The sequence below is a fragment of the Panthera leo genome, chromosome A1 (genome assembly GCF_018350215.1).
Source record: "Panthera leo isolate Ple1 chromosome A1, P.leo_Ple1_pat1.1, whole genome shotgun sequence".
Taxonomy (NCBI): Eukaryota; Metazoa; Chordata; class Mammalia; order Carnivora; family Felidae; genus Panthera; species Panthera leo.
Genome location: NC_056679.1, coordinates 150628528 through 150772706, shown reverse-complemented (window position 1 = coordinate 150772706; position 144179 = coordinate 150628528). Strand labels below are relative to the sequence as shown.

Below are 144179 nucleotides of genomic sequence, written 5' to 3'. Positions count from 1 at the left end.
TATTGGGGGAGTGAGACCTCCAGAATGGCAGAGTTAAGGACCTCTGAAAATTCACTCCTCTCTAAGAGTAGTGAGAGCATAGGCAAAAATTATCAAAATCAACTTTTTTAGAACTTTGAAAGTTAATTTGAAAGAATCCAAGGAGTTTTTATTCGAGAAAAACTGCTGAAACTTGGTTAGAACAGTGTATTTTAACTTGCCCTATTCCCATCCTTATCTTGACAGCTCCACAGTATCCTTGAAAACCAGCAGCCTAGCAGACACTGAAGGGGGCTGACCAGGTTTGAAGCTCCTTAAAATGTTCCATTCCCCCAAAATTGTCACTATTTGACAAATCTGGAATTTGCTAGAAAAATCCTTACTCATAGGACTTGTCATTATTTGACTAGACTTTGAGCTTGTTCAAGCAATCACAGCCCTATTCTCAGGGTGCCTATCAAAAACCATCACAGTAAATTGTTTAACTTTGAAGCTACTTGAGGCAGGAATACCAGTTGAGGCAAACAAGATGATGGCCAAAAGACTTTAAAAGAATATCTGGGAAATGAGATGTTAATAGGGGAATTTGAAAAGCACCAACATATTTCTGGGAATCTAGAGGGCCATGCCTGTGCAGGATTATAGACATGTCCAGAAAAAAAAAACAAAACAAAAGTGAGAAAACCCTTCTTTCTCACCTCTGTGTAACCAAGAGGGCCTGTGCAATCAAGAAGTCAAGGCGAAGGCAGGATGGTAAACTGTCAGAGTCCCAATATACATATAGAAACCATAAACAAAAGATAGAAGACTTATTAGTTCAGGCACTCAAGGAAATCTGTGTCCAAACATTAGCTGACTACAAAGATAACCAAGGAAAGATATAAGTAGTAAAAACAGAACAAGTTATATAGACTTCACAGAATTAGTACACAGAAGTCATTAAAAACAACAAAAAAGAGCAACAAAACAAAACAAAACTTAGCAATCATAATAAGCCCTGGAGGGGGTAGGTATCTGACTTCCAGAATTGCCACATTATATATTTTTAAATGTCCACATTTCAATTAAAATTATGAGGCATTCAAAAAACCCACAGAAAACATGGCCTTATACATAGGGAGAAAAATAGTTAATAGAAACTGTCCTTGAAAAAGCCTAGATGCTGAACTACTAGAGAAGAACTTTAAATCACCTATTATAGGGACACCCAGGTGGCTCAGTTGGTTAAACGTCTGACTTTAGCTCAGGTCATGATCTTGCAGTCTGTGAGTTTGAGTCCTGCATCAGGCTCTGTGCTGACAGTTTAGAGCTTGGAACCTGCTTCGATTCTGTGTCTCCTTCTCTGGGTGCCCCTCCCCCACGCACGCGCTGTCTCTCTCTGTCTCTCAAAAATAAATAAACATGACAAAATTTAAAAAAATAATCACCTACTATAAATATGTTTAAAGAACTAAGGGAAATCATGTCTAAATTAATAGAGCCTAAGAGACCCATGAGACACCATCAGGCATCTAACATATGTTTCAGAAGAAGAGGAGGAAGATAAAGAAGCAGAGGGTAGATATGAAGAAGTAATGACCAGACACATCTTCAATTTGAAAAACAATAGTCTATACATCTAAGAAGCTCAACAGACTCCAAGTAGGATAAACTCAAATTGATGCACACATAGATATAACGTAGTCAAATTGTCAAAGAGACAAAATGAGAATCTTGAATTCAAGGAAAAAACTCATCATTTCAAGGGATCTTCAATAAGATATCTGATTTCTCACAGGAAATTATGGAAGCCAGAAGGATTACATATTTAAAGTGCTGAATAAAAAAGACTGTCATTTAAGAATTTTATATATAGCAATACTATCCTTCAAAAATGAAGACACAACTGACATTACCAGAAAAAAACTAGAAGTATCTGTGAATACAAGGACTAAACTACAAGAAATAATAAAAAGAGTATTCAAGGCTGAAATGAAAGGACACTAGACAGTAACTCAAGTTCACACAAAGAAACAAAGACTTATAAAGATAACTACATAAATAAATATGAAAAAAACAAATATATTTTTGTTTGTAGTCCTTTTTTCTGACTTAAAAGACAACTACTAAAAGCAATAAATGTATAAAAATGTAATTTATATAACAATAAAAGCACAAAGAAGGGAAGAAGGAACAGAGCTGTACGTCTAAGAAGGTGCAAAGCTGTACATCAACAAGGTGCAAAGTTTTTGTGTACTATTGAAATTAAATTGGTATTCAAGATGATGTAAAGAAATGGAAAGACATTCCATGCTCATGGTATGGAAGAACAAATATTGTTAAAATGTCTATACTACCCAAAGCAATCTACAGATTTAATGCAATCCCTATCAAAATGCCAACAGCATTTTCCACAGAAGTAGAACAATCCTAAAATTTGTATGGAACAATGAAAGACCCCAAATAGCCAAAGCCATATTGAAAAAGAGAAATAAAACTGGAGGTATTACAATTCCAGACTTCAAATTATATTACAAAGCTGTAGTAATCAAAACAGTATGGTACTGCTATAAAAATAGACACACAGAGCAACGGGATAGAATAAAAACCCAGAAATAAACCTGCAATTATATGGTCAATTAAAGGAGGAATGAATATATCATGAGAAATAGATAATGTCTTCAAAAAATGATATTGGAACGCTGGACAGCTACAAGCAAAAAAATGAAACTGGACCATTTTCTTTCACCATACACAAAAATGAACTCAAACTGGATTAAAGATCTAAATATGAGATGTGAAACCAAAAATATCCTAGAAGAGAGCATAGGCAGTAGTTTCTCTGACATTGGCCATAGCAACATTTTTCTAGATATGTCTCCTGAAGCAAGGGAAATAAAAGCAAAAATAAACTGTTGGGACTACATCAAAATAAAAAGCTTCTGCCAGTGAAGGAAATAATCAACAAAACTAAAGGACAGCCTACTAAACAGGAGAAGATATTTGCAACTGACATATCTGATAAAGGGTTAGTATTCAAAATTTATAAAGAACTTCTACAGCTCAACACCGAAAAAACAAATAACCCAATATTAAAATGGGCAGAGGACACGAACAGACGTTTTTCCAAAGAAGACGTCCAGATAGCCAACAGACACATGAAAAGATGCTCAATATCACTCATCAGGGAAGTGCAAATGAAAACCACAATGAGATATCACCTCACACCTATCAAGATGGCAAAAATAAAAGACACATGTAACAACAAATGTTGGTGAGGATGTGGAGAAAAAGGAACCCTGGTGCACTGTTGGTGGGAATAAAAACTGTTGCAGCCACTGTGGAAAACAGTATGGAGTTAAATATAGAACTACCCTATGATCCAGTGATCACACTACTACCAAAAAATACAAAAACGTTAATTTAAAAGGGTATATACACCCCTATGTTCATTGCAGCATTATTTACAATAGCTAAACTATGGAAGCAGCTCAAGTGTCCAAAAAAAGAGCAATGGATAAAGAAGATGTGTGTGTGTGTGTGTGTGTGTGTGTGTATTCATATACATATGAAATATTATTCAGCCATAAAGAATGTGATGTTGCCATTTGCAATAACATGGGTGGATCTAGATGATATAATACTGTGAAATAAATCAAAGGAAGACAAATCTATGATTTCACTCATATGTGGAATTTTAGAAACAAAACATATGAGCAAAGAAAAAAAGGGAGAGACAAACCAAGAAACATATTCTTAACTATAGGGAACAAATTGATGGTTACCAGAGGGAAGGTGGATGGAGGGTGGGTGAAATAGATGATGGGGATTAAAAATGCACTTATCATGATGAGCACTGACTAATGTTTAGAATTGTTGAATCACTATATTGTACACTTGAAACTAATAGAACACTATTTATTAACTATACTGGAATTAAAATTAAAAACTTAATTTAAAAAACTTAATAAAAACTTAAATTGATGTTAATCCAAATTAGATTAAGTTGTTTATTGGAATCCCAAGGGCAACCACTAATAAAACAACTCAAAATAAAATAAAATAAATGACAAGTGAATTAAAATGGTATACTAAAAAAATCTATTTAAAAAAAAATTTTTTTTAACATTTATTTATTTTTGAGACAGAGAAAGAGAGAGCATGAACAGGGGAGGGTCAGAGAAAGAGGGAGACACACAGAATCTGAAACAGGCTCCAGGCTCTGAGCTGTCAGCACAGAGCCGATGCAGGGCTCGAACCCATGGACCGTGAGATCATGACCTGAGCCAAAGTCGGACGCTTAACCGACTGAGCCACCCAGGCGCCCCCTAAAAAAATCTATTTAAAGATACAAATTAAAGGGAGTAGTGGAGGAATAAAGTAACAAAGAAGACATAAAAAACAAATATCAAAGTGGTAGACATAAATCCTACCTTATCAGTAATTACATTAAGTGTACATGTATTAAATTTTCTGATCAAAAGACAAAGATTGGCACAATGGTTCAAAAAATAACCATGTGCCATATAAAGAAACACACTTCACAAAGATACAAATACGTTGGAAGCAAAGTAATAGAAAACTGAGACACCACAGAAACAATAACTAAAAGCTTGAATTGCTATACAAATATAAGGGGTGCCTAGGTGGCTCAATCTGTTAAGTGTCTGACGCTTGATTTCAACTCAGGTCATGATCTCATGGTTTTGTGAGCACAGCCCCATGTTGGGTTCTGTGCTGACAGTGCAGAGCCTGTTTGGGATTCTCTCTCTTTCCCTCTCTCTCTGCCCCTCCCCTGCTCACCCTGTCTCTGTCACACTCAAAATGAATAAACTTAAAAAATTTTTTTGAAAACCCCACAAATATAACTTAAACATTATTCCCACCTGAGCCAGGAAGGGAAATCATGATTACTCTTCCTTTACTGCTTAACTCTTTTTTGTTAGTTAGAACTAATAATTGCCTTTTCTTATTTGCTTAATTTTCCATTTATTTATCAATGATTCCATGCAAACTTTTCACAAGTTATCTAAATCTCTCAAAATGCTCAAATCTATCAGATATTCCATCACTTTCATCTTCCCAATGGAGTTTCTTACAAAGCCTCTGCCATATTCCAGTATGGTTGGGTTATCCTCCCTACCTGTATTTTTCATCCTGAGATCTCCCTTTCTGAGCATCATGGTTATTAACTTCATCGCTCTGTTGGGCTGGAAATACTGTTTCGGTTTGGCAGTTCTTTCTTGGTTTACTCCCTCATTTTGGTAGAACTCAAACTTCAATAGCTTCCTGAGCAAAGGGAACATGGAAAATACATTTCTTAGAATGTGCCTGGCTGAAATTTATTTATCCTACCCCAAATCTTGATGAAAATTTTCTTGGTTTAGAATTTTAGCTTGGAAGTAATTTTTCTTCACAATTTTGAAGGTGAACCCCAATTGGCCTTGAATTTCCTCTCTTCTGTGAGAAGTGTGCAACTGTTTTGATTTTTGATTCTTATTATGTGGCCTAATTTTTTCTGTATAGAACACCATTTCCAGGGTACTAAAATTTTACAGTGATATGTCTTGGTATGAGTCTATTTCATCTATTTTATGAAGCACTCCCTGGACTCTTTTTTCCTCACTTTCCTAAGGATATAAGGTAAAGATTTGGGTTACATATAAAATTTAGTAATCAGTGAAAAGTACACAGGAATAAAATACAGTTAGCAAAAGCTAAGTAGCTCTTAATCCCTGAGTTAGAGACAGCATAGCATAGATAATTCTTGGTTAACTTAAGAAAGAGGTGTTTGAAGGAAATGAATGGAGTTTTTTTTTTTTAACAACCTTAATTTAGTGACTAAGGCAATGAAATAGAGAGACTGGTATAACGAAGTTTTTATGTATAATGGTCGTAGTTCTTGGTAATTGTAAGGAAAGGTTTCCTCTGATCAAAATATAACAGACATTTTAGCCTTAATCAAATGTGCTAATGTGAGATAGTCTTTCAGACAGAATGCCCTCTATTGTTCTTACGTTTACAACTTTACCGCTTTCACCTCAAACATATGTAAACATATTTTTGTGAGGTATGAATCCTTTGTAAAATTGTGTTAAATCTAATTAAGATTGGAATAAAATTTTAGGGAATGTGTTTTATTAACAAAATTCTTTCTTCAATTTTTACCTCTTTTTTTTTTTCCTAATGCTGAAATCAAAACATTCATCCTAAGGTATTCTACTATCAATACATAAAACATAATGACTTTTTAGGGGCACCTGGGTGGCTCAGTCGGTTAAGCGTCTGACTCTTGATTTTAGCTCAAGTCATGATCTCATGGATTGTGAGTTGGAGGCTCACATAAGGCTTTGTGCTGGCAGTGTGGAGCCTGCTTGGGATTCTCTCTTTCCCTCCCTCCTTCTGCCCCTCCCCCTATTGCTTGTGTGTGTGTGTGTGTGTGTGTGTGTGTGTGTGTACTTATTCTGTCTCTCTCTCAAATAATTAAACTTAAAAAAAAAAACCATAGTGGCTTTTTAGAGGATACACTGTAAAAGTAAAAGGGAGATGATGGAGGAGGGGAAGAGGATGTGTTTAACTGTTATGAGGTTGTAGCAAATATTTTGATTTGATTTTATTTTTTGCAGTATTTTATCTTTTTAAATCCTACAATACAAAGATAAATAAATTATTTGAGCAGTAAAGTAATATCAGCTTTTCCAGGGTCACCTGAGTGGCTCATCTGGTTGAGTGTCTGACTTTGGCTCAGGTTATGATCTCATGGTGTGTGAGTTCAGGCTTTCCATCAAGCTTGCTGCTGTCAGCCTATCAGTTCAGATTCTGCTTCAGATCTTCTGTCCACCTTTCTCTTTGCCCTTCCCCTGCTTATGCTCTTTCTCTCTCTCTCAAAAATAAATAAACATTTAAAAGTAAATAGATATAGGGGTGCCTGGGTGGCTCAGTCGGTTGAGCATCCCACTTGAGCTCAGGACATGATCTCACGGTCTGTGAGTTTGAACCCCACTTCAGGCTCTGTGCTGACAGCTCAGAGCCTGGAGCCTGCTTCGGATTCTGTGTCTCCCTCTCTCTCTTCCCCTCTCATGCTCACGCTCTGTCTCTCTCTTTCTCTGAAAAATGAATAAACTTTAAAAAAAACACTTAAAAATAAAATAAAAATAAATAGATATACAATGAATCCAGAAGCTTTCCTTCCATTTCTATTTTTTGGAACAGCTTGAGAAGGATGGGTATTAACTCTGCTTTAAATGTCTCTAGAATTCCCCTGGGAAGCCATCTGGCCCAGGACTCTTATTTGTTGGGAGATTTTTGATAACTGATTCAATTTCTTCGCTAGTTTTGGGTCGGTTCAAATTTTCTATTCCTTCCCATTTGAGTTGGTAGTGTGTGGGTGTCTAAGAATTTGTCCATTTCTTCCAGGTTGTCCAGTTTGTTGGCATATAATTTTTTATAGTATTCTCTGATAATTGTTTGTATTTCTCAGGGGTTGGTTGTGATATGTCCAATTGTATTTGTGATTTTATCTATTTGGGTCCTCTCTCTTTTCTTTCTTAGAAGTCTGGCTAAGGGTTTATCAATTTTGTTGATTTTTTTTTTCAAAAAACCACCTGTTAGTTTCATTGATCTGTTCTACTGGTTTTTTGTTTTTTGTTTTTTTTTTTTTGGATTCTATATTGTTTATTTCTGGCATTACCTTAATTCCCAAACCAGAAAGAGACCCCACAAAGAAGGAGAATTACAGGCCAATATCCCTGATGAACATGGATGCAAAAATTCTCAACAAGATACTAACAAATTGAATTCAACAGCATATAAAAAGAATTATTCACCATGATCAAGTGGGATTCATTCCTGGGCTGCAGGGCTGGTTCAGTATTCGCAAATCAATCAATGTGATACATCACATTAATAAAAGAAAGGATAAGAACCATATGATCCTGTCAATAGATGCAGAAAAAACATTTGACAAAACACAGCATCCTTTCTTAATAAAAGCCCTCAAGGAAGTCGGGATAGAAGGAACATACTTTAACATCATAAAAGCCATATATTAAAAGCCCGTAGCTAATATCATCCTCATTGGGGAAAAACTGAGAGCCTTCCCCCTGATATCAGGAACATGGTCTCACCACTATTGTTTAACATTGTGTTGGAAGTCGTAGTCTCAGCAATCAGACAACAAAAGGAAATAAAAGCATCCAAATTGGCAAAGAAGAAATCAAACTTCCCCTTTTCGCAGATTACATGGTACTTCACATGGAAAACCCGAAAGACTCCACTAAAAAGCTGCTATAACTGATACATGAATTCAGCAAAGTCGCAGGATACAAAATCAATGTACAGGAATTGGTTGAATGTCTATACACCAATAATGAAGCAACAGAAAGAGAAATAAAGAAATTGATCCCATTGCAATTGCACCAAGAACATAAAATAGCTAGGAACAAACCTAACCAAAGATGTAAAAGATCTGTTTGCTGAAAACTACAGAAAACTTATGAAAGAAATTGAAGAAGACACAAAGAAATGGAAAAACATTCCATGCTCATGGATTGGAAGAATAAATATTGTTAAAATGTCAATACTACCAAAAGCAATCTACACATTCAATGCAATGCCAATTAAAATTGCACTGACATTCTTCTCGAAGCTAGAACAAACAATCCTTAAATTTGTATAGAACCACAAAAGATCCCAAATAGCCAAAATAATGTTGAAAAAGAAAACCAAAGCAGGAGACATCACAATCGCAGACTTTAGCCTCTACTACAAAGCTGTAATCATCAACACAGTATGGTACTGGCACAAAAACAGACACATAGACCAATGGAACAGAATAGAGAACATAGAGTTGGACCCACAGATGTATAGCCAGTTAATCTTTGTCAAAGCAAGAAATATTATCCAATGGGAAAAAGACAGTCTCTTTAGCAAATGGTGCTGGGAGAACTGGACAGCAACATGCAGAAGAATGAAACTGGACCACTTTCTTACACCATATACAAAAATAAACTCAAAATGGATGAAAGACCTAAATGTGTGACAAGAAACCATCAAAACCCTAGAGGAGAAAACAGGCAACAACCTCTTTGACTTCAGCCACAGCAAGTTCTCCTTCAACATGTTTCCAAAGGCAAGGGAATTAAAAGCAAAAATGAACTATTGGGACCTCACCAGGACAAAAAGTTCTGCACTGTAAAGGAAACAATCAGCAAAACTAAAAGGCAATCAATGGAATGGGAAAAGATATTTGCAAATGGCAAATTGGATAAAGGGTTAGTATCCAAAATCTATAAAGAACTTACCAAACTCAACACCCAAAACCAAATAATCTAGTGAAGAAATGAGCAGAAGACATGAATAGACACTTTTCCAAAGACATCCAGATGGCCAGCAGACACATGAAAAGATGCTCAACATCACTCATCATCAGGAAATACAAATCAAAACCACCATGAGATACCACCTCACACTGGTCAGAGTGGCTAACATTAACAACTCAGGCAACAACAGATGCTGGCGAGGATGTGGAGAAACAGGAAAACTCTTGCACTGTTGGTGAGAATGCAAACTGGTGCAGCTGCTCTGGAAAACAGTATGGAGATTCCTCAAAAAATGAAAAATAGAACTACCCTACGACCCAACAATAGCACTACTAGGAATTTATCCAGAAGATACAGGAGTGTTGATTCATAGGGACACTTGTACCCCAATGTTTATAGCAGCACTTTCAACAATAACCAAATTATGGAAAAAGCCTGAATGTCTATCAACTGATGAATGGATAAAGAAGATATGGTTTATATATACAATGGAATACTACTTTGCAATGAGAAAGAATGAAATCCTGCCATTTGCAGCAACATGGGTGGAATTGGAGGGTATTAGGCTAAGTGAAATAAGTCATAAGTGAAACATATCATAAGTGATATCATATGTTTTCACTCATATGTGGAACTTGAGAAACTTAACAGAAGTCCATAGGGGAAGAGAAGGGGAAAAAAATAGTTACAAACAGAGAGGGAGGGAGGCAGACTTTAAGAGTGTCTTAAAAACTGAGAACAAACTGAGGGTTGTTGGCAGGGGGGAGGGCAGGGGAAAATGGGTGATGGGCATTGAGGAGGGCACTTGTTGGGATGAACACTGGGTGTTGTATGGAAGCGATGAATCACAGGAGTCTACCCCCAAAGCCAAGAGCACAATGTATAGACTGTATGCTAGCCAACTTGACAATAAATTATATTTTAAAAAATAATAAAATTAAAATTAATAAACATAAAACAAATAGTGGAAAAAATGTCAGCTTTTCCTAAGTACACTTTTCTCTTTTTCCAATCTGTGAAGATTGATAAAAGGCATTTAATAAAGGTTTTTTTTTTAATTTTCAAAAAATTATTATTGAGATAGAATTAACAAACAAGTTTCTTTCTTTTCTATTTTGGGAGAGGAACTTGGTAGACACACATATAGTTAACCATCCTATTCTCAAGTTACTTTAATTGTTAGGATAAAAAATGTTAATTCCTAGAAGCAGTAGTACTTTAACAGCTTATTGAACTTAACTAGAGGGAAAACACTTCTAAGGATATGGTTCATTGGGTCTGTGTTCTCAACCATTGAATTTAGACATTTATTTAGAAATTAGATAAATGGCACAGAGCAAAAAAACTTTAAAGTGGGAAATTTAACATGTCCATGATTAATTTTCATTTTCTTGGTGTTATTAGTAAAAGCCTAATAAATCCTGAATGAGCCTTGTAAACTAAATTTTTAAAATCATATAGTCTTTGAAAACTGATTTTTGGTTACAAGATTTAAGATGGCCATATTTCTCAATTCTCAAAAGATATTCTTGAACTCTCTTACTACCACTTAAAAATGTTAATTATATAATGAAGTTGTTTGGTTGACAGAAGAAGGAAAAGAAAAGCAAGGTGAAAAAAGGAAATGAAGTGGTAACTGCTAAAGAAATTTGAATAAAAGGGGGTGCCTGGGTGGCACAGTCAGTTAAGTGTCTCACTCTTGATCTCGGCTCAGGTCATGGTCTCATGGTTCATGAGTTCGAGCCCCACATCAGGCTTCTGCACCGATAGCATGGAGACTGCTTGGCCTTCTGTCTCTCCTTCTCTCTGCTCCTCCCCTGCTTGTGCTCTCTGTCTGTCTCTGTCTCTGTGTCTCAAAATAAATAAATAAACTTAAAAAATAAATTTGAGAAGAAGGAAAAAGTTATAAAATATTTGGGAGCTGGATTTTAACACCGACCAACTCAAGGAACAGATATGAGACTGGAAGTCCTCCTGAAAAATATTTATTTACCTAAATCACTAGTGGTAACAATGTGCCATTTTGAATTGAGAGAGCGCTCTTAAAATTCTGCTGTAGTTTTATCATTTATTCTCACATCTAAAAATAAAAAAGTCAAGTTGTTCTGATCTTTTGAATATAACATTTAAATCCTGAATTCCCACCAAAGGATATATGTTCTTCCAAGTAGGATAGTCCTAAAGGTTTACAATTTAATTTCTATCTAAAAGAGCTCTGGCATTTTTCTTCCTGCTTAATCCCTCTCCTCCATGACAGGGTAGTCTGCAATGATGTGCTGAGTGACAAATCATATACAACCTTAATTAACTGCATGAGCCTTTTTAATGTTGACTTTTAACTCACACTCTCATACAAGAGGATTATACCACCAGACTTCAAATAACCACATGAATAACTCACTGTATCAAAGTATATAAGTGGTTCGAATGGCCACATGCTCTCGAGGTTTGTATACCTTGTGAGCATAAATTAGTTAAAAATAAATCTCCAAGGTTCTAACAGGAAAGATCTTCCAAACTATCTCAAAACACACAATTTCTCCAGGTACTATCCACCATGAAAGTAGTTCTCATCATGACAAATGCCAAAGTTTACATATTCTAAGCAAAGAGAGCAGAATGAGAGAGTACTCAAACTTAGGTCATTCTCTCAATGTAAGTAGTTTTCTAAACTTTATTATGAAAATCTTCAAGCCATAGAAAAACTTAAAGAACAGCATATTTATATGTATGTTTATATTATATGTAGTTATATATATAAAATATATAATATACATATATGTATTTTTAAGTGTTTCATAATTATATTTTTATATTCTTTTAATCCAGTAATCATAGCATTTTATATATTCAAGTATTTGAGTATTTGTTTAAACTTGTTATTAATTTTACACTTTATTGCTTTATAATAAAAGAATAAGGTCTATTTAATTTTCACTTTTTAAAAAATTATTAGTGTTTTCTCTGTGGTCTAATATATGATCATTTTTTACAAAGTTCTGGGATTTAGCTTCTATTCATGGGGTACTAAGTTAAAGAGATATATAGTAAAACCTTGGTTTGCGAGCTTGCAGAAACATGCTTATAATCCAAAGCATTTCTATATAAAAACAAATTTCAAGAAACATTTGGCTTAGTTGTGAGCATGTGACATTTGGCGTCATGTACTATTTGTATTGCAAGACATTACTCATTTATGAAGCTAAAATTAGAAATGTTTGCTTGTCTTGCAGAACACTCGCAGAATAAATTACTCGCAATCCAAGGTTGGTTTATCTAACAATTAGGCCTTAAAAATTATGCTGTTCAGATACCATGTAAATTTTTTGATGTTTTGCCAACTTAATATTTCAAATACTAGTATAATTGTTACTGTTACTTTTATACTTTTGTTCTGTACATTTTTGGTGAGACATTATATACGTAATCATTTATGTTATAAAATTACCTTTACAAAATTAAAAAAAAAATCATCATCTTTGTCCTGCTTAGTGCTCTTTCCTTGCCTTGGGTTCTACTCTGACCAGCATTAGCATTAACAATATAATATGTGCTTTTTCCCTTTTGTCCTCTTTTATTTTTACTTTGCTTGAAATAGTTTAATTTAAAATATTCTTACTTTGTTTGGCAGTGTGTCTCTTTGTAAAGAACACATAATTGACTTCGTATTTTGACTTAGTCTGAGAATATTTATGTATTTTAATTGAAAATTTTAACCTGTTGATAGTTATTGTCGTAGCTCACAACTTAGCACATATTAACATGTGTCATTTTTATTTATTTATTTTTTATTTATTTATTTTTTTAATGTTTACTTACTTTTGAGACAGAGAGAGACACAGCATGAGCAGGGAAGGTGCAGAGAGAGAGAGGGAGACACAGAATGTGAAGCAGGCTCCAGGCTCTGAGCTGTCAGCCCAGAGCCCGACGCAGGGCTCGAACTCATGAACCGTGAGATCATGACCTGAGCCGAAGTCGGACACTTAACCGACTGAGCCACCCAGGCGCCCCTGTCATTTTTATTTTTATGCTTCCTGGATAATTCTATAGATTTCTAGTTTTGTTGTAAGAAAACTGAAATTTAACTACTTATTCTAGTGATGTGGTAATACCTGTTTTTATCATTCTATTAAAGATTACCATCATATTACATAAATAAATCCATGTTTCTTTAATGATTAATGTATCAAATAAAATAAAACAAAATATGTAATACAAAGAAATTAGCACCCTCTGCACCCAACATCCAGATTATTATTAAATGTTAAATGTTTTTCTATGGTCTTTTTAAAGTGATCTTTGCCTCATTTTGAAATCATTCAAAAAATATTTTTCTTAATTTAATTATACATTTCATTGTCTCCAATGTTTACAACTAATCCATTAATGAGTTTTCTATTTGCTTTGTTTCTCATTTACATAAAATAGGTGTTTACAGTGTATTTAAGAATACATAAGTGGTATGTGTTCTAAAACCTTCTATACCTGAGACGTATTTCTGCTGCCTTTACACATAAATGACACATTTGTTTTTGGTTGAAATTCTTGAGTCTCAATCTTTTTTCCCCTCAAAACTGTAGATGTTGCTCTATTTTCTTCTGTTTATTATGAGATACTTTTGTTTGTTATAAGTTGTCTAAGACAAGCTCAATTCTTATTCTAAGATAGAAACTCTGTTTTTTTTTTTTCTAATGCTTTGAGGATCTTTTCGTTCACTTGTAATTCCCTAAAGTCATGGGGGTGTATTTAAATAGGAGACTCTCTTCATAGTGATGTCTTTTCATTAATTTGCCACCTACAAGATGAGCCTCTTCCATCACTATAGACCCATCTTTCTTCAGACCAGAAACTTTGTTCTGTTCAGTCTAAAGTATCACTTAACTTTTATTTGTGGGCTCTCTGTTCTCTGCATTCTATTTCTATGATCTTCTTTTTCAAAATTTCCTTTTGTTCCTTTTTTAGATTATAATAGAGTTACCTAAATGTAGTATCCTCATTGCCAAAATATTTTTCTGTATCTTCAATTTATTACATATGGTAGTGTTTTCAGTTCTGCAGATGCATTTTTTTTTGTTTTTTTTCTTTCTGATCTTTCTTTGTATAATTGAGTGTATCTGGTTTTTAGCCAGCCCTCTTTTATCCAAGTCTTTTACCTCATCTTTTACTTCCTGATTCATAGAATCTAAATTTTCCTGGATTTGGGGGAATATACAGAAAAACTTTCTGAAGTTTCTTATGGTAAATGTTCTTTGAAACTGTGGTATTCATTCTCATAAAAAATAAATAGTTCAATTTGACACTGAAGAATATTTTCACAGGTTTCATATTTGTGGTTTTTTTCTATACAGTTAGGCTTTAAGAAAAATCTGTCTAGTTCAGTCTTCCCTGCATTGCCTATTTGGTTGTTGTTGGATCCATTGTCTTAGATATTAGGTTGGAGGGCTGGTTGAGATGTATTGTTTGTATCCAATTTTCTTGATTTTTTAAAACTGGAAGCAACCCAGGTGTCCTTCAGCAGGTTTATGATAAAACAAACTGGATACCCATATCATGGACTACTACTCAGCAATAAAAAGGAACAAACTAGGGGCACCTGGGTGGCTCGGTTGAGCGTCTGACTTCAGCTCGGGTCATGGTCTCACAGTTCATGAGTTCAAACCCCGTATCAGGCTCTGTGCTGACAGCTCAGAGCCTGGACCCTGCTTTGGATTCTGTGTCTCCCTCCCACTCATGCTCTGTCTTTCTCTCTCTCTCTCAAAAATAAATAAACATTAAAAAAAATTTTTTTAAAGGAACAAACTATTGATAGACACAATATCCTAGGGAGATATCACCAGAGAATTATGCTGAGTGAGAAAAGGCCAATGACAAAAGCTTACATATTATATGATCTTATTTACATAACATTCTTGAAATGAAAAAATTCTAAAAATAGAAATCAGATTAGTCATTACTAGGACTCTAGGAGCAGGGGAATGAGTGTGGATAAAGGCACTTGTAAAAGGGCAAAAGAGGGATCTTTGTGGTGATGGAAATGTTCTGTATCTTGACTATATCAATGTCAAAATTCTGGTGGTGATGCTGTAATATACTGTACTATATATTAAAAAAATTTTTTTTACATTTATTTATTTTTGAGAGACAGAGAGGGACAGAGTGTGAGCAAGGGAGGAGCAGAGAGAGAGGGAGACACAGAATCAGAGGCAGGCTCCAGACTCCAAGCTATCAGCACAGAGCCCAGCACGGGGCTTGAACCCACGAACCGTGAGATCGTGACCTGAGCTGAAGTTGGACGTTTAACCGACTGAGCCACCCAGGCACCCCAATATCATACTAAATTTTAACAGTACCATGTTACTATTGGGGGATATCCTGGGTAAAGTGTGCTCTATATTATTACTTATAACTACATGCCAATCTACAATTATGTCAAAGCAAAAAGTTAATTTTAAAAGGATTTTTTATTAAAAGGATATTTGGGCATTTACTAAGAAACCACAAAAGTGATAAAATGGAAAGATGATTTGACTGGAGTGGGGATAGAGCAACAAAAGATGGAGAAGTGAACCTTCCAAAGTAAATACCCTTGGGCAATCTTCATGCTTACACTGTACATAAATAAAGTACAGTTGCTGAGGTGAAATAAACTCACTCAGGTCCTCTACTATAACCTACTAAAAGATTTTGTCCAGAGAGAAGGAAGGATGGAAAGTGAATCTCAAATTGACAAGTATTCTTTCTCAATATGAGACCTTTGGAATAAGACCCCATGTGAATCTTCTAGGATTTTACTTGACTATAATGCCATCTGATTTGCACAGAGGTCATTTATTTTGTAGTTCTAAACATCTAAGCTGAAAATTGCTGTGATTTGGGAATCCTGCCCTTTTCACCTCTTATTTGGTTGGTGCTAAATAACTGTAACAAAGCGGAATTTTCTGCAATTATTCGTATAGCTTAATGGACAAATCGATGGCGTTTTCCCCTCTGGCCTCTGCTGCTGCCTGTCTATATTTCACGTTATTTAATGCCCACACTGTCACTAAATTGCTACAGTCCTAATATGATTGTTCTAATATGATAATAATGGATAATCCTCACTGAGTACTTACTACATGCCAGGCACATGCCAGGCACTATTTAAACAGTTTACATTTAAACTCATTTAATCTAAGTAACAATCCTATGGGTTGGCTTTTGTTATTATCACCATTTTACAGCAGAGGTACAGAGAGTTGAATTAATTCAGCCTGTACTTCAAATAGTGAAGCCAAGAAACAAATCAAGTGATATTAACTCTAGAGCTCATACTTTTAACCACTGTACTTTATTGTCTTGCATGAGACTGCACTATATAATGAAGTACAAGAAAGCCCTCTAAAACTGTGTGATACAAACATAAGGAATGACAGATTCTGACTAGTTGGACTTTACATTTTGATGCAGCTAGATGACTGAATTTTGGCTACTGATATGCGGGTAGTAGTCACGCATCACTTCTGGGACTGACCCCTAAAACCTCCTTGCCATGATTTTCCATCTGCTTTCTCCATCCTTTCATTGAACAGGATAGAATTTAAGAAATGGGAGGAATCTGAATTCCTGCACTGCTGCTGATAGAAGAGCTGGCTAATAGGAATCCATGTTGTGCTTTTGCAGGAGTAAGAAATAAACTTTTATTGTTTTAAACAACTTGAACTTGGTGTTGGTTATTGTTAGCCAATCTTGGGTGAATACAAGATGTTATCAATAGTATTGCTATGCACGTTCTCTTCTTTCACTGTTTTTCTTTTCTTTTTTTTTAATTTTATTTTTTTAATTTACATCCAAATTAGTTAGTATGTAGTGCAACAATGATTTCAGTAGTAGATGCCTTATGTCCCTTACCCATTTAGCCCATCAACCCTCCCACAACCCCTCCAGTAACCCTCTGTTTGTTCTCCATATTTCAGAGTCTCTTATGTTGTGTCCTTGTCCCTGTTTTTAAATTATTTTTGCTTCCCTTCCCTTATGTTCATCTCTTCTGTGTCTTAAAGTCCTCATATGAGTGAAGTCATAGGATATTTGTCTTTCTCTGACTGACTAATTTTGCTTAGCATAATACCCTCTAGTTCCATCCACATGGTTGCAAATGACAAGATTTCATTCTTTTTGATTGCTGAGTAATACTCCATTGTGTGTGTGTGTGTGTGTGTGTGTGTGTGTGTGTGTGTGTGTGTATACACAACATCTTCTTTATCCATTCATCCGTCAGTGGACATTTGGGCTCTTTCCATACTTTGGCTATTGTTGATAGTGCTACTACGAATATGGGGGTGCATGTGCCTCTTCGAAACAGCATACCTGTATCCCTTGGAAAAATATGTAGTAGTACTATTGCTGGGTCATGGGGTAGTTCTATTTTTAATTTTTTGAGGAACCTCCACACTGTTTTCCAGAGTGGCTGCACAAGCCTGCATTCCCACCAGCAGTGCCAAAGAGATCCTGTTTCTCCACATCCTTGCCAACATCTGTTGTTGCCTGAGTTGTTAATGTTAGCTACTCTGACCAGTGTGAGGTGATATCTTGTTGTGGTTTTGATTTGTATTTCCCGGATGATGAGTGATAGTGAGCATTTTTTCATGTGTCTGTTGGCCATCTGGATGTCTTCTTTGGAATGGAAGTGTCGATTCATGTCTTTTGCCCGTTTCTTCACTGGATGATTTGTTTTTTGGGTGTTGAGTTTGGCAAGTTCTTTATAGATTTTGGATACTAACCCTTTATCTGATATGTCGTTTACAAATATCTTCTCCCATTCCATGGGTTGCCTTTTAGTTTTGCTGATTGTTTCCTTCACCGTGCAGAAGTTTTTATTTTGATGAGGTCCCAATAGTTCATTTTTGCTTTTGTTTCCCTTGCCTCCAGAGACGTGTTGAGTAAGAAGTTGCTATGGCCAAGGTCAAAGAGGGTTTGCCTGCTTTCTCCTTGAGGATTTGGATGGCTTCCTGTCTTACGTTTAAGTCTTTCATCCATTTTGAGTTTATTTTTGTGTATGGTCTAAGGAAGTGATCCACGTTCATTCTTCTGCATGTCACCATCCAGTTTTCCCAGCACCACTTGCTGACGAGACTGTCCATTGGATAGTCTTTGGATATCCCATTGGATATTCTTTCCTGCTTTGTCAAAAATTCGTGGGCCATACATTTGTGGGTCCATTTCTGTGTTCTCTATTCTGTTCCATTGATCTGAGTGTCTGTTTTGGTGCCAGTACCATGCTGTCTTGATGATTACAGTTCTGTAATACCGCTTGAAGTCCAGGATTGTGATGCTTCCTGCTTTGATTTTCTTTTTCAAGGTTGCTTTTGCTATTCGGGGTCTTTTCTGGTTCCATACAAATTTTAGGATTGTTTGTTCTAACTGTGTGAAGAATGCTGGTATTATTTTGATAGGTATTGCATTGAATATGTAGATTGCTTTGGGTAGTATTGACATGTTAACAATATTTGTTCTTCCTATCCAGGAGCATGGAATATTTTTCCATTTTTTTGTGTCTTCTTCAATTTCTTTCCTAAGCTTTCTACAGTTTTCAGTGTATAAGTTTTTCACCTCTTTGGTTAGATTTATTCCTAAGTATGTTATGGTTTTGGTGCAGTTGTAAATGGGATAGATTCCTTGATTTCCCTTTCTGTTGCTTCATTATTGGTGTATAGGAATGCAACCGATTTCTGTGCATTGATTTATATCCTGTGACTTTGCTGACTTCGGGGATCAGTTCTAGCCATTTTTTGGTGGAATCTTTTGGGTTTTCCATATCGAGTATCATGTCATCTGCAAAGAGTGAAAGTGTGACCTTCTGGCTCATTTGGATGCCTTTTATTTCTTTGTGTTGTATGATTGCTGAGGCTAAGACTTCCAATTCTATGTTGAATAACAGTGGCGAGTGTGAACATCCCTGCCTTGTTCCTGACCTTAGGGGAAAAGCTCTCACTTTTCCCCATTGAAAATGTTGTTAACGTTGGGTCTTTCATATATGGCTTTTATGATCTCGAGGTATGATCCTTCTATCCCTACTTTCTTGAGGGTTTTTATCAAGAAAAAATGCTCCATTTTATCAAATGCTTTTTCTGCATCTATTGAGAGGATCATGTGGTTCTTGTCCTTTCTTTTATTGATGTGGAATCACATTGATTGTTTTGCAGATTTTGAACCACCCTGCATCCCAGGTATAAAATCCACTTGGTTGTAGTGAATGATATTTTTAATATATTGTTGGATCCGGTTGGCTGATATCTTGTTGAGGATTTTTGTATCCATGTTCATCAGGGAAATTGGTCTATAGTTCTCCTTTTTAGTGGGGTCTTTTTCTGGTTTTGGAATGAAGGTAATGCTGGCTTCATAGAAAGAGTTTGGAAGTTTTCCTTCCATTTCTATTTTTTGGAAGAGTATCAATAAATAGGTGTTAGAAATAGGTGTTAACTCTTCCTTAAATGTTTGGTAGAATTCCCCTAAAAGCCATCTGGCCCTGGACTCTTATTTTTTGGAAGGTTTTTGATTACTAATTAGATTTCTTTACTGCTTATGGGTCTGTTCAAATCTTCTGTTTCTTCCTGTTTCAGTTATGGTAGTTTATATGTTTCTAGGAATTTGTCTGTTTCTTCCAGATTGCCCATTTTATTGGCGTATAATTGCTCATAATATTCTCTTGTTATTGGCTTTATTTCTGCTTTGTTGGTTGTGATCTCTCCTCTTTCATTCTTGATTTTATTTATTTGGGTCATTTCCTTTTTTCTTTTTGATCAAACTGGCTAGTGCTTCATCAATTTTGTTAATTCTTTCAAAGAACCAGCTTCTGATTTCATTGATCTGTTCTACTGTTTTTTTGGTTTCGATAGCATTGATTTCTGCTCTTATGTTTATTATTTCCTATCTTCTGCTGGTTTGGGATTTCACTTGCGATTGTTTTTCCAGCTCTTTAAGGTGTAAGGTTCAGTTGTGTATCTGAGACCCTTCTTCCTTCTTTAGGAAGGCCTGAATTGCTATATACTTCCCTCTTATGACCACCTTTGCTGTGTCCCAGAGGTTTTGAGCTGTTTTGTTATCATTTTCATTGGCTTCCGTGTACTTTTTAATTTCCTCTTTAACTTCTTGGTTAGCCCATTCATTCTTTAATAGGATGAATCTTTAGTCTCAAAGTATTTGTTATCTTTCCACATTTTTTCTTGTGGTTGATTTCAAGTTTCATAGCGTTGTGGTCTGAAAATATGCACAGTATGGTCTCGATCTTTTTGTACTTGTTGAGAGCTGATTTGTGTCCTAGTATGTGATCTATTCTGGAGAATGTTCCATGTGCACTAGAAAAGAATATATATTCTGCTGTGTTAGGATGAAATGTTCTGAATATATCTGTTAAGTCCATCCGGTCCAGTGTGTCATTCAAAGCCATTGTTTCCTTGTTGATATTCTGATTAGATGATCTGTCCATTGTTGTAAGTGGGATGTTGAAGTCCCCTACTCTTATGGTATTATTATCACTGAGTTTCTTTTTGTTTGTGATTAATTGATTTATATATTTGGGCTTACCCATATTTGAAGCATAAATGTTTACAATTGTTAGGTCTTCTTCGTGGATAAAGCCCTTAATTATGATATAATGCCCTTCTTCATTTCTTGATATGGTCGTTATTTTGAAGTCTAGATTGTCTGATATAAGTATGGCTACTCCGTTTTTCTTTTGGTGACCATTAGCATGATAGATGGTTCTCTGTCCCTACTTTCAAACTGATGGTGTCTTTAGGTCTAAAGTGAGTCTCTTGTAAACAGCACATAGATGGATTTTGTTTTCTTATCCATTCTGTTATTCTGTGTCTTTTGATTGGAGCATTCAGTCCATTGATGTTTGAGTGAGAAATAAAAGGTATGAATTTAAGGGCGCCTGTGTGGCTCAGTTGGTTAAGCGCCTGACTTCTGCTCAGGTCATGATCTCACGGTCCATGAGTTCGAGCCCTGCATTGGGCTCTGTGCTAACAGCTCAGAGCCTGGAGTCTGCTTCAGATTCTGTGTCTCCCTCTCTCTCTGACTCTCCACTGTTCATTCTCTGTCTCTCTCTGTCTCAAAAATAAATAAACATTAAAAAAATAAAATAAAATAAAATAAAAGGTATGAATTTATTGCCATTATGTTTCTTGCAGAGTTGGAATGTCTGGTGGTATTCTCTGGTCCTTTCTAGTCTTTGTTACTTTTGTATTTATTTATTTATTTATTTATTTATTCTTTCTTCTTTCTTTCTTCTTTCTTTCTTTCTTTCTTTCTTTCTTTCTTTCATTCATCTTTTCTCTCCCTCAGAGATTTCCCCTTAATATTTCTTGCACAGCTGGTTTAGTGGTCATGAACTCCTTTAATTTTTGTTTGCCTGGGAAACATTTAAAAAAAATTTTTTTAATGTTTTTATTTATTTTTGAGACAGAGAGAGACAGAGCATGAGCAGGGGAGGGGCAGAGAGAGAGGGAGACACAGAATCTGAAGCAGGCTCCAGGCTCTGAGCTGTCACCACAGAGCCCGACGTGGGGCTCGAACTCACAGACTATGTGATCATGACCTGAGCTGAAGTCAGACGTCCAACTGACTGAGCTACCCAGGTACCCCTGTCAGGGAAACTTTTAAACTCTTCTTCTGTTTTGAATGACAGCCTTCTTGGACAAAGAATTCTTGGCTGCATATTTTTCTGATTCAGCACATTGAATATATCTTGCCACTCCTTTCTGGCCTGCCAAGTTTTTGTGGATAGGTCTGCTGCAAACCTCATCTGTCTTGTCTTCTAGGTTAAGAACTTTTTTACCCTTGTTGCTTTTCGTGATTCTCTCTTTGCCTGAGTATTTTGTGAATTTGACTATGATATGCCTTGTTGATGGTTGGTTTTTGTTGAATCTTAGGGGAGTTCTCTGTGCTTCTTGGATTTTGCTGTCTGTGTCTTTCCCAGGTTAGGAAAGTTTTCCGCTATGATTTGCTCACATAACCCTTCTACTCCTTTTTCTCTCTCTTCATCTTCTGGGTCCCCCTGTGATTCTGATGTTCCTTTTTATTGAGTCACTGATTTCTCTAATTCTTAAATCGTGCTCTTTTGCCTTACTCTCCCTCTTTCTTTCTGCTTCATTATTCTCCATAAGTTTGTTCTCTATATTGCTGATTCGCTGCCCTGCCTCATTCATTCTTGCCACCATGGCATCCACTCAAGATTGCAGTTCAGTTATAGCATTTTTTATTTCATCCTGACTAGCTTTTACTTCTTTTATCTCTGCAGAAAACGATTCTAATATATTTTAGACCCCAGCTAGTATTCTTATTATTGTGATTCTAAATTCTGGTTCACACATCTTGCTTGTATCTGTGTTGATTAAGTCCCTGGCTGTTTCTTCCTGCTCTTTCTTTTGGGGTGAATGCCTTCTTTTCATCATTTTGAAGAAGAAAAGGAATTAGTAAGGTTAAAAATATTAAAATTAAAATATTAGAAATAACACACACATACACACACAAATCAAATAAATGTTGCTAGATCCTAGGTGTATTTTGGTCTGGTTGTTGAAAGGAGCTTAATAGATTAGGGAAAAAAAGGAAAAAAAAAGGAAAACATTTAAAAATTTGAAAAAATGAATGCAATGAAATAGAATAAAATGAAATGATGGAAGTAAAATAGAATTTGGAAAATTTACACAAAAGTAAAGAACATAGTACAAAAATATTAAAGAAAAATATTTTTAATAAAAATTGAAAATAAAAATAAATATTTTCTCTTTTGGATTCAAGAAAAAGAAAAGAAACAAAAAAGAAAAAAGAAAAGAAAATTGAATAGACAGACCAGCAAAACGATTGAAATGATTGAAATTACATCATCTTCCCCCAGAAGTCAAACTCTGAAGCACTTTATAGTCCACAAATTAAGCAGGTGGAGAGATTTGTGGTGTTCCTGAAGAGTGAGATTGGCCCATTTGGGAAGGGCTTAGTGTAACGGCTCCATTCTCCCCTAGATGGCACTGCTTAGCTTACTGGGGTGGATTGTTGTGGCACTTGTAGGTGTGTATGCACAATAATGGCAGGAGTTAAAATGGCATCACCCAGCTACCCAATCTCTAGTATTGGAAGTCTGTTCTCCTCAGTCAGCAGTCACACACCTGTACTTTGTCTCCAGCTTCTGTCCACTCCCGGCTTTTATACTGTCTGTGACCAAGCCGTCAGGTTGCCAGGCAGCACCTCCCTCCTGAGTTTTATCTCAGGTAAATCTGTCTTTCCCGACCCCTCACTTCTGAGGGACTATGGCTTTGGCCTGCTTAGACCCTCTGGGGAGGGTCTCACTGAGCAATGGCCAGGTGCCAGCTGCATCTAGGAATGTTCATGGGACCATGCTGCTGCCGATGCGTGGAGACTGGCTGGGTGCCAGCCTGCCCCAGAAAAAGTTCACACGATCGTATAGCAGTAGTGTTTCAGGGATTATGGAAAATCACAACACACATCTGGCACCAGGCATCACCCTTAATGACCTTGTTCTAGCACCAGTGAATATGGTTGTTCTCTGGGGTCTTCTGGGACCAGGTTGCCACACAGCCTCTACCAAATGTCCTTCCAGCCGGGGAACCGCCTCTCCGCAGGTGGCCTGAGGATACCCGCACCTCACTCTGCTCCTGGAGATTCGTCCTTCCCACCAGAGCACCACCAGGTATTGAGCTGTGGAGTTTCAGACTCCACACTCCCCCCGTTTATAGAGTCTTAATGTAATTTAAACTTTCTCCTTTCTCCTTTCTCCCTTTTTAGTTCAGTCCCTGCAACTCTTTCCACTTTTCCACTTTCTCTCCAGCTGCTTTTCCGGGGGGTGCTTTTCCTGTACTCTCCCCCAGTCTCCATCCTCTCTCCACAAGCAAAAACAGTTCTCTGCTCTCCACAGTTTCTCTCTCCCCTGGTTCACCCCTCTATGCCACGTACCTGCTGAGTTCTGTGGTTCAGATCGTGCAGATTGTTGTGTTAATCCTCAAATCCGTTTTCTAGATGTGCAGGACGGTTTAGTGTTAATGTGGCTGTATATCATGGATGCAAGTCACAAAAAAATACTTCCATGCTGTTCTGCCATCTTGGCTCCTCCCTTGACACCCCTGCTTCTGTGCACCCAAACTGGAAACAAAATCTTTGACCTTCTCTATCCTCTCTCTTTCTCTTCATAGTTCAAGCAGTTGTCCTAGTATTCTCCCTGTTCCCTGGTCTTTCTATTCCATATCTACTATTGCTGCTCTTTTCTGGATTGCCTCTTTTGAACTTTGTAATGTCTTTCTAACTGGAATTTGGACTCAGATCTGCTTCATTCCAGTCTTTCTCCTTCTCTCATAATCAAAGATTTAATAAGATCATGCTAAAGTTGGACTCCTGGTCATTAAGCATCTAGCTTCAGATCAGGTCATGATCTTACAGTTTACTAGTTCGAATCCTGCATCAGGCGAACTTGAGCCTCACTTCAGGTGAGCCATGCTTCTCAATCTCCCTCTCTTCCTTTCTCTGCCCCTCTTGGGATCCTCTCTCTCTTCTCTCTCTCTGCCCCTCACACTTGCACACCTCCCTCTCAAAAAAAAAATCATGCTAAAGTCACCAATGGCTATTAACAGCTGTAATAATTTTAATTGTCACAATTTAATATTCATAGTCATTAACACAATAATAATAAAAAAATAAAAAATAATAAAAAGTTTTTAGTTTTATCACATTTCCCTACTTTATGTTCTAACTAAGTAGTATAGTTGTGAATCTAAATAGTCCCAGGCTTTCCAACTATATGTCTGGATCTTGCTGTTTCTACCGTCAATTCTTGGTTTGTCAAAATAGTGCTCTTTGGTCAAGGTCTGTCTTAAATGCCACTTTATTCATGAAGCCCTTTTTAAGAAGCACTTTTTATTATGAAAAAATTAAATGGACAAAAAAAAAGGACAAAATAATGTAATGAACCTTCATGTATCCATGATGAAGCTTCAATAGTTACCAATTTATGCCCAGGCTAGTTTTATCTGTACCCCAATGTACTACCCTCCCTTTTATCAAGTTTCAAGCTACATGTAATCACTTCCTCCTTTTTGCACCTGTCTTGTAGCACTAACAGTGCTGTGAGCATTTTATAACTTTTGTGACACATTTTATACTCTTTCCTAGATTTAAAGTCCCTTGAAGGTAAAATGTGTGTGTTGCTGCCCTTCAACACCTATCCAGCACAACCTAGTGCCCTAAATCTAATTGGAAAAACAATAAAAATTTTTAATTTGAATTGAAATACCTAATGTTATTTGAAAAGAAGTTATCTTCTCCAGAGTTAATAATTGTTCCTTTTAAAAAAATAATTGTATCTCTTGACAAAATTATTTCTGTACAAAGCCAACATGAGTACCAATCCTATTTTTATATTTTCTGAGAAGGAGATCCATGTGCTTCTTTAGTAATCCAATGTCCTGTTTAGATTGTCTTAATAATCACTCACTTCTATGCTGAACCTTAGCTCAGGGTGACATTGGATAAATCATTTGGAATTAGCATAGTGAATATATTCTCTTTGCCTGTTTCCTTATTAGCAAATTGCATCTTCCCATTCTAGCTCACAAGAGAATTAGAAGATTAAATAGGGTAGCCACCTATTTATTATACAAGTTATGAACCATTCAGAATTTCTTTTTTTGTGCTTTCTAGATCTGTTGTCCAATTTTGTGTTTTTATTATTCATTAGCTCTCCCTTAAAGGATGATGCAGAGGGAGAAAGAGGATTTTAGGCTTAAATTATTTAGCAGTGGGGTCAGTAAAAAATTTGGCAGGGTGGAAAATTAAAGCCATTAACTAAAATGAAGATCATCTGCCTTTCATTAACATGAATGATAAAGAATCATTTGTGAAGCATTTTGAATTCCTTAGAGAAAGTCTTTATGTTTGTTTATCTGATTGTGTGTGTTTTTATCATGGACAGCCTTAATTTCTTCAATTCTGATACTTCATCAATTCAAGAATGTCATCATGACTTAAGAGTATATAATAGAATTGAAACAGAAACCACACAAAATAATTCGCTATGTTTCTATAATAATTTCTAATGTTGAGAATGAGATTGTGGGTTGTATTTAGTTTCTGTTATGCTTATGCACACTTGGAGTGAAATACTAAATTCAACAGTAAACCAAAAAAATGGGATTATATAAAAGGCTATGTAAAAGGTTCTACCTGAAGTTACATCATTATGCAAGGTTGATATACAGAAACAAGTCATGTAGGTAACAAGTGAGCCTGAGAATTACCCAGCCTATCATTTTAGGACTTTCTGTAGTTTCCTATGTATTGTATGTGTGGTTACTCTGATAAAATTATGCCCTATTGAGGAAGGAGGGGATAATTATATACTTTAGTGGTATTAATTTGGAGATTGGCAAAAATCTAAGGATGCATCTTATTATAAAGGCCAGGCTGTTGTATCATTGATAAAGGAATGTAGAGGACCTGGGGAAGTAATCAGGTCCTCTTTACTTATTGGGTAGTGCCTTAAAGTTGTGCAGAGAAGTGTCCGGACCATGCTGAGATGTACTGAGTGTCATTATCTCCATGCCCGTCCCCACGTCAACCAGCTTTGTTTTCATTGGTCTTAATGAAGTGTTGTGTATTGTTGCTTCATTTTTATTTTCAAATTTAAGTGCTCACTATTAAAAATGTTTGAAAACCACTCATCAGATTTACCACCATCCCCACTCACCTCTACATAAGATTTTACTTGCACTTAGAGAATCTGACATATCCGTTAAGATCCCATTTTTGAAGTCCACTTAAACATTATATGATTAACAGTCTTTGCCTGAGTTAGACACTATCTTTTGAAATCTTCATTTCAATTACTTTAGTTATCAGATCTCTACATTAGGTAAATTATTGAGTTCTTTCCTTAAGAATTTATGTTCCTTTTTTTTTTTTAAGTTTATTTATTTATTTTGAGAGAGAGAAAGCATGAGTGGGGGAGGTGCAGAGAGAAAGAAGAGAGTGAAAATCCTAAGCAGGCTCCACATTGCCAGTGCTGAGCCCAACACGGGGCTTGAACCCACAAATGGTGAGATCATGACCTAAGCCGAACTCAGATGCTTAACTGACTGAGCTACCCAGGTGCCCGAAGTATTTATGTTTTTAAATCTAACCTTCCTCTCCCCCTTACCTCTTAATCTCCAGCTGTTCTTTACTGTTTACCAAATTATGGGCAATCTCAGTATGCTGGCATTTGTAGTCCTCAATCACAGGGCATTGGAACTCTCTCCCACTGCACACCTCCATGTGCCTTGAAATACAGTAGAGCTGAGGGGCCAGAGTGAGGTCCCACACATGCTGGGTTGAATTCAGTCTCATAGCAACAATATCAAGCAACCAAATTTCTGCTGTTTTCTGTTCTGCTTCTCATTGTTAGCCCAAAGTAACTAACTTTTTAAAAACTCTAAGGAAGAAAAATATTTTATTTTTCTTCTCTCTCTATGGAGACTGCTGCTTAAACTTTATGGCAAGTGAACATGCATTTTTCTTAATTCTGTGTTTCCTCTGTCTTTCAAGAGCCTATTTCCTCCTCGTTTCGAAAAATATTTTTTAGTACACACGAGCAATATATTTAATAGTCTGAGTCATGGTTATAAGGTTAATAAATGCTTAATAAAACCACCAGTTTGCTTACTTTCTGAAATGACATAAGAAAAGAAAAATATGATAACTTTTTGTGTGTGTGTAAATTCAGTACTTCTGAAAGATGCCAAATGAAAGATTGAAATCCTTCATTTATGGCACAAATAAAGTAATAAAACACAAAGCTCTATCACGGTTATTTATTAAGTATTCTTTTTATTTTAGGAATACTTTAGAGGAGGAATTCTTCATATTTAAAACCAAGAAATTAGAAATCAATAGTTTAAAAACTACGTGGTACATTTTAATTTAACATGGACTACAGCTATGGAGAAACAATTAGACTTAATTGTTTTCTGTTTACTTCTATTCCTGGAAGATTCCTAATATAGTCTTAGTGACCAATTTTCTACACATTGTTTGCAGCTTGTCAGTTTGCTTCCATTCATTAATCATTAGGGTATTTGGATGCATTAAATAGAAATATGATATATGACAGATTTGAATAATGCATATAACTTACCTTAAATACTTTGTGTGATTGCCTAGTAACTATATTTATGTATATTACATCTATATTTGTATATGTTGTATATAAATACATATACAGACATTAGAAACTACATTATAGATAGAGTGTTACATGTCTTCAGATGTAGTATATGCTTTTCTTTTTTCTTAAATGGCTCTTTTCAGTTCATTCTATGAACTAGCTATACTAATCGCAGTTAAAAACTGCCATCGCTTTTACATTGCTTATTAAGATTGGATTGGAGGAAGTGGCAGAAGGGAGGAAGGTGCAGAGGTTTGGGAAGCATTGAGGATGGTGAGGAAGTTCAGTGGCTGGGTCCAGTAGTTTCTTTACAAATTGTAATCCAATGCAGTTGTTAGCTTTGTATTTGCGATTAATTTCAGGTTATGAAAATATTTTCATTTGTTTAACATAGTAACTTGCCTTTCCCATGCTCACATTTTTATGTGAAGATGTTGAGATTTTATATATATATATATATATATATATATGTACACACATACATACATATGTGTGTGTGTGTGTGTGTGTATGTATAGAATTGATGGATATAGATACATACATATACATACAGCTAAAATTTGCTGTTGCTGCTTTCCCTGGGGTATATACCTAGAGTTGCCTATGTGATTGTAAATCAGCTGCCACATGGAGTCTCTGCCCCTTAGAATCCATTGTCTATTTACTGCCTCTATTGCATCTTGTTGCCTGTGGCATGCCTCTCCCAGATGAGTAGTCACATGGGCTCCTTATTGTGCCTTAGTTTCAGCTGCCCTGGGGGATTATTGAGTTTTCAAATCTTTAGTTTCTGTCATAGTATCCCAAACATAACCTCAAATTTAGTGAATATCAGTCCTGAACTTTTCACATAATGTGATAACAGACAAATAGAATACATTCTAACAGCATGTCTTCCACAACAGTCCTAAAGGTATATGATAGAAGAAAAGACAGTAGACATGTTTTATTTCAACATTAGCACACTTAACTGCTGTGTTATTTGTCACAAAATGGAAATATTTTATTTATGTTATTTCATTTACTTTATTCCTTAATACAACTCCATGAGGCAGGTTTCTTATTATTCCCATTTTACATGCGAATAAACTGAAGCTTAGGGAGGTTAATAATTTGCTCAAGGACACACAGATAAGAAAGAATAGGAATCTCACCAGCTCTATCAACCTCCAGAGTTTAAGCTTTTAAGCAGTGAGTGATATTTATCCAGCCCTTGAGTTACTGAAAATCTAATTAAGAGATAAACAAAAAATGAGAGAACATAGAACAGTTAGTGAGCAATTATACCCCATTGCATAAAACTGTTGCATGGTAATAACTAGCTTTCTAGTTTATAATCCAGACTATTATTTTTTAAAATTATATATATCAGAGAAGTAGAGCCCATCTAACTACACTTCTAGGAGAAGAAAAGTAATTGCAGCCTCAAAATGTGGGTGTGCTCTATAACTGAAAGGCTGAATGTTACCTAAAGATCATTTTTAAACATTATTGATGAGTTGACTCCCCTTTGTCCATTGTTTCTTATTCTCTCTGTCCTGCAGGAGATTGTCTTTCTCCTCCTAGCCTCAACACTCTGAGGACCCTCATCCCCACCCCTCACACCTCAGCACCTGGTATCTTTCAGTTCTGCAGGTAGCTTATCCATTCAGCACTCCTACTGTGCAGATGATCTTACTGTTAGACTCAGTGTGACTGTCTGTCTTCAAGAGGGAACAAGAGTTCTTTCTTAAATCAGATATTGAAATTATTACTCTTTCCTGTATTTCAGAGTTTTTCTTCTCTTTCTGTTTCATCTTAAACTAACCCTTGCTAAATACTGTCTCACTGAACTTTGATATTCTATACCTTAGAGAAGGCTTATCTGGAGAGAATCTGAGCCCAGTGCAAGACTCCATAACCTACACTTTTAGATCTGACATAGTCCACTTTCCCTGATTCCATTCAGCCAGTTCCTGAACTTGACTTGGAATGCTGTTCCTTGACCATTCTTCAGATTATCACACCAGACTGCTGCTAGGAGGCCATTAAGTTCTGTGCCATCTATCTTTCTTCAGTTTATCAGTATAGTCTTCCTGTGTACATCTGTATTATTTGCCTAGTTACCTTTTAAGTCAAATAAAGAGCCATGTCCCATTTCACTTATGTTCAGAACTTTGCGCTGTGTTGCAGATAGTTGTATCGACTTCTAGCTAATGAGACTCTCCCTGGGAAATTACAGTCTCCCAACAGAAATTCTTCTCAATTGTGGCATCAGTTTCATAGTTTTGTGTAGGTTTAACCACTGAAGAGAAAAGGATAGAGGTATTTTGAACCAGTGATCCCATTTTTTACAAGACAATTTATTTTAGAATTTCCTGCGTGGGCAAAGTTACTTAAGTAAAGTTAAGAACTGAAGACTAGATACCAAGTATTCTGCTTTTCTTTTGCTTTCAGGAAAATACCCCTAACCCTGGATTCATTGTGATATCACATCTGTGGAATAAATATTTATTGTACATACTGAACACGAAGTAGTGTCTATGATTAAAACAGGCTTTTTTTTTTACCTCAAACTGTACAGTTTGCAGCAAAAGTAATGGGAAAGAAAACATTTATAGGTATTAGAGTCCAGCTGTGCTGCTCTCTCTCTCTCTCTCTCTCTCTATATATATATATATATATATATGTATATATATATATACGTATATATATATACGTATATATATATATACATATATATATATATACATATAGATATAGATATGCTCAAAATTGCTATTCTAAGAAAGACCAATTAAAGTAAGATACAATCAAAAGTGAAAAGATAGTAGGACCTCCCTTTTAAGTGAAAAAAAAGTCCCTGGTCCAAGTAGGGAGTGCTGACTTGGAAAAATTGGTAGTTTGACACTGTGAAAGAAATAAAATTGTCATGAACAAAGGTGAAAAGGGATTATATTTGTCAAGAAGGAACTCCTACTGGATGAACTGTCTGAGGGCTGTGGCATGTCACATCTTGTCTTGGAGAGTTAATGACTGGTAATGTTGAAGGAATAGGTCTTTTGTCAGATCATTACAGCAGTCCCAGTTACATCTGCCTCAAGAGGTAATGACTGGTTCAGATAAGGGGCCCAAATACTTCACGTGAAACATGACTCAATCCAATCACCTCATCCCTGATTAGGAGAGGGAAGCCAAGGCAGTCTTATCTAGAAAGCACTGAGGGTAAGCCCTAGGGTGAGAACACAAAAGCTGCTTATGGTCCTTAGGAACTGAGGGCTGAAGAGTTTGCATGGCCTCCAATTCTGTGCATGTAGTAGATTATACTTTGCTCAGCCTTTCTCTACTATAGAATATACTCTTCGTAAGCATTCTGAAAAAGTAAAAATTGAAAATTAAAACTGGTGAATTAAGCGGGGCTAGATAAAAGATGGCATTGCTCCTTAGAAGAAAGGATAAGACCCTACACAGTTTAGGTACCTCAAGAATATCAGGAAAACAATGAGGGAAATTGTCTCTTTCTAAGAGTGCCAGAGGTCAAATTTAATGCATGGGTATAATGAAGGAACATTGGTATTTCTCAACTCTTACTACATCCCAGATATTGATGTGTTTCTAGAATTCATCTACTAATCTTAACATGAGGAGGACACAGAAAGACTCCTAATGAGAAAAACACCAAAGCACATCATTAGCATGGAAAATAAATATTCCTCTAAACTGCACCTTAACAGTTAATTTAAAAGATATTTTCTTATGGTTTTAAAAAAATGATAAAAGTTTAAAATGGAACAGTGCCTAGTTCACTACACAACTCATGGTAGGTGATCAGCAGATGTTAGTGTCATCTTACTCCCTTAATCAAAAAGAATTAATAACCTTCATCCCAATTATAAAGTAGGTCAATTATAGAAATTTGGAAAGTTCTAAAAAGCATGAAAGAGAAAAAAAATCACCTTAATTCCACTATTCAAAGGTAAATACTTGAGATAGTGCTTATTCATTTTCTTACCAACATTCTAAATACTTCACACACACACACAAATCATTGAGCAAACTTCTTTTTGTGATTCCTCCAATAGTTAGATTTCAGGGCTAACAGTGATCCTTTAAAGAAACATAGTGAGATTCATCACACTGTATAAGTGAAGGGGATTGTAACAGAGGTGATAAGAGCTTTAAAAATTAGGTTCCACAAGACAGGGATGTCCACTCTCGCCACTGTTATTCAACATAGTATTGGAAGTCTTAGCCTCAGCAATCATACAACACAAAGAAATAAAAGGCATCCAAATCGGCCAGGAGAAGATCACACTTTCACTCTTTGCAGATGATATGATACTCTATATGGAAAACCCAAAAGATTCCACCAAAAAATGGCTAGAACTGATCCCCGAAGTCAGCAAAGTCACAGGATATAAATCAATGCACAGAAATCGGTTGCATTCCTATACACCAATAATGAAGCAACAGAAAGGGAAATCAAGGAATCTATCCCATTTACAACTGCACCAAAACCATAACATACTTAGGAATAAATCTAACCAAAGAGGTGAAAAACTTATACACTGAAAACTGTAGAAAGCTTAGGAAAGAAATTGAAGAAGACACAAAAAAATGGAAAAATATTCCATGCTCCTGGATAGGAAGAACAAATATTGTTAACATGTCAATACTACCCAAAGCAATCTACATATTCAATGCAATACCTATCAAAATAATACCAGCATTCTTCACACAGTTAGAACAAACAATCCTAAAATTTGTATGGAACCAGAAAAGACCCCGAATAGCAAAAGCAACCTTGAAAAAGAAAATCAAAGCAGGAAGCATCACAATCCTGGACTTCAAGCGGTATTACAGAACTGTAATCATCAAGACAGCATGGTACTGGCACCAAAACAGACACTCAGATCAATGGAACAGAATAGAGAACACAGAAATGGACCCACAAATGTATGGCCCACGAATTTTTGACAAAGCAGGAAAGAATATCCAATGGGATATCCAAAGACTATCCAATGGACAGTCTCGTCAGCAAGTGGTGCTGGGAAAACTGGATGGTGACATGCAGAAGAATGAACGTGGATCACTTCCTTAGACCATACACAAAAATAAACTCAAAATGGATGAAAGACTTAAACGTAAGACAGGAAGCCATCCAAATCCTCAAGGAGAAAGCAGGCAAACCCTCTTTGACCTTGGCCATAGCAACTTCTTACTCAACACGTCTCTGGAGGCAAGGGAAACAAAAGCAAAAATGAACTATTGGGACCTCATCAAAATAAAAACTTCTGCACGGTGAAGGAAACAATCAGCAAAACTAAAAGGCAACCCATGGAATGGGAGAAGATATTTGTAAACGACATATCAGATAAAGGGTTAGTATCCAAAATCTATAAAGAACTTGCCAAACTCAACACCCAAAAAACAAATCATCCAGTGAAGAAACGGGCAAAAGACATGAATCGACACTTCCATTCCAAAGAAGACATCCAGATGGCCAACAGACACATGAAAAAATGCTCACTATCACTCATCATCCGGGAAATACAAATCAAAACCACAACAAGATATCACCTCACACTGGTCAGAGTAGCTAACATTAACAACTCAGGCAACAACAGATGTTGGCAAGGATGTGGAGAAACAGGATCTCTTTGGCACTGCTGGTGGGAATGCAGGCTTGTGCAGCCACTCTGGAAAACAGTGTGGAGGTTCCTCAAAAAATTAAAAATAGAACTACCCCATGACCCAGCAATAGTACTACTACATATTTTTCCAAGGGATACAGGTATGCTGTTTCGAAGAGGCACATGCACCCCCATATTCGTAGTAGCACTATCAACAATAGCCAAAGTATGGAAAGAGCCCAAATGTCCACTGACGGATGAATGGATAAAGAAGATGTTGTGTATACACACACACACACACACACACACACACACACACACACAATGGAGTATTACTCAGCAATCAAAAAGAATGAAATCTTGTCATTTGCAACCATGTGGATGGAACTAGAGGGTATTATGCTAAGCAAAATTAGTCAGTCAGAGAAAGACAAATATCCTATGACTTCACTCATATGAGGACTTTAAGACACAGAAGAGATGAACATAAGGGAAGGGAAGCAAAAATAATTTAAAAACAGGGACAAGGACACAACATAAGAGACTCTGAAATATGGAGAACAAACAGAGGGTTACTGGAGGGGTTGTGGGAGGGTTGATGGGCTAAATGGGTAAGGGACATAAGGCATCTACTCCTGAAATCATTGTTGCACTACATGCTAACTAATTTGGATGCAAATTAAAAAATAAGTAAATTATTTTTAAAAATTAGTTTCCATCCTTGGCAAAGGGAGAAGAGCTCCTATTTATCCCAACTGTTCCACAGATAACAAAAATACATATGGAGAAAATATGAAAAACAATTATCTGAAGACATGGGAATATGACCAAAAGCAATAAAAACTGGAAGGGACAGGAAAAAATTAATTGATAGAGTTAATGACACTAAGTAAGCTTCCTATTTTTGTGGTATTTTTGGCCAGCTGGTGTCATACTTGGTAACTAAAAACTAGATAGAAACCTGCTGTCTTACTGCCTTAAATAACTAATATTCAATTAGGCTAAAAATTTTGAGTAAGTAGACACAGAGGAACAAAAAAAAAAAAAAAAAAACTGATGAAAAAAAACCAAATAGAAAACAAGTAATAAAGTCATAAAATTAAATACCACCAGATAATAGTTATATTAAGTATAAATTGGTCCAGCTAAAAAGCAGCAAACAAAAAACCAAAAAAAACTCTTTGAAAGGATTAACAAAAGTGATAAACAGCTAGCTGAATGATCAAGAGAAAATAAAGAGAAAACACAAGTTTTCAGTGTCAAGAATAAAGGGTATATCACTACAGATTTTAAAGACAGTAAATGGATACTAAAGAAATATGTAAATATCTTTATGCCAATAAACATAACAATTTAAATGACAGAGACAAATTTTTTTAAATATTACTTTCTTTAAAGGGATGCCTGGGTGGCTCAGTCAGCTAAGCATCCTACTTTGGCTCAGGTCATGATCTCAAGGTTCATGGCTTTGAGCCCCATGTTGGGTTCTGTGCTCACAGCTCAAGAGCCTGGAGCCTGCTTTGGATTCTGTGTCTGCATCTCTCTCTGCCCTTCCCCTGCTTGCTCTTTCTCTCTCTCAAAAATAAACATTAAAATTTTTTTAATAATAAAATATAACTTACTCTAAAGACAAAAAAATGAAAAAGAAAATCTGAATAGCCCTTCAACTGAAGAAACTGATTTTTTTTTTGTGAAAAACCTTCCCATAAAGAAAGCTCTAGGCTTAGATAATTTCATTGGTGAATCCTATTAAACATTTAAAGAAGAAATAACACCTGCCATATATAAACTCTTTTAGGAAAGGTAGCAGGAGGGAGCACTTCTCAAATAAGTAAAATGTAGCTATTTTAAAAGCAGTGCAATATAATTTTAACAGAGAAAACATTAGACATTTGAGCCTTTAACAAAGTAAGAAAGTTAACTTTCTTAGTTCATTCGGGCTGCTATAACAAAGTACCACAGAATGAGTAACATAAACAGAAATTCCTTACCGTTCTAGGGGCTTGGGGAGTCCAAGATCAAGGCACCAGGATGGTTGCATTCTGATGAAGGTACCTTCCTGATTCAGAGCCCGTGCCTTCTTCCTGTGCCCTCACAAGGTAGAAGGGGCAAGGGATTGCTGTGGGATTTTTTATAAGAACACTAATTTCATTCATAAGGACTCCATGTGACCTAAGCACCTCCCCAAAACCCCATCTCCTAATGCCATTATCTTTGGAGGTTAGGGTTTGAACGTATGAATTTGGAGAGGAAACAAAAAATTCGGATCATAGCACTATCGTTTCTAGTATATAAACAACAGCAAAAGGGATACGAAGAGTTCTCTACATGGTTTAATAGTTCACATTTTCCTTTTGTATTTTAAAAGGTAGCTTTATTATTGTTTCTTTGCTCATAAGTTGAATAAGTTATAAATATACAGAGTAAAGAAAACAAACAAAATAATAATACAAGCTTTAACAGTTACAAGAATGTAGACAATGAAAGGGAAAATCTCCTTCACTTGCCATCCTCTAGTCTCCATTTCCTTTCCCCAGAGGCAACCAGTCTTTTAATTTCTTTTTAGTTTTTATGTTGATATCCTCTGCATGCATAAGTATATATGTATGTATTTATATATATCTATATCTATATCTATATATTTATATATATATATCTATATATATCTATATCTATATATATATCTATCATTTTTAAGAGACTTCCTTAAAATATAAAATAGTGGAGGGGTGCCTGGATGGCTCAGTCGGCTAAGCGTCCGACTTCAGCTCAGGTCACGATCTCGCAGTTCGTGGGTTTGAGCCCCGCGACAGGTGCTGTGCTGACAGCTCAGAACCTGGAGCCTATTTCAGATTCTGTGTCTCCCTCTCTCTCTGACCTTTCCCCGTTCATGCTCTATCTCTCTCTGTCTCAAAAATAAATAAACATTAAAAAAAATTAAATAAAAAAATATAAAATAGTGGAACATTTTAAAATTATTTAAGTAATCATTTGACCACTTTATTTTCTCTCTGTATTCTCTGTTATACTTCTCAAGACAGGGGGAATTGGATAGTCATGGGTACTTTTGGGAACTGGTGAGGGGGCAATTGAATTGAGGAAATCATTTAATTTGTATTTAGGGGAATATATTTGGGTGGTTCATAGTCAATTTGTGAAGTTAACTTTTCTTACCAACACTCCCTCATGTAGGAAAAGACTTAGGAATTCTCCTTCTCACTGTGCTGACTCATCCAGGAAAACTGTGGAGCCTGGAGTTGTGATGTGAGTGTCTCATCTACCTAGCGCTAGAGGTTATATAGATAGCATGAGGTGGTGGAAGATGAATAAGGTTGATATATACACAGCTAGAAGACAGTTTGTAGATTAGTCTTCCAATAATCAGAAATTGAAAATTATAGGGATGCTTGGGTGGCTCGGTCGATTAAGCATCCGACTCTTGATTTTGGCTCAGGTCATGGTCTCAAGGTTCATGGGTTAGATAGAGCTTTGCATCCGGCTCTGCACTTACAGTTTGAAGCCTGTTTGGGATTCTGTCTCCCTCTCGGCCCTTCCCCCGCTTGCTCTCTATCTCTCGCTCAAAATCAAAATAATAATAATAAAAAAAGAAATGCAAAATTTTAAAGAAAGTAAATGAAGAGTAAAAAGTACTATAGAAATTCCAGGCAAATGGGGCACCTGGGTGGTTCAGTTGGTTAAGCATCCAGCTTCCACTCACGTCATGATCTCAGGGTTCATGGGTTCAGCCTGACTCGGTGTCAGGCTCTGTGCTGCCAGCTCAGGGCCTGGAGCCTGCTTTGGCTTCTGTGCCTCCCTCTCTCTCTGCCCCTCCTCCACTTGTGCATGCTCTCTCTTTCTCTCTCTGTCTCAAAAGTAAATAAATAAACATTTAAAAAAAGAGAAATTCCAAACAATTAATAAAAATAATATATTATTTTTTCTGAATTATTTTACATTTGTGAACCTATCTTTATTTAAGATTTATAAACTTGTGGGGTGCCTGGCTGTCTAAGTCTGTAGAGCAGGTGACTTTTGATCTCAGGGTTGTGAGTTTGAGCCCCACATTGAGTATAGAGATCTCCTTAAAAAAAAAAAAAAGTTTAAAGATGTATAAATTTGTAAAATTTTACAATTTGTTCTGATTTCTTTTTCTCATTCTAAATATTCACTTTTTATCCAACTTTTAATTTTTGAATTTCAAATTGTTTTAAAGAGAAACCCCAAAGTTGTATAAGCTTCAGACTGTACAAAAATTAGATCTTCCCTGTTTAAGTTGTAGGAGAAACTAGGGAAGAAAGACGTGAAATTGATCAAGGGCAGGATACAGATGCCCCTTAATTCTATACTTTAAGCGAAAAAGAAGAAATATATATATATATATATATATATATATATATATATATATATACACACATACATATACATATATATTTATAATGGAAGTTAAAATTTAAATGTCTAAAAGCAGAATACAGTAAGATACATAATTTCTAAGCCACTAAAACAAGAATGCAAGCTTGACTAATTCCACAGAAGGTAAGAAAGAAAAAAAAAGTAAATAATATAAAATAAAATGGCAGGAAGAAATATAATCACAATAAATATAAATAAGTTAAATCCTCCTTATTAAATAAAACCCACGTCTCTTGGGCTTTCAAAAATCTAGCTGTATACTTTTGAAAAGAGTAAGGAAAATGGGCTTTGAATTATATTGGAATACACTTCTATCAGAATCACCTAGGAACTTAATTCTAGAATCACATAGGAAAGTCATTACATTAGAATCAGGGGGTAGACTTTGGGATAAAAGGATTTCCTTTTTCAGGACTGTAGAAATTAAGTAGATATGTTTGGTATATCTGGCACTGACACTATGACTGCTTCTGGAGAACGAAATGGGGTACTGATGAACAGGGTAGAAGGTCCATTTACTTCCACTCTTCACCATATGCTTTTTGGGGCCCTTTTGAACTTAGTCTCATCTTTTTTTTAATTTGTTTTTTTTTTTACCAGTTGAAAAATTGTTTACCAATTGAATAATTGTAATGCTTACTCAAATAATTAATAGGTTAAATAGAATATTTGGGAGAGGTCATCACCCATATGCAATTATGTGATTTATGACAAAGGTTCAAGTCAGGGGAGGAGAGGGTGATTTTTTAATTAAATGATTCTGGATCAAAAGGAGTTCTATATGAAAAAAAGAACCCTGACCCCTTCCTCACACTATATATAAAATTAACTTAAAATGGATAAAGATCTAATGTGAAGAGTAAAACAAAGAAACTTCTAAAAGAAAACGTAAGAGAATAGCTTCATACCTTTAAGGTAGCCAATGTTTTCTTAAATGCAAAAAGCACTAACTATGGAGGAAGAGACTAATAAAATAGACTTCATTAAAATTAAGCTCTTTTGGTAAATAAACCTATCTTAATAAAAGGGTAGGGAGATTGCTGCCCTGGAAGGTCCGTAGTTCTGGCATTTGCAGAGGCCCTACCTATAAGAACTACTAAGTGTAATTTGTGGTCCTTTTGGAAAGGACGTGGCTTTGGGGAAAAAATCTCTTTAAAAGACAATTGGGACAATTATGGGTGTTTGAGTATAGATGAACTATTAAAGAATGTACTTAGTTTTAGAGATACATGCTGAAGTTTTAAGGAGTGAACTATATCTAATTAATTTTAAAATGTTTCAGTAAATATAAGATAAAGCAAGCATGGCAAAATGTGAAATTTGTCCAATATAGACAATGGCATGTGGGTCCTCACTTTTCTTTATTATTCTGTGATTGAAAATAGGAACTTCAATAAAAGAAGGGAAAAAATTAAGATCTTTTGTTTATCAAAAGACACCTTTAATAGCATCAGAAAACAATCCACTGAGTGGAAGAAAAACCTAAAACAACTATTGACAAAGGACTTACATCCAAAATGTATAAATCACTATTAAAAATTAAAAAAAAAGACAACTCAATGTTTTAAAAAATGGGTAAGACTTGAATAGCCACTTCAAAAATGTAGATATCTAAATGGTCAACAAGCAGATGAAGAAGGATTCAATATCATTCTTTATGAGGGAAATACAAATTAAAACCATAATCAGTTACCAGTATATATGAAAGCTTTCAAAATCAGATTTCAAAAATCGGATACCACAACTCTTGTACATTGCTGGTAAGGTGTAAATCCATGTGACTCCTCTGCTCCTATCATTTCTATTTCCCCTACTCTCACTAGCAAGTTCTTATCATGCCACAAAATCCCTTTACTCATCATAAGGTGATAACTTTTCCTTTGTAGTTCAACCACCAATATCGAGCACATAATAATAGTTAAGTGTATAAATCTGTATTCCCTCCTTTCTTATTTATTCGTCCTACCTTTACTTTCTGTATGCTCCTTAGTTCCTTATTATAAATCAAAGGGGCCTGTGTTTCCTCACTTATTAATGAAGGGATTCTCAATCTATCATATTCAGCTTAACAGGTAAATGGTTTTGCATTGATGTTACTAGCAGAGACATCATTTGGATAGCTCCTTAAAGACAGAAAACTTAACGTTTTGTATTACCCTTCAGGGGCTCTGTATGTACTAATCACTCTATAAGGAAGTTATAAATTTAACATGATTATGGTCAGAAAAAAATGACCAAGATATTATGGAAGTGAAGTTGCTCTCATAGTCTTGGCATGACAGGGGAATGACCGTCCTATTTTGTCTTGGTGTCACTTTCATTCTTTTTTTTTTTTTAATTTAACATGTATTTATTTTTGAGAGAGAGAGAGAGAGAGACAGAGTGTGAGCAGCGGAGGGCAGAGAGAGAGGGAGACACAGAATCCGAAGCAGTCACTAATGGGGCTCCTCATACGGGATACACTAACTTATGGTGGGAATTACTAAATGCTCATTAGCAAAGCATTTCTGCAGTGGGGTATATAATAAAAAGCACTTATGTTGATTTTTATTTTCAAAGATTAATCATTTAAATCTGTATTATAGAGTCATTTTGAGAATTATGTGAGTTAATAATTTCAAACACTTAGGACAAGTGCCTGGCACATGGTAAAGCTGTCAGTAAATGTCATGGTGATGATGATGATGATGATGAATATCATCATCATCTAAAAATTTCAGATAGATTCATTCTTCTATGATTATCATGTCCTGGACACTGAGGCAGATTCCACTGATACCAGATTCCTCTTCAGAGCTAAAGATCTTGTTTCTCCAACTGCTGGGAATGCTGTTGGCTCACAGCTCTGAAGGTGTGAGCTTTATGCAGGAACTGCCTGTCCAAGGTCACATGCACTCGCTGGGGGCAGTCTTTATCTAATGACTGGTTATTGATGAGTATAAATATGCCCGGCTCCCTACCTCAACTTGGAATACCTCTGAAGGGCCACCCTGGCTTCAGAGCCATCCAGAAGGTTGGCTTAGGCTTTGTTATAACTCTATCACAGCCCAAATTCTCTCTCTACCCAATCCGGCATTTTACCTGCATTAAAATTCCCTAATAAGTTTTCCTGAAATGCAAATCTCTGTCTCAGGTTCTGCTTTCCAGGGCACATAACTAGAAACATCAATTGTTACTTAGTGGATTAAAAGACTCCATTAACAAATGTATCCTTTTTTATTCACTGCTAATTATTAACACAAGGTTCAACTTTGATGTATATATATATATATATATATATATATATATATATATATATATAATTAAAAGATTAGACATTTGAGATCTTAAGTTGGTGGCAGAGACTAACAGAATAAATTATTAAATGAAATGTTTATCGTATTAAATATATCTATTTTTAAGTTTATTTATTTTGAGAGAGAGAGCATGAGAGAGCATGATTGGGGGAGAGGCAGAGAAAGAGGGAGAGAGAGAATCCCAAGTTGGTGGGGAAGAGGTGCTCGATCCCACCAACCCTGAGATCATGACCTGAACTGAAACCAAAAGTTGGATGCTTAACCAGGTGCTGCCTAAATATATTCTTATTGGAAAAGCTGGCAACATATTCAGCTATTTATCTGGTGAATAGAAAGCATGAAAGGACATGTAAAGTTTTTGTTTTGCTTTTTGAAAACTTTTATTTAAAAAATTTTTTTCAATACTTTTTAAAAAGTTTCTATATGTATTTTGAGAGAGAGAGAGCGTGCACCGGAGGGGCAGAGAGAGGGAGAGAGAGAATCCCAAGCAGCTCTGAGCTGTCAGCACAGAGCCTGGTGCGGAACTCCATCCCACCAACTGTGCTTAACCAACTGAGCCAGCCAGGCGCCCCTGTTTTTTGAAAACCTTGAACACAGGCAAAGTTAGTATACAGATTCTATTTGTCATGACAGGTTAGGTGATGCTGCAGTAATAAGCTGTAACAAAATCTTAGAGTCTTACACATAAAAGTTCTTATTCAGGCAAATCTACTAAAAGTCCAGGAACTTCTCCAGGGCAGCCCTTCATGTGGTGTCTCAACACTCAAGACCCACTTTGTTTTTTTGGTATCTCCATTTCATCGTGCTGCTTCAGGATTCTTTGTTCCAGGAAGGACAGCATGGTGAATAGTGCACTGGAAGTGACACAATGCCTCTGGCCATTGTCTATCTTTAGACCTAGTAACAGGACCCCATCTAATTTGTAGAACTAAGAAATGCATATAACCATTTACATATCCAGGAAAAGGAAGAGAATTGAAAATATTGGTAAACGTTGGTAATGTCAGTCACAAGGACAGTCTCAGACACTAAGAGAGGCTAATATTTTAGTATCCATAAGGGTCATCTTATAAGACATTTCACTCTTGAAACAAACTCTCTGTATAGATCTTATGCTAGCACTGGAATTAATTTTAAGCTCTTGTGTTTATCATGAAATTTGAACAATAGTAAGTTTAGTTAACTATAAACAAAGACAATCAACAGCTAAAGTAGAACCTGACAAGACATGGGTAGTCTCTTCAGTCATAAGATAAATAGTAAAAAACAGATCACAATTGAGTGAGCTGTGAAAATTTATGTAAAAATCTCTTCCAGAGGCTTCCTTGAAAATGTGATGTAAAATTTAAAAACAAGAACAAAATATAAATAAAAATGCGATGTGCCTGAATTTATTTCACATTTGACCATTTACACCTCTAAAGAAAAGGAGTAAAATTACCATCAAGTAAGTATACCTCACACCCTTCTTTCTATACCATTCTTCAACAAGAAAAAATGTTTCATATGAGAAACATTTCACATTATTGATTACAAGACAGTTCAGAGCTAAACATAAAAAAAGTCAATGAAAACAAAAATTGAATATAGATACATATTTCCTTGCTTTCCAGAAACTCGAAGAAAAACATAAATTTCTGTGTGTTTGTTTAGTTCTATAAAATTTACCACATATCAGAGATTAATGTAGTGTTCATTACAATTAGGATATAAAACTATTCCATTACTCCGAAGTAACTCCCTCCTGCTACCCCTTTATAGTCACACCTTCCCTCTAACTCTAACCACTGGCCCAACTGATGTGTTCTCCATCACTATAATTTTGCTATTTTGAGGCTGTTATAGAAATGGAATTGTATCATATGTAACTTTTTGATACTGGCTTTTTTTCAGTCAGTATAATGGCCTTGAGACCCATATAAGTTTTTGTGTGTATGTTAATAGTTTGTTCCTTTTTTATTGCTGAGTAGTATTCCATGATATGAATGTACCACAGTTTACTCATTCACCCATTGGGTGGTCTCCAGTTGGCTGTCATAAAGATTTAATGAAAATCTATACACAGTGGCACCTAGATGGCTCATTCAGACCTCCAACTCTTGATCTCAGCTCAGGTCATGGTCTCACAGTTCATGATATTGAGCCCCAGGTGGGGCTCTATGCTAACAGCATGGGGCCTGCTTAGGATTCTCTCCCTCTCTCTCTGCCCCTCTCCAGCTTGCATTCTCTTCCTCTCTCTCAAAATAAATAAACTGTAAAAAAATCTGGACACAGATTTTTGTACAAATTTAAATGTTCATTTCTCTAGAGTAAATATCCAGTAGTTGGATTGCTGGGTATTATGGTAAGTTTATGTTTAACTTCAGAAGAAACTGCCAAACTGTTTTCTAGAGTAGCTATATCATTTAACATTCCCACCAACAAAGAACGAGAGATACAGTTGCTCCATATCTTGGCAGTACTTGGTATCATAAATATTTTTAATGTTAGTTAGCCATTCTAACAAGTGTGTGGTGGTATGTCATTGTGGGGTTAATTTGCATTTTCCTAACGGCCAATGATGTTGGACTGTAATGCTTTACACTTACATAGTGTTTTGCAATTTTACAAATATTCAATTAATTCTCACAAGTATAGCTATGTATTTCAAGTGATAAAAGGCTGATATTATGTAAATCTGGAAAAGACAGACAAATGTAATTACACCAATGCAGAATCAAAACAATTTAAAACTCAAAAGGAACTGGAGGTAATTTAGTCAAACTTCTCCATTTTACAGAGAATAGAGTCTCAGAGAGGTTAAATGATTTCTCACACAGCAGGAATCATACAAAAACCACACTTCTGTTGCTCGAATCTCTTCTATAATGTCCAGTCAAGTAGGTGACAATTTATGCTTGAATCCTTCAAGTGACTGGGAATTCACTCTTTTTTTTTTTTTTTACCCAGTTCTGTTACGAAGTGTTTCTTGACATTGGGCTGAAATGGCCTATAAACAAGTGAACAAGTCTGTAAGTGTTTTGACATTGAGCTAAAATGGCTTACTACAGCTCCTGCCAATGGATCTGGTTTCATCCTCTGAGACTTTCCTGAAGAAATGTGGTCCCTTTCCACATGACAGTACTTCACATATTTGAAGACAGCCATCATGCTCTCTAGGCTAAACATTTACATTTTCCTCTAACCATGTCTTAGATGAGCTCCTTTATCATTCTTCTTGCTTGTATTAAAACGGGTTCTAGATTTCTTACAGAGCAAAATACTGTACAAAATATTTCTAGTAACACAGCCAGAGTGTATACATTTTCCAATTATACATATTCACTGTAGGAGATAATGAAATTTCCTTGCCTTTCACATAGTGTGACTATTTTAAAAATTTAAGCTGAATACTTTATTTTTAAAATTGCATTTTTGGGGGATGTTTTATATGCACATGGCACAAATTCAAAACATCCAAGATGGTTTACAGTGAGAAGTCATGATCGTTAGCCTTCTAGTTATATTAGCCTTCTAATATAATATAATATAATATAATATAATATAATATAATATAATAAATATATTGCACACATCCTATTTTTAAGACACATAATATTGATTATGATTATGACATCCCATCATATAGGCTATACATATCTTTTAAATCATTTAATCTTAAATTTTTTGCTGATATAAATAATCTGTTATGGACTTCCTTATGTGTACTTTATGGATATATTTTAGATTATTTCTTAAAGCAGTTTCCTAGAAAAAAATAGCTACATAGTATAGTGTGACTTATATATAATGACTTTCCAGGGGTACCTGGGTGGCTCAGTCGGTTGGGCATCCAACTTCAGCTCAGGTCATGAACTCACAGTTCATAGGTTGGAGCCCTGTATCGGGTTCTGTGCTGACAGCTCAGAGCCTGGAGCCTGCTTCGGATTCTGTGTCTCATTCTCTCTCTGCCCCTCCCCCACTTGTGCTCTGTCTTTCTCTGTCTCTCAAAAATAAATAAATGTAAAAAAAAAATTAATTAAAAAAATAACTTTCAAAAAAATTACCATTTCATGTTTATTCCAATGGTATTCCATTTCACCACATCTCTGCATACATGGAATACTATTATTTATTGATTTTCTTTAAATTTGTTGTCTTGATTGGCTTGTAATTGAGAATGAATGCATTTTTAAAACATGTTTTTATATCTTTATTGGCGATTTGTATTCCCCCCTTAGGGTGTTTAAGACCTTGTTAAGTTTTAGAAAATCAATTTGTGTGAGCTAGAATAAGAATATCAGCCCATGATCATATTCTTGAAAACTATTTTCTTTCCAGTTTATTAAACTCCTAAAGGTGTTTTACACACACATTAGGGTCTGTCCATCCCGCTACTATATGTAGTTAATTTTTAAAGAATTTTTACCAAATATAAGGCTTTACAATGAACACTTATGTTATAATACAGTTTATCTCTTTATAAGTCTGTTTCAGTCAACAGATTTTAAACTGCTGCAATCCAAGGGCAATACTTTAATCATCTTTCGAAAGCCTAATATAGAGTTTTATACAAAGTAAATGTTCCGTAAATTTGTGACATCTAAATGAGGGAATAAACTTAAAAATCCCTACTAGTTTGTTAGATTCTGCATGCATGGTTACAGACTTCCCAAATTTTATAAATTCTAATCATGACTATCTAGAATTTAGCCCAGAGTCAACATTAAGCTGTTCAAAGGCTTGCAAAATATTCTACCCTTTCCAACTTTAAACTGGGTAAAAACTTGATAAATATGTGTTCTGTATTCTCTCTCAAGTCAATGAAATGCAGTGTTGACCCAGATAGGGTTTGCGATTCTATACTAAAAAACCTCTGGAGATGCTGACTGCCATCTAGAATTCAGTACCCTTCGGGTGTTAAGTCATTCCCTGAAGGTACTATCATGTAGCTCCTCCCACCCCCCTACCCCTGGCCCCAGTTACTCATAAGTATAGACAAAAAATGTCAGTAATGCCTGTTGGGCACAGATAAATATTGTCTACTGTATATTTTATTGGTGTACTAGTCTAGTAACCCTCAGAAAAAAATACAATTAGACAAATGAATTCTGATTTGTAAACCCACACTATATTTGGTTGATTACTGCTTTCTTTTATAGATATTTACAGAGCATTTTTGTAGCAAAACCTTTTAGATTCTTCCCTAGGTCAGTGTGGTCCTGGCAGATAATTAGAGATGTGAGGGACTCTAAGTTGAATGAATAAAGTCCGGGTCAAGACAAGATTGAAGGAAATGTTTCCAAGTGATTGGATCTCCATTATTTATCACTGGAAACTATTTACTTGTCCATAATCCTTTCTATTTATGAAAGTTTGTGACTTCCAGGTAATATCTAAAAAATACTTTTTCCTAGGGAAGTTTAGACAGGATTGAGTAAAATATTGGCATAAGGACAGCTATTACTACAGCGATTACTACTGCAAGAGGTGGGGTAGTAAAAAAAAACATTTGTCAATCAAACAGAAGCTCTCTCAGATGACATGAAATACTCTTTGGGGAAACGCTGAATATTGGCTTGGCTTCCTGGTTCTGGCAATGCATGGGGTAACCCTGTCAGGTCTCTGAATTTCTGACAATCTCTGTCCAAGCAGAGACTGTATGGTCAGTATTTTGCTAACTCCAGTGTGGTTCACATATTACCTCCACAGAGTCCCTCAGACTTTCTCCACACTCCACTATCCATTTCACAACCACCTCCCCAGCCCCACCCATTCCTTCCACCCCAGCAAAACCTAATCTACTAGGGACATTACTAGATTCTCTTTAAACTCTGTGCAGTAGCTTTGTAGGGCTGCCATAACAAACTGCCACAGACTGGTGACTTAAAACAACCGAAATTTATTATTTTATAGTTCCGAGGCCAGAAGTCTGAAGTCAAGATGTTAGCAGGGCTGTACTTCTACTGAAGGATCTAGGATAAAACCTGGTTTTTGCTTCTTCTAGCTTCTGCTGGCTGTCACCATTCCTTCACTTGTGGCCACATTACTCCAACCTTAGCCTCCGTGGTCACATGGCCACCTCTTCTCTGTGTCTTCTCCTCTGTCTGTCACATAAGGATACTTGTCATTGAACTTATGGCCGGGCAGATAATCCAGGGTGATTTACCTCCTCATCTCAAGATCTTTAACTTAGTTATGTCTGCAAAAGTCCCTTTTCCCAAAGAAGGTAACATTCACAGCTTCCACAGATGTACGACGTGGACATCTTTTTGGGTGCCACCATTCAACCTACTATATCTTGCTTAAGGATACATTTTTTTCCCCTTTGTCTTTCAACCTGTACCTCTTGAAGCTTTGAAGAAATTCAAGAGGCCTGGTTTTTTTTTTTTTTTTTTTTTTTTTTTTTATCACCTTAGCTTTTAAGACTTATGTCTTCACTTTAAGCACTTCTTTGGAAAATTCAATCTATTCCTTTGTTTCAGTTGCTTTCTTTTGGGATTCCCCCTTCCCTGGGCACTAATGGGAGGGAGTATCACCAAGTCAAAAAGCAAATCATTCGAGGTTTTAGACTTCTACTTCTTACCCTAAAGGCAGATATTTGTCCATGTTTCAAATAGGTGAATAATATTAATAAGTTGCTATTTATTGTCACTGCTCTAAGCCTAGCTTAGTTGTGTTTTGAATGTGTTACTTCCATTATTCAGAATAATGCTATGAAAAAGATATGGTTGTCTCCATTTTACAGAAAATGGAGGGGAAAAGGGGGAAAAGGAGACCCAGGGTCACATAACTACAAAGTGTTGAAACAGAGAATTAAACTCAGATTTGTCTGACCCCACAAACACACATAATTCTTTCTACTATGTCCACCTACTTCTCATGTTTCCTTTGCAAAGAATGAAACAAAATATTAGGGAGTTCTGCTTTCTGTCAGCTGTAACCTTACACCAGAAGCTGCAAGTGGGCTTTTTCCTTCCTTGATCATCTTTTGGCTCTGAACAGAATTTTAAAAAGCCCATTCTTTGTCCTTTCTTAGCATTTTTTTGCAAGTCTCACCTCATTTGGGGGCTTCAGTTTCCTTGACACTATTCTTTTGGGCCCATGTTACCTTCTTATAATTATCCTTGGTATGTGGTTGCTTTCTCCCAAGGTTTCTGTCACTTCCAATTAGCCAGGCAATTCCTCCTTGTTGGTCAGAATTAGGTTCCCCAGTTGCTCTGCTGGGACATCAAATCATGAGAAAGGCAAATCAAAAACTTGTCAGATGTTTTGCTTTTAGCTCAATGAAACTTTTAAAAGGTATCCAGTTATTTAAACTTTCTTTTTTGATTGGTGCACTGCTACAGGTATTGACAAATAGTATACTGTAGGGCACTGAGGTATCAGTAATGAATTCTTTTATAAATAATTACATGTGGCAGTACATATTTGGAACCAGTTTTAAACCTCTGAAATAAAACATTCTAAAGCAGTTCCAAGCTCCCCATATACACCTGATTATTCTAACACATTCCTGTTTCTAATCCCCCGCTCAAGTTCACCACATGGAGAAATGTATACATATATACTGTTATTTCTAATAAACTAATACTTTGTGTATCTCATTTTTCATGTAATCCCAAACCAGAAAGTGGGAGGTGGGGTGAAGAATATGAACTTTCTGCAGTAAAATATATGTCAGGAAGTCTATGAACTAAAGTCATAACACAGAGGACTGTGAATTTCAATGAAAAAATAGTATACCTTAAGTTTTGCTAACCTTTAAGTGAAATTTAGAATTTCTTCCAATTGTAACATAGGCAATAAACCATAGTGTTATTAGAAGCAATGGTGGCTTTTTCACCAATAAAATCACAGATATTTTCCTATCATGTTACTATAGTCAGATAGGATAGTTATAGTTGCATACTGTAGTAGAAATCTCAAGATACTATTGGTGTTTCCTATTTTTATTATTACTATTATTATTATTATTTTTTTTTTGGTGTTCACTTCTTTTAAATTACAGACATTATTAGACCCTCTGCTAGGATTTGTTCTTAGGTGCATTAATAAAGAAGTACATGTACAGTACACTTTTGTTGAATATCTTGATTAGTGTATTTTTGTATAATTTATTTCATTAATGATTGTATGCATATATTATGTTTAAAAAAATTTTTTTTAACATTTATTTATTTTTGAGACAGAGACAGAGCATGAACAGGGGAGGGGCAGAGAGAGAGGGAGACACAGAATCTGAAACAGGATCCAGGCTCCGAGCTGTCAGCACAGAGCCTGACATGGGGCTCGAACTCACAGACCGTGAGATCATGACCTGAGCCGAAGTCAGACGCTTAACCGACCGAGCTACCCAGGCACCCCATATATGATATGTTTAAAAACATGATTCTAAAAAGGGCTTTATAGGCTTCACCAGACTGCCAAAGGGATCCATGGCACAAAAAAGGTTAAGAATATCTGTTATGGACTCTGGCATTGTGGTTAAGAGCGTGTAGTTTGGTATCAAATTGCTTGGGTTCAAATTTTGCTGTGACTTACAGTATAAATTTGGCTAAGTTAGATATACTTTTTTTTTTTTTTGCCTCAGACTCTTCATGTGTAAGATAGAGGTAATACTTACCTAAAAATCTTGTTATGAAAATGAAGTAATATCTACAAAGCCCTTAACATGATGCCAGGCACACAGTATGTTCTTTATCTCCATATCCATCCAGATAATAAGGTTTCATTCAAATCCTATTTATATTTATCCTGTATGCAGGTATTGTTGGTTTTTTTTTTACTGTATTGTCACTGGCTAAAATTTAAAATTATATTATTAAATATTGACAAGTTTCAAATGAATATTTATAAAATACATGTATGACATTAGGAAGAAGGATATAATGAGGATCCATATGCCCTCCATCCAGATTAAAGGGGAAAAAGTTGCTTTAGAAAGGATGAATATATAATTTATGATCTAAACCAGAACACATTTGAGAGTAAGAGTGCTATTAATTATAACACCAAGAAAATAGGTAAACCAGGTCTGTTCTGGCTAAACCAAAATGTAAAATCAAACTATTCTTGTATGCCCCTTCCTTATCCCAATCCCTCCTTCTGCAGCTAGAAAAAAAATCACTATTTTGATTTTGTGGTTATCATTCACTTTATTTATAGATTTATGTCATGTGTTTGTACTCTTAAACAATATATTGTTTACTTTTATTGGTTCTTTAATTTATAGAAATGGAATCCTACTTTAATATTGTTTTGTGAATTGCTTTTTTGCTCAACACTGTTAGAGATTCTTCCATGTCTATGGATTTGTAATGCATTTTTTTCCCACTGTTATATTCTACTGAATGAATCTACACAATGTATTTAACCATTCTATTGTTGATGGACAGGTGGACTGTTTCCAGTTTTTACTTTATAAATAATACTGTTAAGAATTTTCTTGCTCATATATCCTAGAACACCTCTCCTGGACCACAAAAGATACACATCTTCAAGTTTACTAGTTAATGCCCAATTGTTTTCCAAATTGATTATATCAACTTATACTCCAGCCAGCAATGTATAAGTGTTCTGGGATATTGTCAGACTTTAAAATTTTTGCTTATGTGGCAGGTGTGAAATTGTATTTCCTTGTGTCTGAGCATCTCTTCAGGTTTCCTGTTCTATGAATTGCCTATTTGGGGCGGTGGGGTGTGGTGTACAGTATTATTTTTTAACTAAGTTGTGTTGGTTCTTCATACAATCTGAATAGTAATCCTTTTGTTAGTAATATGGGTTGTACAGATTTTCTCCCAGTTTATGGCTTGTCTTCTGCTCTCCTTCTGATGTCTGTTTTTTTGTTTTTTGTTTTTTGGCTTATTATAGAAAATGTTAAAACATATAGGAGTATGCAGAATAGAATAATAAGCTTCCATTTACCTATTATCCAGCTTCAACTATTATCAACTCATAACAAATCTTGCTTCATTCATACCACTGTCCACTTTCCCCATTTCTCGTTATTTTGAAGCATATCCCACACATTATATCATTATATCTCTAAATATTATATCTCTAAATATGTATCTCTAAAAGATAAAATGTCTTTAAAAATACTACTAGAACATACCAAATTCTTTTTAATTCCATAATATCATAAAATATTCAGTAAGCATTCAAATTTCTAATTACCACAAAAATTTTTTTAAGTTTGTTTGAATCATGATCCAGGCAAAGTTCTGTGGTAGGTAGACTCCAAAATAACATGCAATGACTCCCATTCCCTGGTGTGCACACCCTTGCATAATTCCCTCTCACACTGTATCTTGGTTTTATGTGGGAACAACCTGTTGGTCACATATCTGTATGATGGTATGTCACTTTTGAGGCTAGCTCAAAAGAGACATTAAAGCCATGGTAGTCTCTGCCTCTCTGTCTTGAATTACTTGCTTTAGGGGAAACCAGACAGCTCTTTGGTGTGGTGAGGCACAAGCAATAATAAGCAAAAGAACTGAGGCAATTTGTCAAAAGCCACAAGAGTAAGCCATCTTGGAAGTGAATTCTCTAGCACCAGGTAAACCATCAGATGATTGTAGCCCCTGCTGACAGCTTGATTGCTGCTTCACAAGACACCCTGAGCTAGAACCATTCTGCTAAGTTGCTTCTGGATTTCTGACCCTCAGATACTACATGAGATAAGAAATATTTGTTGCTTTAATTATTATGTTTTGAGGTAGTTTTTTTTATGAAGCAATGAAAATTAATAAAGATTTTTGTACCTGGAAATGAGGTACTGACATAACAAATACCTAAAACAGAAGAGTGACGTTGGAAGCGGTGGTGGGCAGGACGTGGAAGAACTTGGAGGAGAGTGTCAGTGAAAGTTTGAAAAGTCTCGAAGAAATTTATTTATAGATGCTTGGTAACTTTGAGGAGGTGGCAGATGAGGTCTTAACAGATTAGAAAAGTCTTATTAAAATTGGAGTAAAGTGGCAGAAAGTTCAGCAAGTTTGCCGGCTACAGTTATATGCAAAGTAAAAAATATGCCTAATGAACTGGAGATTTCCAGCCAGAATGTTAAAGATGTCACCTGGTTTCCTTTTGTTTACTGTAAAATGAGAGACGGGGGAGGTAAGTGAGAGGAAGGACAGAACTTGCAGATTTGAGGATTCTCAGCCTCTCCAGGTGATGAGTGATGTTAAAAGTAGAAAATGGCTGTGAACAAAGAACAATTCCAGGGACTAACAGGAAAATATGAAGTTGAGGGTGTAGAGGGTAAAGCCAGAAAGTCAGAAAGATATTAATGTGGTACCTCAGAGTAATTTCATACAGACCCAAAGGATGTGCCTCACAGAACTTCTCAATCAAATTACAGGGCTTCTAAGTTTAAGGGTGTGGTATATCAAAAACCCAAGGTAGAGAAGGGTTTATATAGAGTTATGGGTGTCACTTTGTCTAATGGCATGAACTCAACTAAAATTCACAGGATGCCCACAGAGTTTATAGGAGAATTATTAGCAAAATATACTTTTATAAAGAGACTTAAAAAATATCTATTTATTTTGAGGGGGGAGGGGCAGAGAGAGAGAGAGACAGAGACAGAGACAGAGAGAGAGAGTCCCAAGCAGGCTCCATGCTGTCAGCCAGGGACCTGAATGCAGGGCTTGAACTCATAAGCCGAAAGATCATGACCTGAGCCTAAATCAAGAGTCAGAGGCTTAACCAACTGAGCCCCCCAGGCATCCCTACAAGAGACTTTTCAGGGGGAATTATATTACCAGGCTATTTGCCAGCCTGGACTAAAAGGAAGAGCATACTAAATGAAAAGAGGTTTTTGGACATCCAACTTTTTACAGGCAGAAAGCAAGCAGACAACTACTATAGAGCTAGAAACATGGGAAAGGAAGGATAACTTAGCAAGTGGATCCAAGAGATCAGAAGGCAGAGTGAAGATCCACAGAAAAATTACTCTCAGGCTGTGAATCTTAATCAAGAAACTGCCGACCTGTTCCCAGGTGGATTTTAGGATTTCTGTCAACCTGTATGCTCATTTCCCCCCTTTTAAATACACACATCTATAATGGTTATCCTATCTATTTTACATTAGGTTGTGGAGGCAGACACTGTATGTGTCTCTAGTTTACAGGTCCTCAGATCAAGAGGAACTCCACTTAAGGAGTTGTGCTTGAGGAAGTATACCTGAAAAGCCTCATCCACACCTGAACTTGATTTATATTTGTAAGATTTGAGCGAATGCTGTAAAAGGATGAAAGTTTTCAGGAGTTTTGGGAGAGGATGAGTGTATTTTGAATATTGGAAGAATGAATCTTCGGAGCCCAAATTATGTTAGTTCCCTCCAACACTGCATCAGGGATCGTCACCTATAGAATATAGGAGAAATAATGATATATCATTTGGATTTGGATCACATGCTCTGGGAAAAGCCAGGTGCCATGTTGTGAGGACACTCAGGCAGCCCTGTGAGTGAGCCATCTTGGAAGTGGGTCTTCTATCACCAGTCAAGGCTTCAGAAGACGACAGTTCATGGGTGTCTGGGGGGGCTCAGTCAGTTAACCATCCAACTTCGGCTCAGGTCATGCAAGTCCCACAATGAGCTCCACACTGACAGTTTGGAGCCTGTTTGGGATTCTCGGTCTCTCCCTCTCTCTCTGCCCCTCCCCTTCTTGTGCTCTCTCTCCCTCTCTCTCTCTTACACAATGAATAAATAAAAACTTTAAATAAAAGGAACCTCAAAATGGCAATTTTCTAATTCTATCATTCTTCATTCATTAATATATGTATATAGAGAAACTTCACCTCACTTACTATTTGGTTACCTGTGGTACAATCCACATAGAAAAGGCAGGACAGATCCTTGATTAATTTTATACACACGCTTTTTTTTTTTTTAACTGGTTTTCAGAACAATGAATTGATTTGAGAGCATCCTCCAATGTTGACGAAGTGGATGTTTTTTTGTTAGTTTAGCTATCATCATGAACTTGTGAATTTAAAGACGTTTGATAATTTGCTGTTCCAGTCGATTGCATTTGATATGTTCCAACCTGTGCTCAGGGGCATTTCAGAATTTCTGTAATCCTATGTGTCCTTATTGACAGTCAAATTGTCCATCTTTGGCCAGTGGGATGCTTTTTAGTTATCTCCTGAATCCATTTGACATGATTCTAGGAGAGCTTACTTGCTATCTTGCAAAACAAAATATTCCAGGCTCATCTTCTACATTTCCTGTGCCTAACTAAAATCACCTGCTACTCCAAGAGCTTATAGTGTCTTTTAAACAGAGGTGTTTTTTTTTTAATGCATTTGAATATAACTTTTTTCTTTGAGTCTGCATTTCCCTACCATAAGATCATAAAGATAATCTTGCTATCTTATATTCTGAAGGTTTAATGGTTTTCCTTTCACATTTAAATTTTAATTCACCTTGAACTGATTTTTCTGTTTGGTGTTAAATAAGGAGTTCCGATTTCATTTTCCTCCATATAGATATCCAGCACCATTCACTGAATTGATCTTGCTTTTCCTGCTGGCCCACAATGCCATCTGTCTTAAATCCAGATTCCTTATAAGAGTGCATGTATTTCTAGACTTGTGTTCCAATATAAATCATTATTTCCATCCCTAAGGAAGTATCACACTGTCCTAATTACTATAACTTTAACAGATTTATTGAGATATAATTCACATACCATACAATTCACCCATTTAAAGTAGAAGATGGGATGCTTTTTAGGATATTCACAGATGTGTGCAACTATCACCATAGTCAATTTTAGAACATTTTCATTACCTCAAAAAGAAACCCCATTTCCTTTAGCTCTTACTACCTTGTGCTCCCATCTCCCTAAACCTCACCATGCCTAAGCAACTACTAATCTACTGTCTGTATAGATTTCCTATTGCAGAATGTAATATGAATAGAATCATATAATGTGGTCTCTTGTGACTGGCTTCTTTCACTTAACATATTTGCAATGTTCATCCTTGTTATAGCAGGTATCACTACTTCATTTCCTTTTATAGCCAAATAATATTACGCTGTATGGATATACCACATTTTGTTTATCCTTTGGTCAGCTGATAGACATTTGTGTTGTTTCTACCTTTTGGCTTTTATGAACACCTAATTGGTATAATCTTACAATTCTGTCCGACAAGTTAACTCTCTCCATCTTAAATCTTTTGCTCCTGGAGTATCTTGAAATTCATGATCCCTTGCTCTTTCACAGAAACTTCAGAATTAGCTTGTCAAGTTTCTGGAAAAACTAAGCTGGGATTTTTATTGCAATTGCTTTTTTGCAGGGGAGATTTGCCATCTTAACTCTAGGCTCTAAATACTTGAACATGTAATTTTTTTTGTTATCAGACATTCTTTAATGTCTTCCAGTAATCTTTTGTGATTTTTTTTCTCTTAAAGGAAAAATAATTTTAATTTACTCCTATATAACTTGTATTTTCAAAATGATATGGTAAATGGTATTTTTAAAAATAATTTCTAACAGTTTATGTCTGCTAGATAGAAATGCAGTTCACTTTTGTATATTAATATTATATACAGAATCATTGTAAAACTCTTAAAGTTTATCTGTAAATTGTTTCTTCAATCTTTTATTTTTTATTTGTTTTAACTGTCTTACAATGCTAGCTGGGATCTCTAATATGGTACTTATTCCTGACTTTAAGGGACTATTTAAAAATTTTCATTGTTAAATATATATGTTGTAGGTTTTATTGACTTAAGGAAGTTCTGGGGTGCCTGAGTGGCTCAGTTGGTTAAGTGTCTGACTTCATCTCAGGTCATGATCTCATGGCTCATGAATTCGAGCCCCACGTTGGGCTCTAGGCTCTGTGCTGACAGCTCAGAGCCTGAAGTCTTCTTTGGATTCTAAAAAATTAAAAAATTCTGCAAAACTCCAACTTGGCAAAAAGTTTTATCCATGTCTGTGTTAATTTTTTCAAAGGCTTTTTCTGGGCAACATGTTTTCTTTTTTGAAAAATTTCTACTGATTCAATCTCTTACATAGTAATCAGAGCATTCATATTTTCTATTTCTTCTTGAATAACTTTTGAGAAGTTAATTTTTCTAGAAAATATCTACTTCACTTATATCTTCCCACTTGTTATAATAAATTGTTCATGATATCTCCTCAATCTCTATAGCATAATGTCCTCATTTTTGTTTCTAATATTCTTTGTGTCTGCTTTCTTTCTTAGGTAATCTTGTCAAAGATTTGTCAATATTATTATTAAAAGGTGAAACTTCTGACTTTGTTGCCTCTCTATATTGAGTATTTGCTTTTTGTTTAATTCATTAGTTTTATTTCCATTATTCTTTCCCTAATCTCTCAGGTTTAGGACAGATTATTAGATCTCTAATTTTCAGTTTTACTTTAATATTTAAAATTACCAATTTCCTTGTAAGTACTGTTTTAGCTGCATTCTGTAAGTGTTGATATGCAGTATTCTTGTCATTGTTCAGTTCTGAATATGTATTTTCTATTTTACATTTCATTTTCTATTGTTTGTTCTTTATTTGAATGATTCATCTTACATGGAAATGAATTTATTTTCCAAATATGTTTCCTAAATTTCTATTAATTTCTATAAAACTAATTATACTGTGATTAGAAACTGTTATCTAATAATACCAATTCTTTGAAAATTTAAAAGACTTTTTATGATTACATTTTGTAAATTGTTCATGTGTACTTAAAGTATTTTTTATTTCTATTTTTCTGCAATGATGGACTTGGTAGTTTAGAATAGCCCTTCTTGTGAAAATAACTAGAAAAGCTGGACAAAATAGAAAACAAACACCTGAAGTCATTAGAGAAGTAATGGAAAAATCCAGTGGAAAATTCAGAAGAAAAAAGAGTTGTTGAATCAAGCATTAATGACAGCTTTTCCCCTGGGATATCTGCTGATCCCAGAGAAGATGGCTAAGAAGCTCGAACAGAACTTCTGACTAAATTATGGAGTTAAAAAGACAAAAATTGGAGTTCATGGCCTGCTCTGGTAAACTCTACAGGCTTCAAGTTGAGACATCAAAGGTCTATACCCTGGGGAAAAGTATGAACTAGAAGGAGATATGCTCAGAGTCCAATCATCTCAATCACTGACTCAAGTGATTTTAGCTTACTAGTGCTCAAAACCCCTGCCAGGAGACATAAATCCTTTCTGCAAAAAATATCATTTCAGGGCTAAAAGTATAATTTCTTCACACAGTAATTCTGGAATTCAATCCAAAAATAACAACATAACTTAACAAAATATTATAAATAAAAATAAACACAAATAAAAAAATAGCTTAAGTAATATAAAATAAAAAAAATGTAAGAGATGGGTGCCTGGCTGGCTCAATTGGAAGAGCATGAGACTCTTGTTCTTGAGTTTTGAGTTCAAGCCCCAGGTTAGGGGTACAGGTTACTTAAGTAAATAAATAGTTAAACTTAAAAAAAAAAAATGTAAGAGACCTATAGGTAAATAAGATAATTTGGTAAACAACCACAAGAAAAAACAAAGGAGCTTCAGATAATAGCAGACCCCAAAATTACTAGACACAGGTTTTAAAATGATTTATGCTTAATGTGTTTGAGAAAATAAAAGATCCGATTGAGGTAGATAACTAGACATATAACTAGAAACCATAAAACAGAAAGAAACAGAAATGACCAAAATGACAACCAAAAAAGTAACAACTGAAATAAATGCTTCAACAGGTATGTTTGACAGGAGATTAGAGACTTCAAAAGAAAACCATGAACTCAAAGAAAGGTAAGAATTATCTAGAATGAACCATCAGAGACAAATGAATGGATACATAAAGGATAATATAAAATGATCTATTATACATTTGAGTGCCAGAAGGAGAGAAGGGGGACAGGATGGGGGAGAAGCAGTATCTGATAAAAGCTGAGAATTTTCCGAGAGAGAATAAGAACATCATATCCCAGATTCAAGAAGCATTACAAACTTCAAAAAGAAAACCAACAAAACCTAAAACATTTAGTTACATCGTAATCAAACTGCTTCAAATTTAAGACAAACATCTTAAAAGCAGCCAGAGAAAAAAGATTACTTTTAAAGTGACAAAAATAAAACTGACATTATTTCTCAAAAAAAATTATGGGAGCCATAAGCAATGGAATATATCTTCAAAATGATAAAATAGCTGTTAATTCAGTGAAAATATTCTTTGAAAATGAAGGTGAAATAAATGGTTTAAGGATACAAAAATTGAATTTATCACCAGCAGACATTTACAAAAGGAAATACTAAAGCATGTTCTTCAGGAGGAAGAAATATGATCCCAGACAGAAGCTCAGAAATTCAAGGAGTCATAAAGCACATAGACAAAGTAAATGTTTGAGTAAATATAAATGCACAGTAACTGTATAAAAATGTTGTCTTGAGGAATTTAGGACATTAAGTATACACAATGTATATAACATGAAGTGGGGTGGTAAGTAAAGCTGATGTGTTCTCAGGTCCTTGTATCATCCAGGAAGAGGTATAATACAACCTAATAAAAGAATATATAACTCTCAAGTTCATGGGGCAGGAGAAACAGAATAATTAAAAAATAATCAGAAAGAATGCAAAAAAAGGCAAAACCAACATAGGATAGGACAAATAAAGAATAGTATCATAATAGATTCAAATCAAGCATATTAGTAACTATGTTACACATAAATGGATTAAACACTTCAATTAACAAAATATTATCAAAATAGATTTAAAAAATCTATTCTTTCATACCACTCCTCAGAGTAAAATGCCTTTCCCATCATACTCAGAATAAAATCCAAACCCTTTCCTGGCTTTCAATGCTAATACAATTTAACCCTTTTATACCCCCCAAACTTATTCTTTTCTTAGTCACTATACTCCAAAAAGGTAGACTTCTTTGATTCCTGAAACATTCCAAATTAGTTCCTGCCTTAAGGTTTAGCGTTATTGCCCTAGCTGCAAGCATGGTTTCCTCAATTTTTGCAAAACTGGATTTTCCCGTCAAATAGGAGCTTAAGTGGCATTTTCTTAGAAGCTTTCCTTCCTTCCTCACGTGATCTAAAATAGTCATCTATTTTAATTTCCTGACTACCACTGTTAACTACCTTATATTCTTACTTATGGTCAATTATCACTAAAATGTAAATTATTTTATAGTAGGGACTATGAGAGAGAGAAAGAGAGTGTGAGTGGGGCAAGGGCAGAGAGAGAGGGAGACACAAAATCTGAAGCAGACTCCAGGCTCTGAACTGTCAGCACACAGCCCAACTCGGGGCTCGAACTCATGAAACACGAGATCATGGCCTAAGCCGAAGTCAGATGCTTAACTGACTGAGCCACCCAGGTGCCCTGCAGTATACTTCTGAAGAGCATGTTGTTTTGTTTTTCCCAAATTAGGAAGATGAGAATTACATGGAGGTTACCAAGCATACTTTTGAGAAAGAAATAAGCCCCTTTCATCCATTCTTAAATAAAAGAAAGTAAAATTTTAAAAATTACCCCCTTACAGAAAGGTTTTAAGGGCAATTCCAGGAATGGTGATTGATATAGTTTGGTTACTTTTTTACTCTTTGTTCTATGTTTAGGATTTTCTTTTTCACATCAAAGAATCTTACTGGTCATAATTTTGCAGCCTGCTTTTAACTTGGGAAAGAAACACTTCCCATTAGAAAGACTAGTCTAGGGGACCCTGGGTGGCTCAGTTGGTTAAGCCTCCGACTTTGGCTCACATCATGATCTCCCAGTTTGTGAGGTAGAGCCCTGCGTTGGGCTCTATGCTGACAGCTCAGTGCCTGGCGCCTGCTTCAGATTCTGTGTCTGGCTCTGCCCCTCCCCCACTCACACTTGCTCTCTCTCTTTCTCTAAAAAAAAAAAAAAAAAAAAAAAAAAGATTAAATAAACATTAGAAAGACTAATCTACTTTTAAAAAATAGCTATATTTCACTAAGTATACATGATAGCATTTGACTCATCTCTAATTGCTAACTACTGTTTCTAATTTTTTACCATTATAAGTATTGCTACCACGAATACTTTTGTTCATAAAGCATTTTAAGAGTAATGTAACTAAAGTGATTTTTGTCCACAACATTCATTTAAATGGTATTTCTTAAGGGGAAGGAGGTGATCAACACAAAAAGGTCTCAGCTTTCTAGGTATTTATGTCTAATTAGGAAGACAATATACTATAGTAATTTGGGGGGAAATTACAAAGGCACCTTGTAAGAAAGGACATAATAATCCTATTTATTAAAGCAAAGAAAAAGCAATTTTAATTTCTCAGAAGAGGAGCTAATCAGGAAAACATTTTGTGAACAATATGGAGCTGGTCTTTGAAACAGTGATAGGTCTTAATGGTTGAAAATGTTCCAGGTCATTGTGGGTGTTGAAGGAGGAAGTAACTTTTCTGCTGTTCTTAAGTTATTTGAGAACAGTTCTCACTCAGGACATTGCAACTTTTAATAAAACAAACAAACAAATAAGCCTTAACAATAAGCAACCAAGACTTGGATCAAAGATTAGACTAATTCCCTTGCCAAGAGTACTGAATTTCTTCCTAATCTCCCTTATCCACGTCTTTTATTTCCTTTCAAAATTTTCCCCTTCCTTTTTATCTGTCAAAGACTCTCATCTATTTTAAAGAATGGAAATAGGTAAATCCCTCTACTTCAACACATGTAACCAATACAAAACACTGTAATTATTTGTGGGATAAAAAAGACAGGGAGATGCTGCCTTTAAACATATATGGTATGCATTTTAATCTTTAGAAAACATTACGTATAACAGATTTTTCACACTGTAAAAGAAATTAGAATATTAAAGGATATTAATCAAGGGTTATTTATCAAATTGTCAAATACCAAATAAGGAACATAGAACTCCATGATCTATTAAAAATGATAAGCAGATAACGAATACTGACTGTGATTTCCTCTCGTGGTTTTACTCTGGCAGGAATAGATTCCATCCTGATAATAATTCCAGTCTTACTGTCACATAGGAGGAGATGCTCTGTGAACCTCAATGAGGCTGCCAGGTTTAGGACGGATGTAAGAACCAAAGTGTCAGAAATGAAAGAGTAAGACTTCACAGGATGTGTTGTTACTGACAGACTGATAGCCAGTTTCCTTCTCCACCTTTTCTTCCTCAAGGATAGCAGCTGCTTCCCACAGATACACAAGCAGAACGACTCCAATCCTTCTCTACCACACTTATCATCTGCAGATGCCCTGGGGCTTGTCTATTTACAACCTTGTCCCTATAGAGCAGAGGTGGAACCCTCAGGGAAGTTCTGGATCCGTTAGCAGCCGGTCTGTTTCACAAACTATTTCTCAGCCCCACCCCACCTCCAGCTACTTCCAATGTTGGTACTTAAAATTCCCGTATCTTTATCACATTATTCATCCCCCTTCCCCCCCCCACCAAAAAAAGAAAATTTAAAGTAAAAACAACTCATACACTCTGTCTCTAGGCCCCTTTTTCATATAAAGCAGGCTTCTTTTGGGTGGCTCAGAAGTGGTTCCCATGGTCTTTCGACCATTTATAGCTTGGGTATCATGCTCTCCAGGTACATGTATAGCCACTCCTGCCTGCCCAACCTTCTTAAATTTCTTGTTACGCTTCCTAGTTTACCTCCCAAGACCAGCTTTACAACAAAACTAGATACTGGCAAAAAGAGATCCTGTAAGTGAAATTGTAGATACAGTCACGTCTTAAACAAGGATCCCAAGTTGTGAGATTAATTTCTGGCTTAAAGGTGCTCTGTATATCCACTTCAAGCCTGCCTCCAGTACCGTGGCTTACAGCCAAATAAAAAAGGCACAGAGTTGCTGGGTACAGATTTTGGAAAAAAACACAAATTAAGAGGTACACGGGAGTTTCACTTTTCCCCCAGCTGATGATCTATATTTTTTAAAATAAAAGGAGACCGTCCACATTGGAATGTATTAAATAGGCAGAATTCTCCTCCTGGTTTCTCTGCTCTTGTAGATGTTCCTCTGGCTTCAACTGGTATATATGAATAGTGAAGAAACATCTGAGGATCAAATTCCACTGCCCCGAGGAAGAGGAGCGCTGCTGGACGCACTAAAGCAGGTAGAAGAGATGACGGAGGGACAAACAGGTCTGTGGAGATCCGGAAAGTCTCCAGGAAGGGGCAGCCTGGAAAAGGAGAAGGTAAAAGAAAGCGCGTGGCTGAGTTCAGGCAATTACTGTTGTCTCAGCACGACCACGGCCTGTGATTTTTCTCCCTCACTAAATCCTCTGGGGTCAGTCCCCACCCCGTTCATCAACCTGCGCCTCCATCGCCTCCCCGGGCGAGGATGCGCTCCGGCCCAAACCACCCAACGTACCTCCGAAGCTCACGATCGCAGCAACACCCCCCGCCCGCCCACCTACCTGTGCTGCGCCTGCGCCTCCCCCCCGCGCACTCTCAAGGTCAGCACCGCCCCCAGCCTCTAACCTAGCACCCACGGAAGTGGCATTAGAGGACGTCCTGCGTATGCTCACCTCTGCGTGGCGTGGGGTCGCAGGCGTTCAAGGAAGGGAGGGACTTCCTGTCCCGCGCGGGCAGAACTTCCGCCAGAGCCGGAAAACTCTCTCCTTCGCGTTGTTTAAGAGGCTCCCGTCTGCAGGGTGGGGAGGGAAGGTCCAGGACGGTCCCGGGGATTCCAGGGCGTCCGGTCTACGACCTGTCCTTGGCGCCATGGTGAGTCCTGGTTTGAAGACTGGAGTAACAACAGTGGGAAGGAAGGGGCCATGAGGTCAGTCCTGTGAAGGTAGCCAGTCGGGTTCCCGGCTGAGGATGGAGCAGGCGAGAGTAGTGGGATGATTCGTGGGGGCAGGACCCCGCACCTGTCCCGGAGTGCTGAAGCTCCTGGGCCCCTGAGGAGGAGCATCCGCCCTGCCCAAAGGCGAGGTTTGTCCAAGAGTACCTAGTAGGTAGCCAGAATGTTCGTGGTCCATTCACTTTGTATGGCGTGTGGCGCCAGGTGGTCCCTAGAGCTGACCTTGCCGGGTTGATCTTTTCCGCCCCTCCCTCCTCCTCTGCTGCTTGGCAGTGGCCAAGAACTTAAGATCTTAGAAATTCCTTTAGCTTTTCCAAGTTGACACAAAGGAACCCTTTCTTGTAGAGGATCAACACTTGTCACCTAAGATAAAAGGCAAAGTCAGCTTATCTTTCAGACTCAGCCTATTTGAAATTGGGAAGGGTGTCATAAAAAATTCAGACTCGGTAAGGAGGGATTTTATTCGAAAGGAATATTGCAAAGGTCTGGGGAATGGGACTATTGCATAGGGAGAATGTTCTAACCATAAGATTGGCAAGAGTCTCAAAGGTTAAGCAAAAAGGTTTTTCTTTTATAGGGAGGAGTAAAATAATGGTAGGAAGAACCATATGTGGGGAGGTGAGATGAAAGCATAGTACATTGAACAGTTAATCAGAATGTTTTACTCTCAGGCCAGTCTGTTCTGAGGAAGAGCTGTTAAAAAGGAGTTGTATGCTGCTTCAGACTGAACCGGGGGAAAGAGGATCTTAACCAGAATTTCAGTAACAAATGTTTTGTTTCAGTTGATGTGTGGGCACATGCAGTTCAGCCAATCACTTGTGAAACAAAGAATGGGAATTTGTGGGCTCTGTCTCTGAGCTTGTTAGGTAAATACGTGGGGCATCTGTGAGCCTTACCTAAGTCATGTGGGTATCAGTGGTTCATTGCAGTAAGCCCTTTACAAAACACAAAAGGGTGTAGGGGGTATTTCTGAACCTTTGCTCTTTTCCAAGATCACAGGGATCTGGTAAAGTTCAGCATTGTCAATTATTTGACTATATAAAAGATTTCAAATTCTCATCTGGAAGGGAGTGTGTCTTGGCATTTAGTTTCAGTGTACCGTGTTTATCCAGGACCAAATGTCGACCTTGTTCAGCTGTTGTGTACGATGTTGGACTTTCAAATGACTTAGAAACTTCAGTGAATGTGAAAGAAAAGAACTTGAAAGTAATGTGGTTTCTGGTGTACTCTACCAGCTAATGTAACATATGATTCTTTTTGGTACTCTGTGTGTTTTTAACTTCAGTGAATAATACAGTTTTTGTTCATTAAGAGTTTTTTTTCTTTTCTTCTCTTTTATATCAGTGAAATTAAGACAAAGATAGGGTATAGTAGAATGAGAAGGAGCCAAAGACAATAATTAGCCTAACCACCTCCACTCCACTCTCTCCCTAATTTGACATAAGGAAGAGTCTGAGGTCTGGAAATAAGCACTGGTTTCCCTAAGATAACACTAGTTTGGCATAGTCAGACTACTACTGACTTAAAAACTCAGTAAAAAATCTCCACTTCTAAATTTAAGCTCAGTTTTTGCTTATTGGTCTGAAAAGCAGAGGGTGAAAATACAATAAAAATCCTTAAATTTACAATAGTCACAAAGAAGCTGAATGTGAACTTACGCCCAGTATTCTGTAATACTAGAAGGAGAACTCCTCCTGCCATCTCAAAAAATATAGTTTTATTTTAGGTTGAGGTAAACTCATGCTGTTTCTCAAAATGTCACTTAAGAGAATGTCACCTGGAGAAGGTCACCAGGGGCCAACTAATTGACTCTCCATTCTGGTATTGCTTATATTTTTGTGTTAACTTACTTAACTCCACTTAAGTGTTCCCAGTCATGAAGTTGATAACGTCTGTATATGCAAGTTTAGGCAATATATGGAATCCTTCAAAAGAAAAGGTTTAGACATTAAATGAAGTGAGGGGTTGAATTTATTTTGAATACAGCTTGGTTAAATTGAGAACTTTTTCACAGCTTGGGCCTAATGCTATGCAAAACAGGCTGTACTTGAACTCAGAAGACCCAGATTCTGCCCATTATTAGTTCCATGAATTTGGAAAAAGGAGTCAAGTTAGGTAAGGGTTCCAGTTTCCTCCTAGATAAGAGAAGTGGGGCTTGATGGAGATTAAAACATCTTTTTTTTTTTTAAGTTTACTTATTTTGAGAGAGAGAGAGAGAGAGAACGAGCAAGCTAAGGAGGGGTGGAGAGAGAGAGAATCCCAAGAATCTGCACCTTTGCAGAGCCTGATGTGTGGCTCAAACTCACGAACTGTGATATCTTGACCTCAGCCTAAACCAAGAGTTCTTAACTGACTGAGCCACCCAGGCACCCCAAGATTAAAATACTTTCTAATTCTCACATTTCTGATTCTTTAACTTTCAGGACTTTTTTCAGAAGAGGTACATGTTTCTCATTCAAAAAATTTTAGTCTTGGGGCTCCTGAGTGGCTCGGTCGGTTGAGCGTCCCACTTCAGCTCAGATCATGATCTCATGGTTCGTGAGTTCGAGTGGGTTCGAGCCTCGCGTTGGGCTCTGTGCTGACAGCTCGGAGCCTGGAGCCTGCTTCAGATTCTGTGTCTCCTTCTCTCTCATCCCCTCCCCTGCTCATGCTGTCTCTGTCTCTCAAAAATAAATAAATGCAAAAAAAAAAAAAATTTAGTCTGACTTCCACTTTTTTCCTTACCCACTTTTTTCCTTACCCTTTTGATTTTTCAAGTTTGATTTTTTGTTTTTTTTCATTCTCCTTGTGTTTTTTTTATACATCATGTAGGTAATACTTGGAATCTTTGTACATATGTTTGGCCAGGTATTTCACTATTGTCCTAAATACTATTACAGAATGGAAAGCAAAGCGTTGGGACACCTTGATTTTACTTGTTTTAATTGATAAAAATTCACTCTGTTCTTTTATTCCCTGTACATTAAGTAGACCCAAACTCAGTAAATGCCTGTGCATGTAATAAGGTTCTTCTATTGTGAGCAGATGAGAGTAGGATTATGGTCCAGACTAAAAATACTTAGTATTCACTCTTAAGTTTTTCTTCCATGTTGTAAAAATTGTTAGTCTATAGACAATTTACTAAAGGAATGATGAAACTATTTCTTTTCTTATACTTTTCTTTTTGAAAATTACAAATCAGCTGTAATCAAATAGATCTTTTTACCATTTAAGCTTATTTGCAGGACAAAGTATGTAGAATAGAGCTAGTTCCTGGAATTGGAGGTATCTCATGGCTTGTTTTATTTATGTAGCATTCTGTGGTAATTTTTATTGCTGGGATTGAGCTATGTTGTCTGTTGGCAAAAAAAGGGCTGTCAACTTCTGCCTTACTCATTTAGAGTTAATGAGAAAGATTAGGGGGCCGAAAGGGGTATTGAGAAGAGAATGGTAAATGTTATAAGAGGTATGTATAACGTGCTCAAAGAATAGAAGAAAGAAATTCTAACAGTAGGTGTCATGTAGTAGGTGACTTAACTGAGGACACTAGTTCTTAAATTTGAGTTTGTGTAGAATTCACCTGTGATGTTTGATAAAAATGCTTATCTGGGCCCCATTAATGGGAGGTAGAGTTTCAGAATCTTACTTTTAATTAAGAGTTTTACAGTTAAATCTGAAATTGGCAGTCCTTAAACCATACTTTGAGAGAACTCTAATGCAGACTTTAGTGGAGGTATTGGAGAGATTTGTGCTGGATGATGATCAAACATCTGCAGTTTATTGATATGGTGGATTCTTTTAATTGATTTTTGAATATTGCACTAGCCTTGCATCCCTGGAATAAATTCCGTTTGGCTGGGATATATAATTCTTTTCATATGTTGCTGGGTTTGATTTGCCAAAAGTTTAGGATTTTTGCATTTATATTTATAAGAGATAAAGATGATCTGTAGTTTTCTGGGCTGAGTGCTTTCTGTTAAGGAAGGTTATTAATTGTTGATTCAGTTTCTTTAATAGATACAGGCCTGTTCAGATTGTCCATTTCTTATGTCGGTTTTGGCAAATTGTATCTTTCAAGGAATCAGTCCATTTCATCTAGGTTATAAAATCTGTGGGCATGGAGTTGTTCGTAGTGCTTCTTTATTATTTTAATGTCCGTGGAGTCTGTAGTGATGTCACCTGTTTTGTTTCTGGTATTAGTAATTTGTGTCCTCCTTTTTCTTAGCCTGACTAGGCTTATTGATTTTATTGATCTTTTCAGAGAACCAGTTTTTGGTTTCATTGATTTTTCTCTATTGATTTCTTCTTTCCAGTTTTACTGATTTCTGCTCTAATTATTATTATATATTTTCCTTCTGCTTAGTTTGGACTTAATCTGCTCTTTTTTTAGTTTCCTAAGGTGGAATTTTAGGTGTTTGATTTTAGATCTTTTCTAGTATTTACATTCAATGCTATAGATTTCTGTTTAAGCACTGCTTTTGCTACATACCATAATTTTGATAAGTTATGTTTTAATTTAATTAAAAATATCTTGAGTTTGTCTTGGTTTTTCCTTTTTGACCCATGTGTTATTTAAAAATGTATTGTTTAGTCTTGACATATTCTGGGATTTTCCACTTTTCTTTCTGTTTACTGATTTCTAGTTTAATTCCATTGCAGTCTGAGGGCAGGCATTGTATGATTTCTGTTTTTTTTAAGTTTAAGGTGTGTTTTATGACCCAGAATGTGGTCTTTCTTGGTGAATGGACATGTGTAGCTTCACGGATGAATTCTCAGGTTTTATCAGTTAGCCATATAGTGGCAGAGATTTGGGTTTCTTCCCACATCTCTGATTTTTCCTGTGACTTCTCTCCTTCACTACTTTCCTAAAGAGGCTTAGTTTAAATAATAGTAGAGACTGTTCTCGTGGGTAGCATTTGGTTTATTTAAGATTGATTCTTAAGACTAGCTTATACTCTGGTTTTGGTCCACTTTTTAAATTTAGTTCTTTTGTTTGCTCTGGAGTAAAAGCGTAAAGCAAATTTGGTTGATTTTAGAAAATCAGAAGATAATTGAAAGTGTTCGTTTCTAAGAGAGAACTTATTTTCTTAATGTTGTACTGTGGTTTTGCCCATGTTACTAAGTTGAGCGAACACAACTTGCCCCAAAGAAACTTTGAAGAAACTTGTCTATAAAGTGTCTCTTTACTCTTTATCTACCACCTACAAAAAAAAATCTTTGAAGGTCTGGTAGAACATTCGCTTGGTTTTGATTGAAATAATTATACCTTTTCCTTCCCCAAACATTTAAAAATCATGGTCTCTTCTCACAAGTACTGTTTAATCGATTATTCACTATTTATTAAGCACCATCTGTATGTCAGGTATATCTGTATTCTTGGCCATAGGGATATAACTTTATTAAACAGGGATAATACTGCCTTTGTGGAGCTTATGTTTTACTGGGAGATTCTGATGATAATGAAATGAGACATAATATGTGTTGGTTGTGATAAATGCAACTAAGAAAGATAAAAACAGGGTGAAGGATAGAAAATGATTAGGGTGGTTGTTTTATTAGTTAAGTTATTCAGAGAAAACCTAAATGAGGTGACAGTGGAACAAGTATGATTTAATATACATATGTATATATCTTCAACATACATGCCTGTTATCTGTGAGTACATATTTGGGAGCTATACCCTAAACAATTACTATAATGTCATGCACAAAGCTCATATTGTCTGTAGCTATATAATTCTTTCAATAAAGTTAAACATTATCATTTTTCCAAACAGTGAACAGGTAAATAATTTAAGTATTTTTTTTTTTTAGTTTTTTATTTTTTTCAAGTTTCTTTATTTATTTTGAAAGAGAAAGAGAATGAGGGAAGGGGCAGAGAGAGAGGGAGAAAGAGGGAGAGAAATTCCTAAGCAGGGCTCCACACCAGCAGCATGGAGCCCAACGTGGGGCGTGAACTCACAAACCAGGAGATCATGACCAGAGCCAAAACCAAGGTTCAGACATCCAAACTACGGAACCACCCAGGCGCCCCTTAAGTATATTTTGTGTTTTTTTCCTTAAAGAAACCTCTATAATAGTAAGTGATGTTTTATTTAATAGATTGGTTTGTGCCACATATTTTTAGTCTTTTAGTATATTTTTTGAGAGAATATAACTCATTAACTCACAATATACTGATTTTACATTCATATCTTTCAGTTACATAAAACAGACTTAGTTATTCCATTGTTAAAGTAGACTAAAATATCTTTGTGATTTGCCCATAATCAAAAGATTTAGAAAAACCTGGTATCATTTCAGCTTTTGATTCTTTGATGTTGAGACTCAGGGTCTTAATATCTGATTATAAGGTTGTATTTATTTTAAAAAAATCTTTAGGTAGTATGAAAAGCCAATCTGCTCATACATGCTCATAAGGATGATTTTGGGGAAAGTACAATAAATATATGGCATGGAAAGTATGCTTGAACTAGAACTAGATGACCTCTGGGGTTTGACTCAAGTTTTTGTGATTCTGAATTTGTGAAACTGAATATCACTGATATTCACTGATGCACATTTAGTTGAATGTATATTGAAGTGACAGCGGAGGGAATATTCAATTTGTCTTTCAAGAAGAGTTTCACAGAGGATTGATTGGACTAGGTCTTTTAAGGGTAAGTAGAAGTATGTTAGGTGGGTAAGAAATTGAATTTTACTTTTCCTCATTTTATTTAAGTAAAAGTATTTATGTACCCTACTTACATTAACTCATTTAAATCTTCATGAAGTATTTAATCTTGGATTTTTTTTTTCCACCTCCACTTTTTTACCTGCTTTTTTTTTTTTTTTTACCTCTATTCCACAGATGTAAAAATGGAGACACAGCAAGATTAGAGTAACTCTTCCAAAATGAAACAGTTATTGGTGGTGGAATTTGACTTGAACGCAGGCAGTTTGGCCATTGTATTGTTGTGCCAGTCTTACTGTTTACATTTGATAGGTTTCAACTTATGAGAGGAGTCATTTCCAGAACATTTTCCTATAGAAACAACATTAGGGTGTTATATTTCTAGAAAGTCTTTCCCAATCTAGTTAATAACTTCTATTACATCTCATATACTATTAAAGAAATCAATCATTACTGTCATTCATAGCACTAATGATTAGCCTAATTCAAGTGCCAAACAGGTCTGACATTGCTGCATTCACTCAAAATAAGAATTCAGTCCTTCATATTCTCTTCACCTTAATTGCATCCAGTTAAGGCACTCCTTCTGTACAGTGTTAATTTCCATTGCGTCTCTAGTATAGACTTGTAGTAACATTGATGAGGTGAGGAGCAATTAGAGAACTGGAGATGAATTGGAATTTCTTGTCATTGTTAAGTATCTAGTGTGCTAAAAGCCTGTCTCAGCCCATTTCTTTTCCTGAGGGCTTCTAAGGATTGGCTTGCTCATATTCTTTCACTTGGACTACCTGTTGCTTATAGCTAGAACTTAGTTTTCTCCCTGAGTTGCAAATAACATAGTATCATAGGGTACCTTGCATTCCCTACCATATGGTCAACGCACATGATAAAGGTTATTACTACCAGTAAATTTTTTTAAACGTCACCTTGCCATGTTACTTACTTCCAGCTGACCATAACTGTTTACTTATCATAAAGGTCTTTTAGGGAAAAAAGTTGAAGCTCTGGATGATATTGATGAGTCTTTGCAATACATTCTTGGAAGTAGAGAGGTTTGGATTGTGAAGAAGAGATGAGATGGAAAATAATAAGGGACACTAGAGAGAGAAAGGGAGACCTTTCTCCTCCAGAAGTTAATTATGAAGAAAGAACTTAAACAAGCTGTTCTTCTCTGTATTATAAATATATGAGTATGGATTGCCATCCTATGATGTCACAGATAAGGCACTATAAGGCTATGGTAGGCTATGGGTTTTTTTTTTTTTTTAAATAAACATGATACTTTTTTTGATAAGTAGTAGACGCCTTTTGAAATACTAATCTGATTGCTTATTTTTTTTATGTAGTTATCTGTGTCTGCCCTTTACACAGTGCTTAGCTGATTTTTGTTATCTTTCACCATTTGATTGCCACTGTTTGCCCAAATACAATGATTTACCTAGCAAAGCAATGCCACACTTTCCTGCTTTTTTTTTTCCTAAAAGAAAAAGTCATATTGGAGGATTCTGCTCCATCATGACTTCATTAAGTTCATTATGTTTGTTAAGTATTTTTATCATTTCAGAAGATTTTAGTCATTTTTATGATCAGTATAAATGATTGATTAAAAATGTTTCCAATTCTTTGTGATTTATGGGCATATGTATTCAAATATGAATGTTTATGTCTTTTGTTTCTGAATATAGTCTTGCTCAAAAGAGAAGCCATGACTTTTTTTCCTGAAAAGTTTTACATTATTAATAGTTACATTCATTAGTAGAATTTTCTTAACTTTAAATTCTTGCTTATTGTCTTTTCCCTTCCCTGTATTAGGTTAATTAATATTAGGACAGTGAAGCTTCACTTTATCATTTATTACCAGACAGCTTTGTTGGTTGGGTGGGTCAGATGCTAACTAGAATTAGAATTAATTGTAAACTAAGTCTGTTTTCTAATCAGGAGGGACAGATAAGAAAGCTTTGGTAACATTCATTGTAATGTTAAATCATAACTAACTGAAACATTAGTTGGTTAAGACTAACACTATTTTTGGGGCACCTCAGTGTCTCAGTTGGTTAAGTATCTGACTCTTGATTTCAGCTCAGGTCGTGATCTAATGGCTTGTGAGATCGAGTCCTTCATTGGGCTCTGAACTGGCAGCATGGAGCCTGCTTGGGATTCTCTCTCTCTCTCTCTCTCTCTCTCTCTCTCTCTCTCTCTCCGCCCTCCCCCCCCCCCGGTCGGTCTCTCTCTCTCTCTCTCTGTAAATAAATTAAGTAAATAAATAAACTTTAAACAACTGTTTTCTAACTTGATTCCGTTATTCATTGAGTACTTTTGATTTTGATAGAGAGCTTCTCAATCATATTAGAAGTATTGAAGGTCATCATAGTTCTTTCTCTTGATAGTCACTGAAAAAGAACATTTCAGATCATCAAGAAAAGGAATCCTTTAGTAGGTAGAATTGGCCAAGTATCTGAGATAAACTTAAAATAACAAAACAAAATAATATTGTAAAACTCTTGGTATTCACAAGTTTCCTGAGAGAAATTCCTGCAAACCACTAACTGAGGGAAGAATGCTGGGCAGTGGGCTAGGTATACTCCTTTACATCAGAGCTTGGAGCTCTGATTTACTTTCAGGTCTCCTATAAATGTTAGCTCATTTAATCCTTATGAAGAAGGGATAATTGTTCCTATCAGCAGTAACTACACTTCACAGGCTTTGACGATGCTTTAGAAATGGTAGGTGTGTGAATGCCAGTAATCCATCGTGTTTTTAATTAAAATAACTGCAATCATCAACAATAAGATCTTTTAAGAACTTGGAGATCATTTGCCAACTCATATCTTTTGTAGATAAGAGTGAGTCCCAGAGAGAGCTAGCTCGTCTGTTATTAGTGACAGCGAAGTTCTTTGATTCTAGTATGGTTAATTATTCAGTACATTAAAATATTTACAGTAAGTGCATCTTTCCAACAGTTACCATTAGGAGTGCACCTTAAATTTTCTTGGCTTTTGTGTGTGGCTTAAAATTTAGAGTTAAGCTAAAATTTTTATTTTAAATTTGTTTTGATGACGTTTTATTAGTGTACTTACCAAAGTTGTCGTTCTTAGTTTGTTTAAAAGAAAGTATTTGTAACGCAGACTTAAATTGCATTAAATTGAGAGTATTGTCTTATAGAAACAGACTACTTTCTCTGAGATACAGTGTATTGTCTTTTGATCTTAAAGTGAATAATTTTCTTTTTTATGCTAAAGTTTAGTGCTTGGCACATAGGAATTGAATGTAGTGAAGGACAGTAGGCAAATTTATGCTTTATCCTTTTATCTCATCTAAAAGGTAGTATTCAATATATATTGAAAACCTGCCGTGTTAGGCACTTTCCGGGGAGTTGGGTTAGGGCTCAAGAAATGAGATGAGTAGTTTCATTGGAGGAGAGATCCGTAAATTGTTGGTCACAGTTGAGCGTGATAAAGTCTGTTTTGGAGTGATGTATATGCTTTTTTTTTTTTTTTTTTAACAAGGAAGGTTTTATAAGGGAAGTGAATATTGAGGGATGGGTAGGAATTGGTTTGAAGTTGATGATCCATAAATGCTAAATACAAATTTATTAGTTGTAATTAATAGCTTCTTTGGATATAGATCTATAGGGGTATTTTCTGTAATGTCAGAAAATACAGTTAAGGAAGAGTACTACATTTAAGAATGCCGTCTTCCATTGAACCTTTTATTTGTTACTTATTAGTACTATAATGGAACATTTATGAATGTCTTAGAAAAAGGTGAAGTGGCTTGTTACCATCTTTAAAAATATTGCATTCTTCACCAACATTTTTTTAAAGATTTTTTAAAAATAAGTGTTTATTCCACACTGTATGTTAGCCAATTTGACAATAAATTATACTTTAGAAAATTAAATAAATGTTTATTCATTTTTGAGAGAGCATGAGCATGAGAGAGGTAGGGGCAGAGAGAGAGGGGGCCAGACAATCCGAGGCTGGCTCTGCACTGATAGTAGCGAGCCCAATGTGGGGTTGGAACTCACGAACCATGAGATGATGGATGACCTGAGCAAAAGTCAGACACTGAGTCACCCAGGCATCCCTAAAGAGAATTTTTTATTTTTATTTACTTATCTTTTATTTATTTATTTTTATTTATTTTATTTTTATTTATTTATTGAGAGAGAGAGAGAGAGAGAGAGTGCACACAAGTGGGGGAGAGGGACTGAGGGAGAGAGAGAATCTTAATCAGGCTCCATGCTCAGTGTGGAGCCCAACACCAGGCTCAATCCCACGACCCTTGGATCATGACCTGAGCTGAAATCAAGAGTTGGACACTCAACCTCAACCAACTGAGCCACCCAGGGACCCCTCTTCATCAACTTTTTAATGACTAAACAGTTATTGCTTTATATAAGATCTTGCATAATTCATTCAAAGTAACTGGAAAACTATCTTTTAAAATAAACAGCTGTTAATTTCAACACTAATGTTGAGATAGTTAATGAATTGTATTTAATTAGAATGCCCTCTGTTCTTTTGAAAATGTCTATTTTTGCCCTATGTTGGTTGGTCTTCCACTTTGCCTTACTAATTTATGTCAAGAAACATGTCTTCTCAAGTTTATTTATAAATTTAATGAAATTCCAAGGAATGGTTTTATATCGTCATCTTAAGCAAGAAGTCTGGAGTTGTTTTTGAATATAGTTATATCAAATTCATGCATGCTCCTATGTTGTATGTGTTATTAAGATATTAAGTATGTACTAAGGTATTTTATTGAGAATTTTTGATTTTTGGCCTTAAAGTACATTAAATTTCTTACTCTCAGTTGGAAAATAGCAAACATTTCTGCTCATACTTTTTACTTTAAAGAATTAAAAGCACATTTTGTGCTGTGAAGCACGATGCTGGCAAATCAAACAAATTCTGTAAGCAATTGAATTCGAAAACCCATTTAAATTCAAATCAGAGCAGTTGGTAATTATGTTTTACAGTTTTCTTTCTCTGATTTTACCTTCTTATTTATATAATTCTATTGGTAGTATTATTTTGAGGTGTATGAAGTTGCTGTTTGGTAGGTCAGAACAGTTAAGTATCTGTGATTTCATTAGATTCGTTTAACAAATCTATATTAAATCAGTAGGTGACCTTATTCTTTCGCTGGTTTTCTATCAAACCCTTTGATTATTTTCATTTTGTTTATTCAGCAAAGTTTTCCTTTTCTTATTTTCAGACCTGTTTAACTGTCTGTAAGGGCTGGGGCTAAGTAAGGACCAGGGTACTCACATAATGAACCCTAAGATTCTAGAAATAGTCTATTGGCAAGAATTCTCCTTGCTTGTTAATGATTGTTTAAGGCTGCTTTTACCTGCTTTGGCATTATATGGAAGAGTTTCTCATCTTGATTAAATCTACACAGCCCTTAAACCTATTAGAAGTAATCTTTATTATTATTATTTTTTTAACCAGCTTGAGTCTGTCAGTCATCCACATGTATATCACACCTTTCTTCCTGAGTTTCTAGACCTCTTCTCAGTCACATTGCCAAGATCCTGAGCTTGGTTTGTTTATTCTTCAAAGTCTCTCAAACTTTGTCCATTCAGGTTTTAAATTTAATACATCTCTACACTACTTGTACTTCTCTTCAGTAGGACACGTCTCATAAAGTTTTTTTCAGCTTGCACCTTTGGTCTCATCTATTTCTGAATCTTAAGTGATTAAATTCCCACAAACCCGTCTCTAGAACATTCAGCACCCATCCAACATTGGTTCCTTCCCTTTTGCCTTAAGCATGTTTATTTTCCTCCTTATGAGGGTATATTTTAAATGTATTTTCTTTGTCAACCATTCTAGTATCCATCAGATTTTCCTGTTATTGCTCAGTTTCTTCAAAGAATAATTTTTTCCATTATTTCCATCTAATCTTTACATAATTGCTTAAGTTTTATTCTTATCTGCTGATACTTCCCTTACAGGGATAATTAATAATTTTATGCCTAATTCCCTTTTTTCTCTAAAAATTTTAATTTTTTGGTTTTTCTCTTCTTTCTTTCTTTCTTTCTTTCTTTCTTTCTTTCTTTCTTTCTTTCTTTCTTTCTTTCTGTCTATCTTTCTTGTAAGCTCTGTGCCCAGTGGGGGACTGAACTCACAACTCTGAGATCTGGAGTTGTACACTCCACTGACTGAGCCAGCCAGGTGCTCCTGGTTTTGCTTTTGTTTTTGAAGCTGTCTTAGTTCAGGCTTTTTGGTGTTCATTGGATTATTTCAGAGGGCTTCTAATTTACCTCTTTGCTTCCAATTACTTTTCACTTTAATTTTCTACTTGGTGGCATAGTTATCTTTCCAAAATATATATATCTTTCCAAAATATATATAATGGATTTGGTTCATTCCAGTCTTAAGATCCTGAACTTATTTCCGAGTACCTGAAGAAAAGTCCATTATGTGCAACCCCTATCAAAGTCTAAAGCATGTGGAATTGCTCATTGTTTTGGATCTTGCCATTTACTCTCTGTACAGGTTGGTGTATCTGTCTAAACTTTTTTCTTTTTCTGTGTGAGAGTGGGATACTTCTTTAACCTTTTAACACTAATTCACATGTCACCTCTGTGAACCAGTCTTTCCCAGCTCTCCCACTTGGATTTAATCACTGCCTTTCTTGGGGTGCTCCCATAACACTGGCACTGACCTCTACCATACCACTTATCACATATTATTTGTAGGTGGCAGTCAGGAGTGGTTAACACTGTAAGAGTTTGATACAAACACCTGATGCAAGATATGAGTTATTCTCTAACCTTGAACTTAGATATGGATTGGTTCCAAGACCTAAGATAGACTAGATTGTAGCCAAAGCAGTGGTATTTACATATTGAAAGATAGAATAGTTTTTATCTAGGTTTTTGTCTTTGGAAAGAGTATATCAATTGGAATGCAGTTTTATCAGTTGAAAGTCTAGAAGTTTAGCCAGATTTAAACATATTTATCCATATCTATTTAGGGTTGAGAGTATTTTACCCCCTAGCTATTCTGTATATTCAAACTTCAGCACTGAATGAATGAGCTATCCCTCAGTGCTGCCTTTTGGTCTCAATCACTACTCACCAAGCAGCCTACTTATTATTTGACCTCCATAGGATCATTAAGACAGTGATTGAATGGAACACTTAGTGTACTTTAACATCTGATCTACTTGATAGTTTATGTTTCACTGTAAATTAGTTGATAAAATTCTTACAACCTGATTATTGCCAGTCTGTTTCATGTAGATTGGTTGTACCAGTGAAGCGTTTTTTGTGTGTGTTCTGAAAAGCTGAGAATGTAGCTAAGTTGCTGTCCTTGGGAGGCCTGCCTGAGGCTTGATGTTCCTGCAGTTTTCATGCACATTGTCTCTAGGATTCTACAATCACCCAAACCAAAATATCCTGAAAATATCTTTGAGATTGTCTTCATTTTTATTCTACAGTTGTTTTCCTTCATGTTCATTCACAAAGTTTGATTGGTTTTCTTCTGACATACTTTATCTTTTTTTTTTTCTTAGTTTGAACTGCTTCTACGTTAGTCTTAGGTTTTCTTTTTAATTAATATATTTCTATGTCTCATTTTTCTTATATGTTACTGGCATTATTTCATCTTCCTATCCTGTTTGCTTAAAAGTCTTCCAAGGTGATCTTATGTGTCCTCTTGGTTTTGAAGACTCAACAATGTTAGATTCTGTCTTCATTTTATTTCCTCCAGTTCTTTGCCCTATAATACAAAAAGCCTGCTTTGGTTGAGCTAAGATTTTCACTGTTGCATGGTTACTCTCTGTTCACATTTTCGTTTAGCCTCGAATTCCCTCTTACTCTTTATCTCTGTGATATTAGTTTCCATGTTAGGTTTCACTCTATGAAACTTTTCTTTCTTCTTCTTCATTTTTTTTTTTTTTGTTGTTGCTGTTTTATTATTTTTGAGAGAGACAGAGTGTGAGTGGGGGGAGGGCCAGAGAGAGAGAGGGAGACGCAGAATCTGAAGCAGGCTCCAGGCCCTGAGCTCTCAGCACAGAGTTCATTGTGGGGCTCGAATCCACAAACCATGAGATCATGACCTGAGCTGAAGTCGGGGGCTTAACCGACTGAGCCACCCAGGTACCCCATCTATGAAACTTTCATATGCAGTTTGTTCAGTTTCTCTAGCTTTTGTTCATAGTACTGTCCAATTTTGTCCTGCAATACTGTCTTAATTTGTTGGTACCTAGTATGATAATCTTGGATTTTAAGTTCTGTTAAGACATATTCTTTTGCAGTGTTGCCATTCATTTAGTTGTTCAACAAATATCAAATGCCCTATTGTATGCCTTGAACTATTCTAAATGTCATTGTGCTAAGTATTTGGGATTTAAGTCTGTGAAACACAAAGTTCCTTTGCCAACTTCTTGATAACAGCCAGCAAGATATTGGATATATGTTAGGCAGATAGCCTGTACTTGTAAATTAAATTTTTATTTGCTTTTCCTATTTATAGATATAAATAATTTCTACAGTGATATAATTTGGATTTGTATCATTTTTCACATTGTTTGACCGAGACCCTAACTAATTCGTCACATAATATATGGTGATATACAGTTCTTATCACCAAAGTAAGAGAGATTATACCTGCAGTACTGCTACTGACTTTAGCACAGTTCTTCCTGTCATACCTGAGCTTAGCTATCTTAGTGCTGCGGGGTTAGCAATTTTTGTTGAATACTGATCTGATCCTACTACTTCTCATGGGTTTCCTGTTGCCTTTAGGTTACATTCTAAACCCTTTAGTTTTGAAGCAGATACCACTGATGGCTCATTCACTCAAGCTGAGCTCATTGGATTTTGACTCAGACTTTAACATCCAAAATGCCCTTTCATAGGTTTTTACCCTTAATAATTTCTTTCTCTCTCTCATTTTACTGTGTTCTCAGAATCTTCTGCCTATCCTCTCATCACTTTGTATCGTAATGGTCCCTTTACTCTCCTAGTTCCCTGGCTGCTCATTGGTGACTGGGACTCTGCTATTTCTCCCTATTGCATTTGAGTGATCTAATGTTCAGCACAAGTACTTTGTTGCTCATTAAATGTTCATCGAATGGGCTGAATTGATTTAGTGGAAAAAGCTTTAGGTTGGAAATTAAGGGTCTGGGTTTTGGATAAGTCTAACTTTGATCTTTGTTGTTTGAACCCTGATTTCCTCATTTATAAATTGCTCAGAGGTAGTTTAAGTGCTCAAAGTGTGAATTCGAAGTTTTATGTAAATCTAGGTTGAAATAACAAAATGTATACCTTTAAATTATTTGAGCATCTCTTAAGTCTATCTCAACATGTCTAGCTATCAGTAAAAGATATAAACAGTCAAGAGACAAAAATTAGGAAGGTTATTGGGTAACGTTGGGTGCTCTGATCAGATGAGGGGCCACCAAATGTGGGGTGTCCCAATTGGATGGGGACCGGTGGCAAGGCAGTGAAGAATTCATCCAAGGCATAAGGAGATAGAAGTTTACTGAATACACTCAAGGGAGTGGCTGGCAGGACAATAGAGCAGAGGCTGCCACAGGCATTGGTGAGGGGCCACATTATAGGGTGGAGTGAGGGAATGTGGGGACTTTGGAATTTCCCCTTTTTTGGTAATCTTAGGAATTGTGCCTGGTTGTAATTGGTCAGTTAGGGCCTATACTTATTTTGAGGTGGGTTGCTTAATGAGCTTGTTTGCAATCAGCTGGGTGGTCTGTCGTTGCTATGGGCCCTTTTGCTTTACTCAGGTTAGCTTTGCTCAAGCCTATTGCCTAAAAACAGCCTCTATAGGTAATATCCTCTTTCCTTTTTCTCCCTTCTAATTTATTCAGGGAGATTATACTTGAAATCGTTTGGGGGTGTCTGAGTCCCAAGTGTATATGCAAATATGCCTTCTAATGTTAAACAGCATGTGCTTTGTTTCAGTTGGTTAGCAGGAGAGCTAGTTTAATGAAACAAAACAAAATGTCAACTCTACTAAGTCTGACACAGTATTCTGAGTTTTATTTTCCGTATTGACAAGCAAGATAAAATGTTGATGTTTGATATATTTTATTTCTTGGAGAGTTGTTTAATTTTCCTTGGTAAGAACTTTTTAAACCTACCCAGAAATGATTACTGACAAAACTTGAAATGATTATTCTTCTAGAGACTAAAGGCAAATAACTTTGTCTTGCTCTTCATGGCTTCAGGTTAATAGATAATAGAAAGTTATCTTAAGTTGAAACCTAAGTTGCCGTAGTATTTCACCCATCTTGGGTCATATGAGCTATTTCACGAACATGTTTTCCCACTTTTAGTTATCAAGAGAATCAGGGCCTACTGGCAATGAATCTAGACAGAAACCATTACTTTGGTTAAATTTTGATGCATTAATAAAAGCATTAGGGCTACTTGAGTCATTGATCCATGTGGTTGTGTTTGAGACTTGAGCCATGATGGACTTTGTAGCCTCACTATATCTCTCCCCAGTTTAACAGTTTTCTCTTGTGAAATATTTGATTGTTTATGGCTAAATGTATTTAATCATTGTCTTTAATTAAAAATGAGAAATATTCAGGGAATTTTATTTTTTAAGTTAAACAGTTCAGTAATCCTGCTTTTGTATAAACTTAGGCATACATAGGCACACCTGAGTGGCTTAGTCGGTTGAGCGTCCAACTTTGGCTCAGGTCAGGATCTCATGGTTCATGAATTGGAGCCTGGAGCCTACTTTGGATTCTGTCTCCCTCTTTCTCTCTCTCTCTCTCTCTCTCTCTCTCTTTCTCTCTCTTTGCCCCTTCCCCGCTTGTGCTCTGTCTGGCTCTCTTTCAAAAATAAACAAACATTAAAAGAAAAAACTTAGGCATACATAGATACTAAGTTGGGCAGTGAAGGCAGGTTATTGGAATGATTTTTATTTATTTATTTTTAGAATGGTTTGTTTCTAAATTTCAAATTGTTGTGTCCCTTAGTTAATGAGTTGAATATTTTTATACTTTAACACATTAATCCCTAGAATGTACACTATAATTGTTAATTTCATAGTAATGTCTCAAAAGTTTATTTAAGTTTAGTATTAATCTATTAAATTGATAATATATAACTGGTAACATACAATATAATAATTTTGGTGAAATAATTTCCACATAATCTTACCTCTCTAAAAATTAGATAACATTCCAGGAAAGATTCATTGACTTCTATTAGAAAGTCAGAAGAAGACTGACTTATATAATAATACATTTAGGACAGTATATAGATGAGCTTTGGGGAAAATATTTCTAGCTTTGTTTAAAAAGGTAGAAGTGGCAGGGTGCTTTGGTGGCTCCCTGAGCCACTGGACACTGTTAAGTGTCCCGACTCTTGATTTCAGCTCAGGTCATGAACTCACGGTTCATGAGATCGAACCCCACATTGGGCTCTGCACTTGACCGTGGGGAGCCTGCTTGAGGTTCTCTCTCTCTCTGCCCCTATTCCACGTGTGCACCCTCTCTGTCCCAAAATAAATAAGTAAATTTAAAAAAGAAATCTATTTGAAAGAAAAAGTGGACGTGGCATAATGAATAGTGTTCAGGTTACATTTTTGCCTTGAACATTTTTTAGTCAAACATTAGCTACTACATTGAGAATGATGTTTGCCCTTCTTGGTGTTCTCTTTAATTCTTCCTTTGCCTCTATATTTGATAAACTTTTGAATTCTGCACAAAGATATCAGAATGCATTTCTCTTCTCAGTACCAGAGATACCACTGTAATTTAAAGCTTCATTATTTCTGGTCTGGGCCATTGTAGAAACCCAGTTCATATTTCTAATTATCCTCAATCCGGTTTGCTGATACTTGTTTTTGCCTTTGCATGGTTTACATCTTCACTTCTGCATCTGTCAGCAATATCATGCTTAGTGATTTGAAGCAAAAGGAGAGAGTTGAGCAAAATACCTCTCTTTCACTGTTCATCACATTCCATCATATATATTTCCATATCAGTCTTCCTGAAATGCCATTTAATACCTGTAACACTTACTAGATATGACTAAAATATGATTTCTGCTATTAAGGAGTTTACACTCTAATAAATTGGTATATGTATATTTGTGAGAGATTGTACTAGATGACCTTGAAGATTCTGTGATACTATCACTTATTTCTTTAAAGACTAGATTGAGGTTCGCTTGGTCCACAAAACTTTTCCTGACTAAAAACTTATCTTCTGCTTTTAAGTCTATAATCTCAAGTAGACCAACCTTCTGACATACTTGCTAATATATTTCTTGGCCTTGTTCTGCCTGAAAGAGTTCTTTGTAATGGCATTCATTGTATGGAGATTGCAGAACTTCTATCACAAACTACACAGAAAATAGGGTAGTAAATTCAAGTGATAGGAAATGTGAAAGTAGAAAGGTAAAAATGTAACCTTTGATGTTAGGTGAATATAAAAGTGGTCTGAACCTTAACCCAGTTGGTAAAATTTAAGGCAGTAAAATATCCACAGTAAAACGAGAGTTGAGGCAGGTTTCAAAAGCATTTTAAAAGCCGTCCTGTTTAAGAACCACTTTTACTTCCTTTTTTTAGAGAACTGTCTGTACATATTTTTCCTCTTTTTTTTTTTTTTTTTTTTTTTTTAATTAGGCATTTGGTCTGTTAGTACAGTAGTTATTCCTCCTCATCCCCACCATCCACTGTTTCACTTCCCATGATTTCAGTTACCCAAGGTCAATTATGGTCGGGAAGCAGATGATCCTCCTTCTGAGATACGGTCAGGTCAGTAGGAACCAAATGCTATGTCACAGTGCCTGCGACATTTGCCTCACTTCATCTAATCACGTAGGCATTTTATCATTTCACATCATTACAGGAAGGAGGGTGACTGTAGTACAGTAAGATATTTTGAGAGAGAGAGACCACATTCAGGTACCTTTTATTACAGTATATTGTTGTAATTGTTCTGTTTTGTTATTAACTATTGTTAATCTCTTACTGTGCCTAATTTATAAATTAAACTTATTGTAGGTATGTACGTACAGAAAAAACATTGTGGATATAGGATTCGATACTATCCAAGGTTTTGGGCATTTACAGGGGGGTCTTGGAACATACCTCCCACTGATTTGGTGGGGGGACTACTGTAGTTGATTTGTAAGAACTCCGTTTATAATATCTAATAAGGAAATGATCCCTCTGTCATGTGAATTACAGATGTCTTTTCCCGGTCATTTGACATTGTTTATATCATTCTCTATTGCAGAAATTTGATTTTTCTTAATTCATAAAGTTTACTTTTTAGAGTAGTTTTAGGTTCACAGCAAAATTAATTGAAATGTATAGAGTTCCTGTGTACCCTTTGCTTGCACATGTTCACCCTCCCCCTCTATCACCGTTCCACCCCACAGTACTACATTTCTTACAGTGATGAACTGTTGGTGGCACAGTTTGTTATAATAAATGAAATTTGATTTTTTTCAACTTAGTTTTTAGTTTTTTTTTTTCAATCAGGAGACTTGTCAGTTTAAAAAAATTTTTTTTTAATGTTTATTTATTTTTGAGAGAGACAGAGATCATAAGAGGCAGAGGGGCAGAGAGAGAAGGAGACACAGAATTTGAAGCAGGCCCCAGGCTCTGAGCTGTCAGTACAGAGCCTGACGTGGGGCTCAAACTCATGGAGTGCAAGATCATGACCTGAGCCAAAGTCAGAGGCTTAACCCACTGAGCCACCCAGGGGTCCCGAGACTTGTCATTTCTTGAAAGCCTTCTCTCTTCTTGAAATTTAAAAAGTTTTCTTACAGAATTAAAATAAAAACTTGAAAAGAGTTATAATAGAGGTAATAACAATGACAATAACAACAAATAGTATTCATACATATGGAACTTTCTCTGTATCAGTCATAATTTATAACCACAGCTTGATTAGGTAGGTTAAGTGAATAGCTTTATTTTATAGGAGAGATAATAAAGGTACATAATGTTTAAATGACCTTTGCAAAGTCATGCAACTAGTAGTTAGTTGGCTGATTTTATCCCAGGCAGGTTGGGTCTAGAATCCATGCTCTTAAACCTGTACACTATATTGCTTCTTTTAAACATTTTTATATTTTTATGTACTTATTTGGTGTATTATGTTTGAGGTAGGAATTCAACCTTATTTTTGGACTGCTTGGATAGAGGGAGGAGCTAGCAAAGAGGAGTATGAAGAATTGATTGTCATGGTGTGAGTAAAGGAAGGCATGTGGTAGGCCTTGTGGGATACTGCTGAGATTTAAAATAAGGAAAGATAATTTGTTAAGATGAGGTGATATTGATGGTAGATCTTTCAATGGAATGGGCTGAAGCAGAACGTCAAATGGGAACTGTGTGGGGATGTAAGAACATAGAAGCAACTGGAAATAAGTCTTTTGTCAAGTAGCTATGAATATTAGGGAGGAGGGCTGTGTAATGAGGGAAAATCATTGTTATGTTTCAGAAAGATGAAAGAGACTTACAGACGTTACAATGCGGGTAGGAAGGATTCAGATACAGAAGAGATTTTAGAAGATATAGTAAGTAAACTATTCAGAGGTTGACGTTCCTGAAAATCAAAAGGAGGATGGGCTCTTAAGCACATTTGCAGGGATTTGTGTAGAAGATGCTCATTATTTCCAGAGGGTAGAGGAAAAGATGGGTGCAGATACAAATGATTATGAGCTTCTTGGTGAAAAGGGAGGGTTTTCATTTAATGGTGTTTATTTTCTTTGTGAGTACAAGATGAGGGAGGTTGGAAGTGTGGAGATGGGGAAGGTTTTGAATTCGTTATAGTAGAGAATAGGGAGGGACTGATGAGAGTAAACTAAGGAGGCTTTTGGACATTATTGAAGGCCCACCCACTGGAAGTTGGTGATGACAGCACGAGTTAATTTTTTTTCTAGTAGTGACTTTTAGGCCAGTTCTGTCATCACACTTAATATGGTTAATGCTCTTTAATCATTCACTTAATCATTTAATTGTTCACTACCACCTTAGAAGTAAAAGGTAGGCATACTCCTTTTAAAGCTTGCCAAGCTCATGTTTTAAGTGTATTGAATAGAGTAAGTTTGGAGAAAGATGGAAAAAACAACTACTTTTTACTTCATTTGGATACCCTTAAATAATGGAGAACGTTTCTTGGGAATTGATTTTAAATGTGCATGCTAACCCATTTAACTTTTATTAACATGGATGTTACCCTTGGGGAATTTTGTAGAGGATTATGAGATGAGATTAAATGTTTTAAGCTTAAACATGTGGTCTTGAATGCTTAAATGTCAGAATAATAATGTATTTTAATTGTAAACTCATCTTTTTTAAAGTCTAATTTTTGGAATGTATACAAAGTTTTCCACCAGTGTCCTCAAATCTAAATTTATTCATTGTTAAACTTGTTTGTTTGTTTGTTTGTTTTTTTATACAGGGTGTGATAGGTATACAGCTGGTCGTTACCATGGTGATGGCCAGTGTCATGCAGAAGATTATACCTCACTATTCTCTTGCTCGATGGCTACTCTGTAATGGCAGGTAAGGCAAGGTTAGGCTGTCTCTGGTACTTTGAAATCTCTCTTTAGTTCAAGTCTCAGACTGATGGACTTACCAGAAGTTAAGCGTGAATTCCTGTTTTCTAAAAACATGACAAAGGGAAGTTATGAGAAAAATCTAGCTTCCTTATTTTTCTTACTTTAGATATTAGTAGTTTATTTTTTTTAGTACAAAGGTAATGGGATCATGGTGAAGAATTCAGTCCTCCCCCTTTCATGTCCCCTTTTGTCCATTGCCATTGAAAATAGCACATCACTTTTCCCATAGTTACCTCCTTAAACAGTTGGTCAACACGGGGAGGCGACTATAAATTGAAGTGATTAAATGTTTTTACCATTGTTGGGAAAATGACTGAGAGCATATATTTGATTATTGATGACTCATTTGAGAGTTTATTATGAGAATTAGGGATTCTTTGTTTTACTGCAAAGAATTTTAAACTTTAACTTAACAAGGAGAGGGCAAAGTTATTTTGCTGGTTTTAATTTTGTCTACTGTGCTGTAAGCTTACTACTATTCCCAATCCTTCCACAAAAGAGCTCAGTTGCCTTGCTGATACGTGTACAATAAAATAATGTCACAAGTAAGGAAGTTGAATATAGGGGATATGAGACAATTGCAGGAAAATGCCCTATAGAAATACATGCCAAAATCCTGTGTAATTATGAAAGGTAAGTTATAGATATGGTACCACAACTATAGTTTTATTCTAACTGTTCATCTCCAGTAAATAACTGCATTCTCTTAATTTGTAGGTCTAGTTTCTTTTGTTTAGACCTTTTGGAATTAGAAAACAATGGATAGATCCTATTCTCCTAATGATTTCATACACTGCAAGACAAATAATAAGCTTTATGATTAGATCAAGGTCATTCTATCCACAAAGCTTAAATCTCCTTTATTGAATTTATTTTCTATGCTTCTTTTCATATCATTTAAATACAGAAAAATATTATTCAGACCGCTTAAAATTTTTTTTGACCGCTGGCGCATGCATGTGTGCACACCCACACAGAATGTGTGAGAGAACGGCTATTTAAAAACATATGTTTTATTAGCAAAGTAAATAATAAAGTTTTAGTAAACTTTAAAACCTCTGTCAGGGTTATTTATAAGAGAAAAGTCAGTCATCTGTAGCTAGTTTTTAAATGTGTAGTCTTGTTTACTTTTTTGCGTATCAAAACCCTTTTCCATAGATCATGAAAGGATAAACATCAACTGGGCAAATTACCATTCATTCTAAATAAATGGAATCTGATTTAATGAACTAGATAAAAGTATGTTAAAGTAGCTTGTTTCTACTGAGAATTCATATTTATAGATTCTGTTTATGATGAATCTCCAGTGAGACTCCAGATCTCTTTGGCTCCAAAGATCTTGGCAGTCTTGTCTCATTTTAGAGTATAGGCAATTTCCTGTTCTTACATAATCTGCTTTCCATTTGTTTTTGTGAAACTTACATTTACTAGTAAAAACTAAAACTTCAGAGATTGAAAACCAAATTCTTTTCTCTTAATATTGGAATTATGTATTATAATTAAAATGGGGTTTTTTTTTGACAAATATTAGCATGGATGTAAATATACATACTAGATGTTTTGTAAATACACATACTACAGATTTGAGGGAGAGTTCAGCATTTAAAAATAAATATGAAGTTGATAATTTTTTGTAATCTTGATTTGCTTTTGTAAACCGATTAACTGTAGTGTTAACATTGTCTCTAATTCTAAATCAGGTTCCAACTATAGCAATCAGAATTTTCTAGAAATAGTTACTTACTCCTTGTTTCATTTCCTCCGTTGTTTTTTTTTTTTTTTATTTTAATGTGTGTGTGTTTAAGATTTATCTTTTTTTAATGTTAATCCTGGAATTTTTAGGTCATGAAGTTAAATCGCTTAATGTTGTTGCCTAACTGTGTTCAATAAGATCATTGATTTTATCCTTTTGGGATAATTAGTGTTTCACCAACCTTTAATGATATGAAATTATGCTGTTTTAATATTGATAAAATGTAAAATCCCTTGTGAATTGCTTATGTAGAAATATTGATCAGAAATGACAGTTTGCATTTTAAACCATATGATGCTGTTGAGTTAAAGAGAAAGATCTGAGGGCATTCTTTATCATCTGTAACATGCTTAAAAGAATTTGAGGGGAAAGGCTCATGAAGACTTAAAATTATGAATAGTGTAGGAAGGCTTGGGAGTGACTGTACTGAATGGAACAACTGAATAGAACTATTCAAATGTATAGCTGTGTAGATACCATGAAAGGTTAATCGTGAGTTTGACAGAAGAGAGTTGTTTTTAGGTTCTGTATATATCGTTCTAATATTTGTCCCACTAGTATTGTATCTTCATATTGTAAATAAATATTCATATTTGCCTTAAAAGTTATGGCCTGTCTTTTTGTATCATATAACTTAATTTATGTCCATCTCTCATCAATCTGTGTCTTTTTGGAATGGAGGGTTTAAAGTGCCATTGGATTTTATTATGTTGATTTAAAGAGTAAGTCTACCACTTACTTAAAGAAGTCAATACCTTGAAGCAATAAACAATTTTTACTTTATAAATTACTGGCTTGTTGATTTTTAATATTAGAAAAACACTAATTTTCTAGCTCTTGTTAAATAACGTATATTGCTGTTAGTATTGTAGATCTCTAGTTTTTAAAAAAATAACTGCATAGTCTTTAGCCTTGTTTAATGCCATTAAATTACCTTTACAATGTTATAAAACTTAATACTGATCAAAAGTTTTATTTCTCTTATGCTGTTTGGATCTGTACACTGTGAATTAGGAGAGGAGATGCACTGGGGTATGTTATGACCTCAGAATCTCAATGTCTGAACCTAATGAAAGTTTCTGATTCTGTTTCCTCAGGCAGGAATCAGGGTCTGATGGGAGAGTTAGAAAGGGTTTGTTGGGCAGCTCTTAAGGTAGATTCTTGACAAAATGGTATTTTAAAGATTCAGCTGTCTTTCCAGTGGTGACTTAGGGACTCTAGGCTTCTTCTGTCTTGTGGCTCTTGTATTCCTCCTGATACCTTGGAATCTTCTGTTAGATGTTGTATCTGTTGGCAAATAAAGGGAATAGGCTATGGATCTTTCAGGAGATGCAAGGGGTCACACTTCGAAGTTGATATATCATTTCTGTCCACATTCCATAGGCTGGGGCCCTGTGACTAATTAAGGCCAAAGGGCAAGTGTGTCTGGGAATGTAGTTTTAATTGTACCTAGGAAGTAAAAGCAAGATTGGTGAGGGTCTAGTCCTTCTCTGCAGTAGGTGATAATGTGTTTACGAATGAGAAAACTCATTTAACTACTCACAGTCACATACTGAAAAATGAAACAGATCTAAGCTTCTTATCCTGAAGTTCAGTTCACAGTATAGTCTTTATTTGATTTATGGAGCTCATCAACTCCAGACCTTGTCCTGGAACTGACATACTTGAACAGAGTTTGGAATTTGGTGGAGGTGAACTTTTCTACAATTATTGTGACTTCTTTTGGCAGTTTACAGAGTAATTTTTTAAGATTTTTTTTCTACCTTTTGTTCCTAGTGATACTTAGCCTTTTATAAGCTAATCCTACAGGTTATATATAGTTAGTGTATGGTTTCTCTTCACTTACTGTATTCTTCTGGCTTTTCTGTGACTGCATAGCCACCTTTTGTTCTAAATTAAAAGGTATCTCAACATTGATTTTGATTACCACAGACATGCTAAGTACAAAGTAGAGTTTAAGAAATATCATCTGTTCAAATTATACTTCTCACCTCATTATTTGAAATTAAATTTGTCCCACATTACTAAATTATAAATATTTTGTATTCCATTCTTCCAGGGTTTTTTAATAGAAAAAATATTTTTCTTCTGAGAAATGTTTTTCTCCTTTTTTTTACATGCCTTTTTATATGACTATCAGATTTTGTTGAAGGGATTCTGCTTTAACAAGAACTTAAGTAATAAAATCTCTTCTGCCTGTAACCTGTGAGCATGTATTATTAACTTTGAAAACCCGACGGTGAAGAGTCTAGTGCTCTCAGACTGCTCTATTACCCCCTCTCTTCACAAAGGGAGGAAAAATCATCGGAAGTTGGTTTGTCTGAGCTGCTTTTCCCTAACATAAGGAACACTTTGAACCATCGTTCAGATCATCTGAGGATGTTCTTTATCGTGTCCAGCATACCACTGTATTGTAGCCATAGTATTCTCTACTTTCTATTGTAATTAAAGTTCCTTTCTGTTTTGAAGTTTGCTTGGTCCTTCTTTTCTTGGAGAGGTAAGTGATAGGTTACATTCTTTGTACATTTGAATAGTGGGTTTTGCATGAGGAAGTAGGATTTTGCTTTTTTTTTTTTTTTTTTTTTTCCTGCAATAGCTTCCTTGCTGGATGTGCTTTCCATTTCCCTGATTGTTTAGCTCAAACCTTATGCATTCTTCTACCCCTTTATCTCCGGAGGCTCTCGCTTTGGTTTGCTACTTCCTGTCATGTGTCCCTCATTGAAAATACATTATAGTTGGATTACTCTGATTTTGTCTGATCCTGTATTGGGTAAAGAGCACAGTGTACCAACACCTTCATATTCAGTTGCTCTAATTCTTTTTGCCTGTTCTCTTTTGCATGTTACCTGATCCAAGAATCTGCAAGTTCCCTTTGGTGAGAGAAACCTACTATTCAAATGCACAGTAGGTGGGACCTATGACCTAAGGGAAAGGTGTAAACAGTCAGCTACTACCCCTGTGGAATGCCTGAGCCCTTGCTCTCTCCTTGCCTTAGTCATCTTAACTTCCAGTTCCAGAATGCCATGCTGTCCTATTAAAATTTCCAGTAAATAACAAGATAATGTGTGTGTGTGTGTGTGTGTGTGTGTGTGTGTGTGTGTGTGTATATATATATATATATGACAAACGATATTTTAGCTACTTGTGCTGAAAGGTCTTCTGGGTTTTAAGCGGTATTTGTTTTCTCTTAAGTTTGTTTTTTCTCACTTGTCGAAATTATTGGGATTTAGAATGAAGACTGAAAGTGTCTATATGACCTGTGTTTTGAAATAGAGTTTTGTATTGATTATGTATTAAAACTTTTTTAGCTTGCTCTCAGTACTAAGTTTTTCTGTATTCTTGTTTAGATTTTCATTTCAAATTTCTGAAATTTTTACTTCTAAAAAATTTTGAAGTGGTTTGCTTTAAATTACATTGCTGTTTAAAATTTTTAAGGCATCTACATCAATATATTTTATACATATATAAATGTATGTATGCATACATTTTCTGATACGTATTTTTTCAGTGCTGTTGAACTTCAGTAAGAAAGATAATGACCTATTAGTATGTTATGTAAGAGATTTACAAGAAAATTATTAAAAAAATATTTCAGTGATTGAGTGGAGTGTAACCCTAGGTTGGCTTTAATTTCTGAGACACTACTGAGAATTTGAATGACACGCAAATTTGTGAAGTGAACGTAAGTGGAAAAAAAAGCCACTCAGTAGCCAAGGTAAATGTCATAAAATACTGTGAGATTAATATATTTAACTTAAATGCAAGAAGTTCAGTTTTTAGTGAGATCCTCTTAATACCTTTTATTTTTTAAAGTTTTTCCCCGTCTTTCAAACACAGTAATGCGTGTGATATAGAAAAAGGTAATAAATTGATAAAAAGGGAAAATAAGAGGTAATGGACTGTATTCTCATCAGCTAAAGACATCACTGTGTACATTTTGTTGTATTTCCTTCTAATCTTTTCTATTCATATTTTCCTCTCATGGTTGTGATTATATTGTATGTGCAATTTTAGAACATTAACGCAAAGCATTTTTCTCTAATTGTATTTTTGTAACCATTCTTATTAACTGCTACATAGAATCTAAAGCTAATTAGCTTTTATATCTGTCTTCCAAGCCCATATTAGAAAGGCATGGTGCAGCAGTTACAAGCAGATTGCGAGTCATTTTGCTGAGATAGACATACCAACTAATAGCAAAAGACAAGACTAAAAACTGAGACCAGTGCTAAAGTATAGTACAAGGGAACCATATGGTATGGAATCCAACTGTGTACGAAGCACTGACTGTTGAGGAAAACTGTGCAGCTGTACTTCTAGATTTTACTTGGAATTTTCAGATCTTAGGTGGCTACTCCATGCTGCCTGGCTGTCTTTGTATGCTCCACTTCTCTGACAGCTTTTCAACCCAAACCCTTACTCCTCAAATAGTATGCATGCCTGCCTCAGCCTCAGCTCTTGAAGCCAGAGCTCTGCACTCATTTTCTCACCACCAAACCCACAACCCTAGTTACCTGTGCAGCCCCTCTATATTTGTAAAGAATGTTTGTATATTTTAATTTTGGCCCATGGAAGAGGTGTCCTGTCTGTCAGGCCCCAATTCCTACATTTGTGCTCTGTACCCCTTTCCCTCTTTTACCTAGACTGCTCCTTTGGCCATTTCCTTTCTTCCCTGTCATAAATTGCTTCACTTCCATTGGGAATTATTCCTGTTAGCACACACACCCATACACATGCTTCTTTTTTTTTTTCTTTTTTTTTTTTTTAAAGATCTCTTATTCAAAGTAACAGCAACTACAAATAAAGAAGAGTTACAGCCCTGCCTCCCTCTTCTGTCTTAAAAAACAAAGCCTCTCCCGTGTCCATTTCTTAGTTTTGGCCTATTTCCCTGTTTTCTGTTATAGCCAAATTTGTTACATGCATTGTCTTCATGAACTCTACTTCTCACTTCCTTAATAACTGTTTAGTTTTCTGCCATGTGTTATCTTCCCCTTAGGTGATATTATTGATTCCATAAATACCACAATTGTGTAATGACCCCAGGTTATCTCTGAGCTCTAGATTCGAAAATACAGTTTTCCTCTTGATGTTTTCACTTGATATTTCATAGGTACTTAAAAACTCAAGCATGTTCAGATTCATAATTCTTCCTGTTCTACTCCATCTGAGAAAATGTACCACCATCTTCCTTAAATCAGAAAGGTAGATATCCTTCATTGTTTTTTTTCCACTTCCTACTTTTAGTCTATCACTGTTGATTCAGTGTCCAAAATATATTTCCTTCTCTCCTTGCCTCCATATAATTCACAGAGCAGCAAAAAAGATCTTAAAATGTAAATGAAGTTATTTCTCTATCCTGTTTTGAGACTATTATTTTAGCATAAAATCTAAACTCCATACTGTGGCCCAGGAGGATGTGCATGATCTGATCCCTTTTTATCTCTTCTGCCTCCCTCATATGTTTCTCCTTGCATATGGTGCAGCCGTCTCTTTGGCCTTTTGGTTACTGCAGCCTTCTGTGTTCTTTCATGCCTTTGTGCTTTTGGACATGCTCTTCTCTTCCTCAATGCCGTTCTCCTCCATTCTTCTCATCCTTTAGGTTGCTGGGTAAATGTCATCTCAGAGAGATCTTTGTAACCTACAACCTAAGGCTTTTCTCTCTCATTCTCACCATTTGTTAGGTTCTTTTATATAGTATCCGACTTGTGGCGGGTTTTTTTTTTTGGTCATTTTTTACTTGGTTAAATTCTGCCCCAACTGGAATACAAGCACCAAGAAAGCAGGGACTTTATTGTATGTGATTACATCTCCATTGCTCAGCGGAGTACTTGACCATAGGGGACTCCATAACTGTCTGATGAATGGATGGATGGATGGATGGATGGATACATACATGATTAACAGACTAGAAGTGGCCCTAAGAGCACCCAGCAGCCTAAGGTTCCAGCTTTGAACAATAATTTTTACTGATGAAGATGACCCATTTGTCCAGTAAGAAGTATAATAAATGCAATCTATTCTAGAAAAATGGGTTCACAAAATGAGATTAAACAAGCTCGAGTATATTTAAAAAGAAAATGAGTCCTAGAAAATGTTAAGGATCTTAAAATATTTCATTATTATAGCATTCTAAAAGTAATTTAAGTTTTCCTATACTAAGAGTTCTTTTACAGATTAGTAATAATTAGCAATTATTCCTCAGTGCCAAACAACTAATTTCAGTCTTTATAAATGAGTTATTGCATAAGTGATCTTCTCAATGTTATGCACTCAATCTTTATCATTCATGGATTGTGTATTTGTTATTTGCTTACTTGCTGAAGTTCATTTGTAACCCCCCAAATTCATACTGGTGGTGCTTTCAAGATCATTCATAGACATATCCAGATTGGCAAAATATTTGAGTGGCCCAATGCCCACATTCCCAGCTGAGGCCTTGTTTCACTTTTCATATTATAAACAAGTGTGCTTTTTGTGGTCTGTTTAGTACCATGTTGTTCACATTTTAGCTTTAGCTTTTTGTTGATTTCACTATTTAAAATGGCCTCCAAACATGGTGTTGAGGGGTTGTCTAGTGTTTCGAGGCATAAGAGGGCTATGATGGGCCTTATGGAGAAAATGCATTAGAAATATTCACAGAACTCAGGAAAATACTATACTTATGATTATAGTTATTAAATAAGCTTTGTTCAGGTGTGAATTACAGTGCTATTGGCTGTGAATTTAATGTTAATGAATCAACAGTATATATTAAATAAGGTGTCTTTAAACTTAAACACACATAAAACAAGGTTTTGTATTTATTGGTTGATGAAAATGTTGTGACCAGAGGCTCGCAGGAACCTAACCCTGTATTTCCCCTAGGAGCAATGTTCAGTGTTCGCGGCGACTTTATAGAACATAACTACCGCGAATAACGAGAATCGACTGTAAGTTAAAATTCTGGACTTAAATCGAAATTTCAGGAAGTGCCTCCTCACCCATGTTAATTAGAGTTTAGTGACTTTTTGGTTGGGATATATTTTATTTTAAAACCTTTAAGGGGAGAACTGAATTAATTTTGGTTCAGTGATCCTTTTTGAGCACTTACTATATGCCAGTAACTGTACTAGTTTTGAAGTATACAATAACAAGTAAGTCTTAAAATCTTTACTCTAAGGATCTTTCAGTTAGGGGAGTATTTCATTTTAATCCAACTGGTCTGTTACCAACTGCAGTTTAATTTTGACACTACCTGGAGTTAATACAGACTCCATGGGTTAAAGACCAATTTCTCTGTAAGAATGCCTAGGTTTCCAGATGCCAGCTGCACGTTCTTGGAATCCTCAGGCCACCCGTATTTCTGTATACTGGCTACTGGCTACAGATTGGGGCATTTTTATGACCCCTCTCAGGTTCATTAATTTGCTAGAACAGTTAGAACTCAGGAAAGTGCTATACTTATGATTACAGTTTTATTATAGAGATGGTATAGGAGGAGATTTCGGAAGAAGTGCAGTTTGCATTCCCTCCCTGTGGAGTCAGGGCATGTCACCCTCCAAGCACATCATTGTGTTGACCAACCAGGATGCTCCTCTCACCTCCAGTGTCCAGAGGTGTTTTGGAATTCCATTTTACATAGGTATGACTTTAAATAATTGGCCACAGGCTTGAACTTAATCTCTAGTCCACTTCCCCTTCTTGTAGATCAGATGGCTGAGGATCCCCACTTTAATCATATAGTTGGTATTTCTGGTGACCAGTCACCATCCTGAGGCTATCTGGAGGTCCACCTGGAGTCCTCTAATTAACATACCAAAGATACTCCCTATCACTAAGGAAGTTCCAAAGAGTTTTGAAGCTCTTTGCCAAGAATGGGGGGCAATGACCAGATACATTCTTTTTTTACACCATAGGGCAACTTGCCTTATAAATAGTAAAAGGTAAACCAGAAGTTTGCCAGATAGGGGCATTGATATTTATAAGCAGATACAAGAATATATGCAGGAACATCAAGGGATGAAAGAATTTGTAGAGTAAAATGTCACTTAGTCTAGCTAGAATGTCATGTTCCAAGGGGGAGCTGTTGAAGGTGAGTCTGGTAAAGTAGATAGTAGTCAGATCATCAAAGTCTGTGGAAATAGGAGGTCACAAATCCTATGTGCATATGAGCCTTACAGTGTGTATTCTAACTTTAATGGAAAATTTCAAACATATACAAAGAGTAGACAGACTAATACAGTGAATATGTAATGATTTTTATGATCTCCTATGTACATATCACAATTAACAGCTGGTGGTTAACATGTTTCATCTGTTTTCCCCTTCATCTCTCCTCCCCCTAACATATTACTTTGTAGCAAATATTATTTCATTCATAGATATTTCTGTGTATATCTTTAAAGTATATAAGCTTTTAAAATAACTATAATCCTATCTTTACAGCTAAAAAAAATTTAACAGTAATTTCTTAATGTCATCAACTATCCAGTCATTATTCAAATTGCCAGTTTTGCAGTGTTTTTAAAAACAGCAAATCACTTGCTAACTTTTTAAATTGTGACATTTTACTTTAAAAATGTAGATTTTTTTGTAAGTGAAAAATTGGAAGGTTTAGCAATACTAGGTGTATGTTTCTCCTTTATAAAAACAGGGCCTTGATCAAAAGTCTTTGCCTAGCTGCCACTTAACTGTTTTACCTTGAGAAGACTCTTATAAAGGATTTAAACAGTCATTTACCTTAATAAGATTTGCATTATGGAAAGATAACTAAAGTTGGGATCAAAATGCACTGAGGAGAGTGTCCTGGCAAGACAAAGAGACCAGTTAGAGAGTGTTGCCAATAGAGCTAGAGAGGGACATGTGCTGAACTTAAAGTTCTTACAGGGAGCAGAGAAGTTAAAATTTTAAGAGTTAAAGAACAGAATTAATGATAATATGTGGTGAGGGCACATTGAAGATGAAACTAGAATATCAAATTTAAGTAGTGGGTAGGAAATTCAGGTGAGATAGGAAATTGAGAATGAACAGGTGGGTGCTTGGGAGGGAGTAAGTGATTTGTTTGGGTGTTCTAACTACATGGTGGAGGTGAATACACCCTGTTGTTGGTTAGTTAAACCCTAACTTAAAGGGTTTTGTAAGTACAACTTTTTACTCTAATTCTTCAACACATAAAGTTTCAGAATTCTCCAGGTAAAGGAGGGGAGGATAGGAAAGTAAAGACTACTTGTAATTTTGAGGACAAAGGATTCTTTTTAAGACAACTGTCAATTACTTCTATGTAAATGAGGGGTGGGTGGAAATTCTAATGTGCTCTTACCTGCAAAGTTCACTCCGTTTACTTTTAATAGTAAGCCTGTATAGCCTTAATATATATTAATACAATGTCAGTTTTAAGAAATATATCTACAAACAGCATTGCAGGGTCTGGCATCTAGTAAGTGCTTGGTAAGTGCTGGGTTTGAATCAAAACCCTTTTAAGGCTTAAGCAGTAGTATTTAATTCAGATGAGAGTTTTTCACCTGATAATTCCCTTCAGTGTCTTCACACGTAGGAAACTCAATAAATATTTGTACCATAAATGAATAATTCTGGTGATTTTAATTTCTTTATTTAAAAGGATTCTTTTTTTCTTAGTTTGAGATGGTATCAACATCCTACAGAAGAAGAATTAAGAATTCTTGCAGGGAAGCAGCAAAAAGGGAAAAGCAGAAAAGATAGGTAAGTTACATTGTTGAGTTTGTAAAGTGTTAATATTTGACACATTTGATATAAATATATTTTTTTACTTTGGTTAAATGAACATTTACTGCTTATGCCATGTGCAGTTAATACATTTGAGATCAAAATCCATGATCTAACATAATTTTAAATTACCCTTTAAAAAAACCCAATATGTAGTAATTTAATATATAAGCACAGAAGCGAATATTTTACTCAAGAATGGTTAACTTTATTCTTCTTTGTGTTTAAATTATGAAAACAGTACAGCCATCATATTAAAACTTGGTGGGGGTTGACTGGGGAGAAAACCATAGCCTGTGTCTTTACCCTATAACTCATTTACAGATACCTGTTGGTTTGTTTTTTTCCCCAGGTTTTGCTTTTATTCAGTATTAGTTTTTAAATAAAAGGGGTAGACAGTACAACTTCTTAGGTCCCATTCAGTTGCTGCATATTATATTAACATTTAAAGTTTATGAAGAAAACTGCCTGCTAATAAACCTCACTGAATGGACGACCAAACTTACTGTGAAATGGAAGGACCAAACTTAGTAATTTTCTAGGATCTCTCCAGCTTTAAAATTTTATATCTCTATTTAAATTGAATTCTCAAGAAAAGTACATGATAATTACCCTCTCTATATGGACCTTAGTGTCCTCAACTGAGGAGGATTTTAGGACCTGAAACTATGATTCTAATATATTACAGAATGTCATTGACAACAACTTGTCACCAAATTTCTCATGTGTATCATAAAAATTATATTAACCTGGGCTAATGCATTTGTAGGTGCTAGAGTTTTTTAAAGCATTAATGATTATTTGGCATGAAATTGAAAATTTTAAAAAGGACCTTTTTTTCTGATCTTACTGCCATTCTCTTTTGTGCTTATTACAAATACACCTTGAAGATCATTGAATATTTAAGTGTAAGCCCTCCTTCTCTTTATTATTATTCTGAAAAGGCTTGATTTATTGACATAATTAATATTTTTACTGAGGTTTTCCCACAATAATTGAAAAATGTGTCTTGGTATTGTAATTAATGCTATTGAAAATTTATTATTTTCTATATACATGTGATTGTCTTTAAAAATTAAATTTAGGAATGATCACATGTGTACCTGAAGAATTCTTTTATTTCTCCCATTTGTGATTCTCAGAGCAACTCCAGATTAGGTGTTCACATTATTGAATTTCTCATGCACATAAATCTTAGTATATTTCTTCAACTCTGACTTGTTTATAGCTACAGGTTTCTTTATGTGTAGACATGTATAATTTCAAAGAGAAATGCGTATTGTCTTCATTTGTTTTTACTCTTCTACCTAAAGAAATAGTTGAATAGTTTCAAAGTGAAATACAAGAAAAGATTCCAGTTTTTATGTGTCATGTCATAGTAGAGCTACTTTTGGGGCACCTGGGTGGCTCAGTCAGTTAAGCTTCCGACTTCAGCTGAGGTCAAGATCTCCTGGTTCATGAGTTCAAACCCCGTATTGGGCTCTGTGCTGACAGCTCAGAACCTGGAGCCTGCTTCAGATTCTGTGTCTCCCTCTCTCTCTGCCTCTCTCCTGCTTGTGCTCTGTCTCTCTCTCGAAAATAAATAACAAATGTTTAAAACAGAAGAAGAAAAAGAGCCACTTAACCTTATTTTAGGTTTTCTGAGATTTTCTTCCATTTGTTTAAATATTATGTGATAATGGTATTTCTTTAATTTTAGAATTGCTTTTACTCTTATACCTAAAGAAAGAGATGTTATATTGTCTTTAAATGTATAGAAGAGAGAATAAGAGAAATAGAGTGAAATGCTAAGCTAGCAATCAAGATTTTGTCACTAATTTAGTACCTCTTACCCCGGTAATCTGTATGATTCACGTAATAATTTACATCTACGTTTCGTAGTCCCCCACCCCTTTAAAAACTACTTTTGGGTATTCTACCTCCTTTTTTGATGAAATATTAGAAATTCTGCTTTTTTTTATACTGTGAAATTTAAAACCTCTTTTGTGATTAGTTGATACAAGCACTTGGATAACAGTGTAGGTAACTTGTTTTTTGTGTCACTTGTCTGATTTTTATAGGAAATATAATGGTCACATTGAAAGTAAGCCATTAACCATTCCAAAGGATATTGACCTCCATCTAGAAACAAAGTCAGTTACAGAAGTGGATACTTTAGGTAAGGGGAATCTTGGTAAAGTGTTTTGTAAATCTCATTTTATACTATGCTAGTGAAAGTGCTTCCATTTTATCTATTGTGGCTAGATTTTTTTGGTTAGTTTTTAATCATTAAGTCCATTTTACAGAATACGAAATCTTTTTCAGAACTTAGAAGCTCAAAATGACTTCATTTAAATTCCTTTGTCTATTCACCTAACTTGTACTAAGAATTATTTTTCCCATTTTTCAGAAGAGGCTGACTTACATGTTTGTTATGCAGTTTCTGTTTTATGTCGAGATCACAGTCAGTTTTCGTTATTTTGAATTCTAGACTTCTTACCATATGTGCCATTCTGCTCCTTTTATGATATGGCTTACAGAAATGCATTTGTGTGTTTGTATTTAATTACCTGTAGTAGAATGATTCCGCTTTATGCTCATGTTTAGTAGAAAGGAAAGTGGTTTTAGAATAACAAAGTGGAGAGCACCTGGGTGGCTCAGTTGGTTAAGCATCCGACTTTGGCTCAGGTCATGAATGATCTCATCGGTTGTGGATTTGAGCCCTGCGTCAGGCTCTGTGCTGACAGCTCAGAGCTTGGAACCTGCTTCAGATTCTGTGCCTCCCTTTCTCTCTGTGCCCCTCCCCTGCTTGTGCTCTGTTTCTCAAAAATAAGTAATGTTAAAACATTGGATTAGGAATCAAAAAACTTGAATTCAATATTTGCTTTTACCCACTGTGTATCTCTAATAAGTCATTTGGTTTTTTTTTTCCTGTATATCAGTGTTTATAATTGCATAATAACTATGATGATTTTAAATTTAAAGTGAAATTTATGTGAAATTATTTGAATCGTATAAGAGAATGATATCTAAGGTGAAACTGTATTAAACACTGATTTTCAAATGGGGCTGTACATCAGAATCATTTGAACAGCTCTTAAAAATAAAGATTCTTGGGGCGCCTGGGTGGCTCAGTCGGTTGAGCTTCCGACTTCGGCTCAGGTCATGATCTCACGGTCTGTGGGTTCGAGCCCCGCATTGGGCTCTGTGTTGATAGCTCAGAGCCTGGAGCCTGCTTCAGACTCTGTGTCTCCCTCTCTCTCTGACCCTCCCCCGTTCGTGCTCTGTCTCTCTCAGTCTCAAAAATAAACAAACATTAAAAAAATAAATTAAAAAAAAAATAAAATAAAGATTCTTCATATCTACCTCCGGAGATCCAGTAAATCTAGAGTGAGTTCTGGGAATTGAATTTGTATTTGTTAAAATGCTCTTAGTGACTCTTATTTTTGACCAGTTTTGAGAACTAATGGTTTACATGATAAGTGAGGGATAAAAATAACATATTAAAAGGAATAATTTTGGTAATGTATAAATCATAACCACCCCAGAAAAGCCTTAAGAGATTCATGTAGCATCTCATATAGAATTATTTATTGATACAGAATGACTTCAAGATATTTGAAAGTTGATTCTATATTTACAAATATTTTACATACATATACATATATATATATATATACATATACATATATATATATATATACACATATATATATATATATATGTATATGTATATATATATATATATATATATATACACACACCTGGGAAGAGTGTCCTAGAACCCAAAAAATGTCCGTGAGGAACGGTATAAATCAGTTGTCATACTGGTTTTCGACTGGTTATGTCATCCACTTTTTTTCTTTTTAATTATTTTTCATGCAAAATTTAAAACATTTAAAAGCACTTTGACTTTTTGATTGGTTGTCACATTTCTTTTACTAATTTTATATGTGTGCTTGTATAAAATGTTCACAGATGTGTAAATACAAGAATATATATATATATATATATTTATTTATTTATACATTCTCCCTGATTTCTAGTACATATTTTTGTAATTTTTACTAATAACTAATATTAAATGAGTAATTATCAACTTACTAACTTTAATAATAGCTTCAACTGAGTACTTGTCAGGCATTGTTGTAAGTGCTTTCCTTGTATTAACATTCTTGTAATTCTATAGGGTATGTAACGATTATCAACCTTTTTTTGGAGGGAGGGGCAAGGACTCGAACTCAATTAAATAATTTGGCCAGGGTTACACACCAAATGTGGTAGAGACAGTCAATGAGAACTAGGCTATTTTAACGAACTTACAAAGATTTAAATTATGTCTTTAGAACATAGCTTATTCAATATTTTGTTTCATTTGTACAGTTTTGAAACTAACTGCGAATGGTATTAGTTTTAACAAGTGGTCACATAATTTCAAGAGCAAAATAATGGAGAGAGATTTTACTTATGTTTATATTTACGTAATCATTTGTGAATGCATGCTGTGTATGTGTGTTTAGGTAAAAGTAGAGAATTTTCTGCCTGTATTTAAGGTATAGTCACAAGCTTAACACAAACCACTAGGCTTGATGAACTATAAATTTTCTTTTGATTCTAATAGCCTATTAAAAGACACATATGTATATTATTGAATACAAAACAAATATAATACTTGGGTTAAATATGTAGCCACGCATGTGTATAATTTGTACTTTTTTTTTGAATGTATATATTATTGGTATCCCAATAAGTATCCTGAATGTCTGTCTCAATTTGTATTAGCTCTATTACAAGAACCTCTTAAAGCGTATAAGAGTATTTGAAAAGTCACTTGGCTGTTTGCTGTGAGAGTTCTCTGGAGGAAGCTTCTGTGAATGTGAGCGGGCATGTGTGGAACACTTACTTCACCTGTTATTAATAAAAATTGAAAGCCTTTAAATAAATGGATATTTGTCTATCTGTTCTACCCATTTCCCTGTCCTCCTTCTGGAAGGTTATTCAAAAGGATGATTGTAGTGGGGAAGAGAGGTGGCTAGAGGGTAAGAATCCCTCAACTGCTTGAGGGTAAATCAGACTGTTGTTCCTAGGCTATTACATCTTTCACACACAAAAAAGCTAACACACCCATAATAACTTGAAGCAAATAAAAATTGACCCAGTCGTAGAAGGATTTGGAATTTTTGCTATCTCACAGAGATGTAAGTCTGGTTGGTTTGTTTTGATATTGTAAATAAGTCTTACTTTGAGTCTGGTATTTTATTTTCAAAATACTTTTTCTGTGAGTGCGTGATTTTAAAATATCCTCAGATACTACAGTTTATAACTAAAATTTTTCTAAAGCAGCGTAGATCGTTTTATTATGTGCCAGTGGGAACGTAGGAATTGATGTTTATGTATATGATTTATTTGCACATTTTCAGGAGGTCTTCTACAAAATGATGTTGATATTTTGGACTCTACTCTGGCAGAAGTAAACAAGAATATCTGAGATGAAAAAGATAAAATCATTTATTATCAGAGAATGCTAATTTTAATGTAAACCCTTTGTTGAAGGGGTATGGTGTTATGGAAAATTGACAGGCATTTCATCAGCTTTTCTTGCAGGAGCACAGGAGGGAATAAAAAGTATATTTGTTATTTCAATCTGTAGTAACTCACAAAATTATTAATCCGCCTTTAGTACAGTTAATAACTGTAACAAAGTTTACCTCTTCCTTCATAGAAATGAAAAATGTATGTAAGTCTGTAGGACTGTATACCAAGTTAAATCCTGAAGTTAAAGTATCATCCTTGAGATTCTTTAAAAAAAAAAAAAAGCTTTTTAATTTCTGTAAAAAACAGCTACTCCGCTAAGAAAATACCAGCTCATTTTGCAATCATGTTTTTAACAGTTTAAATCATTTTTGATAATCATTTTAGGTTTTAAAAATTGTTTAATTTATGAGGTATTAAAATATAATTTTGGATGTCAGCATTCTTGATCTGTTTTCTGCATTTTTAGATTCTCCTATTTGCAAACCTTAACATTGCATATCAACAGATTGAGTAAAGTTTAGCATGATTAAAGTTATTATAGATAAATCCTCCTGAGCTACTTACGAAAGTTTAAGTAAACTTTTTTTTTAACTTTTATTTTTCAGCATTGCATTACTTTCCAGAATACCAGTGGCTGGTGGACTTCACAGTAGCTGCTACACTTGTGTATCTAGTAACTGAAGTCTACTACAACTTTATGAAGCCCACACAGGAAATGAATATCAGCTTAGTCTGGTGCCTGCTTGTTTTATCTTTTGCAATGTATCCTTCAAAACATCACTAATATTAACTTATATATTTGTTCGTCTTGTGCAGCTAACACAATTAGACCTCATCTCTAATTTGAAAAAACTTTTAGATTATTAGAGAATTTTTCTTTGTTGAAATCCTCTATATTTAATAGAAAAAATTTTCCAAAGTAGAGGTAGTTTAAAAAGTGAAATATAAGAAAAGATGCCAGTACCTTTCCTTTGCTTTCTCATGTGAATCTTAGGGCACAGAGGAGCCACTTTACCCTGTTTTAGATATTCTGATATTTTCTTCCATATGTTTAAATATTATGGGATAATGGTGTTTTTCTAATTTTAGATTATTGTATCATTCTCCCCCTTCCTTCTCCCAAAACAGTAAGGAAATAACTGTTCCATCAAATCAGTAGTCAGTTTTAATGATGCCCCTGAAAATATTATTTATAGGGGTGCCTGGGTGGCTCAGTTGGTTAAACCTCTCTTAATTTCAGCTCAGGTCATGATCTCACAGTTAGTTTATGGGTTTGAGCCCCACATCGGGCCCCGCGCTGATGGCATAGAGCCTACTTGGGATTCTTTTTCTCCCTTTGTCTCTCTGCCCTCACGTGCATGTGTTCTCTCTCTTTCAAAAACAAATAAGTTTTTTTTTTAATACTATTACAGCAAAGCATTATAGTGTCTTATTACCTTCCTTGAACAATTTTTTTATTCTCATTACATAGAAGCTAAGTTTTTTTTACAAAATTCTAAAATTTGGTAGTTCAAATAAGTCATTTCTATTTTGTTTTCCCATGTAAGTATCTTTCTGGAGCTCTCAATTCTGTAAACTGACTGCATAGCTGTTAACCTGGGATTTTCTTCATTGACTTTCTAAGAATTCCCTGTGCCTGTTTTTGGATCACATCATCTGCCCTTCCTTGGCTTACTGTTTTGCCAGTATAATGTCCTTGATTATAATGTCCTTTTGCCTCCTATAATGTCCTTGAAAGGGGTGCTACATTTTTTTATTGATATAATCTTGCATGCCTGAAATTATTTTTTCCTCATACTTAGTTGATGGTTTGACTCTGTACAAATTCTAATTGTTGAGAAACTGGATGTCTTCTTGCTCTTGGAATATGCCTCCCTTTCCCATTGCATACACCCTCCAGATGCTTTTTCTCTTTTGGTATTATGAAGTTTTCATCGCTGATTGGGTTAAGTTCTTGGTTTAGCTTTTATATCTGGGAAGTCATCCTTTATTATTGGGCAATTTTTTCCCCTTTTATTAAAATTAAATATTTTCTCCTCCATTTCTACCTCTCCAGAGATAATTTCTTCCAGCTCCTTTCTGTTTGAGGTTTCCTACCATATTTCCATGTGCATACAAAGCTACTGCTTGTTTTTAGTTTTAGGCTATAACTGTTACTATTACCATTTCATTCTGGAAATGAGGACTTGGCACATTTGTCATCTATTACTGAACATTTCCCATTCACCTCATCTTCTAGAGATAGTAATGTCATTTTTTAGAGGAATATTTAATGTTTATGTTGTAATTATATAAATACTATTCACAGATAAATATTTGCCTTAATTTTTCATTTGCATTTTTTTTTTTTTTTTTTTTTTTTTTTTTTTAATACATGATCTTAATTCAACCTAAAACTCTTCTGGTTGTATAAATCTCTCAATATATCAGATATATCAGGTAGTATGTTAGTTTCATCTTTGAGAAGGTTCTTGTGGAGTCCTTGGACCCAGTTTCAATTGGTTAATCTTTCCACTTGATGCACAGCTATCCTATTGGGATCACCAGTTTTCACTATCTTAGGGATTGTCTTTATTTCTCTTGACTTGGAGCTATTTTTCCTATATTCCATGTCTTTTCCTTGGTTTACTTTCTCATTTGGGTGGAGCATATGCTCTAGTATTAAGAAAGGTTGCATGAGAAGTGCATTTTTTGTGATCTTGCATTCCTGAAAATATTTTATTCTGGCTGAAAATTACTTGATCTGTTGATTGAGAACAGAATTCCGGGTTTAAAGTTATTCTTTTGGTAATTTTGAAGGCATTGTTTTATTGTCTTCCTTTTCATTCTTTTAATGAATTCTAGTTGCCATTCCAGTTTCTGATTTTTTGTATATTCTCTTTTTTTCTCTGGAATTTTTACCATCTTTTCTTTGGCTACGTAAGGTGTTGAAATTTTATGGTGATGTACCCTTTTGTGAATCTGTTTTCATCCATTTTGCTGAGACTTTACTCTCTGGAAATGCATGTTCTTAACTTCTAGAATATTTTTTTGAATTATTTTATTTGTGATTTTCTTTTCTCCATTTTCATTGTTTCTGGAATGTTTATTGTTCAGATACTGGATCTCTTAGACTGGCTAAGATTCTCTTCTTTCTCTCATATGTGTTCATATTTTGATAGTTTTTAATTTTGTGGGAGGTTTTTCTCAATATTCCCAACCCTTTGAGTCTCTGTTTCTAATTTCTGCTGCAATTTTTAAATTTTTTTTTAATGTTTATTCATTTTTGAAAGAGAGACACAGCATGAGCATGGGAGGGGCAGACACAGAATCTGAAGCAGGCTCCAGGCTCCAAGCTGTCAGCACAGAGCCTGATGCAGGGCTCGAACTCAAAAACCGTGAGATCATGACCTGGGCCAAAGTTGGCTGCTTAACTGACTGAGCCACCCAGGTGCCCCACTGCTGTAATTTTTAATTACTTTCAAGAGCTCTTCTTCTTTTGTTTTCCCGTCCCACCTTAAGGAAATCTGCTTGCTTTAGATTAGGTTATCTTCTTGTGTCTATTTGAGATGTTGATTTTGTTCAGAGTTGTCTCTCTGCCAAGTATGATTTTTGTTGTAGGTTGCTTTTGTTTGCTTGGTTTGGTTGTAGTCTTTTATGTTAAGGGCTTTTCTTAGCTCTGGTGATTGTTTTTGCCTGTGTGAAGTCTAAGCCACTAAAAAGCTGAGTGAAAGTTTTAAGCAGATGGTGAGGCAAGTTGTTGAAACATCTAGATGGGCCAGGGATCATCTTTTTTACCCTCTCCAAAGCATAAATCTCCAGACCTCTTTGAGGTGGGGGCAGTTTTAAAGTGCTGCTTTTTAGTAGTGCTTCTTTTTACTAGTCCTTCTTTTTAATATCTCCTGCCACCCCTAATAAGCACATTTGCACTTTAGCCCATTGTAGAGAATTACATGGCATCTGACCACTTCTTATCCTACCTGGGAGCTCTGCAGTAACATCAGGTTTTATCTTAGCTTTCCATTTGAGTTTCCTCATGCTGTTTAGTCAGTTACCATTTACCTGCCTGCTTTCTGGCTTCTGGAGTTTTACTGCTTTTATTCTTCTCATTCATTGTATTTATGTACCCCAAAACAAGTTTCCTTTATACTGTCATTTTGGTGGAGGTTAGGGAGAGACCAAAAGTCAGTGGAAATGCTCAATCTGTTATTTTTATCCACAAGTTTTATATTGACTGTTTAATAAGATTCTGTTTTTTGTCTTCTTTTTCAGGGACTCTTGGTAATGGCATATTCTTCCTTTGAATGGTTCTTTAATATATCTCCCTTTTTCCACTTATTCTATACTATTTTCTTAATTTTTCTCTTAATTTTCTCTTTTAACCCTTTTGTTGAATTTTTTATATCAACTTTTTAAAAACATTTATCTATTTTTGGGAGAGATGGGGAGAGAGGGAGACAAGAATCCCAAGCAGGCTCCATGCTGTCAGTGCGTAGCCCAACTCACGGCTCCATCCCATGAACCCTGAGATGATGACCTGAGCTGAAACCAAGAGTCAGCCGCTTAACTGACTGAGCCACCTGGGCACTCCCTTGTTATTTTGTTGTTGTTGTTGTTGTTGTTGTTGTTTTAATTTTAAAAACTTGGAATGTTCTCATAGCATTCTTGTGTCATGGATACATAATATCTTTATATTTCTAAGGATATTACTATCTTTTAATTTTTAATTTGCACCTTGTATTGTTTATTTTCTGAGTATCCCTCCCCTTTTGCTTTAATCATTGTCATGTTCGAGATTGTTCTTAAATGTTTCATGTCCTTTGATTTTCTGTTTATATTTAATAAGGAAGAATTTAAAAGTTAGAAGTTTTGTGCAAGTGGTTGCAACTTGTTGATTGGTGGCCTTTTTTGTGCATGATTAAGTGGGGACTTTATATTATCCTGGGGGAGACCTCTTAATATTATTGTCTGCAGATTGTTTGGGTCTGTCATTTTCTCCAACAAGAGTTGTCCATTTTCTCATCTTTGGGGTATAAGTGTAACAGCCAGTGTTACAGATACCGTTTGGGGAAGAAAACTCAGAGACTCAGCATTCAGTGTATAGGCATTAATTTAAATGCATGCCTGTGTCCCCCTTGTGCCCCTTGTTTTCAGGTCTTCATTGCCACCCTAAGTTTTGCATAAATATTCCCAAGCCCAGTCTTTTCTGGTTTTAACATTTTCTCATAGTATTTCTTCTAAGGTTCTGCCAGAGTTAAGGGACGACCATCACCTAATCTGTATGCTTAGGCAAGAGAAGTTGTAAGAAGTCTAATTATTGCTAACACAGACATACAGCCTATCCTGTTTGCATTAATTCTGTAACCCTGCCTTCAAAGGTGCCCACTTACCTCTAATTCCTGACTTTTCCAGAAGCTTTTTATGAATGAGCTGGCTTTCTTTTTGCTGGATTTTTTTCCCTCTGTAGACCCAGTGTAACAGAGAAAGCTGAAACCTAAATCGGTTTTTGCTTGTCCCATCTACTTAGATGGTCTTCCAACTTTTGTTGATAATTCTTTTCTAGAAACTGTCATCTCTTCCTATTTTTTGTTTCTTATGGCTTTTAGTTTCTTTCCTATATGGTTTATTTAGTCAAATTTTGGAAGTAAGAATAAGTGCATGTTCTACATCTTCTATATTCAGCTAGAGACTGCTGAACTATCTTTTAATACTATAAGTGGATACTATTTTAAATATATGATATGACTTGGCATTCAACACCAGTATGTTCTTTGTTGACTCTTCTGGATTGAGTTAGGTATAACGTAGACCAGAAGAGCCAGAACAAAATCTTAAGAGTTGACATCTTTACCAGGTATATATTCTGTTGGATAGAAATACTGATCATGTGTGTCAGTTGAGAAACATCCCCAGATGTCTAGTGCTATACTCATTTCAACAGGAGATTAAGTTGAAGCATTTAGAATATTACTATTTAATTCTATAGTATTAAATATGTGAAAGTACTATGCAGTCAGAATAAAGACCCATCTCTAGACATCAGGTTATATAAACACCAAAAATATCTTAACTTGGAAATTAGCACTAGCTCCCATGTTACTTTTTTCATACTTGAGTTCTCATGTTCTCTGAAATATCGCTTTTTTTGGAGTATGCTCGTCTTCATTTTCTTCATGGTTGATAGCATGATGTCAGATAACGTTTGTGATATTTATGTTGAAATGCATAAATAGTGCATTGATAACCAGTTTGATTTAATGTGATACAACCCTTAGTACCTATTTACCAGAGAAATTAGAAAAATGTACCTCTTAAGAGCTACTCAGACTATTGTTTATGTGAATAAATTTCATCTTTCATTTCACTCAGTAATGCCTAATAATGTGAGAGCAAAGGTCCCACACAGTCTTCAGCACTGAACTGGCTCTGCTTAGTTTTGAGTAGTGCACTCGTGAAATGCACCAAACAATAGCATCTCTGCGGGAATCTAGTAGCTGGCTGTCCCCACCATCCTAGAGAAGACAGGAAGTGGTGAAGGGCTTTAGAATCCAAGCTATTTTCTGCCAACTTTGACCCTTCACAAAAGGGACAGGGAAGAAGGAAAGTAGAATTGTGTATATGTTGAGGTATGTGATTTTCCTTCAAACTTGCATCGTGTGAGAAAATGATCAACTGCCTTCAGTAGTATGCAGGAAACCAGAATTTTAATGTCATATCCAGATTAGCACTAGGGAGGAGTCTGTTTATAGCCTATCTTTTATCTTAGTTATAACATATCTGGTATGCCTTTCACATCGTATGCACAGAGTATAACTGCTGTGACCTCTGTTTGGCTTCTCTTTATTTTCTTATTGTATGTGCCTACTTATTAGTCAAACACATGTCTCCATTGATTACATAGGACAATAGCTCCACTTAATTCCAGAGTCATACACACATCAGTTAATTCAGAAATTCTCTGCAGTTGTTACTGATAAAATGTCCTTTGTTAAAGTGGTCCCAAATTTAGACACGTATAATAACTTAAATAATTGGTTCATTTAAAAGCAAGGAAGAAAACTGTTTTATTTCTGCGGTCATTTTGTTTTTGTCTCCCCATGAGTTTTGCTTTACATACTTGTAGGGCAACAATTAGAACTTCTTCAGAATCTTGGAAGTTCTGAAAGCATAGGAATGAGTTTTTTAAACTTGTGACACTAAAATCTTGAACTGCTACCTAAAACTAGGCTGTCTTTTATCATCAGCTCTACTTGCTATGTTTCAGCAGAGTTGTACATGCATCTCAGCTGTCACACCTTCCAGTCTCACTCCTAAACACAAACTAACTCTCAGCTTTTCTCCCTTGCCCATTTGTCATTGTAACCACCTTATTTGGTCAAGTGTGTGTGTTCCAGTTCCATTTATGCTGAGTTACATGGTGTGGGGAAGGTAAAAGGTAAAGAAAGCCTTACAGTGAGGATGGAACAGTTGTGTTAATTGTCTTTCCTGCATGATGGTCCATGAAGGCTTAGAGTCACTGGAGAAATGTCTACTGATTTTATAATATGAAGTATATCATTTTTATTTATGAGTAAAGGAAGACAGAAAGGTAAAAATGATGCTTTCAAAAAATCCAATAGTCCTTGGGTGGAAGTAAAACTTTTAAAAATTAAAACTCTACTATCTATGGATTTTTTTTTTTCAAAGAATCTTTCCTTATGAATAAGCTGTATCACGGAGTAATATTGAGTCAATTACGTGAATTTGAGTGAGAAGAAAGCTATTCTACAAAGAATGATAAAGCTTCTCAGTAGTCCTATTATATTTGGTTAAAGGACTGGATCATTAGTCACATTTCCACACTGCTTGTATTTTACAATGTGGATGGTTTAAGGTACAAAACCCTATTATGTATGTTTTTAAGGCTGTGTTTTAAATTTTTAATTTGCCTTGGTTGCCAGCCATGCAAATTTTACACAACGACAAAAGTTGGGGATGGTTTAAATTGAAATAAATTCTAAGGTTTTCTGTGTTAAATATTTCAGTTTTTTTTGTGTAGATTTGTAAATTAAATGTTTGTAAATTGAATGCTGCACTTGTTTGCTATAGGAAATAGACAGCTATAGCAAATTATCACAACTTGTCACCTTTTCTAAATTCCTTAAGGATTCTAAATTGCTGTATTCTTACTTTACAAAATGTTCTGTTTTATATTAACAAGAGAAATGAAGCACTAAACCCTAAAGTGAACTGCATAAGCTATCACGTCTCCTAGTGAGAAAGGGACAGAGTAAAAGCTTTTGAATCTAAGCCAAAGTACTTGTTTGAAAATTTGTACATAGCATGGTGTGTCAAAGATGGTTTTATAAACTCTTAAAGGTCTTCTGTGATACCAATGTTGCCAAATTTTTTACCTTTCAGGTTGGAAACCTAGAGCTACATAGAGAACTTACTTTGAGAGATAAAATCAGTATTTCTGATTTATTAATTTATAATTGAGATTTTTTTTCCCCCTTTTAGCTAGGAAGTGAGAATTTTTCTCCTACACCTAAAAATTTAAGGATAGTCTTCATTGTTCTGCTATATTTTTTTGCTTGCTTTTGTTTTGAAATAAAACCTGTGTTTTATGCTTTCAGAAATCCATGACCATTATTTCCTTCCACAATTTGGCTAGGTTGAGGCTGTGTCTGTAAGCTTTTGTGGGACAGATTTTAAACATGCAAAAGTTTTTGCTTAAATCTGAGAGAAATTTAGGTTCTGTTTCTTTTCTCTTTAAAATAAAGTAATTGAAACTTCTTCTCCTAGAAAATAGGAAAAACTTCTTTAAATTATCCAAGTTGGTTGTTTTGTTTTTTAAGTTGGAAGACAGGATCAATTCTTTTTAAAAGGATTTTACTGGATAGGTCATTAAGGATTAATGTACTTGTTAGTTTTCATTGTACACACTGTAGCAGAATCTTGGTATAGTTTTTAGGTTTCTTTGCAGTGAGAATGCAAAATATAATGTGTTTTGAGTATTTTGGTTGCTTTTTATATAAAAATAGGTGTTAAGAGGTTTAGCCCTTTGAATAGAAAAAAACTTTATTGTTAGTGGTCACCAAAACAAGACCATATCTTTCACAGAGTAGAGAGCTTTCACTTTAGATGAAAATGACTTACTTGAGTGGAAACATGATTTTAAAAAGATAACCATAAATTTTGGGAAAAATTTTTTGAGAATCCTCTGTTATTAGGATAGTATCCATTATATTTGTTTATTGGCAACAAAATACTTACTCTCAGAATATGATCTCTTTCTATTTCCTTCTCAAAAAAAAACATTGATAAATATCTTTGAATAATTTCAAGATGTTAGGATGTAGAAGACATTTTCTTAATAGGAGAATTGGGTCTTTAAAACAATGTAAGTACAAACTAAACTGAAACAGTGTCTCCATAAGTATATGTTCTTTAAGTTGTTATCCGAGATCTGAGAGAAATTTGCCATCTTAGATCTAAAAATTAAGCTTTCTCATTATTTAAAAGCTCTTTTCTCTGGCTCAAAGATAAATATATTTAAAATGTTTCCTACTGATTGAATCTTTCCACTTGTCCTTGATTTTTCTTTCCTGTTGTAACTTTTATATTTGCATCTATAATGGCCTAATTCCGGTTGCAAAAAATGTTGATATTGAATTAGAACTTTAAAAATGTCAGCCATGTGGCAGAAAAAAATTTATCCCACCCCTACTGTTTTTCTTTAGCTCAAAGGTTGAAATTTTATGATCTAAAATAAATTAGCCCTTAAAGTATGTGATCCATTCAGCTAAGAACTGAAGGTTAAAAGGGAAAAGAAAAAAAATTATTAAAAGAAAAATTTTGAAAATGACCATTTGCATCAGTAGTTTTGCATATACAATTTTGAATATTTACTAATATAATATTCACTGTGAAAGTCTAATTAACAGTTATCTATGAAAATAATAAAGGTAGCAGGAAGAACTTATAGAGAAAGCATTTGACCATTATTTTCATTAAATCGTAAATCAGGAACTGTCTTGTCTTTTACATAGTGTTTTTTGTTATGCATGTCTATAAATACAGAAGCTTAATTTTTTTGGTCTAATGTTATTTACATTATCAGGTTGTATTTATTTATGAAAGGACAAAAGTAAGTATATCTTACTTATTTGGAAATTGTGGAAGAAAGAACAGACTTAAAGTCTGTTTTAGAGAAATTTCATTTTTAAATTATTTAAATTTAAGTTATTTTACATATAAGAAATTTTATTTTGAAAGTCATTCAGATACTTGAAAGTATTTCAGTGGGAGGGAGGGCAGGGGGGGAGGGAGGGCAGGGGGGGTGATGGGTATTGAGGAGGGCACCTTTTGGGATGAGCACTGGGTGTTGTATGGAAACCAATTTGACAGTAAATTTCATATATTAAAAAATAAAAAAATTAAAAAAAAAAAAAAAAAAAAAAAAAAAGAAAGTATTTCAGGTGTGGTTTATTATTTGTTTTTTTATATGAGTAATTTATGTTTAATAAGCATATTCATGAGATTGGAGCATAAAAGGATTTTTCCATATTTCAAAATAATTTGTTACATAGGTATTAGAGAAATTTGATAAGTAGCTCAATAAGAAACTTTGTTACTATCTCAGCTAGTACAGAACGTTTCTGTAAGTGATCTCAAAGTTACCAAAGTTGTCAGTGAGGAAATCTAAATGGGGTACCATGGTGTAATTATTTCTGTTTTAAAAAAAAAAAAAAAAAAAAAGCCAGATTTATATTCTCTTACATCAAATGCTAACAAAAGTCTCTCTCCTTCTCAGGAAGTTTTTTAGTCTATTATCATATACTACTCTTCGGTCTTATTATATATTAACTGAATAAAATACACATTGCTCTAAAAGTTTGGTAAAACAAGCAGTTGAGTTTTGAGTTGAAACATGGTGAAGATTCTACAAAATATAATCCCAGGGTAGATGTCAGTTGGTTCAGCAATAAACTGGCCAGGAATAAACCGTTAGGCACTGGGGTTATTGCTGGAAAATACACAGATTTTTTTATTTTGGAGAAAGAATAGAGCTCTTGGAAAAATGCCTGTTTAGTTCTTTATAAAACAGGTTAAATATTTGTTCTGTTCTGGGTGGTTTATACATCAGGTCTTTGTCAGTGGATGGATGATTAGATTGTTTTGAAATCATAAGGATTTATGATGATACTGTTCCACAGCATTGAAACATTTCTAACAGTTGGTTAGTATTAATTACCATTAACATTTCGGTATATTTTAATAGGATGTGGAAAAAATTTCAGTGCACGTGATTTAAAAGGTAGTAAAACATATACATGTGCTTTACACTGTGAATTCATAAGTAGTTTTGGTTCTGTTAAACTCCAGGACACAATGTACTGTTTTCTGGAGTTGAGGGGTATGTTGTAGACTTTATTAAAATCTAGATTGAATTTTTTAAAATGTTAACTTTTATCAAATAATATGTACACATAGGTTATGTAGACAAAAGTTCTTAATGCGTTAAAAACCAAGAATCCCCTTCTTGACCCTCCTTGCCACTTCTCATGTTTTTAGCTGATTATTTTGGTTTTCAAAAATCTTTGTATTTCTAAATATAATGCTTACACTATTAATTCAGTTCTGATAGGTGAGGATTTTTTTTCTTAAATTATGCCATCCTCTGTGCTTCTTCCTCTCTTTTATGTTCTTAGTTTAATTATTTTATAATTTTACTGAAAATTGTCAATATTCAATGATAATTAAACCTATATAAATATTATTCATATGTGAGCATTATAAGGTACTATAGCTTCTATAATTTTTTCATTTTTAAATATTTATTTTTTCCTTGTATTTATTATTAATTCCATTACCTTTCCTCAAGGTTGCTTATAACTTCTTTAGTTGTGTCCTGTCCCCATGTCCCCCTCACTCCCCTTCCTCACTGGTCCCTGTGGAGATGCTCTTCCTGGAGACCCTCCATTCTCTAGCTTTTATCTGGAAGGGTTGCCCTTCAGGCCTGCTAGATAATCATCCTTTTGTTGTTATCTAGGAATTCTTTTTGCCTTTTTCCCAAGTTTCATTTCCCATTTCCAGAACTCACCATTTTTCTCTTTTTTGGTTTGTTCATATATTTTGCTGGAGCTTTCTGCCAAAGTGTGCATGCAGAGTAACTAGTTTTAGACTGCTGTCTTATCTGTACTCTCATTAACCTGGATATAGAATTCCACGTCATCAGTATTTTCCTTCATAATTCCGAAGACATCACACCCAATGTCAGACTTTGCTGTTAAGGAGTACAGTGTCATGATGTGTAATCTTTTTCATATGATTTGTTTTTCTTTATTTTTCTTTTCAGGAAGTTTTACAGTTTTCATTTGTCTTGTTTTTGAAGATTTGTGATCTTGTAGTACCATGTTGGAAATCTTTATTTCATTCTTTGTGCTGGGCTTTTGGTGGGCTATTTTAATTTGGAAGCTTCGAGTTTGGAAATTTATTTTATGATGCCTTTGATAACTTCTTCCCTTTTGTAATCCCCCCACCCCCTGTTCTCTTTCTGTCTCTTTTGTTAGTCAGATATTGTACCCCCTAGATTGATTCTCTTATTTTGTTACCCTTTACTGCTTGACGGAACTTTTCTTCAACTTTATCTTTTAAACCTATTTTTTAAAATGGATTTTGCCTGTCCTATTTGACTTTTTTCTGAGCTTATTTTTGATACCTAACCATGCCTTCATAGCATCCTGCTCTTGTTCCCAAGATGTATTGATCTTTGTTTAGCCTTATGAAATACAGGTATATCTCATGTATAGATATCTTTGTATAAAAACGTGTGTATCTATTTGTATATATATAATTTTTTTTTTATTCAGGTGGTATCATCTTTCTTTTCTCCAACAAGTTATTTTCCCCTTTGCTCATTTTTTCTCTTTTATGTAAGATGCTACGCTCTAATGCAAGGATTGATAAACTGACTTGCGTCCGGTTTTTGTATAGCTCTTGAGTGTGGGTTTCAACATTTTTAAAAGGTTGTTTAAAAAAAAATTAAGAAGCATACAGAGGAATATGGTACAGAGACTGTTGATGGCCCACAAAGCCTAAAATATTTACTGTCTGTTCCTTAACAGAAAAAGTTTTCTGATCCCTGCTCTAATGTCTGGAGATTCCTGGCTTTCCTTTTATTTTCGAGAGTCAGGCACTTTAAGCAAATTGGAAACTATATGTAAGTAGGGCTTGATTAGCTTCACTGGAGATTATAGCTTGGTAATTCTGAAGCTAGTTTTGTTACAGGTAGATCATAAGGTCATTTTCTATTGGTCTTTTGGACCTTTTGATTTCTCTAGGAGAGTCTGATCTCCTTGCCTGAGTATATGAGCCTGTTGCACATGTTTTGAAGGTGAGAAAACCTTTGAGTAGGTTTTCATTTATTCTAATTTCAATACAGTTGCCTTAATCTAAATTCTGTACTTCAATTTTAATTTTTTAACTTAATTTAATTTTTTAATGTATTTTGAGAGAGTGGGAGAGAACACCAGTGTGACCAGGAGAGGGGCAGAGAGAGTGGGAGAGAGAGAATCCGAATAGCTACCAGAGAGAATCTCTGATAGTACATAGCCCAGAGTGGGACTCAATCCCGGGAACCCTGGGATCATGACCTGAGAGCCAAAATCAAGAGTCGGACACTTAACTGACTAAACCACCCAGGTGCCCATAAATTTTGTACTTCAGATTCACTTTCTTCAGAGGCTAAATCTTCATTTTCTGCTGGAATCAGAGTGAAGTTTGTTACTTGGCTGCACAAGGGGTGGAGAGTTGGGCATCCATTTTCTACTTATACAGAGGTCAACTCATACCTATGTTTTCAGCCTGACACAACACTGTTGTGTTTTATAGAGAATTGTACCTTCTAGATTAGCTTTTCATGGAAAAGCTTAAAAGATTTAAACGTAATTGGAATTGTATCTGAAGTAAAAATAACTTAATTTTTTATTATTATATAATCTATTTGTCCTAGTATACATTCCCATACTACTTTTTTGGTATTGGAAGTTTAGTATTTTATTTCATTATATAGAAAACAAGTTATTGCCAAGAACTACAAATAAATCTGTAATATTCAAAATAGCCCTCTGAGGTGGTAAAGGTATTAGTTGCGTTTTACAAGTGAAGAGACATTGGAGGCACAGAGAAATTATACATGGATGATCACATAATAGCAGTAGAACCAAGATTCATTCAGGCAATCTAGATCTAGAGAATGCTTTCTTTCCATTTGTGTTACACTGTAGTTCAAGATAGCACATGATATACATAGCAAATGAATTACAGTAGTGAGCGCTTTGAGTTCAGAAAATGATGAGAATGGTCTCGGCTGGAAGATTAATGGTAAGCTTCATAAAGCATATGGAGCTTGAGTTGAGTCTTTGACTAGGTAGAGGGAGGGGAATAAGGTAGTTCAGGTAGTGGGTTATGATTTACGACAATATAGCTGTGAAATTTAGGAGATGGTAAATACAGCATTCTGATTTAAGTGGAAGCTTGAACATACGGGTATAGCCAGATCATAATACATTTCAGAATACTCTGGATATTTTACACTGGGTTATGGGAACATTTCTAATCTGGGACTCAATGGATACATGGTTTTAAGATTCATCCTAGTATTCAATTTGAATTGAGGATGCAGAAATTATAACATTTTAGGTGCTTGTGGTTAAATGGATTAAAGTAGTAGTGATATAAAAAAGATTATGCCTCATGCCTGGATTAGATTGCCTCTGATTTTTTTTTTTTCTTTCCTTTAGTGTTGACATATTTTGTAATTTAATTATTCTTTGGTAACAGAGTTTTGCGGTGGGTGTAAATCTATGAGAAATTTCATTTTGGTCATTTGATACCAATTGGCTAAAATGTTGTTTTCTTCTTCATTGTAAAAGGAGTTGGAAATTATCTCCAGATTCTTGTATCCATTTTCAGTAAAAATGAAGCAGTGTTTTTCCAGCCTGGGCTTAGGTCCCTCAGGCAATGGGAGAGATCATAGCTAGTTCTCAAAAGCAGTTCAGTTGTGATTGCAGGGGGTGGGGGTGTATTTTCTTTTTTAATCTTACTCCTCTTTCCTTTTTCTCCCCCAACGTGTAAGCTCTTATTATTATGCCAAGGAAGAGATAGACCTGTAGTGTTTGATACTAGTAAAATGAACCACCAGCTTTGTTTGTTTTATTTTTAAGTAATGGAGAAGAGTTAAATGAGTAAGGAACACAGATTCAGAATATCCTAGAGGGAAAAATTTGAGCATCTGTGTTCTAGAATTTCACCATCACTCTTAAGCAGTGTTTTGTGTTTCACTCCTTAAAAGCTGAAAGTTAAGGGGAAGTTTAAAAGACTTGTAAAGTTGTTCCTAACTTGCTTTCTTGGTGCTCAGAGATAGATTCTCTACTTCATTATAAGACACACTACCATTTACATGGCGAAAAGCTTCAGTAGTCCTATTTATTTGAAAAATCAGATTTTTGTTGTTGTTGTTATTTGCTTTCGTAAATTTCACAGTTAACCTGGCTTCAGCTCTTACTGAAGTGATGGATATCACTTAATCATAGATATAATGAGGTTATGCCCTTAAAATTGCATAATTTAAAAAAATAATGGTATAATAGAATGTTACATGTATAATACTTTGTTTTCTTCTCTGAGAAGTTAGGGAGTTTTAAGCAGAGAAGTCTTAACTTTGTATTTTTTAGTAATTGAACCACTAAAAAATAAATCATAATGTAAATTTAAATTACAGTGTGTTTACTTTGGTTAATTAGAAAACTATCCCACAAGGTAGTTTAGATTAATGCTTTGTAACTTTTTTTCTGCATGCACACACAGCTGGCTCCTCTCAGAAGCATCTTTCATTGCAAACAATGTGTTTTCACCAGGTTAATGGAAGAAGTTTGCACTGATGGCGTTGCAGACCTTGCCTTTATTTCTGCTCACTGGAGACTCTTGATTACTGTCAGGGTCCTGTCTTGGGTATATAATCTTACTATTTTTTTTCCCCTTGGAAAGACTTTTATTTTAAGCAACTATGGACTACCAGTGTTTGTCTTTGATGTGAGAGCATTATAGAAATGGAGAAAAAAATAGTGGTAAGATATATGTAGTGATTAAGTTGTAGAAAAGTTAAAAATAATTCACATTACATCTTAAAATGATGTGGAACCTAAATGTGCTTTGTTAAACCCTCGTTAGTCATTTTAATTGAAATTGACATCCTATCAATTTGACAGTCCTACTTAAGCTGACTATTATTACAAAGTCGTGCCAACTTCTGCAAGGATGCAGTATACTCTTATTGTTTATAAATGATTTAGTAGCTTTTAGTAGCCAATATAGAAAGAGGATTGACAAATATGTTTAGGGAAAATTTGTACAGTAATGTTAGCTGATTTTAGAAAGAATTATGAAGGAATAGCACATGGAATATCAGAAAATACTGCATTGCAGAATAACAAGTGCAAAGTAAATATCACTCTTGAAATTCTTACTCTAATTTGCAGAGATTATTGGTTTTGCCGATTTATAAGACTTGAAGGTTTATAAAAATAATTTAGCTTCCCCTTTCTCCCTTATGCTCAATATCATAGAAAACTGATACCTATTCTTGCATGGGTTAGCTTTTTTCTTCAGTAGAGTTTCAGATTTCTCTATATTTCTATAACCAGAGTACTACAAACTTAAATTGAGCAAGATAATTTTCTGTTAGGGTGCTGAATATTTGCTGTGGGTAATAATTATAAACTAATGGCGTTTGCTTGTTTATTAGTCTTATTTTTTTACACTAAAGAAGTAATTTGTTCAAATACCTAACCAAGTATATGTTTAACCTGAGTTACAGTGGATATCAGAAGACATTTAGAATGCCTGATAAATGTCTTCAGAAGGTGTATGCTAAAGTTCTATAATTGTATTCTGGTTATATGTATCCTAAAGCAGGTATTCATTATAGCAAACATGAAAACATGCAGAGGTGTTTTTAATAAAAAAGTTTAGAGATTATCATCGAGCTTTCCATTACCTGGTTTTGTCTGGTCTTTAGAAGCAAATCAGGTGCTTTATTTATAGAATGTAGCATTGTAAATAATATAGTCTATGAAGAAATAGGTTAAAAAGTTGAAATTAATTTCTAGTACAGCACTTTGTAGGTAGTCAGTACCCAACTTAACATGTAGATTGTATTCTTAAATGTTTAGGCGCCTGGGTGGCTCAGTCTATTGAGTATCTGACTTCAGCTGAGATCATGATCTCATGGTTCTTGGGTTTGAGCCCTGCATCTGGCTCTCTGCTGTCAGTGCAGAGCCCACTTTGAATTCTCTGTCCTCCCCACCCCCTCCCTCTCTCTCTCTTTCAAAATAAGCATTTTTAAAAATTTATTAAAAAAATGCTTAGAAATAAAATATTTTTCTAGAGAAATAATGCTATAAGTGGCATCTCCACCTGTAATATTAGCCCATGAACATTCATTTGATCTATAAAGTAGCATACAAAACTATATTTTTTTCAAAGAAAATAACACTAATACTAATACGTAATTAGGAAAATAGATCACAGGAAGTATTTATCTGGCATCATGGCATTTAAGAAAAAGACAGGTTTGTGTGAAAGAGAGATGAGCTATGGTGCAAATAACCAAGATGAGAGCAGTGAAAGGCAGGAAGGGGATGATACTGAAAAAATGAGCTTAGTAAAGGGTGTTAACAAAATACCCACACACTGTTCTGGGGGACTGGCTGAGCCCTGTACTTTTTTTTTTTTTTTTTTTTTTTTTGACATTTTAAAGGGGGAACTATAAGCTAAATAAGCCTTAGGAAAACAAAGTCATAGCCTTTATAAAACCCAGGCAATCCTTTAAATTCGTAACCATGGGTGGTAAGTAATTTATATTGTTGTTATTACCAATGAAAAAAACAGATCGTTAGATTAAAACTTCTTTTTAATTGTTTAATGTTTATTTTAGAGAGAGGAAGAGAGAGCGGGGGAGGGGCAGAGGGAGAAGCAGGCTCCAGGCTATGAGCTATCAGCACAGAACCCAACATGGGGCTCGAATTCATGAACTGCAAGATCTTGACCTGAGTTGAAGTCAGATGCTGAACTGACTGAGTCACCCAAGTGCCCCAGACTAAAACTTTTTCTGCGTTGTTTTCTACTTTGAGTATATTATTCCGGGGAAACAGTGTTGTTTTTGATATCATTCTTCAAAAAATCTATTTTACCCTGAAAACATAGACTCATTACTATTTCAGCTTACCTAAACTACCTTGTAAAAACATTATTTCTATGGCAAAATTCATTCACTAATTGTTTGAGTACCTACTATATGCCAGACATTTTTCTTGGCATTCTAACTACAGAAATGAACAAGGGATAAGAATCTTTGATATAATTAACTTTGCATTCTAGTGGAGGTTTATTTCAAGTTCCTTTTGAAAAATGCCAAAGAGTCATCTATCTTTATTACTTTAAATTGTCTTACTTTATGATAAGTGACCTTAACTAGTGTAGCTGTGATGCTCCATTTATACCCGGCATCCTAGGGAATATCCAAAAGAAATAGAGAATGAGTAATAAGTATATTAACCATTTTTAAATAGGGCAGAAAGGAATACTTTTTTAAGAAACATGGAAGAGAATTCTTACCCTTTCTTAACTTTTCATGAAGAAGGATTCTTCTGATTATGAGAATGTTTTGAACTATTCACATCTATCATGGCACCTCTATTTTTAGAAGGTTTCAAGTGGTACTACTCAACTACCATATAACTTAGGTGCTGTTTACAGTTTAGAAGAGGGAGTATAATAAGTTAAGTGAATACTCCCTGGATTCAGATCATCTAGATTTAAATCCCTGCTTCCTCTAATTTAGCTGTGTGATCTTGGGCAAGTTACTTAACCCTTTTGTGCCAGTAAAATTTTAAATATATAAAGTAATGGTAATAGTTGGTTAAGGTGAGAGTGAAATGAGTTAATTGGTAAGGCCTAGCACTTATAAATACTAGGTTACAGCTGTTACTATTTGTCATGCTTGACACATAGTTGATGTAAAAGTTGCTTTTCTAGATTTTTTTTTTTTTTTTTTTTTTTTTGCCAAGCACTTTATTATTTTGTTTGGCAGGTTTATGCTTTCAAGGAGAACAATTTGATATAATGGAAACCTGGGTTCTAGCTTTGGATCATCCACTGGTTTGGTCAGTTGTGGGAAGGGCTCAGATAAAATAATCTCTTTAATATTTTTGTATAAGATTAAACCATTTTAATTTTGTTTTGATAGGTGAGCATGTTGAACCTTTGGCTGTTTTTGAATGCTCAACTAGAACTTAATTTCTCTGGAGTTTTTGTTTAATGGTACTGTGAAATGATGATCCCAGATAACACAGTTTACCAGTGGCTATTAGTAATTCTCAAATTTTGAATTATTGGATGGTTTGCAGATTTCTGTGATGTGTGTTTGTGTGTTTAATTCTAAATTACTTGAAAAACATGCCCAATAAAAGATAGCTCCCTAAAATAACCTCTACCTTGGTGTTTCATGTCACTGGGAACCTATTTCATAAAACTGTTGTAATACTGTCCCAGTAAAATTTGAGTCAGATAAAATAGAAATAGATTTTTTCCCTAGTTACACAGTTTAATGTGTGTATGCACTTTTCATTAATTTAAAAATGTTATAAGCTTTGCTAAAATTTGCTTGTTTTTATGTCCTATTTCCTGGAAGACTAATCAGATTTTCATTACTTTGTCACTTCCTTCCAAAGGGTACCTTGTAGATAATGATGTTGCGGAATTAAAATAAATGTTGTAGTCAGATTTTACTGGAGTTCAAATCCTGTAAAGATGGTTGTATATAACTCCCCACAAAGTTACTTGTGGTTTTTCCTGAACTTTTCCTTCTGCAGCAAAGTTCTATTTTCATTAACTACACACTATTTTAAAGTCGAAGATGGTGGTGAAAGATCAGTCTGTGTTACTTTTGGATTTTTTTTCTTTGTGAAAGCAATGGCAGTCTTGATTGTAACAGAAAACTATCTGGAATTTGGACTCGAAACAGGTAATCATTTCAAATTACTTTAAAAATCAATTTTGCTTTATCAAATGTTAATATTTTTTACTTCATTATTTAATTTTTATATCTGATACATTTTTAAAATTAGGGTTGAGGTGTTTATTCTGTAATGTCCTAAATAATTAACTTTTATTATTCTTAAATAAGATCTTCCTTTTTTGTAGTTGTTTTAGCTGAATTTTTTGTTACCTTTTTTCAAAAATGCACCCCTTCCCCATTTTTTCCTTACAGTTAAGTAAGTTTCTACAGTGCTAAAGTTTACTCACATAGATAAAGATGCAAATTTTAATGCAAATTTTATGCACACTTATGGAATGTACAAATATCAAAGGGATGTTTTCAAAGACTATTCCTGCTAATAACCAAATTTTATTGCATTATGGCATACTAATTAGCACATGAAAGAGCTAAGCTAGTCACTTCAACATTAAGATGTTCTGTTTTCTAACATTTTATTTCCAAAGAAAGATTCTGTATTAAGAATTTTTCTTTTCTCTCCCTGCAGGGTTTACAAATTTTTCAGATAGTGCGATGCAGTTTCTTGAAAAGCAAGGTTTAGAATCTCAGTAAGTTTTTATAAATACTAAATATCACTTAAATTTTAATTTTTCCATTTTTTTGTACAACAGCATTTTGTGGCTTTTTGTTTTTAATCTGTGAGGATTTCTTTTTAAGTAGATTGTCCCTTTTAGAAATATCCTTGCTCGTAATTTTTACATGTGTATAAAGTTAGTATGTTTCATAGAATTCTTATTTGTATTCTTATTTGGTTTAATTCCTTAAATAACTTTATACTGAGTTGTATATCAAATTCTGTGTTGAATTTATAGGTTGGGTTGTTACCAATGTGGCTAGAGAGGCCTGATTTAGTTTATAGTTCACCCAAATATGGCTCATTATAATTGAGTAAGAGAACTCTTTTTGTAAAAGTTTACTTAGTTTTTATTAGTTATTATTGTGGTTTGTAAAGTAATGGATTAGAAGAAAGGCAATTCCTAGAAAGTTAACTTAGAGAACTTCTTACTTTTTTTATTTTTATTTTTTTATTTATAGGGGTCCTGTTTCAAAACTTACCTTCAAATTTTTCCTGGCTATTTTCTGTTCACTCATTGGGGCTTTTTTGACATTTCCTGGATTACGACTGGCTCAAATGCATCTGGATGCCCTGAATTTGGCAACAGAAAAAATTACACAGTAAGCGGAAAATGTACATAAGCACATGCAGATAAATATATGTTTTCCATCTTAATGAAGGTATATTATTGTAATGAAATAATAAATTATTGTATTAAAAATTAATAACCGTTTGATGTCATACTACTTCCTCTTCTAGAAGCAGGTTTCTTTTATTCACTTCTAAATTTTAAGTCCTATGTTTAAAAACATGTATCATTTACTCAGTTTCCTTTTCACTTGTTAAAATGGAAATGTGAGTACTTCTGTTAGTTCTTTTTAAGTCAGAAGTCAGTGTTTATGAAATACTCCCTATAATTGAACTAAGGATCTGTGGAAATTTTCTTTAATCAGAACATTTTAATTAAAATATTTTATTTAAATTTTATGTAAATAATTTTATGCAAATAATTTTTTACTTAAAATGTTTTTATTGTTTTGAAAGTTAAAATTTTGTACATAAGAAATAAGTTTTGTTTTTTCTTTTTAAATTATTGATCTGTTTATGAGACCCTTGTTAAAATAATACATTATTTTATTTGGAGATTGCTGATACTGTACAGTGTTAAATATCATAGATTACTTTTAACTGCCAAATCCTATTTTAGGATTGGAGAAATCCTGGATGAAATTTAGGATGGAGAAATAATATTTGAATCTCCACATATAGTTCAAAACCCATTTACCATATTCTTTGTGGTTGTTACAGATGTTTTTTGTTGACTGTTAGACACCTTGGCAGAACGACAGGTTTATATCTCTCTGAATTCATATCCAGACCAAATTTCCGTCTTGTCTTCATGTTTTGCAGTAGAAGCCCAAGTTGAGAATATTCCATTTTGATATTTGTGTATATAGTCTTTGAGTTTCTCTGAGTGATCATTTTTCCCAACATTTCTGTTCTTTAAAACCCTGTATTTAATGAAATTGTTTCTCTAGTCTTTTCACATTACCTCTCTTACCTATGTCATTTTCCGTTATTTTAATTTTGCAGTCTTTTTGGTTTTCTCCTTACCTCTATTTTTCGGCATATGCTCTATGTGTGTGTTTACTTATTCTCACTTCCCAGTAACCACTTCTTCCTCCCTCTTTTTTCCCTTCCTTTTTACTCAGCATGCTCTTGGCTACATCCTGCTTTTCTCCCAACATCCATCCATCTCTCTAATGGCTTCTTTTAAAACAAAACCTGGTTCTCCCCCTCCTCTCTACACACACACTTCAGTCCACTAACCCCAGTGTTAGGATTTAAATAAGCTGAAAGGGTGGGTGGAGGGGAGCCCTTCACCAGCTACTGAAACCGCTGTGGGCTGCTCCTTGATACTAGAGTGTTCCCTAGCAACACTGCATACCTAATACTGCTGCTTTCTTCCCCCGCACCCCGTGGTTTACCCAGGCTGGGGGATGAAAGAATCACTTTATAAAAACATTTAAAGCATTTGGTGGTAGTTTAGGGTTGGGAGGGAGCCTATCTTCTTTTCCTTTTCAGTAAAATGTAGCTTCTTTTTAAAAAAATTTTCCCTTTGGGGTTGGGAGCTTTATTTTCAGTTCATTGCAGCCCCCGATTGTGTTTTAGCACTCTGCCATGATACAGGAGTGTGGGCAAGCTTGTTCTGTTGTGAGAATAGCAGGACTGGCACAAAGCGCGGCATTCTCCTCACCCCCACCACCAGGCACTAGTATGTGTTTTAATGCCAGAGCTTAGAACCAGAGTTCCACCTTTTTCGGTCAGGTTTTCATGGGTTTCTGACCCAGGCCTGTTTCTTCACACAGGTCACTGTCATTTGCATTGTAGTGATGATTTTAAAATGTTGCATGTATGTATTTAAAACTGTCCAGTTAAGCCCTTCACTGTGGTTAATCATGAAGCAATGTATGGTAATAAAACAGAAGAATTGGTCTTTTTCTAAAATAAGAACTGTCTTTAGTAGTCATCTGCCTTTGTGGGATACAGACTTAGAACATTAATTAACAATGAATTATAATTCAGACCTAAAACCTTTTAGTGTATCAGGTATTTTGGTTTTCTGGAGTAATGTAAATTTCCTTGGTACATACAGGATAGGGAAATTAATTTCAGGCATGTTCATAATATGAGGAAATAAAAATATTTGAATCATGATTTTAATAGTCTTATTCAAACATTATGCATGATCATTGCATTTTGAAAGTTTGCTTATGTGTAAGTTGTTGCAGTAGGTTCCATGTGCCCTATGCCTGCTAGTATTTGGACCTTGCTAACACTGTTTCTTTCTTATACATAGTAAGGAGGCACTTTGTTTTAGCTGCACTGAAAAAGTATCAAAAGATGATGCCTGTATACTGAAAATCCATTGGATTCGTTGACTGTGGAAAGTTAGGGAATCATTTAAGTACCTGTGTATTAAAGCAGGGATATCGTGGGAGATTGTTAAAGAACACTAGAACAGAACTGAACAGATTTTGATTTTAGTGCGAGGTCTGCCTTTAACCTGTGATACTCCCATGAGCAAGTCACTTAGCTTTCCTGAATCTAAATGTTCTCATCTGAAAAATTCAGATAATGAGGTAGTTTTGCAGGGGCTCAGATCAGTGTCCTGTGATAAGGATAAAAAAAAATAATGATGTCAGTAATACCTTATTACAGAATACTGAAAATAAGTTTCTACCTCATTTTTTAAGTTCCAAGTTCCTGTAGTTTATTAGTGTATTTTATTCCTGGATTTTTATGTTTTTTTCTTACATACTTTCAGAACATTACTTCATATCAACTTCTTGGCTCCTTTATTTATGGTTCTGCTCTGGGTTAAACCAATCACCAAAGACTACATTATGAACCCACCACTGGGTAAAGAAAGTGTCCCTTTGTAAGTATGGGTATCTGGTGGCTATTTTTTGTTTCCTTATTGAATCGTAACTTTTTCAAAATGGTATTTCCTGTATTTAAATTTTTTAATGATAATATTAAGACACTGTACTTTTAAAACATAAATAGAAATGCTAAAAGATGTGTTCTAAAACTGAAGCTACTGGCAAATCATCATTTAACCTTTTTATGAATGTGAACAATTATTAATCCACACCAATATTGTCTTGCACACTTGTAAGTTTTTCTGCTTCCTCACATCATGTCTAGTTGTTACCTGACATTTTTCTGGTTTGGGGCCTGTTTTTAAGATACTTTCTGCAGTTCTTTTTTTTTTCCCCCCTTAATTGTGAAAATTATAGAGGAAATAATGAGTAGTACAAATGGAAACTCATGTTCAGCCATTATAAGAGTTGTTGATATTTTCCATATTTCCTTCCCCTTTTTTTGGTTTGTTTTTTGATGTAGTAGTTTTTCAAGTGAATTAGAAGTCTAATATTTTTATCCCTAAGAGCTTTAGTATGCACCTCTAAGAAATAAGGGCATTTTCCGACATAATATTATCATTATACCTATCAAATTTTTAAAATAATGCCTTAACATTATTAACTAATATTAGGTTATATTTCCCCTTTTAACAGAACTAGACAGTAAGGAAACATAGAAACAATTTATTAAAAGGTGCTAATAACTGCACTTGATATATTAACTCATTAGCCTTGTGGAACCATGTTAGAGTAATAGAAAGAATCAGACAAAGCTGGTTCAAACCCCAGTTGTGATCTTCACTGAAACTGTCACTTGAGGGAGATTATTTAACTTCACTGAGCCTCTGTTTCCCCATCTGGAAAATGAAGATAATAGTATCTACCTCACAAAGTTGTCATTGGAATTAAATGAAAGAATACATGTAATGCAACCAGCTGGAAGTAAGTGCTTAATAAATGTTTCCTTTACTGCTCTGCCTCACCAGAATTAAAGTGGAAAACCTTGACTAGTCATTGACTACACAGTATACATTTTATATTAATGTATTTCTTTTAGATCCTGGTACATATTTGTCTTGGAGTACTCAATCAGTGATGACCATGATGGTTTTTTTTTTTTTTAAGAGTTAATCTTAATGAACTAGGGAAGTATCTTTTGAAGTTGTAATGTTTTTCCCCCATACAAGTAAGTCTTAATGGCAGTTTTAACTTGAAAGATTCACAAAGTTTTTAAAAAGTAATTTCACATAGTGCACTGTCCTATATTAGGCACCTGATATGTGCTAGAGATTAAAAGAGATGCTGAGCGTGGTCTAGGTGTTACTTTCCAATTACTCACAGTGTTACCTTTTATCAAAGCAGAAACCATGGTCTTTTAAAAACATTAAACCACAAAAGGACATCAGAAGTTACCTCTTCTTTCTAAAATTCTCTGAAAAAGCATCATAAGGGTACATCTTCTCACCTGGAACCCTCATCTTAGTCTTGAGGAATTGCTCACAGCTGAGCCAGCTTGAGCACATAGGTTAAATGACTTGATAGAGAGGATTCTGAGCCATCTGATTTCTTCATAATGTATCAGAATTACTGGTTTTCCAATGATCCCAGTCAGGAGCTCAGCAGAGAGGTCATATTGAAATATCTGTATAATCAGACAAAACTCTAGGTATGGGTTGTTGACTTGGTAGTTCCACGTGCAGTCCCCTATAGTTTCCTTTTTTTCTTAAACTCTCCAGTTTAAGAGCACTCCACTTCTCTTCATTTCACAACCAATTTTTTTTTCCACAGACAAGGGTAGATAGAGAAGAGGATCCCTTGTACTTTCTGCTTTTTTCTTGTAGATATATGTTACTACTTTACTTTCATGATCCATTTATCTGTCTAGTTCTATTGTGCAAGTCAAAGTATTCTATAGTTAGGCTGTAGTATAGTGGGATACTTTTGTTTTATATCTCCAACTGTAGCTATGTATAGATATCCTGTGTTTTATATGGTGAAAATTGACATATTTAACTAGATGCTAACATATTTTGGTTTTTGAGAGCACCATATCAACTTTTTGACCTGTAGAATGACAGAAGCTACATTTGATACTTTGCGACTCTGGCTAATAATCCTGCTGTGTGCTTTGCGGTTGGCCATGATGCGCAGTCACCTGCAAGCTTACTTAAACTTAGCCCAGAAATGTGTGGATCAGATGAAGAAAGAAGCAGGGCGAATAAGTACAGTCGAGCTACAGAAAATGGTAAGTTTCATACTCTAGTCACAATGAAAAATAACAAACACTGTATACTGTAAGAAAACAAAGCCTTTGATTTCCTTTAATAGTAATTTCATCCCATCATACTCTTAACGAAAATAAATGGTATAATCATAAGTTGATACATATTAAGAGACCTCAATCTGATTGTGGGGCGAAGTGAAGAAAGAATCTCAAGTCCTCTTCCTGCCTTAGTACTTTAAGTATCATACAGTTTGGGTTGCAAGGCTATAGTATGTCTACTATTGCTAAATGGGACCCCCAACTGATTTGTAAAATACTACAATATATTATGTCTAGCCTTTAAGACTTACGAGGTAGGAAACACTAGTTTTAGTGACTAAATTAATTCCATTTAACATTCTTCCAAGTATTTGAGCATGAAATGTAAACATTTAACTTAATGTGAATTCCAGAGAAGGAAAGTGCTAGGAATCCATGCACCATTATAGTTAACTGGATCTATATAACCTGATCTTGTCTTTTTTAGAATTTTGATGTTGGGTCCCCTATTTTTCACTCTTCTTTCATAGTCAGGGACATTTATCAAGATTCAAACACTTTTCTTTTGTTTTACTGTATAAATTTCCACACTCTTTATAGTTTTACCTCAAATTTTAGTTGAATATGTTCATATAGAATGGGGATTTAATGTTTTTATTTATGAGGGGTTAATGACTTGGCATGTTATTTTTATTTGATGTTTTGGTGTCTGTCTAGAGATTTTCGCATCTTATTTTATATTTGAAATGTAACTGAATATGCCATTTGAATTTAAGTGATTATTTTCTCCAATTTATATTAATCGCTTAAGAAGAGCTATTTTTAAGGAATTTATTTTAATATTTTCACATTTTAAAAAACTCATTTTCAAACTAAGCCTTTCTGAAGTCCATTTGGGGGCATTTATAATGAAGTGTAGACTTATTAGCATTTAGCTTTCTTCCCAAGATGGAATTACTTATCTCTTAAGCAATTCATTTTGATAATTACATGAAAGTTAAATTCACCCATAACACATTCACCGTATTAGACACTTAAGGATGTTGTTGTTTGCAGGTGGCTCGAGTCTTCTATTACCTTTGTGTCATTGCACTGCAGTACGTGGCCCCTCTGGTAATGCTGCTTCACACGACTCTGCTTTTGAAAACACTAGGTAGGCATGCCCTGGTGATGAGAAAGGGTGTCGGTTTCCTTTCTGCCTATAATTAATAATGCTTTTTGTTACCTACAAAGAAATAGGCCTCTTAAAATTGTTTTCTGTAAAAGCTTTAAGAAGAAACATGGAAAACTTTGAGCTGTAGAAGTTGATTCATCATCTTGGATTTGAAAACTCAAGTCCATATAGTTTTATAATATTATGCTCTATTTGTTCGTAAGAATTGTTTGCTGAAGGTTAATTGCAAAATTTACTGAGAAACTCGAATGAGCACTCTTGGTCTTAGTTATTTTGTGTTGTAAGAGGATGATACAAGATTTTTGTTAGTGCCTAACGTTTAAATTATTGTAAGGTCCTTGTATATTTATATGAATTGCAAGATCCTGTAGTGAGGTCTACTGTAGATATTGACAGGATAAAGATTTCTCAGTGGAAGAACAAAGTTCTCCCATAAGTCTGTTCACTAAACTATCAAGTTCCTGTGTGGTGTTATTTGAGAGCTATCCGTTATTGTATTGACCATTTCCCTTTGCTTAGATCAGGCAATCAGCCAGTGTGGGGGTTTAAGAAGCCCAAAGGAACTAGCAGTATTAGTTGGGTGTGCTTAGTAGATACTGTAGAGCTGATGACAGATGTAAATGGCCTTTAGGAATCTATGGAACCTAAAGAAGTAGCTCAATTATAAATTATGTGACTCATATCCTATCCAACATAGTAAAATATATGATGAAAAAGTTTCTGGAAGCTAGCTATTAATAGTGTGTCACATTGAAATCATAGATAGTTTCTGAGAAAGAAATTTATTCTGATATTGTAGAGGTAGAAAAGATTTCTAAGAAGTTACTGAGTCTGTCCCTGTCACTGCAGTAGAGGTAGTTGATTAATGTATTATACAAGGAAAAAAATGTTTTTATTATTTTACCAGATTTTACTGCAGTTAATTAAAAGTAAATTAGACTTTTTATGTGTACTTTTACTGATAAGGCCAGACTGTAGTCTAGTCAAGTTAAATGAATTTTTACCAGGTATGTAGAAAGGTTATTTTACTTTATTTTCAACGTGAAATAATTTGTTGTACCACTAAACTTGTTCTCAATTTCAAGTATAAGTTGAAAAAATTATTTTATTTTTTTAATTAGAAGCTTTGAAATTAGTCATTGTCCAAGTTTTACTTGTGTCTTGAATTTTCTAGGTAATCATTCCTGGGGGATTTATCCAGAATCTATCTCTACCTTGCCAGTGGATAATAGTCTACCCTCCAATTCTGTTTACTCTGAATTGCCATCTACTGATGGGAAGATGAAGGTAACTGTTACACAAATAACAGTGGCACTGAGCAGCTTAAAAAACATTTTCACTCCTCTGCTTTTTCGGGGACTTCTGTCTTTTCTGACCTGGTGGATTGCTGCTTGTCTCTTTTCTACAAGCCTTTTTGGGCTTTTCTATCACCAGTATCTGACTGTGGCATGAATCTCCGTTAACAGAAAAGGATATCCAAGCCACACTTTGAATTGAAATATCTGTGCCCTTGAAGGGCTATCGGAAACTAGAAGAAAGCAAATACAAAGGAAAAAGACATATCAGCATATCTTGTTTTAAATGCTTCCTCTGTATTCTCAGGGTGAATCAATGGTATAATATTTAAAATTACAGAGTAGATTATTAACTACTATACTGTGGCATTGGAATTTTAACTCCTTGTATTAACTGATGGTGAGAGGGCTATCTACAGAGGTAATACTTATGATTACCTTGGTTTACAGAAACCTCCAGCAGTCTTTGAAACTTCTCATATGACTCTAGTTCTAGATCGATTGCTCTTAATGGTATAACGGTACTGTTAATATTCATAGTGGCTGCCTATAGAACAATCTTCAAACTGAGCCATGCTTTGGAGGAGGGAAAGGAGCTAAAGTCACCTCTGTTGGTAATATATTAGTCACTCTTCAAATAACAACAATGGCAAAATCCAACAGAAAGGAAGAAATAGCTACTGTATATTACAGTAAAGAAAGCTGCATAGTAATTTTAAATTTAATGGAGATGTACATGGTTAATATCTACAAGTATTGCTGCTTGAGAGTAGCAAGAGTATTGTTTTAAAATGTATTTTATCCAACTTGAGGGATCTTTTAAAATGATTGGCTATATGAACATTTGCTGTTAGGCTTGGAACTCCCATATTTTATTTTATTCTTTGATCCTAAATGTAGTCCTTTTAATAGTCTAAAAATATTTATCAATATTGATCTGACTTTTAAAAAATTACTTTAATCCTGCTGACTACCTGTATGTATTGTATATATATTATATATTAAATATATAATATATTGAAATTATAAAAGATGAAAATATTGAATCCTTAAATATTTTAAGTTGCTGAATGTATATTAAATGTGACTGAATGAGATGTCTTTGTATCTAGAAATTTTCTTTCTTTTTGGAATGAGATTAAAATACATTTTGAAAGTTCATCAGATTAAGCAATTTATTTGTGTTGCCTATGTGTGAGACTGCTTAAAATTATATAAGTACTTAGGTGATTTCTCCCAAATAAAAATCTTTTTTTTATCATTTTCAAAACTCAGAACCTTTCCCACTAACCAAATCTACAGGAATCATTTAAACATTGTTAAGTAGGATTTGTTTTAAGTTCATAGTGTTTAGAATTAGAAATGTTAATATTTTATTTGATACGATGAAATTCAGGTAATTTGAATGATAAATTCATATGAAATGAAAAGAAAATAAATTTTTTTTGATGCTTTTTACATGTAAAACCTAAAATTAAGGGTTTCAGTTATAAAGGGAATGAATGTAAGAGATAAATAAGGTTTGTGTGTGTGTTGTTTTTGTTTTGTTTTGTTTTTTAACAGAATTTATAGGTAAATGTTCTTCCATGTTAAGGTCTTGAGATTACATATTAGTGTTATTGTTTCAGTGCTATTATCACTGTTGAAAGCACTTTTGAAGCTCTTTTGGAATTCCTTCCAAGGCTTGTGGTTCACATTCATTCAAATAATGGCAATACAGCAAATTCCTATCTTTTGTTACAGACTAAATATTTTGTAATTAGCTGATACTTTAAATATGACTGAGTAATAAGTGCTTAAATTGGATAAGATTCTTTGGTTGAAATGAATTGTTAATATAGCCTAATGATAGTTCATGCGTATTTCCAAAAGAAACATTCCAAATACATCTTAAGGTAACAGAATCCATGAAAATAAGGATCTTCTAACAGGATGACAGCATTTATGACAAGATTATGACATTTATTTTGTATGTGAAAGTTCTGATATGTTGGACTTGAAAAGAACCTCACCTGATATTTATAACCGTTTTTATTAAAGAGCTACGTTTTAAAAATTAGAATTAAAGTTACTGTTTTGAGTTTCAAAGATTGTACTGTGGTAGAGTAATATGGAGGGGAAAAGGCATAGAATTTATTATTGGATGAAATAACATGCATTTCTGAAATACTATTGATTCACTCTTTTTAAACTTGAATTCTCCCTGAGTATACTGTGAACGTGTGCAAACTGCACATTAATTTAAGTAATGGGTTTTGTTTTTTTTTTTTAATTCTTTCCAAACAAATTTAAAGACAATGATTGTTACAACTACTAACTGGTTTATTTAAGCATCTTGTCTTTGTACACAAATTCTGTTCCTAAGTGTAAAGGGTTTGTATTTTATGTAAAACAAGCAATATTTTTAATTGAGATATAATTGACATATAGCATTTTATTTGTTTTAGGTGTACAACATAATTATTTATATATATGTATGATTCCAAATAATATTTTAATATTGTTAATTAGGCCAGTAGAATTCTTTTATTTTTTATGTTGGACTCTGGTCAATATAAATGCTTCATAGGTCAGTTACTTTACATTTCTGTTAAAGTAACTAGGAATCCTTATAATCTTGCTTCATATAATTTGTGGAATTGTATTTGATAATTTGTTGACTCCTGCTCCCCTATTCCCTGCCCATTGCACTATAAAAATCAGAGCTCTATTCTCTCTCCTACCCCCATTGAAATGTCTGAAATGAAAAGCATATAATTTTATCTTAATATCCGTATGCAGTTTGATTATCTTTGGCATTTTCCCCAGAATTCCAGTTGCTATGCATAAATGACCAACGCATCCAAGCAGAATGGGCTCATTGTCTTATTGTTTCTGATATAAATATCATTGGTAAAATAGTGACATTTCTTCTTGAGTTATGATTCAGAAGAGATATTCATCCATTAATGGAATTGATAGGTCCAGGAAGCAATAAGTAGAATTCATTATGAAATCTATAATTGGAACTTCACTGGATAGATTTTATTCTTTCAAATGAAAGATTAAATTCTCAGTACTGAAAAGCATAGGGTCTCAACATTCTCTGAATTCAAACACACTTTCTGAGCCATCTCATAATTGAAAATGGTCTATCATGGTATATGGCTCTATTCAGCAAAATAAAACTAAGTGATTTTTGAATGTGGATCATCCTGCATCTTCACAGAGCTTTAGGTGGCTTAAAGAATCAGATTTAAACACATTTATGATCCTAGACCATGAACCCAGTATCTCAGATATTTCTACAGTATCATCTTTTAACTCCTACTCCTCTCATTATGTCTGTACTCTGGGTTTCTAACTCAGCTGGTTATATGCCATGAAAACTCTGACCTGGACACTAAGGATGATCACAAAGCTAATGTCAACCTCTCACTTCTTTAAAGTGGTAAACATTTTACTGATTTTATTTCTTCCTACGAAAAAGAAAAACCAGATTGAGCCTGTCCTTATGCTTGTCTTTGTTACAGTTGAACTTCTTTCTTTTTAGCTACGAACTGTTAATGTTGGATGGGCCTATCTTTAATGATTCAGACGGCGTGTCTTTTTCTATTTCATTGTTCTTTCCTTTTTTTCCCCCTCAGAATCCCTTTATGTGGTTACTCCTCTCCTTTCTCCCACTTGGCCAAAGACTGTTCATTGTCTTAAATAAGGAGAAGCAGCATAATTTTGTGAAAAGAATATTAATTTAACCACCAGGAAACATCCTGTTTCTGCCTTCAATTAGCTATTTTTTGCACTTCTTACGCATTCAGCCTATACTAATTAAATAGAATTGAATTATCGTCACTGTTGACCTCAATTTTACCATAAAATAAAGAATTTACATTAAATGTATGGCTGTGTTTTTCTAAATCTGATAGCAGTTTCTCTTCGTGTTAGCGTGAGAAAGATAAAGAGCAATTTTTGGCTTTAGGAATGGTTACAGATCGTGTTAGAGGACTTTGACTTACTGTTTGTTAAAAACTACTTCACAGAGAGTGTTTTCTCCAGGAACATTTTGCTTTGTGCTCATTTAATTATTCATTCAGAAAATATTTATTGAGTACATTTTATATTCCCTAAACTGCTCTACATACAGCAGTGAACAAAACATCAAAATCCCTCCCCCCCAAGGAACATAGAGTTTGATGTAGGAATATAGCAAAATGAATATGAGTCAAATGTAGGACATATTAGATAGTGATAAGTTCTTTTGTGTGTGTGTGTGATGTTTATTTTGAGAGAGAGAGAATGCACATGCTTGTGAGCTGGGGAGGGGCACAGAGAGAGAGAGAGAGAGAGAGAGAGAGAGAGAGAGAGAATTCCAAGCAGTCTCCACGCTGTCAGCCCAGAGCCTGGTGTGGGGCTCAAACTCATAACTGTGAGATCATGACATGAGCCATAAACAAAAGTGGGACACTTAACCAAATGAACCACCCAGACTCCCTTAGATAGTGATATGTTCTAATGAGTGGGAAGGAATCCGGGAAGGGAGAATATGAGGTTGGAGGGTAGGGATTGAAAGAAACCCTCACTGAAAAGGTAATTTCTGAGTAATGACCTGCAGGAGATAAGAACCACCATAGTGTTTTTTTCTTATTATTCCTGTAGTTCATTGGTTGACAAAACACCCTGATTGCTCAGACTTTGCTATTTGTGAGCTCCCTAATGAAATTTTAGAAGAGATGGACAATATTGTATAGTCCCCTTTTCAGGTTGGTATATTGTACAGGAAGGATTATAGGCATGGAATTTAAATGCTGCTTGTTGGCTAATGAACAGTAAAGCATGTAACAAATGTAATCTCCTGAGTCCACTTGTTTTAGTTTTTCTGTCAGGTGCTTTTTAACTTAATTCAAACATGTTTACATTTTATTTCAGTAGAACTTTTAAAGACTTAAAGGATTTCAAATGAGTTGCAGGACCCTAGAGCAATATGATGTGTCCATTTGGCAATAGATTTTAGCCACCAGTTCTTTAATCTGTCAGATAATCTGTTACACAAAGGTAATTTACACAACGGGTAACGTGACTGAGGAAAAATTTGAATTAATAACATCTTATCAAAATTTTAAATAGATAACACAATTTGAGTAAATCAAGTGTACCTACTGCTAAAGTACTAAAAATGAAGGAGATGTATTTTTTAAAATCGTGCTCTATAGATGTTAGCTTTAACATCTGTTTTGTTTATTTGGAATGCATTTTTCTTTCTGTAATTCTTGAAAACAATTTATATTTATGCATAGAAAATTCCAGAAGACTAAACAAATGAAACTATGTTAGTAGAATTACTTTAAATAAGTAGCAGTGGTTAACTTGTAGGAATTACTGTGATTGCGTTTATGTGTGTATATACTTGTTCTATTTCCATCATTTCCTTAGAGCATGAAATGCAACTTTTTCCATGTATTTAAATCTCTATCATTATAGTAGATAGTCCATGTACCAGTTTTGGATAAGTGCCTGATGTCTAAAGTTGAGATTCTGTCAACTGAATAGTCTGTTGAAACTGAATATCAGCATCAGAGAAAAAAACAGAACTATAGGAATAAACAAATTTTATTTAACAGATTTTAACCTTAAAAAGTTTTTGTTATGTAAGTAGTGACATTTTAAAGGAGTAGCATTGCTGGGGCCTGGGTGGCTCAGTCGGTTAAGCATCCGACTTCGGCTCAGGTCATGATCTCATGGTTTGTGGGGTTGAGCTCTGCGTCAGACTCTGCTCTGTCTCTCTCTCTGTCTCAAAAATGAATAAACATTAAAAAAAAATCGTGGGCACCTGGGTGGCTCAGTCGGTTAAGCATCTGACTTCCACTCAGGTCATGATCTCGTAGTTCGTGAGTTCGAGCCCCACGTTGGGCTCTGTGCTAAAAGCTCAGAGCCTGGAGCCTGCTTCAGATTCTGTCTCCCTCTCTCTCTGCCCCTCCCCTACTCGCACTCTCTCTCTCTCTCAAAAATAAAATAAAAACATAAAATTTTTTTTTTAAAGGAGTAGCATTGCAACAATCGAGAAAGCGGAGTCATTTCAACTGTTGTCACTAAAATAGTCACGGTTCAGAAAATGAACCTCAGTCCTTCATTTGTAGTATGTAGTACTTCACACTACACACAAAATTTAATTCAAGAGGGACCATACACCTCATTGTAAAAACTAACACCATACAGGGTGCCTGGGTGGCTCAGTCGGTTAAGCGTCTGTTAAGTGTTCGACTATTGGTTTCGGCTTGGGTCGTGATCTCCCAGTTTCCTAGGTTCAAGCCCCATGTCAGGCTCCACATTCACAGTCCGGAGCCTGCTTGGGATTCTCTGTCTCCCCCTCTCTCTACCTCTTCCCCACTCACACTGTCTCTGTTTCTCTCAAAATAAATAAGTAAACTTTAAAAAAATTAAAAAGAAAAATTAAACCATGAAGTTTTTAGAGGAAGTCAGAATAGCTTGGTAATTTTAAGGGTGGACAAAGGTTTGTTAGTATGCAAGCAATAATCAAAATTTGTTTAAAAATTTTTTTAATGTTTATTTCTGATAGAAGGAGAGAAAGAGAGACAGTGCTCCAGCCAGGGAGGGGCAGAGAGAGGGAGATACAGAGCCTAACACTGGGCTTGAGCTCATGAACCATGAGATTGTGACCTGAGCCAAAGTTGGATGCTTAACTGACTGAGCCACCCAGTTGCCCGAAATTTGTTTATGATAAAAGAAATTTCATAGAGATTTAAAACTTCTCATCAAAAAACTTGTTAAGAAAATAGACATGTCACAACATGAGGTAAAATATTTGCAAACATGAGGCAAAGTACTGATGTTCAAGACATATAAACAACTACCAACAAAGAAAAAAAAAAAAAAAAGATGAAGGAGTGGGCCAGAAATTTAAGTAGACCCTTCACAGTTGACCAAAAAACACATGAAAAAGTACTCAGCCTCTAGGAGTTGTTGTTGTTGTTTTTTAAGTTTATTTATTTTGAGAGAAAGAGAGAATCCCAAGCAAGCTTTGTGCTGTCAGCACAGGGATTGACATGGGGCTCAGCTCAGTCTCAAACTGAGATCATGACCTGAGCCTAAATCAAGAGTTGGATACTTAACTGGCTGAGTCACCCAGGTGCCCCAAACGCTAGCAGTTTTAATATGATGATCCTTATTATAATTTTGTTATATTTCTTTTACTGAATTTGTTGAGGTTCTTAGATCACCAGGTTTTTATCTCAGGTCAAGTTAAAAGACTGAACATTTTTTCCATATTAAGGAAATAAGTTCAAATACAATTGCAATGCATTGTTGCATTTTACAGTTTTTTTGACTGCAAGTTGTCTCTTGCAGACAAATGTGTTGAAAGAAAAGAGTGTTTGATTCTTAAAAGTTAGGATGGTTACATAAAATGTTAAGTACTAGCACTATCAAGCATAAAAGGTTTTTCAATTACATGATAAGACATAAGCAATAAATTTGATAATAGTTTTCTTTGCCTCTTTAAGTTCTGATTCTGCTTGAGGGTATTAAAAGTTCTTGGCAGAAGGAGTGGATTTTAATTTCACATTTTAAGTGAGCGAGCACTTTCTGGTCTTGTCACTTCATTTGAGTACCTCTTAGAAGTACCATGTTTGTAATTATTAAGCTATATTTGTTGCTGGTTGTAAAGCAATTAAAAAAAAAAAAAAAACCTTTTTGTCTGTTACTTTTTAAAAAGTAAATTTGTTCCACAACTCATTGACACTGTTTTCTTTAGATGATTTTTCCTCTCTGTTTATTTTGGATAGTTTTTATGGCTATATGTTGAAGTTCACTAATTTTTTTTTTTTTTTTTTTTTTTTTTTTTGGCAGTGTCTAGTCTGATGTTTAACTCATCCAGTGTGTTTTTCGTCTCAGACCTTTTTTTAATCTCTAGAAGTTAAATTTGGGTCTTTTATATTTCATACATGTCTTTCCTTAACATGTTTATACTTCACTTTCTTGAACATACAGGGTATATATAAGTTTATATACAAGTTTATAATAGTTGATTCAATGTCTTGGTCTAGTAATTTTATCAATTGTGTCACTTTGGAACTTGTGTCTGTTGATTGATTTTTCTTCTCTTTGTGAGTCAATATTTTTTCATTTGTTTGCCTGCCTGGAAATCTCTGGATGGCAAACACTGAATTTTGCCTTGTTAGGTACTGGATATTTTTGTATTTCTTTAAATTTTTCTGAGCCTTGTTCTGGAATGCAGCTACATTACTAGGAGACAATTTTCATTCTTTCGAGGCCTGTCGTTAAGACAAGGGTAATCTTTAAGTTGGTGCTAATTTTTACCCACTAGTGAGGAAATACCCTTGTGAGTACTCCACCAGTGCCCACTTTGACTTGTGGGAGCAGGAACTATCCCAGCCCATTTGAGTCCCAAGGATTGTTCTGCCTGTTCCTTTCTGGGGGTTCTTTCCTTAGCATTGGGTGATTTCCTTAGATGAATCCACTGATCAACACTCAGCTGAAGACATGAAGGGACTTTGCCAATCTCAGAGCTTTCCCTCTGCAGCTCTCATTTCTGATACTCTTCCCTGATTTTTTTTTTTTTTTTTTTTAATGTTTATTTGTTTCTGAGAGAGAGAGAACGTGAGCAGGGGAGGGGACAGAGAGAGGGAGACACAGAATCCAAAACAGGCTTCAGGTTCTGGGCTGTCATCAACACAGAGCCCAACCCGGGGTTCGAACTCATGGGCCTCAAGATCATGACCTGAGCGAAATTGGACGCTTAACCAACTGAGCCACCCAGGCGCTCCTCTTCCCTGATTTTTAGTTGCCTTTTCCTCACAAAACTGTCATCTCTGGGAGACCACTGGGCTCAGGTTAAGTTCTTCTTCCCTGTGCTGTGGCTTCAATGCTTTAGTCAGTAAGCTAGAGCAGAGTTCACCTCCTAATTTTCTTCTTTCAGGGATCACGGTCCTCTGCTGCCCTTTCAATATCTGAAAAACTGTTGTTTCATGTATTTTGTTCCGTTTTTTAGTTCTCTAAGATGAAAGAGTACATTTGATCCCTATTAACTTCACCATGGCCAGAAGTAGAAGGCCCAGCTTCCGAGTTTTAATTTTTTACTGGAGATTTTTTATTCTCCATGAAGAGTCTGTTCAGAGACAGCCTTCCATTCATGTATATTTTCAAAGATTTGTCACTTAACATTGTTTGTCATCAGAGAAATACATATTTAAATCACAATGAGATAGTGATATATACTCGCTAGAATGGCTAAAATTTAAAAACTGACACTGCTAAATGATGACAAGGATATGAAGCAACTGGAACTCTCATACTCTGTGCTATAACTACATTGGAAATGATACAATCACTTTATTAAAAGCTCTAGTATTTTTGTTTTTAGTTAGGCTCTTTGCCCAACATGGGGTTTGAACTCACCACATCACAATCAAGAGTCACATGCTCTACCAACTGAGCCAGCCAGGTGTGTTTCTGGTAGTTTTTTTTTTTTTTTTTCTTTTAATAAAACTAAGAATACAGCTGTCCAACAACCCCACAATTCTACCCTTAAATGTTTACCTAAGATAAGTAAAAATAAATCCACAAAAAGATATATGCATAGCAACTTTATTCATAAGAGCCCCAGACTGAAACAGATAACATGTTCATCAATAGTAGAATAAACAAATCTATTGGTACATGTGTTCAGTGGAATACTCAGCATAGTAGTGCATACTAATACCTGCCTAGTGACTTCCTTACAAAGGGTACGGTATGGAAAGGGGCGAGGGGGGGGGGAGCTAATTTTACAGTGGAGAAACTTAATAAACCTCACCTTAACAAAGTGATCAAGTTGTTAACATCAGTAAATTATGTTAGTAGTATGTACCCTTAATAATGTGATATAATGAGAATGATGATTTACTGCTATGGTTTCCCTCCCCCAAACCCATAACACCAGTATAATCATGAGAAAAGCACCAGAAAGAGGTCCCAATTGAAGGACATATTATAAAATACCTGACCAGTACTTCTCAGAACTTTTCAAGAATGTCAAAAAGAAGGAAATTCTGAGAAACTCTTAGAGCCAAGAGGGGAGATTAAGGAGACATAATGACTAAATATAATGTATCCTAGATAGGATCCTGAAAGAGAAAAAGGGCATTAGGTAAAAACTAAGGAAATCTGAGCCAAGTATGGACTTTAGATAATAACAGTATATTGATATTGGTTCATTAGTTGTGATAAATGTACCATAATAATATTAAGATGTTAATAATAGGAGCAACCAGGTATGAAGTGTATAGAGCTCTCTGTACTGCCTTTGCAGTTTTTCTGTAAATCCGAAGTTGTTCTACAATAAAAGTTTATTTTAAAATATATGTGAAGTTTATCTACAGTTTTATTAAAGTTACATAAATATTAGACTCCAGGAATACTGAGGAAGAATAGAGGTCATAGGTTTCTAAATGCAATGGAGTGCTTATTCTTAGTGCAGCAAGATAAGGAGAATAGGACAATATAATATATTCTTCATGAAGCTAAGTTGATATAATTTAAAGATTTGTTCTTTATCCTAAGTTTGTTTCTAGAGTTTGTGATGTTACAGTATCTTTTGCTTTGAATTGATGCTAATAGCAAATTTGGTCTACTCCTATACAATCTCAGTAAGAGTTCATTATTAGACCCTGAAATTAAAAAAATCTGAGCCACCGCCCTTTTCAGTTCATTTCCTGAAATCTTTCAGAAAATTTCTCTCCCTGCTGTGTAGAGCCAAATACTGTTGCTTTATAGTATTTCTCTTACATCTACCTTTACATATTTGAAGAGTCCAGATACATATCTGATACTTTCTGGCACCCTTGAGCGGAGGAAATAAAAGCAGAAGAACCAATGAAAGAGTTCCCACAATCTCATCTCACATCCATGCAGTGGAGAAAGGAAATGCCAGGATCTTCCAAAGTCAGATTATCAACTCATTAGGTAGAAAATGAAGGCCCTGGAAAATAGGGCAGCCCAGGTCAATGGATTCAGAAAGTGGTAGAAATCTGCCTATAATGGAACCCAAAAAGGTTAATCATGGGTTTTGTGTTTTAGGGTGGAGTGAGGTAAGTTTTTTTTCTTCCTAGGTTACAAGATTTGTAAGCTCCACTAATCTTTTGAAGCTACTTGAAAATAATTTAAACCTTCACCTTCTACAACTGCTATTACCTTGTATGGTAATGCATTTATTTTTTATTTTATTTTATTTCCTTGATTTTTATTTGCATTAATTTTGAGAGAGCACAAGGCAGGGTTGGGGGTTGGGGAAGGAACAGAGAGAGAGGGAGAGAGAGAGAATCCTAAGCAGGTTACGCACTGTCAGCACAGAACCTGATGTGGGGCTCCATCTCACGAACCATGAGATCACAACCTGAGCTGAAATCAAGAGTTGGATGCTTAACCAGCCAACCCACCCAGGTGCCCCCCCTTTTTAACTTAAATACATCTATGTATTTTAAAGTTTGTTTTTGAGAGGGAGAGAGTGCAAATGGGGGAGTGGTAGAGCGAAAGGGAGACCGAGGATCCTGTGCAGACTGCACTGACAGCAGAGAGCCCAAAGCCCAATGTGGGGCTCGAACTCTCAAACCATGACGTGAGATTATGACTTGAGCTGAAGTTGGACCGCTGAACCCACTGAGCAACCTAGGTGCCCCTGGGTAGACATTTGCAGTTAAAAAGCACAGTGAAATTTCAGGTGTTCTCATTGATAGCCATACCTCTGTACCCTAAGTGTATGTTGTAGTGAGTATATCCTCCATTCAAATGTGTGTTAGTTTGCCCAGCAAACGTTTAATGGTTCCTCTCAGCCACTATAATGTGTGCTATGCATATAAATGTGAACAAGACAGTCTTTGCCTTGAAGTGGCTCCTAATCTAGTTGAGAGACATGATTGCCATACAGTATGGTAAGTACTTTGTTAAAGATTAGTGTAAATTTGATTTTTAGGGGAAACTTTATGAAGGACAAAAGCTGCATTGAAAGTTGGAGTTTATGTAGTTGAATTGGCTGAATGTTAAGAAAATCAAGATGTTAAGAGTTATCAATACTCTTAATGTTAAGAGTAATCAAGGCAGAAATTTCAAACTTAATAGTTGGAATAATATTGAAATAAAAGATATATTCACCAATCACTGATATGGTGGCAGCTGTCTGAAACCTTATTTAAACCACTGTTTAAGAAGTCTGGGAATTGAATTATAAACTTGCTCTTAGTAGGATTCTGTATTTGTAAGATGAAGAAAAAAGATAGTCTGTCAAGGAAAAAAAGAGATGGTCTGTGTCAGAGTCTACAACTCCTTGTAGTTACTAATGGGATACAAAGTAGAAAACACTAAATGTATAAAGCAGACATTTGTCCAGAGACTGAGACAAAGAGAGGTGGAATTTAGATTAGAGACAGTGATGGGACACCTGGGTAGCTCAGTTCAGTGTCTGACCCTTGATTTCAGCCCAGGTCATGATTCTGGGGTCTTGGGATTGAGCCCTGCATTGGGCTCCACACAGTGTGGAGCCTGCTTGAGATTCCCTCACTCTCCCCCTGCCCCTCTCTCCTTGAGTGCAGTGTCTCTCTCTTTCTCTAAAATTAAA

The 144179-nt window shown here is 35.1% G+C and overlaps 1 protein-coding gene and 1 long non-coding RNA gene across 9 annotated transcripts; one reads left to right on the top strand and one right to left on the bottom strand.

The window, feature by feature from the left end:
- Window positions 1-29519: 29519 nt before the first annotated feature.
- On the bottom strand, window positions 29520-63269 carry LOC122222468. Of its 3 annotated transcripts, XR_006203776.1 has the most exons (5): window positions 63179-63269; window positions 61704-62941; window positions 48873-48984; window positions 30568-30745; window positions 29520-29690 (listed from the first exon to the last, which is right to left on the bottom strand). It is a non-coding gene; the product is annotated as an uncharacterized LOC122222468 (long non-coding RNA). The 3 variants fall into 3 exon arrangements; XR_006203772.1 differs by lacking the exons at window positions 29520-29690; window positions 30568-30745 and adding an exon at window positions 47691-47868; XR_006203773.1 differs by lacking the exons at window positions 29520-29690; window positions 30568-30745 and adding an exon at window positions 47691-47868 and having other exon boundaries at window positions 48873-48981.
- Window positions 63270-63317: 48 nt separating this feature from the next.
- On the top strand, window positions 63318-135450 carry TMEM161B (transmembrane protein 161B). Of its 6 annotated transcripts, XM_042942976.1 has the most exons (13): window positions 63321-63488; window positions 85630-85733; window positions 97158-97241; window positions 99326-99423; window positions 103385-103541; window positions 122675-122826; window positions 123347-123407; window positions 123895-124035; window positions 126744-126857; window positions 128914-129088; window positions 130163-130259; window positions 131455-131567; window positions 135202-135450. In XM_042942976.1, the coding sequence occupies exons 1-13, from the start codon at window positions 63486-63488 to the stop codon at window positions 135307-135309; spliced, it is 1407 nt and encodes a 468-aa protein (XP_042798910.1). In that variant the 5' UTR covers window positions 63321-63485; the 3' UTR covers window positions 135310-135450. The 6 variants fall into 6 exon arrangements, with proteins under 6 accessions (XP_042798918.1, XP_042798910.1, XP_042798901.1 ...); XM_042942984.1 differs by lacking the exon at window positions 135202-135450 and having other exon boundaries at window positions 63318-63488; window positions 128995-129088; window positions 131455-132540; XM_042942967.1 differs by lacking the exon at window positions 135202-135450 and having other exon boundaries at window positions 63321-63543; window positions 131455-132540.
- The last annotated feature ends 8729 nt before the right edge of the window (window positions 135451-144179 follow it).

Excerpts from the sequence above, each read along its gene's own strand:
- TMEM161B (XM_042942962.1), top strand. Across the intron at positions 99,424-103,384 it reads TACAGAAGTGGATACTTTAG|CATTGCATTACTTTCCAGAA; the intron begins GTAAGGGGAATC and ends TTTATTTTTCAG. Across the intron at positions 126,858-128,913 it reads GGTAAAGAAAGTGTCCCTTT|AATGACAGAAGCTACATTTG; the intron begins GTAAGTATGGGT and ends TTTGACCTGTAG.